Source organism: Lactuca serriola, chromosome 6 (genome assembly GCF_051521515.1).
Source record: "Lactuca serriola cultivar US96UC23 chromosome 6, Lser_US96UC23_V15, whole genome shotgun sequence".
In the NCBI taxonomy this organism is placed as follows: Eukaryota; Viridiplantae; Streptophyta; class Magnoliopsida; order Asterales; family Asteraceae; genus Lactuca; species Lactuca serriola.
Window position 1 is genome coordinate 23,591,101 of NC_136413.1, and position 144,179 is coordinate 23,735,279.

Genomic DNA, 144,179 nt, shown 5'->3' on the forward strand with positions numbered 1-144,179 from the left:
ATAGCAAGGAGGATGATTTTGGGAGAGAGGATGTAGGAGGAATTCGGCCAGGGGTTCTCTATTCTCAATGAGGTGCCGATTTCCCTAAGCCATGGGGTCTATTTATACTTGTAGACTCCTTAAAGGTTACAACTTAAACCCTAGTTGGATAATCTTCTCTTAAAGCAATCCATATCCTTACCATAGATAGCCTTGGACGATTTTGAGCTATCCTTAGCTCTAGAATTCGTCCAACCCCTATCCAATAAGGATTTATAGTCTAAAGTTTAACTATCAAACAATTGATAGTTTATACCCTCTTATTTAATTAATCTCTTTAAGTCACCAAATTAATTCTAATTAATTTATGACTTATATTAATCAAATAACAATATTATTATTCTTTATATTATTCTCATAATATATTAATAATATTTATTCTCTCTTAATAAATCATCATGTCAAGTTGCTATGGTGAAGGCAACCCAAAAGGACCATGCACAACCGGGTCAAATACTTGCCTAATATAGTTGCAGCCTTAGACACTATTCCAACAGTAATGCCGTTCTACGCTGATTGCCATCGGGATAGTTGATCCCGTATGCTGGGCGTACAGACCTTACGCCAGGCGTACGCTGGATTTTACTAAAATCTTAATAAGTGCTTAATGGCTTAAGCACTCAAGCCCATATCCCAGATCCATCGACCAAATGCGCCTTGGGACCATAAAGTTTAGGACTTTATCACTTTGGACTTCCAGAAAGTCCTTAACTCATGGTCTTAACCCATTAAGACCTTCTTACTTCATGCATGGGACAAATCTAGACTTTGGGAACTGATTTTTATCGCTTAGGGCCTTTCCTAAGGTCTGAAAGGACAACTTATTTTGCCTAAACATCACATGCATCTTCATGGGGCTCTTGGGACCATAAGACCCCCATAAAATTAAATGTCTAGATCTATAACAAGCAGGCACAAAGTTTCAATCCTTTTACCTTCTGGAGCTTTAATGGCACAACACAACTTTAACTCATGGTCTTAACAAATTAAGACCTTCTTACTTCATGCATGGGACAAATCTAGCCTTTGGGAACTGATTTTTATCGCTTAGGACCTTTCCTAAGGTCTGAAAGGACAACTTATTTCGCCTAAACATCACATGCATCTTCATGGGACTCTTGGGACCATAAGACCCCCATAAAATTAAATATCTAGATCTATAACAAGCAGGCACAAAGTTTCAATCCTTTTACCTGTTGGAATAGTGTCTAAGGCTGCAACTATATTAGACAAGTATTTGACCCGGTTGTGCATGGTCCTTTTAGGTTGCCTTCACCATAGCAACTTGATATGATGATTTATTATGAGAGAATAAATATTATTAATATATTATGAGAATAATATAAGTAATAATAATATTGTTATTTGATTAATATAAGTCATAAATTAATTAGTATTAATTTGGTGACTTAAAGAGATTAATTAAATAAGAGGGTATAAATTGTCAATTGTTTGATAGTTACACTTTAGACTGTAAATCCTTATTGGATAGAGGATGGACAAATTCTAGAGCTAAGGATAGCTCAAAATCGTCCAAAGGCTTATCTATGGTAAGGATATGGATTACTTTAAGGAAAGATTATCCAACTAGGGTTTAAGGTGAAACCCTTAAGGAGTCTACAAGTATAAATAGACCCCACGGGGAAGGGAAATCGGTATCTCTGCTAAAAGCAAGGGAACCCTGGCCGATTTCCTCCCCTCTCCTCTCTCTCAAATCATCCTCCTTGCTAGGTTGTGTTTGTAAGCCATTAGAGGAGATACAATTGTGACTCTAGAGCTCCAAGACTCCAAGATAACAAGAGATTCAAAGGTAAACTTCTAGATCTGATTTTGTATTGTTATTATACCTAATTAGTCATTAGAAGTCTTGGATTCAAAGCATGTTTAATTAGAAAGACTAGATCCAAGCATTAGGGTTTTGCATGCGCACATAGGAAAGTTCTTATGGCTAAAACCCATCAGTGGTATCAGAGCCTAGATTGGTTTCTATTAAATTGTTGCTTGTTTGTTTGAATCTTAACTGCAAAATTCGATTTTTATGTTTCTGAGTCATGGACTCGGCGAGTCCCATTGTGGACTCGGCGAGTTGGCTTGACTCAGCGAGTCCCTTGGTGCACTCGGCGAGTCCAAGCGTCAGGAAAGGCCAGATTCGGGATTTTTTGATGATTATCTTATGGAAACTTACCTTAATCATATTAGATCAATCCTAATCCGATTTTTTGATATATATGACTATAATCTTTATCTAATTAAAGATATTTATCAACTAATAAAATATTTAATTTCCTTATATGATAATTAATTAATTATTTTGATTAAATTGGTAATTATCTTGCAAGAAATCTTGAATAAATCAAATATGGATAATTATGGAATTAATTGTTAATTAAAATTATTTGTTATTTGATCCTCCATGTTTTAAATGTTTAAAACTTGTCCTCAAGTTTTGAAATTTATGTCTTGTGATTAAATGTTTTAATTTAGACAATTTAAATTTCAAACCCTAGATTTTAAAAGTTTAAAATACAACCCTATACTAGTATAATACTACAAGATTAATATATATATATATATATATATATATATATATATATATATATATAACAAAAATACTAGTCTTACCGTTAGTAGGCCGCATTCACGAAGCCGATCTATAAGGTGGGTATAAGGTTGCGGCCTATAAAATGGCGCTTAATGGGTGTACACTCACACCCACCGCTTGCTTGATTAGTGGAGGGTCATTAGTCGAACGGGTAGGATAAGGCAACCTCATCCTCTCATAAAAGTATAATAAGAAATATAAAGTAACTACATGTTTTTAAAATTTCCCAATCTTAGTTACTTTAGGAAAATTGAATTGATGCAATCCCATGAAATTACACTTTGCACCCTTGCTAAGAAGTTAGTGGAGCGTGTGGGGTTTACCGGCACACTAATTGGTTCTAAGCAAGGGCGGCAAAGGGTGATTCATTGTTTATCATAGTTCGATGGAGTGTGTGTGGTTTACCGGCACATCGAATAGATGATCGTTACAATGAAGGCACCATGTGAATTTGCATGGTAATTCACACCCGCTTTGTGATCCTTGGTATCCCAGTCACAAACAAGAGGGGCATATCGAGATTTAAACATGCCATTGAATAGTTTCAATGAATCTCATCCGAACCTAGGAATTCTCAATACATTTAGGACTTAAAGTTATGTTTTGTGGTGGAGAATTAGTGAATCGTCATTCACTTACCTTCATATTATTTGCATGTTGGATTACGACATCCCTTTTCTAATATGTAAATATTGATGTTGGATCCTAGCCCTAATTTTTCTTATTGGGTGATAATTAGGAATTCATATTCTAATCTATCTTTGTCCTTTCTATTTGTAGATGTCGAACGCAAACAACGCTGCTGCTAGTTCTTTCACATTGATGAGCCTTTGTCAAAAGGTCACTTTCGATGGAACGAACTTTAGCGAATGGATAAGATACATTCGCACCATTGCTTGCTATGAGGATAAGGAGTATGCCCACGATGAGAAGCTCGAGAAGATTAAACCTGAAATCGCTACTCCTGCTGAAATGACCACTTTTGAAACTCATGAGCACGATGCAACGAAGGTACATTGCATCATGATAGCCACTATGAACTCCGAATTCCCAAATTCCTATGAGGACATGTACCCATACGAGATGCATCAAGACTTATTGGAGAGATACCACCAAAACGCGAGATAAAAGCGTTATGAGATTTTCACTAACATGATTTCCGTGAAGATGGGTCATGGAGAGTCTCTTACCGTGCACCTGCAAAAGATGAAAAGGTATGTCGACCGTCTTCGCAAGTTGAATGTTGACTTTAGGGAACACTTGGCGATCGACATGGTGCTTCACTCTCTGCCTCCGAGCTACAATCAATTTAGGATGACCTACCACATGAACAAAGAGGAGGTCACCCTAAGCAAACTCCAAGGTCTCTTGAGGGTCACTGAGAGCAACTTCAAGGACAATTCTGCTGTACCAACTTCCAATCCACACGTTGCTCCTGTCTTGGCTATTGGACAAGGAAAGGGAAAGAAGAGGAAGACTTCGTCTAAGAACTATCGTAAGGTTAAAGCCCGAGATGGTGCCTCTTCTAGTGGGACCAAAGTTGATCTTGCTAAGCCCTGCCCTAACCCAAAGGAGGCAGAGTGCCACCACTGCCACAAGATAGGACATTGGAAGAGAAGCTGCCCAGAATACCTGCAAGCCATCAAGGAAGGAAAGATCAAGCCGTCTTTCGCAGGTATATACACAATTAAATCTAACGATTCATCTCATGCTATTTCTAGGGTTCTTGATACCGGTTGTGGTTACCACATTTGTTCTAATGTGTAGGGACTAAGAAGAAATAGGGATGTGGAGGCTGGAAGATTAAATCTAATCATGGGGAACAAAAGATCGTCGCCTGTGACCAAGATCAGAGTATATTCTTTAGTACTTAGGAATGGTTTAAGTTTAGATTTGAACAATTGTTGCTATTCGCCAGAAATGGCTAGAAACATCATTTCATTTCATGGTTTGTTTAGACAAGGTTTTAGATTTTCTTTTCATAATGAGAATGGTTCTATTTTAGCTTATCTAAATGGTGTCTTTTATTTTGAAGGTATACCATGTAATGGAATTTATGAAACTGTTATGATTGTTGATAACTTAGGAAATAATGTTTTGAATATAGATTCTTCCAATAGTATGGATAAGGCATCCTTGTGGCATTGTCGCCTTGGACATGTCAACAAGAAACGCATAGCCCAACTCCAAAAGGATGGAGTGTTGGAGTCATTCGACCTTAGGGAAGATGGCACATGCGAATCTTGTTTGCTTGGAAAGATGACTAAGTCACCCTTCACAAGTACGTGTGAAAGGGGTGAGGGTTTATTGGACCTAATACATACCGATGTATGTGGACCGTTTAGATCAACCACGAAGGATGGGAACCGCTTCTATGTGACTTTTACCGATGACTATAGTAGATATGGGTATATCTACTTAATCAAGCGAAAGTCAGAAACTTTTCAAAAGTTCAAAGAGTTCAAGAATGAAGTGGAGAATCAATTGGGCTGGAAAATCAAGATGCTTCGATCCAATCGAGGAGGAGAGTACCTAAGTCTTGAATTCCACGATTATCTCAAGGAGTGTGGAATAGTTTCACAATTGACGCCACCTAGGACACCATAATTAAATGGTGTGGCAGAAAGGCGTAATCGAACCTTATTGGATATGGTTCGCTCTATGATGAGTCGTGCTTCACTACCTATCTCTTTTTGGGGGTATGCCTTAGAGACTGCCGCCCATATCCTTAACCGAGTCCCTACTAAGAAGGTTGCCAAAACACCTCACGAGATGTGGACAGGGAAAGCTCCCTCGTTGGCACATATCAAGGTTTGGGGTTTCGAGGCTTTCGTAAGACAAGGTACTCACGACAAGCTCGAACCTCGAACTGAGTGATGTATTTTCATCGGCTACCCGCAGAAATCCTTTGGATATCTCTTCTATAGACCGAAGGACAATGTTGTCTTCGTTGCGATGAGAGGAGTTTTCCGAGAGCGAGAACTCATCAGCCAAGGAGACAGTGGGAGGCAAATCGAGCTTGAAGAGATTCAAGAATCGATAGATGAAGGAACCTCTACCGCTGGCACTCAACCCGAGGAGGAAACTCCGGTTGAACTGATTGACGAATCATTACCTCTTAGACGTTCTGATAGAGTTAGAGTTCAACCCCAGTTTTATGGTTTTCATATTACTACCGAAGGGGACACGTCTATTAGTGATGGTACACTAATAAATCTTGATGAACCTAATATCTATAAGGAAGCCATGGCAGGCCCAGAGTCTGCGAAATGGAAAGAGGCAATGGATAGCAAGATCCAATCCATATATGATAACCAAGTTTGGAATTTGGTTGATAATGTGCCCGGACGTAAGACCGTTGGGTGCAAATGGATCTTCAAGAAGAAGACCAACGTGGATGGAAACGTACACACATATAAAGCACGATTGGTAGCGAAGGGCTTTACTCAAACTCCTGGTGTTGACTATGATGAGACCTTCTCACCAGTTGCGAAGATAAAATCTATTAGAGTGATGCTAGCGATTGCCGCATTTCATGATTATGAGATTTGGCAAATGGATGTCAAGACCGCTTTCCTTAATGGGAAGTTGGCTGAGGATGTTTACATGGCTCAGCCAGAGGGGTTTGTGGATCCAAAGCATCCGAATAGAGTGTGAAAGCTTGAGAAGTCCATTTATGGACTTAAGCAAGCATCTCGCAGATGGAATCTTTGCTTCGATGAGAAATTCAAAGAGTTTGGATTTGTACGAAGCGAAGATGAATCGTGTGTAAATGTCAAAGCTAGTGGGAGCATAGTTAGCTTTCTTGTTTTGTATGTCGATAACATATTACTCATACCAAACGACATCCCGACTCTGCAGGAGGTTAAGTCCTGGCTCGGGAAGTGCTTCGCTATGAAGGACCTCGGAGAGGCTTCTTACATTTTGGGAATAAGGATAATGAGAGAAAGAAGTAAGAGACTAATAGGACTTAGTCAGAACATTTACTTAGAGAAGGTACTAAAACGTTTTAGTATGGAAAACTCGAAGAAGGGAGAATTACCGATACAAAGTAATGCCAAGTTGAGTAAGACTCAAAGTCCGAGTACCGAAGCTGAAATAGCATAAATGAGCCAAGTACCATACGCTTCTGCAGTTGGCTCAATCATGTACGCTATGACTTGTACTCGCCCTGATGTAGCCTTTGCTTTGAGCATGGTTAGCAGATATCAAGGGAATCCTGGCAGAGCCCATTGGATTGCGGTGAAGAATATCCTTAAGTACCTTCGGAGGACGAAGGAATGGTTCTTAGTTCTCGGAGGGAATGATGACTTGAAGGTGCGAGGGTATAGTGACGCCAGCTTTCAGACCGACAGGGACAACTACCGTTCGCAGTCGGGCTGGGTCTTTACCTTGAATGGAGGAGCAGTGACTTGGAAAAGTTCCAAGCAGGAAACCGTAGCTAATTCAACGTGTGAATCAGAGTACATTGCAGCGAGCGAAGCGTCGAAGGAGGTAATATGGCTGAAGAACTTCATTGGTGACCTTGGAGTTGTACCTGCCATAAGGAGCCCATGGAGATTTTCTATGATAATGAAGGAGCGGTTGCCTTGACCAAGGAACCAAGAGATCATGGTAGATCATGACATATCGACAGAAAATATCATTTTATTAGACATCGTGTAGAAGAAGGACAACTCGTAGTGAGGAGGATATCATCAGAAGATAACCCAGCAGATCCGCTTACGAAGGGATTGAGTAGGGTTAAGCACTTGCAACATGCTAGGAGTATTGGGCTGAAGGATGATATTAGTATAGATTAGATAGTATTAGAAACGTGTAATAGGTAAATGTAATTAACATTTGATGATTAAATAAAGGAGTTTTATTTATGAGTAATGTTACTATCTTATGTTAATTAACTATTGTTTCACTTTGCATGTTTTGACTTCCAGAATAATTGAATTTATTAAGAATAATCGAATTATTCAAATTGTCCACAATCGTTCATATGTTGGAAGTAGATATGAATGAAGATTGTCGTGAATTGGTGTGTAGATTGTCTAAATGGTATTAGACATAGCAAAGGGTTGCGGCAATGTTCATGAGTGCTTATTAACTGGTTTTGAGCATTGGAACAAACCCGTGCTTGCCGGAATCACCTTATGGAATTTGATATAAAAGGGTGATCGCAAGACGATAATATCATATAGTCTTAAAACCTAGATATATGGTTTATTATTTGTTAATTGGTTGTACATTGATAATGCGAAAACGCATCAGTAACTCGGTGTTATAAAATGCATTGTTGTGTATAGTTGGTTAATGAATAAGTAAATGCATATAAGTCGAAGTTTATCTGTAACTTTTATTCCAATAGGGTAAAAGCGATATCTCGGCCGCTCGATGATTTGATTTGACTTATGTGTCGGGCCCGGTCAGAACTGAATTGATGTGTTCGATTAAGTTCTATGTCAAATAAATCGGAGATCGAGAAACCTAAATGCTTGACTAATCATTCCATAGAATTGTTAGCATGATATCTAACAGAGGACTGTACGATCCCTTATCTAAAGGACAAGATTGATTAGATCAAAGTTTGACAGCATCTTTGAGAGCTATGATTGCGAATCGGATTGTACTTGTGCATATAGTTACTAGACTTATCCAAGTGGGAGACTGTTGGAATAGTGTCTAAGGCTGCAACTATATTAGGCAAGTATTTGACCCGGTTGTGCATGGTCCTTTTGGGTTGCCTTCACCATAGCAACTTGATAGGATGATTTATTATGAGAATAAATATTATTAATATATTAAGAGAATAATATAAGTAATAATAATATTGTTATTTGATTAATATAAGTCATAAATTAATTAGTATTAATTTGGTGACTTAAAGAGATTAATTAAATAAGAGGGTATAAACTGTCAATTGTTTGATAGTTACACTTTAGACTGTAAATCCTTATTGGATAGAGGGTGGACGAATTCTAGAGCTAAGGATAGCTCAAAATCGTACAAAGGCTTATCTATGGTAAGGATATGGATTACTTTAAGGAATGATTATCCAACTAGGGTTTAAGGTGAAACCCTTAAGGAGTCTACAAGTATAAATAGACCCCATGGGGAAGGGAAATCGGTATCTCTGCTAAAAGCAAGGGAACCCTGGCCGATTTCCTCCCCTCTCCTCTCTCTCAAATCATCCTCCTTGCTAGTTGGTGTTTGTAAGCCATTAGAGGAGTGACAATTGTGACTCTAGAGCTCCAAGACTCCAAGATAACAAGAGATTCAAAGGTAAACTTCTAGATCTGATTTTGTATTGTTATTATACCTAATTAGTCATTAGAAGTCTTGGATTCAAAGCATGTTTAATTAGAAAGCCTAGATCCAAGCATTAGGGTTTTGCATGCGCACATAGGAAAGTTCTTATGGCTAAAACCATCATTACCTTCTGGAGCTTTAATGGCACGACACAACTTTAGATCTACAACCTTGCTCTCCATTTCTAGCTCCTTGAAATAATGTCTTCACTTCCAAGGTCCAAAATGCACACTATCTCACACATCTTCACACGCTCTAGGGTTTGGGACGTTTTCTGAGGTATGAAGGCTGAGGATGAGCAAAGGAATGAGCCATAAAGGTGATTATATAGTCCTCAACCCCAAATATTAGGGTTTTCATTGGACATAAGTACGCCCAACGTACATGAGTGTACGCCCAGTGTACTAAGGCGCGCCTAGTACGCTTAGCACACCCTTATGTACGCTCAACGTACTACTTCCAGTCCCAAATATGCAACTTTAGTCTTTATACTTCTCGTGACCCATCACAACCAACTCCAGGGACCAACAATGATAACTAATAAAAGGAAGAAGGGCTTTCAAGATATACCTGCAAGATTTGGGACGTTACAGAAGACTTCAGACTCGCAGGTGTTCGGTTCGCAAGAGTTCGGTCTTAGCTTCTCGGTTCCTATTCTCGGTTCAGATCCTCGGATTCTCGGTCCTGTTCTTCGATTCAACATTCTTTGGTTTGGATTTCAGCCTTTGTTCTCGGTCCGAGATTTTGGCCTCACATCCTCAGCTGAAATCTCGGATTTTCAGCATTTTAACTTATTTTTGGTCAAAATTCCATATTTTTGATCCAATAATTTCGTTTTCGGTCCTTAGGCCTCGTATTTGATCAAAAATGCCCGTATTTGGTCAAATAGTCTCGTTTTTGGTCAAATACTCTCGGTTTTGGTCTAGAAATTTTTGTTTTCGGTCAAGGTTATTCTTTTTTGACAAAGAACTTTGACTTTCTCCTTTTACTTTTAACTTTCAAGTTTGTTTTTTCACCTTTCGATTTGACTTTCTCTTTTAACTTTCAAGTTTTCACGTTTGACTTTTCAGATTTGACTTTTTAAGCTTGACTTTTCAAGTTTCACTTTCAGTTTTGACTTTCAAGGTTTCAAGTCAAAGGGCATTTTTTTGGTTTCGCAATTAGATCTATTTTTGGTAAACTATGAGTTCATCAATCACAAAAGAGGTCAATGAAACTTCCTGTTCTCAAGCATGTAGTGATACAATTAAACATTATCGTGATCAATATGATTTATTAATTAGGGAAATTGAGGACATTAAATATGAAGGATATACTCTTAGAAAGGCCCAAAAACCCTTAAAACAACAATTAGAGGCCCAAACCAAATACCTAAAAATAATTAAGGAAGAATATAGTATTAAATGTGAACAATATAACTATGCTCAAGTAGAGATTGTCAATCTAACTGCCGAACTTGATGCATTAAAAACTTAATATAAAGATGTTGAATTTAACTTTAAGAAATTTGACGTGTCAAGTGAGGTAGTTGTGTCCTTGATAGAAAAACAGTTAAAATTTAAAGATAATCAGAATAAGGGTCTCGGTTATCACAGTGTTCCACCTCCCTTCAATGAAATTTATACCCCGCCCCTAGAAACCAATGAGGTAGAGATACCGGCTCAGTCTGGCCCGCCCCCTGTACAAACTTCAGTTAAGACTGAACAATCTGGCTTAACTGAGAATATTGAGGTGAATGATACTAATGTTTTTACCTCATGTGCAGGGCAGGTCAAATTGCATGATGGGCATGAGCAGAACACAAATAATTCTTGTTTTGCTAATAATGATTCAAAAGCTCGTGATGAGGTGAACAATTCTAATGCTTTTACTTCATGTGCAGATAAAGAAGCAATGAAAGATGGGAGTGAGCAAAAATCAATTAACTCTAAGTTTGCTAAAAGTGTTTCAAAAGCTTGTAATGATGACACCCCCAGTGTTGAAAAATCCTAGCCACAAAAATCTGTCAAGCAGTCTAACAAATGTTCTTATGCTTGTGCTTGTGGAAGTTCTTCGAAACGAACTTCCGTTGGACAAGGACCAAGTCACAATCTGATTTATATGAAGAGACAAACTTGCTTTAACTGTGGGACTCCCGGTCACATTGCCATAAATTGTCCAAATCGTGCATATGTTCCTTATTATGCACAAGGTTCGCAGAATGCGCTAACAAGGAGATATTTCAAAAGAAACTCTTCGAGGCCATGTTCAAACAAGGATAAGTGGAATGCCAAGAAGGCCAAGAATCAAAATCCCAAGGTCAAGAAGGGAATGTCGGCCAAGAAGTCAAATTCAAGAGGTGCACTAGTGAAACCAAGACCGGTTAGTTCAAAAAAATCTCGGCGATCGGCTTCAAGTTCAAAAGCAAGTGCGGAGGCATCCACCCGAACAAATAAGAAATGGGTTAAACCCGACTGCAGATGGGTACCAAAGGTTCAAACTCCCAAATCTTCTAATTATTCTAACACTTCTTCATCTTCTGTTTGTGATAAGCAGGATATGTCATTGGAGAGAGTACCTTGCACAGATGATAAAGGTCAACCCAGTTTCAAAATGGACTGGGTTCCAAAGACCATTTAATCCCGCACTCTGTGCTGGAGCAGCTATGGAGGCATATCATCAGACTTCGGTTTGTTGGTAGTAGATGTTTCAGGCACATGATAGAAGACATCTCTCAATCACACAACATTCTAAACTTTAATTGAGGGTATGTGCCTTTTGCGGGAAAGGAAGAAAGAAGTGGATCACAAATAGGGATCATACTTAATGATGTGAAGAATTTTTGGATCTGTTCCGGAATTGAAACACAAATAAGGTTGAATCTGTTGCTGCATATGCGTGCTGTTCTCAGATCATCTATATGCAACTTAAATTGCAGAATTACGGTTCGAGTTTTCATCTCGATACTTCTAAGTTTTTCATAAGATGATTCGTTTTGAGGAAAAAAAATTTAAATTTGCTCATTTATTTTGTTTCCTTTCTTCCCCATGCTCAAATTAAGGGGGGAAAATTAAAAATTAAAAATTAGAAAATCAAAAAATCAAAAAGATGTTTTCTTCTGTAAGTTTGTATTATGTACATTTTGTATTTTATTTATGTTTTTAGTAAATTTGTTCATATTTTATTATATGCACAAATTTAGGGGGAGAATTAAAAAAATAAAATTAAAAACTTACAAAAATATGTTTATTTCTGTTTATATTTCTTTTTATAAAATTAAAAAAATACAAAAATATGTTTTATTTTTTTCAGAAAAATTTAAAAAGAAATCCAAAAACATTATTTTGAGCGTATTTTAATTTTAATTTTTATTCTTAGTTGCTTTATTGGTGTGCTAAGTTTAGTTTTATTTTGTATTTATCTAAAAAAATTGTCTTAAAATGTGAATTCTTAAGAAGAAGAGACTTAAGGAGATTGTATCGGAATATTCTAAGCAAGGAGAAGAAACTTGAAAAGGGGAAAGGAATTAACAGAAGTTTCAAATGCGAATGATAGATTCTTTCATATTGAGACATATATCAGTCTTGATAGGAGTCTTCGCATCAAATGTTAATGATCAAAAGTCATTTTCACCATGACTGATGTACACCCAACCATTCTTCACCCATATCTAAATTTTCTTCATTAAATCACTTCCATGTACCAGTACCCCTTGAGGTTCGAGTATAAAACGACTCGGCTGACAGTTACCAAAAATTTTGTGTTCATGATCTTAGAAGTCACTGTCACCATGATTCTAAGTGAAACCTAAAATCTGAAATCCATCCATTTCTGAATTGACGGTGAACATTTTAATGTTCTTGTAACATCCAAATTTTCAAGGCCAAAAATTTCATTTTTAAATAAGTAACTTATAATATAGTTTACCAAAAACATTGTCAATGTCATATCAATTTATAAAAATCGTAACAACATGTCTCAAAACCATGTCATCAATAGTAATAAAAATCAGAGTACAATCCCAGAAAACTAAAGGCGGAAGTCATGTGTGTGTGTGTGATGCGTTGCTACGCCGCCGGCTCCTTCCCCTTGGATGAAGAGGTACCTGAAACCAAAGCTAAAACTGTAAGCATAAAGCTTAGTGAGTTCCCCCATCATACCACATACCATACAATCATACATACTGCCAGGAAATTCTGGGGTGCCCGACCTACCCATGTCAAGCCATTCTGGGATGCTGACTACCCGTGTCAAGCCATTTTGGGGTGCTGACTACCCATGTCAGGCCATCTGGGGTGCCTGCCTACCCTCTGGTCTATCTCACCCAGTCACGGGGACTATTTCACCCCTACTACTATCACATAATAACATATCATAAACATGCTGTCAGAAAAATCTGGGGTGTCCGACCTACCCTTCGGTCCTAACAACCGATCGGGGGACTATTCCCCTCCTAATCCCACTATCACATAGAACATATCATACTAGCACATAGGACACATCAAGTAGTAGCAAACCAGACAATTATCACAAAGACAAACATCTTAACTATAATCAACTACTAGTGGGTCGGCCTTGGTGCCTTAGACCCACTTCTATTGGAAGGTAACTCACCTTAATGTCGCGTAGTGTCTGCACTGTCCTCGGCGTGAAAACCGACTTTCCTCGACTCCTCAAACCCTACACAACAACTCTTTTAAGTTATCAACTCATACTCGCAACCCTTACAAGGTCACTCAATCCTAGTCAATGTCAAAGTCAAAATCCATGGTCAAAGTCCACTTTTGGTCAAAGTCAACATCTGGTTGACTCGACTCACCAAGTTGGCCTGCCAACTCGTCGATTCACTATATCCACAAAATGCCATAACGTCGTTCCTACTCGTCGAGTTTAGCAAGATCTCGATGAGTTCGACTTCAACAACACATCGGACAATCTTCAACCGACTCGCCAAGTTTGTTCTTGAACTCGCCGAGTTCATCTTCATCCATAAGAAGATGTTCATTCTATGACTCGCCGAGTTCCCATTGAACTCGCCGAGTTCGTCTTCATAAGTTGGGAGATTGCCTTGGACTCGCCGAGTCTGTTCATACACTCGCTGAGTCCTATGATTCCAGGTCCAAGACAAACCCCAAGCAAGCTCAGTGTTCCTTCTACTCAACCAAAACCATTCCTGAAATACGTTTTTGGGGGGGAAAAGCTTCCCGAATCACCGAGTCCTTCTTTGTCCAAGACTATACGGTCGATTATACTGGGTCTTAATGCATCCAAATCATATATCTGACCTCCTAGGGTCCCTTTTATACGTAAAGCTACGAACTTGATGTCCATGCATGGGGTTTTTGGCTCAAAAGGCTATAAAATGGGGTTTATAAGGTGCATGGGCTTCCCATGGCCATAAAGTTGGCACCTTTATGCCATGGGAACCCTTAATGGTTCTAGATCTAAAGCTAACACTACAAAATATGAACCAAACCTAAGGGTGGCTTAGAAATGTCCCAAAATTTGCAAGATCCGAGTCTCGAAGGAGATCTATCAAATAATAAGTCAATGTTCAAGCTTTTTACCATGAATGAACTAGAAATGAAGCAAAATCTCTGGATCCACTTGCTTCTTCAAGAACTCGCAAGCTTCCACTTCTTCCTTCAACTTCAAACACATACAAAAGGCACCAAAAAGGTTCAAGAACCCACAATAAGGGCTAGGGTTTTCTGGATGTGAGAGGGGCGATGGAGGCTGGTTTGGGACGAGTTAAGTTGTTTAAATAGGGTGCAAACCCTAAATATTAGGTTTTTGTCCAAACAGCACCTACTCGTCGATTCGGTCTACCGACTCGTCGATTAGGCCACTTAAACCCTGATCAAAAGTCGAGTCTACTCGACGAGTTGGGCCTCCAACTCGCCGAGTCCCAGAGTAAATTGCAACATTTTCTTGAATTTAAATATGTACCAGGAATCGAATGTTATAGTTCTAGATAATTTCACCCATGAAATCGATGGATAATGGTTCATACCTGGTCTGACATTGTACAAAATGTCAGTTAGACAATTTCTTTATAAGAACTGCCTTATTTAAGGAATTGAAAGCCTGGAACTATACAAATTGTCAAATTGGTCTTGTTAGCTTTCATTACCTAAGAACTGTCACGACACCAGGGCGATTCACCCAACAAGGAAATAGATATCGATGAACATCTCGCCAAGGGCCAAGTTAACGTGTTTAACTTGAAAAACTATATTGAGGTCTATGATCTAGGATTTGCAGGGACTAACCTCATAAAGGCCATGAGTAGTTCTCCGATACTCAACAAATCGCAGTGCGTTCCTCCGTGTTCATACAGATACTACGAGTATTCTCCATCAAAGCCAAGGTTGGGTCCTTGAACAATTGTGGTGAGAAGGTTCTTTATGATTCTGTTATCCACAGGGACTTTTTAGTCATGATTACTATTCAAGGCACAACGGTGATTGTTAAAGAACATTCAATCGAAGGAACAAGAAGTTAAGATTATTTTTAAACATTTAATCTTTTAACCCTAGAAGCAAGGTGAAGATGTACTTGAAGTTATGAGACAGATTGCATTGAAGCCTCCTCAATCAATTTGCTACTATCAATGAACTTGCTGAAGTGATCCTGAAGAATCGGTCACTCTATTATTTTCTCTGAAGTATTTCAAAGATGAAAGTTTTGTTTTTCAACAACCTTTACAAGGAGCCACTACACCCAATGTGCGTTCAAGGTCAAATCTTTGAAGGAAGCCCAACTATTCAAGATAACCAACTGTTCAAGATAAAGTTATTCATGAAGAAAATTCATATGTTTATCTTGAAGTTGTGAAGAAAACGAAGATTAGAGCTGAAAGCCAAAGATAAAGGAAGACTGAAAAGAAAAGAAAACAAATAAACCAAGGGGGAGATTATTAGGACTAAATTATGGTTTATTCTAAGTGAAAAGAAAGCTATAAACCAAGGCGGAGATTGTTAGGTCATAAATTGTGGTTTATACTTTGCTTTTCATAAGCTATTAGAGTTCTCGGTCTTGTACCGAAAACATCATGTTTTGTTGTTGTTTGGACCAAAATCACATGTGATTTTGGTTAGGCTTAATATTGTTTTGTTTAGGTTTTGGGCTTGGGATTGGTTATTAGGTCTAGGTATAAATAGTGTTATTTTAATATAGATAGGGGTGTTGGACGTTCAAGGGGGCTGCCATATGCAGAGAACACATTTTGGAGAAAACCAAAGAGAAAACGAATTGTATTCAAGAATCTTATGTACCCGACTATTCAATAATAGTGTGCATTGAAGATTAACATTTTTTGTTCTTATTCTATATTTCATTTTGATTCATTCACTTGATTGGGATTCCGCACCATCAAGTGAATCCGATTGATACATCATAGCAATTTCGGGACTTACATCGTAGACAACGCACGCTCCTCAGTACAGTCACACTCTTGAACAATTCCTATCTGGCGACCATTAGCTGATGATCTCACATCTGGAAATATAGTCTCTTGGTGGTCCACTTGCCATCAGACACACCCAAGTCTCATAATAATCCAACAACCTAGGGAATCATACTCGGATACCTTGATACACCATTATGGAACCTCACATGTCTTGCCACGACCACTGGTTTTCCATTCACACTACTCGAAGCCTGGAAGTATTCCAACTCACAGTTGGAAACACGGAGGAATTGCCACGACTGAGAACACATTGACAAAAATCTCAAGCCCCATCTGCTACTGATCAAGCCCATGCGAACTACTCATATCGATCTTGTAGTTGGTTGACAATTCGACTGCTGCCCCTCCCGGAGTACAATATAACAGTTCATACGTCGAACTATCGAATCTTGACCTTAGCATCCCAACCATCTCGAATCTCATACATTGGTACACCCTAAGAACACAAACCATAATCAGATTCCTGACTTCCGGCCACCTGCCACAAAACCACTCAATTTCTCCTAAGAATATGTGATATGCATCATCTTGCGTTGTACATTCTCTCGACTTCCACAAGACTCCCGTCTCATATACTCGCACTGCATATCCTCATAACCCAAACTTCTGTTCCATATCAGAGTGAGGATCTCCTCCACAGAATACCCAGTTCTCCTCGAACTATCATTCATTGACATGCCAAACAGACCACACTACAGACTGGCTCGCCAGATGTACCATTTCCAACTCATGGAATGTACTACGCAGCACTCGACGATCTTCCAGATAGTGACCACATAACTCTAAGTATCCCATATCTCAGATGAAAACCTCAGAATCTTCCTAACGTGATTGCCTCTAGTCATCCCGAAATACCATACTGACACACCGTCGGATATCCCAACTGTCCCGTATTAGTCACAACTCTCAATCTGGAAATAATGCACTATCACACACTTCGTCTCCAATCCCTCAACCAACATTCCATTGTGGAAGTTATCATAAGAGCAAGAGACCTCACTCTTACAGTCGATACACAACATAGGCAACCAGGGTCGTTGCCCCGGTATGCTCCTCTTGATCACCTGGAACTGCTGCTAAGAGTATGCCTTACTCAACCAAGGCATCTCCTTGTCCTTATCCATATCAGTCCCCACTGACGACTCTCTCACGGCATAAGAAATACCTCGCAACAATATATTCTGCTGAAAATATCGCAATCATATGCTACCCTCGGGGTTACCTCTAACTTTGGAACCGGAAGCTGTTATCTCTTTCACTCCACAAAAGAAGCGGAACTAGTGAAATTCTCATCACAGAAAGTGACATTTCAGTCATCGGCTTATCACTCAACCCAGACCGCAATCCTCCACAGCATATCATCTCCACTTCTCCTCAAGTCCCGCGACTCCAACGGCCAGCTCACCAGTCAAACTCATTGAGATCCAAACTCAATTTTCCTCGCAATGTACACTTTATCGAAGCTTAACCAACATGGCCCTATGGCCCCACAGTTTACCACATCCATTCTCAGTCTGAATACCTATCGACGGATAACTGGTAAGATGGAAACACACTCTGCTAAGAATCATGGTACCTGAACCATGTTATCTCCCCTTAACCTCCTATTTAGAACCTCAGGAATTCTCCCTGTTTCGAGTATGGGTCCTCTGCTTTAAGTAGTACGGGCTCATACTACCTGCCACATCTACCCATACTTTCCACACGGATCGTCCCAGATTTCCTAAGTAGCTGCTCAACCTTCTCGATCAAAAATCCCATTACACATGTTTGCTCTCAAGCGAATATTCTCCTCTATCATCATACTCATCCGAATAAAGTCACTCCCTAGGCTCTTCTTAGGTTCTCACACTTCTCTTCCATCAGTTACTGAAAAACTCCTCATGATTCCAGCCATCTACCTACTGAACATCGTCATATTCACTTAGCATTTGTCTCCCATCATCAAGATTTCCACAAAGCACAAAGCAAGCAACATTCGAGCATCGAATCACCTCCACCAACACATAAAACCACTCTAGAATACAACTCCACTCACTCTATCCACAAATCTAAAAGGCATTATCGAACTCAAGCAACCCTACCCCTCGTGGGTATCTCACTACTCTCAGAATAGATTCCTCAAATGCACATCTAGGTATATCTCCTAGATTATTCCTCTACTAAAGCTCTCTCTAAAAGATTCTTGCTAGGTACTCTTACTTAGCATATATATAGAGCAAATAGTAGATAATATCAATCAAAGGCATGCCCTAGGCTAAGGCATCACAAATCAGGCAACTCTAGCCCTAAGATATGAGATACCTAGCCTATCCTCTAGCATGCATCCCTAATATATCATGAATATCTCATAACACTAATAAGTAAGGGTATTTTGGGAAATCATCGTTCAGGCTCTGGCTGATTGTATGCACCGCTCCAACTCGTTTTTCTCTTAAAACTCTTTCTCATTTTGAAAAATCATTTCTTTTTAAATTTTTTCTTAAATCTTCAGTTTGAGTCTAGACGCACTCGAAGGTATATCCGAATCCCTCAAACCAAGGCTCTGATACCAACTTATAACATGGAAAATTTTCAAACAAATTCTTCATTTTAAAATCTCATAATTCTCATTAAGCCATTTCAAAAAACCCCAAAGTGTCAAACTATCCAAAACACATATCCATAAATTATTAAATGAAAATCTAGGATCCTCAAAACATAACTCCATCTCGTGTGTACAATCAAGTTGTTGCCTTCCCGCGATCCTGAGAAGTACCTAAAACATATATCACATAACACGGTAAACACAAAGCTTAGTGAGTACCCTAAAATACCACCCATATTTCATTAGCCTCTCATGGCTATATCTCGAATAAGACCCTCCGGTCAATGTGTCTCGGTGGAACCCTCCGGTCCCACAACTCGGATGAACCCTCCAGTCCTAACTCAGTAAGCTCAGATTAATACACAACATAAATCACAAATACATAATGCAGGATATCACTATACTCAATATAAAAATACAATACCATCTGGTCACACAATTACCACTCATGGTAAGTATAATGAGAAGACTCACCTCGGATGATGAACAACTCATATAGATGCTGCTGTTGCACACCTGCCTCTAATACTGAACCAAACCCACAATTAACCCAATTAAGATCTAAGACCAAACCTCATTCATTAGGTCTAAAGATAGTCCACTACCCGACCCACAAATAACTCAAGCCTATTGGGCCCACCAAGGCCCAATACTAAATGGGCTCTCCTAATGCCCAACACTTAAACTTAAGTCCAAATGGCAAGCCCAACATAAAGGCCCAAGACATATACAATATTACTCTGATCAAAATCTCCAGTACAACAAGCCAAAAATCCAACCCCAACACTTAAGGCCTAATATGAGACATAGCCCAAAAGCCCACAACAAGATTATGCGGGGAGTACTTCCCTTGGTACGCTCAGCGTACACACGAACCCTAATCACGGACACTTGATCAGTACGCGAGGCTTACTGGATTTACGTTCGGTGTACGTCCAGACTTTCTTTTTCCCACTCTCTTGGTCTTAACCCGTTAAGACCATAGCTATACTCTCAGATCTAGACTCCCTAAAGGCTCATACTCCATAAATTTCATGACTTTAAGCCTTAGCATGGTTGATAAAGTCCCAAACCCAAATACACTCACTCTTTACTCCCAAAAATGCTCTTATCTCATGCATGGTGTGGTTTTAACGTCCAAGACCTCTTTTTATGAATCCTCTCCACTATAAACACTTAAAAGGACAGATATTAGGCTTTGGAGTTCAAAAACTCATAAAGCTTCAAGCTTTGGGACAAAAAACCATAAAATGGACCATAATATGCTCAAATAAAAAGGATGAGAAAGCTTTGAGCTTTATACCTTCAAATGATGCTCCAACCATAGAAAAGCTCAGATCCAAGGCCTGGACTCCAAGTCCACTCTCTTCAATGCTCCTTCTTCACTTCAAGGATACCATAAGAACACCTAGAAGCTCACAAATGGACACTCAAGCTAGAGGAACGGAAATTAGGGTTTTGAGAGGGTTGAAGGCTGGAAATGGTGGCCAGAAATGAGGCCAGCATGTTCTTTAAATAGGGACACACCCCTCATTTAGGGTTTTCACCCTGTGCCTAGTACGCCCAACGTCCTAGGTGGCTCCGCATCCAAATCACGTACATGAGTACGCTAAGGGTACACATGCGTACGCCCCGCGTACTCAGCTGCCACCTTCTCTCAAATAAGGGACTAAACTTACCAAAACTTCAAATTATCATAGCTTCTTTGTTATAACTCTGTTTCCAATGAACCTCATATCCACGTAAAGGTGGCAAAAAGCCCTATGCTTCTAGTAACTCATCGCAGCCTCAAGGATTCCTCATACCCGGGTTGCAGCCCACGAACCCTAAATCATAGACAATCTGAAACAGGATGTTACAGGTTTTTTCTAGAGTGTGGTTTAGAGTTAGTACATGATTTTAGATTATAATTTCGTCAATTTTGGTTTCATATTCAATGAGGTACAGTCCCCCAAATTTGAGATATCAATATGAAAATTTTCAAAGTTCAACCCACTAAGAAGGAATTAATTATCAAAAAAACTCGGGTTTTCCGATTCTAAACCCACTTTATCCGGTTCCAACCTACCCACTTTGATGTTTCCGGGTTTTCCAGTTCTAGACCCACTTTACCCAGTATCGTACCCGGAACCGAACTAGAACTGGTTCCTATATACCGGTTCGGTTTCTGGTTCTACGAAATCCCGTTAACCATTTTGGGTCCATCCGGTTCAGGTTTGGACCCACTTTCATCCCTAATTTAAGATACTGACCATTTTTGGTTCCCTATTCAAAAAGAAAAGAAAATAAGTTTAGAAATTTCATTATATACCTGTAGTTTATTTATTTATTCATAACAGATAACTTGAAAAGTCACTCAAGACAGTACCATGGAACAAACCCAGGTCAAGATCTCTCATTTACTAATTCAATTTCAAGATATTGACATATTCACTATAAACTCCTATTTAAATATATCTAAACCGGCCTTAACAAAAAATATGAAGAAAATGCCCCTCTTAAGCACCTTTACTACAAATACTACACCTTTCACATGTCTGTCAGAGCATCCCAATCTTATTTCCTCAACTATCTCATGCCATATGTATCTCTATTCACCATAGTGCTAACATAGACCAATGACCAAAATTAGAAAAAATAATTATTTTGATTTTTTAAGAATATTTGAACCGGCCTCTTCTTGTTGACCAACATAACACAAAAAATCACTTAACTGAAAAAGACATGGTCAAAGTAAGTACGAGTGACATTGAGAAAGTCCAAGGCTACTGAAACTATTTTCAATAAGCAACTCACACATATTCAAGTTGGATGATGTCACAACTAGCCTTTTTGGCTAGGAAATTTCGTCCTCAAGTAAGCAAGGACTATTGTGAGACTTGTGCTAATAAATCTAAGTGTAAAATATGAGTTCCTAATGAGCCATGTAGTGTTAGAATCCAAATCTCTCTAAGTATGTGAAATCTCTCCCAAATCTCTACAAGTATGTGAAATCTCTCCAAGTATATCGAATCTCTCCCAAATCTCTCCAAGTATGTGAAATCTCTCCTAAATCTCTACAAGCATGAAAAATATCTCCCAAATCTCTCCATGTATGTGAAATCTCTCCAAGTATATTGAATCTCTTTCAAATCTCTCCAAGTATGTGAAATCTTTCCCAAATCTCTCTAAGAATGTGAAATCTCTCCCAAATCTCTCGACGTATCTCAGATCTCTCTCAAATCTCTGTAAGTACCTTCCTCAGTCGAAAACAGCTCAAAACCGGAAGAGGAAACCCCAAAAGGACCCTCTTGGTCCGGAACCCTCTTAGTCCGAAACCCTCTTGGTCCGGAACCCCTCCCTATTTCGGAGCTTCTGATGGAATCTGGAATTCCTATGTTTTGCTTCGGAACCTCGCACCGGAAGACCTGTCTCGCTTTGGAACCTCCTAGCCGGCTTTGCACCTCGGTCCGGACAACTGACTTCGCCCCTGATCCGCCTCCTGACTTCGGAATCCGAGAAAGTGCTCCGGACCTCTCATATTGACACTGGATCTTGCTGAATGGCTCCGGAACTCCTCCTAAGCACTTCGGACCCTCGCAGGAACAACCCTCCACTCCGGATTTTTGTCATTTTCAGACCTTTTTATCATTGTAAGGCATTTTGACGCCGGGAATCACACCAAACTCGTATTTTTCATATCTTAGACCCCTAAAACCTCTATTTTATGCCAAATTTAATTATTTAAATTATATTTTCCTAAAATAAAAGTTTAGGATTTAGGAAGATCCTATCCAAAATCAAGATAAAGACAAAGAGTGTGACTTGGTGATATGATGAAACTCCTATTCCCCATGCAAATCACAGTATCTCGTGCTTTACCCACCAAATATCCATGCATGGACCAGCAGATCCCCATGCACCAAAGATTCCTCCCTTTTTCTTATACCCTTAAAACAACGACAGTAGAAGAAAGATTGGGCTATCCATTTCCTCTCACCACTCTCATTTTCTCTCAAATACTCCTCCCACGAGCAAAGTTAAGGATCTTGCAGGAAGCAAAATTCTCAAATCTTCCCTGGAGTTTTTCTAATGTAAGTTCTCCACTCATCTCAGATTTTATATAAACTTCAAGATGAATCCATATTATTTTACTCATAATAATATGTAACAATCACCATAGGATAACATTCTTCCTAGAGGAGTTCCTCATCTCAGCCAAAAGTTTAAGCTTGAGATCTTCACTCCATAACTCCAAACAACTCATCCACCAACTCAAGGTGAGCTTCATACCCCGCCTTTTTCAATGTTTTAATGTTTTGGGGGAGAGTACAAGTCAAATATTGCCTAAATACTTGAATAATTGCATGTATACGTATGTTTGTATGTGTATGTGAAATATTATTAAATTATTACTTTAGTGATATTCTCATGAACGTAAGATTTAACAACTTCATAAAGAACAGAGGATACTTTGTGTACAAAAGAGCCTCCCAACTATTGGGTGTGTTCCAACTTAACCCCTTTATCCATGCTTTCATGTCTAGAAAAAAAAAGTTATAAAATGGGACCTTGATAAGTGGACACCATTTCTAGTAATTTTCGAAAATTGAAACTTTGTGACTATTTGCAAACTATCAGGGAGTATTTTATAAGTATTCGATATAAAAGTTTGGAATCAAGAACTAGTATGTTACCAAGTATAAACCATGGAATTTTTATATCAACAAACATAAAGATTTATTTTAATATTTGCTTAAACAAGTTGTTGGGCAAAATACTTTGAAATTGACTAAAGTATGGACATAATAGTATTTTGGATCATTTTTGACCAAACACAAATTCAAGGGTTATCTTGGAATATTATGTCATACTAATGGCTTTTACCAGATTAACAAAATACTTGTAATTATTTATGAATATTTAATATAAATAATTTTATCAAGGAAAACATATGAAAATAGAGTTTTCATGACAAAGATATTTGCATGTCATAAACTGTTGTAGTAAAACCTCCAAGAACATAAGTAATGTTCTATATGTCATAAAACAGAAAATGTGTGTCCTAACCGGCAGTTATAAATTTATACAAATTATAACTTGACACTTTTTCTCTTGGCTAAAATGACTTAGTTTTCAATAAACGAAAAGGAACAAGCACGAGCACCCAGTTAACGAGCACAATCAACGATATGGAACGAGAACGATATTTCTATTCAATGAGAACGGATTTCATTATTTATCTAACAAATAATGGATCTTTAATGATTGCTCAAAAGGTTGTTAATATTCTAGTCAGACAAATCTCAAAAGTACCTAAATATAAAAATATTAGTGTACGTCTAAAGTCCTGTAAGGAGTTATAGCCAGAGTCTCCTGGAGGGAGAGCGGGAATTTTTGTATAGATCTATACGGGGTTGACACCCCGCACCTTGGCTATTCGCTACAGCTAGACAGGCCAGTCTAGGGTGACAAATGTCTTTTCCAAATCGAGGGCTCCTGAGAAATGCCAAAACAGGCACTCCGTCAGATTAGTATGGTTATAACGACTCACTAGAATATGTTATGTCATCTATAAATTTATGTAAGGAAAAACCTCATAAATAAATTTTGGCACGTTGTGTTGACTGTCCTATACGTGATAGGTGATGGTCCGCATTTGTTGGGTTGACTGTCCTTTTTCATCCCGTAGAATGTCCACAATTGTCATGTTGATTTTTTCTCCTAACAAGTATAGAGTGGTAATACTGCTATTTTACAAATTAAAAAGCGTAGGACTCTATGGGAAACATTTGTAAACGGTTTTGAAAACGATAAACTAACCCACACATATACATAGTTGGAAATAGAACTTACGAATATTTTATAGTAGAAAATATACGATTTTCTGGAGAAAACGATTTTCTACGATTTTGATAACGATAAACTAGAACGCACACTCAATTTTACTCGATAAGAGGAACATGATTTTCAACCATATTCTCTTTCTGAAAATAAGGGATATTTCTGGAAACGGTTGACTATTACTATTCAATAGAACTATTCTCAGACACAACTCGCTTTTACAAATTACACTAATTTTCAAAATCACTCCTTATAAGGATGAACAAAAGTAATGACATACACACATATATCCATGATTTTCAAGGCAAGACTTCAAACGATTTCATAGAAAATATCGGATTTTCTGAAAATACAACGAGAACGATTCTAAACAAGTGTGAACGATTTTATACAAAAATGCTTATGAACTCACCAACTTTTTGGTTGACGCTTTTCAAAACGACTTGTATTCTCAGGGATCTAGTAAGCAGGAAATAAGGGACGCGAATGTAGGACTATTTAGTTGTAGTTTGAAGTTTTCTACTTATGTATCTGTTGTGTAACTCGAAGAACAAATACAATACGTAAATAATGTAAGTTTGATATCTCAATGTATGATGTTTGGATTGCTCTGTTTCATTTATATTCAATTGTTATGATACTGCACAATGAAGTCCCCCGCCTCCGGACGTTTCCGCCGTCTAGTTCGGGGGTGTGACAGATTGGTATCAGAACATTGTTTATAGTGAACTGGTATATCTAGCTATACGAGATATACAACTATAAATACAACGGGACTAAAACAAACTCTACCTAAAAGTATACTTTAAGAAGATAAGTATTTTATAAAAGTATAAAAAATTACTAACCTAGTATCATAACGATAAGAAACCAAAAGTAACTAAAGGTTGAACACTACAGTCAAACCTGGGCACTTATGTAATCATATCTAGGATAAATATAGCCTGATCAAGGGAAAAACTCATAAAAACCCTATCTATTATACGTCAATACTTAGAAAAACACCTATATAATTATTTTGTACGTATTAACCACTTTGATTTCCAAAACCGTTTAAAATCCCTACTTTATTCGGTAACAGATTCTCGATCTATAACAAAACCCTTAATCCAAAAACTTCTTCAATTTTGATTTTGATTTTTGTTTCAATTCTTTTGTAAAGGTGATTGGGATGAGGCTCGATGGAACGGTCTCGGGTCTCAGCGAGAGGGAAAAGAAAACAGCAACAGGTTTTTTTATATGTTTCGTTTCTTGATATTTGTTGCATGTTTTTAAGTGGATGGGATGATGAACAGTAAGTTGTTATAGGTTGTTTGGTTTTAGAAAAGGCAATTTGCAGGTCTTCGAGTTTCGTAAAGGTCTCCGCTCTCGGGTGGGTTTGGAACTGAAGGGCAGGTCTCCCTGTTTTCGATTTGGTTCTCGGGCTTCACATGTAAACTTTCGAGCAGGTGACAGTGGTTAACCGGTTGTTGATTTTGTGGTGATGGTTTTGGAAGATAGTTGATTCTTTATTTTTTCAGATTTAAGCAGAAGTAGAAACAGGTAATGGTGGTGGAACAAACACAATTTTTTTCTTCTTTCCTTCTTGTTTACTCGACAGCACCAACACACACACACACACACACACAAAAACAATTTTTGTGATTTGGTTTTGATTTTTGGTAGCAACAACATACAAAAAGAAATTCTCAGATTTCTTTTATTCTTTTCTTGTTTTGTTTTGTGATTCATCTTTCTTCTTCCTGTTTGGTTTTTGTTTTGTAGTTTTTGTTGCAAGTTTAGAGGTTTGAAACAAAGGAGATGATGAACAGTGGGCTCTACGAGGGTGATGGTCTCCTGTTATGTGATTCTTTTTTCTTTTTTTCATTCTTGTCCATCTGAAACCACAAGGAAAACAACTATTTTTCTGTATTTTCTTTGGTTCTCGGCAAAACAGAATGGAGGAGATGAGCTGTGGGTTTCGATTAATGGTGGTTCGTGCATGGGTAGCAGTGGTGATCTCGGGGGTGGGGTTCAACTGAAAAACACAGCAGCAGACACAGCAAGGTGGTGGTGTTCGGCAGTTCAATAGGTCCGGATGAAGAGGATGATGAATAGTGGTTAATGCATAATGGTTAATGCGTACAAAAGTTGTGTTCCCGGTAGCTTTGGGCTAACTGGTCAAAAAGATTGAAAACAATCAAAATTAGAAATAACAATGGTTAATGCGTACAAAAAAATTATATAAGGGTTTTTCTAAGCATTTGGGTATAATACATAGGGTTTTTCTAAGTTTTTCCCCGTGATCAACTATATTTATTCAAGATATGACCAACATGTGTTTGGGAGTGATGGTGGTGTTGCAACAAACCTAAGATCTACCAACTATGCGCACAAGGGAATACTAGAATTTGAACATCAAGTTTAAAATATTATAGGAGTATTTTAGGATACTAACTCAACCCCCCCCCCCCCCACACACACACACACTCCTAAACTATCCCCGTATATCTCGTGTCGCGACTCTTTCACCAATGACGTAATTGAAATCCCTCACCAAGACTTCTACTACCCTATCACGGTGATTTACGGATGGGGCAAGGAGAGACCAAAAGAATTTCAACAGGAAAATCTAGAAGGGGACCCTAAGGGATACCCAGAGATGAATTATGAAAAGGAGAATTTTGACTAAGAGACCAGCAAGGATGAAGGCGCCAAGGAAACCATTGATGAGCTTTACCCGATTGGGAGCAAACCAGAGACCCTTTCACTTTTCTCTTCCCAGATACATAACCACCCAATATAAGTGCCCCTGGAATGAACATACCTGGAAACAAAACAGTACCCATGCAAATAAGAGCTTAGGAATTGAATCCTACCCGGTTTAGGGTGCGTCTCCACAAAACACAATCCAATCCACAATCGAAGTGCATCGAACTCCGATAGCCAACACCCTCACGAATCAGGCATCACCTCTGGCTAGACCACAAGTAACCCGAATTGGCTCCCAGTTTCCAACTCTCCATCATGGAGTAATAGAGACCATAAGTAAAGCACAGTATGCAATAGTGTAAATTTGATCCCCCACAGGTAACAAGAACACCATTCCAAATACCTTATGAAACCCACAAGTAGGACCAGAAAACTATGCAGACCATGTACACTCTTTAAAAGAGGAAATGGTCATTTGGAGACCACAACTCATAGCAATCAAGGATAGGATAGCCTTACCAGCGTAAGGATCATAAAAAGGGCACTCATAATATAAGTGAAATGACCAAGCACTTTGTACGCCATGTCGGTAAAAGAGGATAACCACACTACTCACCTTAAGTTCATAATGCCCTTAATCGCAACCAGTAGTAGCAAACCAAGAGGAGTACATCCTCCAAGAATCCATACAACCGAATCTGTTAACTATAGTGCTAGCTATGTGCTATTTTGACAGACTTTACGTCAGACAATACATGTTTCCACTCTCTCTACCATAACTACATCATGGGGATGTAGGTTGACACAATTAACACCAGTACATTAAGATTATATGAGTAAACTCACTTGTAACTAACTACGAGTACTCACAAGCTTACCTTGGGTGTGTAATATAGTTATGTCTTCACACAAAGGTAACCAGTACCCCGACCCTGCGCCGGTCCTACAAATAGACTCCGCCACTTTCCAAGCCACTGTAATAGCGGCCATGGCAGCCGTCATGGCATACTTTAATGTCAACGACACAACTGAAGTTGGAGGCAGTGTCGGTAATTTTAACCGTAACAACAACCAAGGAAACCAACAAAGAGCAACTCACCAATGCACCTTAAAACCAAAACCTAAGCTCAAGAAACGAAAGTTCGGAAACAAAAAAGGAGGTAGTTCGACTTAGAGGCTTACTAAAAGACAACAAGTGGGATCAGCCCCTACTCCTACTAACCCTACTCCTCCCACATCAAGAAAATCATGCCTTGGGAACAATCCACCCTGCAACAAGTGCAAATACCATCATTGGGGAGTCTGCCAGACATTTCGTTGCAAAAGGTTCAACAAGATGGGGAACACATCCCGCTACTGTAGGGCCCTGGCCCCATGCGTCACTCCGAACCTTAACCCAGAAGTAAGTCCAGTTTGCCACAAGTGCGGTGCAACAGGACATTTCAAGAGAGGTTGTCCAACAGAAATGACTGACAAGGGAGTTGGCAACTAGACAGGAAGAGACGACAAGAAACCCTATCGAGATTTTTGGTACGTTTCAAACGATAAAATTTATGTAACGAATTTTCACAAAAAGGTCTTGCAAATTGAAAACATAATCATAAACTATTTCCCGAGTCGAGCAAATCCGTAAACCACGGAGAAGCTAGAGAATACTTACGAATGGACCGTGATGGTTCCATATGAACGTTAGTATCATATATAGTTAGGATTTTTGGATTAATGTCTAAATCCATAACTATAATTGGTAAGACTTGACCCGACCCGGCATGGTCCATTTGGGTTGCATGGCATCATGCATTTGGATAGACTACAATGAGAGAAATAACACTTAAGGTTGCTTAATATATTATAAGTTCTAATATATTAATAAGATTATTTAATTAGTATTGATCAAGAATTAATCTAGGATTAATTAAGTGATCAAAAGAAGACTAATTAAATATATGGGTTGATTGTGTAAATCATTCATTCTTATATATGTGGGCTTGTGATCCAAGATTCCTTATGTTGGACTAAGTCCATGGGGTGACCCATGGATACTCCATGGAGGTTAAAATCCATGGAGCATAATGAATGGGTAAAGTTATGAGTTACATGGTGTAACCCTAATAGCCACCATATAAAAGAATCCCATGGCTCAAGAAATCGGCAACTATGTGTGAGAATGAAGGGCTAGCCGATTTTCATGAAGTGTGAATTTCTCTCAAGTAATTCCATGTGTATTTTGTGTTGTGTGAACCAATTAAGGTGTCACACTTGGGGCACTAGGCACTCAAGCTTCATGGAGACATTCTACATCAAAGAGGTATGCATTTTATCTTGTTATATTCATTTTTTTGTATGCTAGATTAGGATAATACCTTTGAAAGTTCATATTTGCATGTATAATAGAGAAAACATAGATCCAATGTATTTAGGGTTGCATGTAAACTTAGGAGTGTTAGAATGCTCAAAACCCATCAAGGATTCCATAAACTAAGAACGTGGAATCCCGCATCATTTTCCTGTCCCTGGTCTGAATGTTGATTAGGACAAAACCCCAGAGTTATTTACCTTTTAAAAATCCTAAGTATGTGTGGTTAGGTAACATCCATCTAAAACAGAAAGACCTAGTAGAATTTGGATTTCGAATTCCCTTGCTTTTTAGTAGCTCCCTTGTGACATTAGAACACCTAACAAGTAGAAACAAGATAGACCCAATGGTAACAACGAAAACGAAACTAGAAACAATAAGAACATGAACATCAGAACACCTAACAAGGAAAAACAAGATAGACCCAATCGTAACAACGAAAACGAAATGAGCAACGATAAGAACATGAACATCAGAACACCTAACAAGCAGAAACCAGATAGACCCAATGGTAACAACGAAGATGAAACTAGCAACGATAAGAACATGAACATCAAAACACCTAACAAGCATAAAAAAGATAGTCCCAATGGTAACAACGAAAACGAAACTAGCAACGATAAGAACATGAACGTAGAACACCCTGTTATTCCTAGCAACCAGTACTCCCCAAATCAATGTAACACCTATTGTAACAAGGAGTCCAATGCCACTACTTGGCACGAACAGACTAGATCCTCACCTTACACACCTCGAGCTGTGCAAATAGACTTTCGTCTTACTTAACTGAATAACAAAACTTTTTCATTCGGTAAAGACGAATCCCTAACAACCAGACACCTACGTTCTGGTGTATGAAATACCACGCCCCTCCCAAGCTCAATAAAGATGGAAAAATCAAGAAGCAAAAGGTATCGACGGAATCCAAAAGGCTTCCAACCTTTCTCCAGAGATTCCCAAAACCTCTTGGAAAACCTCCACCATGTGCTAAGTAGAGATAGAATCACCTAGACTCATGGAACCACCCCAATAACCGAACACCCGATACCACTTCGCACGGTCACAAGAAAAAATAATGTTTGATCATAAGATCGGCATATTATGTAAAGGAAACATCAGACCCCGTCCCTAACCACAGGAAGCACCTGTCTAACTCATAAAAGAGAAAGACAAAATTTCCATAAGCACCACTGAATATGAGTAAACCAAACAAACCCATCCACTAGGATCGATACTCCCTACCCCGAATCGGAGATTCGCTCAACCACCAGCAAGGAACTGGCAAAGGCCAACCTACCATTAGGTTGGAAAAACCTTAGGGAGAAAACTCCCAAAGTAATCTAGGACTCATAAAGTTAACTACAACACACAAACTCAACCTTGGTGACCATGGTACCAACTCTTAAGGCCCAGAAAACTCTACTTCTAGGACACTAGGATTCCGATTCCTAGAAGACCATTAAAAAGGCCTCGCCAAGAAAGGGCCCGATAACCCATAGCCTCTGATTGACCAAAGAACCTAGTTTCAAACATTTTACCTTCCATGTGTTCAACACTCATAAGTGTCAGACCACCGAAGCTGTAGAAATCCCACTTGACAAGAACGAGGTAAACAAGAATCCACACCCCAAAGAGAAGCATGTGTAATAGACATTGGCAAGACTTGGGATACTCACCTGTCCCTAAATCATGCACTTGAAGTTTCGGCTAATGCTAGACAAATGCCTAATCAAGTACTCATATACCAACAACTGCCACTTGAGTGTGGCAGTTGTATCCTTCGTGGCCCCGTGTGGTCGGAAATGCGGATCATCCTCTGTTGGGAGGAGGTGAGAGACACCCAACTGACAAGAGGACAAACACCCAATAGCACATTCACTAGACACGAGATTATTCAAGAAACCACAAAAAGGATAGGTAAAACCCGAACACGACCCCAAACATTGTAACTCCGAAAAAAAGACCTACAGCAGGTTGAAGCCTCGGAATACCAGGTAAGGGATCAGGGTATTATTAAAGATCTCCCCTCAGGGAAGGATAACTCAATTTGAAAGGAAAGGAAAACTAAATCCCTGATGTACCAGACCATTCGAGATCCTCGCACGGATCAGTCTGGTAGCCTACTTGCAAACTCCAACTACCCTCAAAGCTTAGTAACATACGTCCTGTGTTCCATGTGTCAAACCTAGGAACTGTCTGTCAGACAAAACCGTCCCAGTCCCACTAGGCAAGATTGAGGAAAACAAGAACCTCCTAATGATTGATCAACCCATTGAGACTATGGATAGAAAAGGTTAAGCACACCAAACAAAGTCGCATCCTAATGGTGAAGGTTTAAGGTAACGCTAGGTGTGAGCCGATATTCACTTGGGAACACAAAGACCAAATAATTCAAAAGTACCCTCACCTATTTCCGCATTCATAACCCTGTCTTTCGAAAGAATTTCGGGACGAAATTCCCTCTAACGGGGGATAATGTCACAACCAGCCTTTTTGGCTAGGAAATTCCATCCTCAAGTAAGCAAGGACTATTATAAGACTTGTGCTAACAAATCTAAGTGTAAAATATGATTTCCTAATGAGGCATATAGTGTTAGAATCCAAATCTCTCCAAGTATGTGAAATCTCTCCCAAATCTCTTCAAGTATGCGCAATATCCCCAAGTATATTGAATCTCTCCAAGTATGTGAAATCTCTCCTAAATCTCTCCAAGCATGAAAAATATCTCCCAAATCTCTCCATGTATGTGAAATCACTCCAAGTATATTGAATCTCTCCTAAATATCTCCAAGTATGTGAAATCTCTCCCAAATCTCTCCAAGTATGTGAAATCTCTCCATGTATCTCAAATATCTCTCAAATCTCTCTAAGTACCTTCCTCAGTCGGAAACAGCTCAAAACCAGAAGAGGAAACCCCAAAAGGACCCTCTTGGTCCGGATCCCCTCCCTATTTCGGAGCTTCTAATGGAATCCGGAATGCCCATGTTTTTCTTCAGAACCTCGCACCGGAAGACCTGTCTTGCTTCGGAACCTCCTAGCCGGCTTCGCATCTCGGTCTAGACTACTGACTTCGCCCCTGATCCGCCTCCTGACTTCGGAATCCGAGAAAGTGCTCCGAACCTCTCATATTGATTTCGGATCTTGCTGAATGGCTCCGGAACTCCTCCTAAGCACTTCGGACCCTCATAGGAACAACCCTCCACTCCGTATTTTTGTCATTTTTGGACCTTTTTATCATTTTAAGGCATTTTGACGCCGAAAATCACACCAAACTCATATTTTTCATATCTTAGACCCCTAAAACCTCTATTTTATGCCAAATCTAATTATTTAAATTATATAAAAGTATAGGATTTATTAAGATCCTATCCTAAATCAAGATAAGGACAAAGAGTGTGACTTGGTGATTTGATGAAACTCCTATTCCCCATGCAAATCACAGTATCCCGTGCTTTACCCACCAAATATCCATACACGGACCAGCAGATCCCCATGAACCAAAGATTCCTCCCTTTTTCTTATACTCTTAAAACAACGACAGTAGAAGAAAGATTGGGCTATCCATTTCCTCTCACCATTCTCATTTTCTCCCAAATACTCCTCCCAAGAGCAAAGTTAAGGATCTTGCTGGAAGCAAAATTCTCAAATCTTCCCTGGAGTTTTTTAATGTAAGTTCTCCACTCATCTAAGATTTTATATAAACTTCAAGATGAATCCATATTATTTTACTCATAATAATATGTGATAATCAACCTTAGGATAACATTCTTCCTAGAGGAGTTCCTCATCTCAGCCAAAAGTTTAAGCTTGAGATCTTCACTCCATAACTCCAAAAAACTCCTCCACAAACTCAAGGTGAGCTTCATACCCCTCCTTTTTCAATGTTTTAATGGTTTTGGGGGAGAGTACAAGTCAAATCTTGCCTAAATACTTGAATAATTGCATGTATACGTATGTTTGTATGTGTGTGTGAAATATTATTAAATTATTACTTTAGTAATATTCTCATGAACGTAAGATTTCATAACTTCATAAAGAACAGAGGCTACTTTGTCTACAAAAGAGCCTCCCAACTATTGGGTGTGTTCCAACTTAACCCCTTTATACATGCTTTCATGTCTAGAGATAAAACTTATAAAACGGGACCTTGATAAGTGGACACCATTTCTAGTAATTTTCGAAAATGGAAACTTTGTGACTATTTGCAAACTATCAGGGAGTATTTTATAAATATTCGATATAAAAGTTTGGAATCAAGAACTAGTATGTTACCAAGTATTAACCATGAAATTTTTATATCAACAAACATGAAGATTTATTTTAATATTTGCTTAAACAAGTTGTTGGGCAAAATACATTGAAAATGACTAAAGTATGGACATAATAATATTTTGGATCATTTTTGACCTAACATAAATAGAAGGGTTATCTTGGAATATTATGTCATACTCATGGCTTTTACTAGATTAACAAAATACTTGTGATTATTTACGAATACTTAATATAAATAATTTTATCAAGGAAAACATATGAAAACAGAGTTTCCATGACAAAGATATTTGCATTTCATAAACTGTTGTAGTAAAACCTCCAAGAACATAAGTAATGTTCTATATGTCATAAAACAGAAAATGTGTGTCCTAACCGGTAGTTATAAATTTATACAAATTATAACTTGAGACTTTTTCTCTTGGTTAAAATGAGTTATTTTTCAATAAACGAAAAGGAACGAGCACAAGCACCCAGTTAACGAGCACAATCAACGATATAGAACGAGAACGATATTTATATTCAATGAGTACAAATTTCATTATTTATCTAACAAATAATGGATCTCTAACGATTGCTCAAAAGGTTGTTAATATTCTAGTCAGACAAATCTCAAAAGTACCTAAATATAAAAATAATATTGTACGTCAAAAGTCCTGTAAAGAATTATAGCCAGAATCTCCTGGAGGGAGAGCGGGAATTTTTGTATAGATTTATATGGGGTTGACATGGCCCTCACTAGTACCTGAAACACATTATACATAACACTGTAAGCAAAAAAGCTTAGTGAGTTCCCTAATATACCACTTACACACATACGCCTTTCCAGGCCATACTCCACACGACCTTCCGGTCCATGTGTCTCAGGGGACTTCCATCCCAACCCGGTAAACCTTCCGGTCCTACCCATGTCGACCTTCCGGTCCATAATTCCCTAACCTTCCGGTCCACATCATAATGCCTTCCGGCCCATATCAAGCACAGCATCCATATCACATACATAGTGCATACAAAACAGGCAACTCATAGCATACGATACATATATCTCATAGCATACCAGACCTTCCGGTCACACATAGGTACCCTTCCAGGTACAGTATAGTGAGAAGACTCACCTCAGTTGTCTCGGTAAATCTCTGACTCGGTAGAAATACGATCTAGCCTCCGCCTAATCACATAAAGTAAACATTCTCATAAATATATCTCTCGGGACTAGACTCAACCCTCTCTTGGCACCCTCAGAAGGGCAAAAGACCATTTTACCCCTCTTTGACTCAAAGGCCACAATGTTGACCAAATCCTAGAAGTCAACAAAAGTAAACGGTCAAACTTTGATCCGACTCGTCGAGTGCACTTGGGCAACTCGGCGAGTCTACACGTGTCCACTAACTCTTTAGTCTCGCTTGGCACGTCGAGTTCCTCCCTTTGCTCGACGAGTCACACCGGGAATGAATCGCGGGGCCACCCCAACTCAACTCGACGAGTCTCAAGATCAACTCGATGAGTTGCGCTTTGAACTCCAGTCCTCTAATCCCCCCCTGACTCACTGAGTTATTCCCCCAACTCGGCAAGTCCACTCACTGATTGATTCACGGGAAACCCTAACCCTACACGCCGAGTCTGCCCTTGCACTCGGCGAGTTCATGCCATGAAAAAACTCAAATGGCCTCCTGAGGTCAAATCTATTCGTTGAATCCATAGATCTGACCTTCCCAAGCCTGATAAACACGTAAAGTTCGAATCTTGACACTCATGGGACGTCTAGGAGGCTTCACTTGATGATTTAGCCCCAAAAGTAACATCCTTAGCTCAACACCTCTATATCTCAACATAAAGCAAGCTGAGATAAGCTCTATAGACCACTATGGGTCTAGATCTAAAGTATCAAAGTGAATAGGTCCATATCCTCACAATCTTCTCTCAATAAAGGTCATAAAACTCTACATCTATGGATTCCTTCCACAAAACAGATAAAGGGGCGATATAATACCTCAAAGATGAAGTCTCTTGCTCGAAATCCACAGATGCACAAACTCCTTGGTCTCCTCTAAGCTGGAAACACCTCCTTCTTGCAAGAATCAACCACAAAGATCAAGAAATGGCTCCTATCCTCTCACTAACGCTCTAGCTCCTTTAGGGTTTCTCTCTGGGGTTCGGTAGCCGCAAATCACGGCCCTAAGGGCCTTTAAATAGGTCCCAAACCCAGGAAACTAGGGTTTCATTAAACATCATGGACTCGCCAAGTCCACTTCATGAACTCGCCGAGTCCAGCCATGAACCCGGATAAGAATCCGCGACCCTACTCGGCGAGTCTAAGCACCAACTCGCTGAGTCCCTTCACAACCTCCAAAAAAATAAAAGAATAAAATAATATACTTGGGAATCTGGATGTTACAATTCTCCCCCATTAGAATCAGACTTCGTCCTTGAAGTCTTACTCTGCAAACAACTCGGGATGCTGCTCCCGCATCTTTCGTTTTGGCTCCCAAGTCAACTCTGACCCTTTCCGATGCTGCCACTGGACCTGCACCAGAGGCACCTCCTTGTTCCTCAGAACCTTGATCTTCCGATCCCTGATCGCCACCGGTCTGTCAACATAGTTCGGGCTCGCATCCACCTGAATATCCTCTAATGGCACCACTGCTGGCTCGTCGGCTATACACTTTCTCAGCTGCGAGACGTGGAAGGAGTCATGAATCTGACCCAACTCCGCAGGTAGCTCCAACCGGTAGGCTACCCTTCCTACTCTCGCGATCACCCTGAAAGGATCAATATATCGGGACCCCAGCTTGCCCCTATTCCTGAATCGGATCACTCCTTTCCAAGGAGAGACCTTCAGGAGCACGAAGTCGCCGACCTGAAATTCGAACTCGGACCGGCGCCTGTCCGCATAACTCTTCTGGGGACTCTGAGCGGTCAACAACCTCTATCTGACCTGTTGTATTTGCTCTGTCGGTTGAAGCACGATCTCTGTACTACCCATCACACGCTGCCCTACTTCTCCCCAGCAAATGGTGGTCCGACACCTCCTCCCATACAACAACTCAAAGGGTGGCATACCAATGCTCGAATGTTGGCTGTTATTGTAGGAAAACTCTACCAAGGGCAAGTACGTGTCCCAACTCCCGCCGAAATCCAACACACATGCTCGGAGCATGTCCTCGAGCGTCTGAATCGTCCGCTCACTCTGCCCATCAATCTGTGGGTGGTATGCGGTACTAAAATGCAGCCTCGTACCCAATTCCTCATGAAATTTCTTCCAGAATCTGGAAGTTAAATGCACATCTCGATCTGAGACAATTGAGATCGGCACCCTATGCCGCGATACCACCTCCTTTACGTATATCTCTGCCAACCTCTCTGTGGAAAAGCTCTCACTGATAGCAAGGAAATCAGCGCTCTTCGTCAACCTATCCACAATCACCCAAATTGCATCGACACCTCTCGCAGTCCTCGGCAATTTGGTGATGAAATCCATGGTAATCTGTTCCCATTTCCACTCGGGAATCTCTAACGGCTGCAGCTTACCATGTGGACGTTGGTGCTCGGCCATAACCCTGCGACAGGTCAGGCATCTCTCTACAAACCATGTGACATCCCTCTTTATACAAGGCCACCAATACTCCCTCTTCAGGTCCAAATACATCTTAGTGGCCCCGGGATGGATCGAGAACTTCGATCGATGAGCCTCTTCCATCAAAATGGTACGTGTCCCACCCAAAAACGGTACCCATATCCGACCCTGAAATGTTATAAGTCCTCGACTATCGGTAACAAACTCTGATACCTGCTCGATCACCCGCTCCCTTTTGCGATTCTCCGGTCTCACGGCCTCCGCCTGGGCCCCTCTAATGGTATCCAACACCGGAGTCATCGCTGTCAATCTCATACAAATGTCTCGTATCGGGGCGCTCTCCGCCCTATGGCTCAACGCATCGGCTACAACATTAGCCTTGCCTGGATGGTACAGGATCTCACAATCATAATCCTTTACCACATCCAACCATCTCCTCTGGCGCATATTCAGGTTGGGCTGATCCATCAAGTACTTCAGACTTTTCTGGTCCGTGTATATGGTACACCGAACCCCATACAGATAGTGACGCTAGATCTTGAGGGCGAACACCACAGCCCCCAACTCCAGGTCGTGGGTGGGATACCTCGACTCATGAGGCTTCAGCTACCTCGATGCATAGGCTATCACATGCCCCCTCTGCATAAGCACTGCTCCCAACCCGGATATCGATGCATCACAGTACACCACAAAATCCTCCATCCCTTCCGGGAATGCTAGCACTGGGGCTTCGCACAACTTCTAGCGAAGTGTCTCAAATGAGGTCTGCTGCTCTGGACCCCAGGAGAAAGCGCACTACAAGAAAAAAGGCCTTTTACGACGCTCATTGCGCGTCGTAAATGGCTCAGACGACGCGCAAATGCGTGTCAAGGAAGGCCATGTCATAAACATAGACGACGCGCATTTACGACACGCATTTACGACGCGCGGTTACGACACGCAATGCGTATCAAGGAAGGCCCTGTCATAAAGGAAGACGACACGCATTCGCGTGTCGTAACCTTACGACGTGCGTGTTAATGACACGCAATGCGTATCAAGAAAGCCCCTGTCAAGAAAGGCCATGTCATAAATGAAGATGACACACATTTTTGCGTATCGTAATTTTAAATTAAAAAAAAATTATTTATGGATTTACTTATTTTCATATTAAATTTGCATTTTATGTCACATAATGGAAAATAAAATACCATATACAAATAATACAATGCATTGCACAAAAGTTAATGTTATACAAATAATCATTCGAATAGTAGACAAATGTAATACTACAAATAATCATTCCAATAGTAGACAAATGTAAGATTTCAACATTTTTTATATAATTAACTAAATTATTAGCCAAATTTTCTAAAATACCAACATACTTTTCTATGAAGAGCATTAACACTATTCTTTTCCATCAAAAACTTCAAAACCTGCATAATTAATTTAATGTTTAATCAGCTACAGGTCAATAAGGTAGGTTTAAGCAAAAGAGGTTCATAGTAGTAAGATTTTACTTACCACTGTTGTTAATGACATTGAAAGAAGCAGCCCAACAAACACCCCCTCAGAAGGATTATTACTAAATCAAACCACAAACAAAGTTAAAAAGTCAAGTATTTTGTGACAACCCCGGAACCAGGGGCAAGGCTGTTTTTACCCATGGTATGACCTAATACATGATAATAAAGACTTGTTTAACAAAAAGAAAAATGATTTCTCACGTGACATCACTATTAAGAATTGATGAAAGAGGGTACTCCACACTGTATTGCCAACAAGCTTGACACCAACACCTAAAAGCTGGAAAAAACAATAACAGAAATAAAAATAAATGTAAGATTTGAGATAACAAATGCATAATTCACATGTCTACTTTTACCAATTTATTTTATGCAACATATATGCAGCTGACATGAATGAATTATACAACAAGTTAGGAGTAAAATAAGGGATGGTTGCATATTTAGTATGATAAATAAAGAGATTTGTGGCATAAGGGTGTATAAATAATAAAAAGCAAAAAGGAAGAGGAAAGTTGACTTACATAATCAGCAAATTTCTGAATTGGTGCTTTTAACATAATACATAAAAGTGGTCCCGAAGGGATAGCTGGCAGCAAAAAATCTCAGGCAAAAAAAATTCCAGGAGAAAACAGTTAGTACCTCAAAAGCAAAGGTTTTATAGGGTTAGGCATGCACCAGCAAGACAGGGACTAAGATTATAAGTGATGTGAATGGGACATAGTAATTAAAGGAATTTTTGTTACCATTGTTCCATGCATAGTGGTTGGGGTAGAGTGTTTTTCCATCACTGTTAACACGGAAGGGTCCAAGTTCTTCCATGGCTCCATATCCAAACAACAAGCATCCTAGCCCAGTAGAATACCTTCATTAATAGTGGTTCGATCTTACTCTAAATTTTGGTGCATTTGGATGATGATCTTTAGAATCTCCATTCTGATTCATGAATATTCTAATTAATTTGGTATTGTAGAATGTAGATTGGTATCTGCATTATTAAAGTTCATAGGACTTACTACGGACTCACTTTTCTTTTTTTAATCATTAGCCTTATGCAGCTCTCAAAGCTAGAGAATATCTTGATAAGCCTGCAATACATGAGACAATGGTGAAGGTATGTAGATTATATCTTATATTTCCTACACAAATATAGACAATTGTATGCTGATGTCATTATGCAGGTTAGCGCTTATCTGCTTGGAGAATACAGCCATCTTTTGGCCAGACGACCTAGGTGTAGCCCAAAGGACATTTTGTCATTATACATGAGAAGCTTCCTACTGTATTGTGAGTATTTCTATTTCTATACATCTATGTTTTCTTTTGTGATCATCATCTATTTTTTTTTTCTACAGGACTCCAACAATATCCATTCTTCTCTCAACATACGCAAAGATTTTGATGCACTCTCAACCACCAGATCCCGAATTACAAAACCAGATCTGGGCAATATTCAGCAAGTGAGTTTATAATAAATAGGAGCTACACTTTTTTTTTGTATATGCAAAATTTGATAATATTTAATTTCACACACATTGACAGATATGAAACATGCATTGATACTGAGATACAACAAAGAGCTGTACAGCTATTCATTTTCAATAGCACACTTGCAAAAATTTTAAACTTTTAAAACCCATCTTAGAAGAACTAAAGGTTAGAAAGGAGAAGTAATGAAGCTATGAGTTGAGAAAAGAGTAATCACAGCAAGGTCTCTAAAACAGACCTGCTGTTCAAAACGGATTTACTCCAAAATCTAAAACAGAAACATAGCTTTAACTAAATTTTATAGAAAACTATGATTGTTCAGGATTCCAGAACTATAAAGAACTCCTTCTAACTCCAAAGGATGAATTAAATATGAATTTTACAAAAAGGTGTATCACTTCTATCTCCAACAAGACAGTCAAGTGAGGTTGGCCAATTCTACCCAACTTGTAAGTAGAATTCGTCCATACCAAAATTCAGAGAAGTAAAGGACATACAAATGAAAGTCTCAGAGTTGGAATTGAATGAAAAGCATTTCCTAAGCTCCGGATATAAAATTCACATTATGGACAATCACAACACTAGTAAAAGCTGGTGACTGCCCACTGATCTGGAGTCTGGATCAATTCTAACCAATTTATAATTGGAAATAACACCCCATCTGCTCCAGATCTTAAATTCATAATATCAGGAACATATAGAAACTTGGAATCACTCTGGATCCTTTTCCAAGCCTTATAAATGATGAAAACAAAATGACATATCAGAACAGACCCGAATCAGACCTAACAGCAAAGATTCCATTCTTGCACATAGATAAAGTCCTTACCAGTGAGGTTGGCCTGCTTAAGAAAGTTAGCCAACTCAATTTGTGAACTTTGGGAACTGGTTTGGGGTCCGTTTGAGTTCTATAGCTCAAGGTATGATTTTTACAATATGACTATAGATCTGATGGAAAACAGAATCATAGGCACCCGTGATTCCGTTTGAGTTCTATAGCTCAAGGTATGATTCAAAGCCCTTTATTTTAAAGACAAAAGATCTCAAATATACATGATAAGGTTTCTCACGAAGTGTGATCTTATGCTTGTTTTCTATATATAATCCAAAGAAACACAACCATTAATTTAACCAAAAGAAACTCAACACAATTTAGATATCATGATTTGTTACTTACCCCTTTTCTGTCGGAAGGACGAGGTGCTAATTCCTTCTTGGTGACAACATGCCCTTTATTTAGACCCACAAAGAGTCCTGTGTTTGGCTGTTTTGGAGCCATTGGAACCTGAAAACATAAACATATATTAGCGTAAAGCAACATACACTTCACAACAGTTCATCAACTTAGCCTATGCAGTTTTAATTCAATATGACCTGAAAACCTTACAAGCCTCAGACTACAATCAAAATGCGCAATATATATTCTTATTAAACATGAAGCTAATTACAAGATATAAATGAGTTTATGCGTGCCAATAAGTTTGTAAACACCAGCAAGCTTATAAGCACATGGAAAGCATCTCGGAACTATAAGAAGATGTGGGAAAACTAAAAGTACAATGAGGGAAGAAAAACAACCTGGGCAAGAAGAATTTGAGACCAAGTAAACTTTAGTTGCTGTACATTTTACTTGCTTCTTGAAAGAAACCCCCAAATTCTTAACTCCACACCGAAGGAATATCACATGATGTACGTCAACGAGGATGTAAGCCTGAAGTGGGCCCTCAATTCTACAATAACAAAAAGTGTATCTTGTTATATGTAACAATATGATGAAAACAATGTAAAAGGGGTTGCGTATTGAGGTGGTTTAGTAAATACTTTGCTTTCCAGACGAGATTCTATCAACTTCAGCTTCTCATCTAATTTAAACATCATCAGAGTTGGTTCTGTAAGAATAATTTCATGCAAAAAATGTGATAGTCATACTAATTTAAACATCATCAGATTTGTTTCTATAAGCATGTGTAACTATTAACTCGAGAGTAACAACACAATATACTACTTGTCTTCATTTTCAGATAAGGTGCAATGGCGTTGCTGTTCAAGGTAATATCCAATATTTTTCCTATTTTTAAAATTACTAAATTACCAATATCACTTATCAGTGTGCATTCTATTCATTACCTATGTTAATGTTACAGGATCCAACAAAGATTTCAGCGTATCGTGACAAAAGGTTTCCAGGAACACAATAAGAATATGAACACGCACTCCAAAATTCAACAACCGTATACATTGGCAACATGTCTTTCTACACTACTGAAGAAAAAAATGGGATAAACCTTGTTTAAGAGATTTATCAATTTCTGAATCTAAGAGAAAAATTAATATTAGATCTGGAGGCTGATGAAGTTAAATCAAAGAAGAACAAGGAAAGTTTTTTTTGGAGATTGTAATATGGCCTTATGATGTCTTCCAAACAGAACCGAGGCAGTTAGCCCAAAAGGGTAACACAGGCTCATGTAACCCACAACTTCATCCAACTCATGCAAGTGGTGCACTTGGATTCATGGGATCTATTAATTGACCTACTTAAAGCTCATTGCATACCTCCCAGAGACTCGTTTATTATCTCTAAATATGATAGAAAAACTAAACTTCAAGTCAAGAAACCTGCACAAAAAAGTGAACTTATTTTTATCACAGATTAACACATAAAACCCAATAAACGAAAAGAGAATCAGACCATATAAATTAGATATGAAATAGAACAGATAATGCTCATTAGAGAAAAGGAAGCAAAAGAGAACATTTCAATGAATCTAAAACCTATTTCCACTAACAATTAATCTTAAAAAATGAGAAGCTGGAGAGAGAACTAGCACATACCAAAGAGAATTTTCAACTGGGGAAGGAGAAAAAGAAAAAACAGAAAAAAAAAACAGAAACCCTAACCAACCTTGGTCGTTGAGATGATGGTGGAGCTTTTCCCTTGACGCAAAACCCTCCATGGTATCAAGCTCAATCTCTATAGCCCTACGATCTGCCATGTCCAAATCTCTCTCATCCTCCAGAGAATCGTCCAACCCAACCGACCTTCATAGCCATTTCTATTGATTTCCAACTTGATATCATAAATTATGTTTCGACATGAGAGTGTGGGGAGGTTTCAAGAAGAACAGAGCAGAAGCAACAACGCAAAAGATAACATTAGGTATCGAGGGATAATTGAGTTTGATTAAAAAGGTTATAAAACTCGTAATAAAGGAAGACAAACCTCTGGAACAAATAAAGAAGTAGAATGTTGATGGTGATTGACCATGGAGTTTCGAGACCTTGACTTTAATGGAGCTACTGTTCTACTTGATATGGAAATCACTTTAAACTGTACCCCTTTGATCAATTTCATGGCCTGGTGACCAAAAAACCTTCGATTTCACTAAGAACCGGAACCCTAGTTCCAACAATAGTCAATTTTTGGTATTTGATTGAGAGAGAGAGAGAGAGAGAGAAGAACGATTGAAAGAAGGTAGAGGAGAGCATGGCGGGGTTTTTAATTTTTTCAGAATTTCATTTCTCCCTTTCCCCCACTATTACAGGATGGAACGCGCGTTCCATTAAAAAATATAAAGCGACATCCTTAGACGACGCGCATTTTATTATAGGTGCCCTCCGTGTTTTTTTAGACACTAATTTAAGGGCGCGCAATAATGCGTGTCTTCTATCCTTAAATTTTTTGAAGAGATGACATTTTTCTAATGTCACTCTCCTTTGCGTAACATAGATCAATGAGCGTCGTATTTTGCGCGTCGTAAAAGGCCTTTTTTCTAGTAGTGGCGACACCCTTCCGAGTCAACTTGGTGAGTGGCACGGTGATCTTGGAGAAATCCTTAATAAATCTCCAATAATAGTCGGCCAATCCTAAGAAGCTCCTGGTCTCGGTGGGCGATCTCGGCATCTCCCACCTTATGACCGCCTCAATTTTGGCCGGATCGACCAATATCCCATTCTGGTTGACAAGATGTCCCAAGAACTGGACCTCTCGTAACTAGAACTCACACTTGGAGAATTTGGCATAAAGCCTCTCCGATCTCAAAACTCCAAGGTTCTCCCTCAAATGCTCCTCATGTTGTTCTCTAGACATCGAATACACCAAAATATCATCAATGAATACGATCACCGACCGATCCAGCATCGGTCTGCACACTCTGTTCATGAGATCCATGAACGCAGCTGGTGCATTGGTGAGCCCAAAAGGCATCACCACGAACTCGTAATGCCCATAACGAGTTCTGAATGTTGTCTTCTGGATATCTTCATCCCGAACCCTCATCTGATGATAACCCGACCTCAAGTATATCTTGGAGAACCAACACGCCCCCCCACAACTGATCGAACAGATCATTGATCCTCGGCAACGGATAACGGTTCTTGACCGTCAACTTGTTCAACTCCCGGTAATCAATGCACATCCGGTGTGAACCATCCTTTTTCTTGACAAAAAGAATCGGTGCTCCCCAAGGCGAGCTACTCGGTTGAATAAACCCCTTCCCCAGCAGCTCCTGAAGCTGCGAGGATAACTCCTGCATCTCTGGCGGCGCGAGGCGATAAGGCACCTTGGCGACAGGTGCTGCTCCCGGAATCAAATCGATACGGAACTCCACTTGCCTCTTGGGAGGCACACCCGACAATTCCTCGGGAAAAACATCCGGGAACTCGCACACTATCGGAACCTCATCAATCGAACCTGGCCTCCCAGCGGCCAATCGTGTGTCCATCACATAGGCTACGAATCCACTGCAGCCCTGCTGCAAACTCTGCCTCGCCCTGGCAGCCGAGCAAAACACTGACCCACATCGGGTTCCCTCACCATACACCGAAAGTACTCCCCCACTAGGGTCTCGTATCGTCACCAACTAACGCTCGCAGTCTATAACAGCTCTGAATCGGCTCAACCAATCCATGCCCACTATAACACACACGTCCCCCATCGCAATCGGAACCAGATCTATCAGGAACTCCACATCGAAGATCTCAAGAATACATCCTCGAATCACATCCGTAGCATACACTGCTCACTCGTCAGCTATGGAAACTCGCAGTGGTCGACTCAACGCCTCTCGACGGATACTAATGTGCTGACTAAATGCCAAAGAAACAAATGACCAACTCGCACCCGAGTCAAATAACACCAAAGCAGGTACAGTACTCACAAGAAAATTACCTATGCATAACATCATATAAGCACAATATCTCAAAAAAAGATAAATACATAATACATACTAGCCACAACATCGGGCGTTGCACGGACCTCCTTCGCAATCAACTGGAAAGCTCTCCCACGAGCCTTCAGAGCCTCAGCCTTCACTGGTCGAACCTCGATAACCCTAGCAGCAGGTGCAGATTCCTGATGCAACTGTGGACACTCGGCCTTCCGATGGCCAGTCTGGTTACAATGAAAGCAAACCATAAATCCCTTGGGGCAATCCTTGGCGATATGCCCCACCTTTCCATATTTGTAGCAAGCACCCGATCAACAGGCCCCCTCATGACCATTGCCGCACTTTCTGCAAGTGCGGCCCTTCTGGCCTCCAGTCCTCGAATCAGCAGACGTGTTCCGCTTGGCTGCCGGCTGAGACTGAGCCGGATGCCGATCCATTCTCTGAGACTCGGCCTCCTCCCTGGCCTGAGTCTCCAACTCAATCTACCTCTTCCAGGCATTTTCCTGGAGCTCAGCAAATGCCTGGTATGTCGAGTTCGACACGAAATCCTGAATGTCCCTCCTCAGAACGCCCAAATACCGACTCATTCGTGCCTCCTCAGTAGACACCTGCTCAGGGCAGAACATCGCCCTCTCATGAAACTTCCGGGTAACCACAGTAACTGAATCATTACCCTGCTTGAGGGTCAAGAACTCCTGAACCAACCGTTCCCTCTCCACCGGGGGAACATACTCGTCTCTGAACATGGTGGTGAACCTCTCCCAGGTCACCGCTGAAATCTCTACAAGAGTGAAGCTCGCCGTCACGAACTTCCACCAATCCTTCGCTCCCAAGTGAAGCTGGTTCAAAGCGAACCGTACCCTCAGATGCTCCGAACATGAACACGTATAGAAGCGTCCCTCAATATCAACAATCCATCTCATCGCATCGATCGAGTCCTACGTCCCATCAAACTCGGGTGGCTTCGTGTTGCTGAACTCCCGGAACAACATCGAGTCACCTCCCTGAGACCTGGCAGCAGCCACAGCTGCTGTAGCTGCAGCCTCAGTCACTGCGGCGTACCGCTCATAGAAATTCTCAATCAGTGTGGTCTTGATAGACCCAAATATCTCCGGAATCTCGGCCCTGATCGCCACAGCCACCTCATCGTGGATCGTCTGACGAAGCTGCTCGTCACTCACACCGCTCGCCTCAGGTCTGTGGCATGTCCTAACCATGATGTCTCTGAAATATAACACAACAATATCAAAGACTCATTCGAGCATGCTCGCGCTCGATAACTCAACCCTACTTGGTCCTTAGTATCCAAAGGATTCTTACTTAGAGTGCGCACTGCTCCGATGTCTTCGGTAGTAAGGGCCCTTATACTACCGCCTACACCGTATCAGTGTTCACCCTAAGTCCTCCTCCTTGGATCCCAGATCACAAGTACCCTATATCTCACTGGCAAAGGCTACCCTTCGGTAGACCTCTTATCAACTACTCCCCGCTACCTACTCGCTCTCAAGCATCACATACCAGCACAATCCTTCCTAGGCTAAGGCATCACAAAATCAGGCCACTCTAGTCCTAATATGAATACCTAGCCAACTCTAGCATGCATAATATAACATATCATATCTCATAACACACAACGTAAGGCATTTTGGGGATTCACCGTTCGGGCGTTGGCTGACCGTACACACTGCTCCACTCTGGTTGTCTCAAAACCTCTTACATTTTAGAAAAATTAATTTTTATTGTTTGAAAATTTTCTCAAATCCTCGGTTTGAGTTCAGTTACGCCCGGAGGTGCATCCGAATCCCTCAAACCTAGGCTCTGATACCAACTTGTAACAACGTAAATTTTCAAAACAATTTTTCATTTCTTTAAAACATAATTTCATTTAAGACAAACCATAAAATCCAACGTAACATGGTCATAATACAAAACATATCAAATCCCAAGATCAAACATATCCAGTCCGCCTATGTGTGTGTGTACGAGTCATGTCGGCACTTTCCCATGGTCCTCACTAGTACCTGAAACACATTACACATAACACTGTAAGCCAGAAGCTTAGTGAGTTCCCCAATATACCACTTACACACATACGCCTTTCCAGGCCATACTCCACACGACCTTCCGGTCCATGTGTCTCAGGGGACTTCCATCCCAACCCGGTAAACCTTCCGGTCCTACCCTTTTCGACCTTCCGGTCCATAATTCCCTGACCTTCCGGTCCACATCATAATGCCTTCAGGCCCATATCAAGCATAGCATCCATATCACATACATAATGCATACAAAACAGGCAACTCATAGCATACGATACATATATCTCATAGCATACCAGACCTTCCGGTCACACATAGGTACCCTTCCAGGTACAGTATAGTGAGAAGACTCACCTCAGTTGTCACGGTAAATCTCTGACTCGGTAGAAATACGATCTAGCCTCCGCCTAATCACATAAAGTAAACATTCTCATAAATATATCTCTCAGGACTAGACTCAACCCTCTCTTGGCACCCTCAGAAGGGCAAAAGACCATTTTACCCCTCTTTGACTCAAAGGCCACAATGTTGACCAAATCCTAGATGTCAACAAAAGTAAACGGTTAAACTTTGACCCGACTCGTCGAGTGCACTTCGGCAACTCGGCGAGTCTACACGTGTCCACTAACTCTTTAGTCTCGCTTGGCACATCGAGTTCCTCCCCTTGCTCGACGAGTCACACCGGGAATGAATCGCGGGCCACCCCGACTCAACTCGACGAGTCTCAAGATCAACTCGACGAGTTCCGCTTTGAACTCTAGTCCTCTAATCCCCCCTGACTCACTGAGTTATTCCCCCAACTCGGCAAGTCCACTCACTGATTGATTCACGGGAAACCCTAACCCTACTCGCCGAGTCTGCCCTTGCACTCGGCGAGTTCATGTCATGCACAAACTCAAATGGCCTCCTGAGGTCAAATCTGTTCCTTGAATCCATAGATCTGACCTTCCCAAGCCTGATAAACATGTAAAGTTCGAATCTTGACACTCATGGGACGTCTAGGAGGCTTCACTTGATGATTTAGCTCGAAAAGTAACATCCTTAGCTCAACACCTCCATATCTCAACATAAAGCAAGCTGAGGTAAGCTCTATAGACCATTATGGGTCCAGATCTGAAGTATCAAAGTGAATAGGGCCATATCCTCACAATCTTCTCCCAATAATGGTCATAAAACTCTACATCTATGGATTCCTTCCACAAAACAGATAAAGGGGCGATATAATACCTCAAAGATGAAGTCTTTTGCTCGAAATCCACAGATGTACAACCTCCTTGGTCTCCTCTAAGCAGGAAACACCTCCTTCTTGCAAGAATCAACCACAAAGATCAAGAAATGGCTCCTATCCTCTTACAAAAGCTCTAGCTCCTTTAGGGTTTCTCTCTGGGGTTTGGTAGCCGCAAATGACAGCCCTAAGGGCCTTAAAATAGGTCCCAAATCTAGGAAATTAGGGTTTCATTAAACAGCGTGGACTCGCCAAGTCCACCTCATGAACTCGTCGAGTCCAGCCATGAACCCGGATAAGAATCCGCGACCCTACTCGGCGAGTCTAAGCACCAACTCACCGAGTCCCCTCACAACCTCCAAAAAATAAAAGAATAAAATAATATACCTGGGAATCTGGATGTTACAAACACCAAGAACATACACTAGTGTTCTTGGCCGAAATCAACCCTTTCAAGCTTCAATATCGTGAGTACTCCTTTCCTTAACTTGTTATCGAGTTGAAACACCTGATTAGAGCCTTGAAGCCATAAAGAATGCAAGAACAAAATGATTTTACGGCCATGCAATCTCCCTTGGCCGTAAACCCCTATAAGTGTGTCATTTTGGCTGCAAACCCTTCCTAAGTCCAAGCCTTTGACCTTGAACCCTTAATGGATGTTGTAGGACCTTAAAACACACTTTGGCATGATTGACCATGAGTTTACGACCGTAAACTCCCTTGTCCGTAAACTCATGGCCGTAAACTCCATTGGTGGCCGTGAACACTCCTTAGTTTAATCACATGTGATTCCAACACTTGGTCAAAGTGTTTCGTAGCCCCATGAGGTTTTTCCTTGCATTTGGTTGCTTCTAAACACTATAATTACGTCAATATATGCCATTATATGTCATTTAGGACTCGTTAAGTCTCGGGACTTCATTCGTGGAACTTCTCATCCTTACACGCACATCCGTTTGAATCACCCACATCAGGTGAGTTTATACCCCGTAATGAATCTTTTAACCGTTTTAAATGCTTTAAGGGGGGAATACAAGTTGAACACAATGATAATTGTGTAAATGTTTGTTATAAACATCTTTCAAAAGATTGTTTATGTCTTCTATAAGTGATCAAAACGTTTCAAAAACTCTTTTAAAGTTATGTTACTTTATAGTTTAACAAAATTCCATTTTTGAAGTACAATCATAACTTAGTAGATAAAATGAGTCTTTTCTTCAAATCAGTATCAGTTCAAGTAAACATACTAGTAAACTATAATAGGTATAGTTTAGGGGTTCAGTTCATGCTATAACAAGTACAAAGATAAACATGTGATAACAAGTATAGAGAGGAACATACTATAACAAGTACCGGGAAAAACACGATAATATATCTTTCTGGGTTTGCGTTGACACCAGTACGATTTCATATACAAGGGTTAGCAGACACGAGGTGATAAAACTTAATAATATATCTTTCCGGGTTTGCATTGACACTAGTACGATTTCACGTACCAAGGTTAGCAGACACGAGGTGATAAAACTTAATAATATATCTTTCCGGGTTTGCATTGACACTAGTACCATTTCACATACCAAGGTTAGCAGACACGAGGTAATAAAACTTAATAATATATCTTTCCGTGTTTGCATTGACACTAGTACGATTTCACGTACCAAGGTTAGCAGACACGAGGTGATAAAACTACATAATATATCTTTCCAGGTTTGTGTTGACACCAGTACGATTTCACGTACCAGGGTTAACAGGCATGAAGTGGTAGTTATATCCAACCTAAGTTATTTACTTATAAAAAGGGTACATCTGTAAAGTACCCGACGATAATAAATAAAATACATAACTTCTTCGTAACATGAACATTCAGTAGAAAGGGACCTATAATGCTAACCTTTTGATTCCTTAATGTATACATCAAGGGATATATATTAATAGGATCCGAATCGGTAATAGGATGTGTGTTTTCCGCTTCATTTCCTGTTCCTTGTTTGGTTGTGGGCTTAGAGCGGATTCACCCAGCCTATTACGCATTCGATCTTAGTTATATATATGTTCCATATACATTAAGTCATCATAAGGGATACCAGGTATGGCTCAGGTCATATGACACTAATTCAATGCACAGTTTTCGAGTACAAAACATACTTTTCAAATAGAACTTTTGATATACAAAACTAGAAACTTACCAGTAAAGGGTTTAATCCTTTTTATTAAACCAGCATAACTTAAAGGACCTTAGGTGGTTAACTCTATAATACCTTAGTTTATACATTAGGGTTATATATAATTAATAACCGATAGGTAGTTGGATGTGTGCCTTCCACCTCATTCCTTGTTCCTTGCTTGATTATGGGCTTAGGGCAGATCCACACAATTAACTATCTATTCGATATTAGATTATATATAGCTAGAATAAACTAAGTGATTATAGAAGGAACCATTGTGGTTACTATTTTTATTATAAGAAATAAGGGTTTTCTTAAAGAATATTTTCATCAAACATAAAGGAACTAGTACGGTTAACTCCATGAGTACCAAGTGAATACGCCAGGGTTATATACAACAATAATATAACAAACAATGGGATGTGTGCTTTCCTCTTAACTTCCTGTTCCTTGTCTGGGGTTGGGCTTAGGGCAAATACACACAACCGATTGTTTGTTTACTCTAATTTTTATATAACCTGTATCCATTTAGTACTCATAGAGAGGATTGTAGAGTCATTTTTACTTATCTTTTATCAAAGCAGGAAATATAGGATTTTATGGAGGAACAGGCGAACTTTTCTAAACAAAACTTACAATTTACTACAACTTACTAAGCTTTCTACAACTTACTCACATCCCTAAAATCTTATGAACTCACCAGCTTAAATGCTGATCTACGCTTTCAAAATAACTTATATTCTCAGGAGACCAGTAGACAGGTACGCGCACTGGGATTCAGAAGATGGAGCAGTATAGTTTCAAGTCTTGTTTTGTTATTTACTTTGTAGTCTATGTTATGTGAACCAAGTACTTTGTAAACACTTTCTTTCTAATTAAATGGTTGTTTATTACTTTGATTACTATGTTGCTTGTCTTGTGATACTAAACATGACATCCTTTACCCCCGAATGTTTCCGTTGTTCCGGTTTTGGGGTGTGACAAATGCTTATGAACTCACCAACTTTTTAGTTGACGCTTTTCAAAACGACTTGTATTCTCAGGGATCTAGTAAGCAAGAAATAAGGGATGCGAATGCATGACTATTTAGCTATAGTTTGAAGTTTTCTACTTATGTATATGTTGTGTAACTTGAAGAACAAATACAATATGTAAACAATGTAAGTTTGATATCTCAATGTATGATGTTTGGATTGCTCTGTTTCATTTATATTCAATTGTTATGATACTACACAATGAAGTCACCCGCCTCCGGACGTTTCCGCCATCTGGTCTGGGGGTGCGATAGATGACAGCAGCAACATAGTAGTTAATTCAATTTTTGGTGATGATTTCAATCAGAAGTCTAATCGATAACATATTGCAACAGTTTAGCCTGCGTTAGGGTTTGGAGAGAGAGAGAGAGAGAGAGAGAGAGAGAGAGAGAGATAGAGAGAGAGAGAGAGGAGAGAGGGAGAGGGAGAGTATGAAGAGTACCTTAAAATCGAACAAAAGAAATGATGACTGGTGGTAAGAAAGACAACGTTTATCTAAGAAAAAAGATATGAACCACAGGTTCCATTGGAAATACAATCAACCTGAGAAAGAATTCAAATAAAATTGGTATATGAGCCAAACGTCAAAAGTAAATTCGTTTTTCTTACTTGGAGATAGAAGCGATAGAGAACTAAGCCTCCTGGGTCTTCCATTGACAACACATAAAAGCCTCATGGGTCGTCTACTATTTCTGGATTGAAAAAATCAATAGCATAATCTCATTTTTTAGTTGTAAAGAGAGGATGAAAGTGGTAATGACTTTAAGTCGTTGAATGTAGAAAGAGGCATAGGGAGCGAGAGAGAGTGGGTGCAAATAGTGGCAACCCTTCAGATGTGATGATGGAGGTATTGAGTGGTTGATCGCGATGTTTGCTAGTGTTTGTGGATGGCGGCGACAGAGCGTTGTGCATTATGATGTTATTAGTGGGGGTGGGAAAAGATGGTGGTTCAGAAAGGGCGAGAGAGAAACAGATGGTGAGATAGAAATAGAGTGAAAATGCTTTATAACGTGTATAGGCTTTTAGACTGACCAATTCAATTGGATGGGTGTGAGAAATACTTGGTCAATTTGACGTATTCAAACGATTCAATTGACCGACGTACCTAGAACCTCGATTATGGTGGTGACATGATTTAGGTGGTGTGTAGAAATAAAGAAAGGTGAGTGGTGTGGCTAAAGTTTGTGAGCCAAAGAGATGGAGCAGCAAGATTGAAATGGGTTAATGAATGTGAAAGTATTTGGTAGGAGTTTTGGTTTAAAACTCACCATATAGAGAGATGGACAGTGGCAAATAGTGGTGGTGAAGGTAGCAGTGTGATGGGAACTTCTATTTGAATGTGTCTTCAAGTATATAGAACAATGAATAGATGCTTCTGAGACATAGGGAATGCCAAGATAAGGGAATGAGCCAAGTCAAATCAATAATGGTTAATAACAGGGGGCAATAAGAGGGTTTTTTGGTTGACCAGATAAAATCATTTTTTCTGCAAATGCATAAAGTTGTTGTGTATAATGCTTTAAGGGTTGTATCTCTTAAATTCAGCATTTGAGGCTAAATGTTTGTTAAGGTGTATGTGTGTGTGTGTGTATATATATATCAAAGTTGTGAAAATCGTTCGGCAGTAGCTCGGTGGTCGACTAGCGATAAATAATTACTCGGACTAGGCGGAAATTAATCGGAGACACTAAGTTATTAATAAAGTTATTTAAAAAATAATATTTCCTAATAAATTAAGTATTCCAAAAATTAAAATTTTTTAAATTTGAAATTCTAAAAATTTCAGTATAATATTTTAAAATTTGAAAATTTAAAACTTGGAAATTGAAAATTTTAGTGTAATATTTGAAATATGGATTTATTCAAAACACCATCGTTACGCCACCAAATTTTTGTTTGAAAATCATTATAAAGCTTAAAAACTCTAAATAGAAAACTTAATAACTTAAATTTTAAAGCTCGATATTCTTTCTTAAACGATTTGAACTGGTTAGTCAATAAAACTATCATAGGAGTTTGAGACTAAAACATATGCAGAAAATCCTAGACTTTTTAAATGCGGGACTTTCTATGTGAGAAATACTCCATCCGCTAGGAACATAAACTTATTACAAGCCCTTTGTGTTATAACCATTAATCTGGGAGGAACATGAAACTTGTTGGTATAGATCTATACGGGTTGAAAGCCCCGCATGCGGTTGCTAGCTACAACCTTTGTCTACCGAAACAAAATAGTCGTAATGGTTCTTTCTCTTATTATTACATGACATCGATGAAACGTTAGTGATGATAAAGGTACCTCTCTTCACAATGCTCTACAGAGGCTTTTTCGTGGGTAGCGTGACTAGTGTTGGTTATAGGCTCGCATTAGAACTCAAAAATGCATTCTAGCATGTGCAAGTTTAAAATGAAACGATCTGTTCAAATGGTTAAGTGTTGAATACTTATTTATGCATTTAATGTTTTCTAAAAATTCAACACAACACACTTATTTGATTATTGCCTATGTTTTATAAGCTATAATTAATAAGCTGGAATATTTTGTTTGTGTGGGATTACAAGTGAAAACAAATTGCAATTTACTCTATTATAAATCATTGGTTTTAAACACATTTTAGATTATAAAAACATTGAGTTAAAACCTACAAAAGCTCACCAGCTTTATTGTTGACGTAATTTTTTTAAATGTATATATCTTGATGAACTTAAAGAGCTCGAAGAACACACAATATATGTGTGTTGAAGGATTCATTTCCTTAAAATAAATGGTTGGTCAATTTTGCAGGCCTTTTGTTTAACTACTACGCTTTTATGAACAACAAATTTCATCGGATGATATTGTGTAACTTATTAAAAAAAAGTTAATGGTTATTAATCATGTAAATCAAGGCGTGGATATCGTGTTGTGTCATTTCGTATTCGTGTCAGATTGAAACTTAAATAGGTTGAAACGGCTTGACCACAAACACACCTATTTAATTATTATGTTGTGTTGTATCAACTTATTTATTTTCGTATAAGTTGATTTTGGGGTTACTTGTTCACATTTGCGATTTAGGTTTTGTAAACATGTGTCATGTTAAAGTGAAGCACTAAATATGATAAAAACACTAGGAGTTTGAAAGGTGAAAAAGAGAACATGAAATTAGGGGTGAGCATGCTGCGGTTCGGTGCGATTTTTGGCCAAAACCGAACCGAAAACCGCAACTTCGGTTTTTTGAAATTTAGAAACCACACCGTTCAGTTTTTATGCGGTTCGGTTTTTGTGGTTTTTATTGCGGTTTTTTGTTAGTTTTTTTTTGTTTACATTTTGCCTTTTTACTAAAACTCAAGTAACTCGGCAAGTTACTCTGACTCAGATGAGGAGTGCTAATCATTTTTTGGAAATGAAACGATACCACCACCTCTTGGTTTGAAATCAAATTACATAACCACTCATCTAACATGTTTTTAATCCTTTTAATCCTTAAACATAATATGAATTTAATATATGCAATAATATTAATGTATTCATAAAAATGATATTATCATTACTAGTACTCTTCAAATTTAAATGTTAAAAGATGTCATAAACATTATTTGTTATTGTAAATATCACTGACTGTATGCTTAAAAATATACAATCATCATCCGATAGATAAGATAGATATTTATATTTATAGAAATTTTCATAAGTTCTTAGTTCTTACAAATATCAACACTTTATATATATATATATATATATATATATATATATATATATATATATATATATATATATATATATATATATATAAAGTGTTGATATTTGTAAGAACTAAGAACTTATGAAAATTTCTATAAATATAAATATCTATCTTATCTATCGGATGATGATTGTATATTTTTATCTTGGTGCGGTGCGGTTTCTAGTCTCGCAAAAACCGCAAAAAACCGAACCGCACCGCATATATATATATATATATATATATATATATATATATATATATATATATATATATATATATATATATATATATATATATATATATATATTGCGGTGCGGTTCGGTTTTTTGCGGTTTTTGCGAGACTAGAAACCGCACCGCACCAAGTATTTTCGGTTTTTGCAAAACTAAAAACCGCACCATCGGTTTTCATTTCGGTTTCGGTTTTTCGGTTTCAGTTTATGCGGTTTTTTCGGTATTTTTGGTTTGCGGTTCGGTTTTTGCTCACCCCTACATGAAATACGAGAATGAGAACTAGTTTGGCAGGCAGACAAACATTATGAAGCGGAAGTGGACAAGGTAGATTGTGTAGAATGAGATACGAATAAAAAAAAATAAAAACAGAAAATATGTCTTGACTAATTAGTTGTTTCACATTATAAAAAAAATTCATCCTTCATTTTGGTATTTGGACATGTCTAGTTTAATTAAAATATTACAAAAAGTTGTATATAAATAAATTGGTCATTTTTGTGTTAAAAGTTTTGATCCTAATTTTATATGTTTAATTTATATGTCATGTCATCTCAACCGGTTTAATTAAATGAGTTGAAATATCTAATCAAAATCCATTAATTTGTGTCTAATGTTTTTTTGCATTGTAAATTGTCACCCTTACTTTAACGAAGTTAATTTGTTTTCGGAGGTTATAGTTTACGATTAGATTTATAATCTATTAAAAAAAAGTTATTAATACATAAATAAAGGTCGTAGGCGTTGCATACATCAATTAACCACGAAACCCTACGTGGATGCTGGTTTATTTACGTCTCTCGAACACTAGTACACACGAGATATACTATGCTTTTATATCATAAAATCAAAAAATGAACATCATGAAAACAACAATTCAAGAAAATGATGACAGACCACTAGTTATGTTACAAGTGTTGAAGTACAAACTGCCTTTAAATTATTGAAATTAATACGCATCGGGTGTTGTGGAAATCTACAATCCAAACATGTATACATTCCATGGTTTTGCATGCTCTCAAAAGGCAAAATATTTAAGAGGTATGGTTGGCACCTATACAAGTGTTTATCAGTTTTTAACTGTTTAGTTCCAGACAATTGACACATTGTTTAACCAATTTATAATTCGTGGAAAATATGATTATAAAATTAATTAAATTTTAATAGTAAAAACTCAAAATTATAAATCATTTATTTTAAATAAATTATTAATTAAGAGATTTTTTTAATTATATAAAATTATAATCATTGATTTAAACAAATATATAAAATTATATCACTTTATAATTATACCAATACCACCACCAATTATATATATATATATATATATATATATATATATATATTGTTGTGAATGAAAACTATGTAACAAGATAATGGTCACTACTAGAAAAACAGTCTTTTACGACGCGCAATGCGTGTCGTAAAACTCTCAGACCACACGCAAATGTGTGTCAAGGAAGGCTCTGTCATAATGGGAGATAACACGCTTTTGCGCGTCGTCTATTTACGACGCACATTTATGACACGCATTTACGACGCACAGTTATAACATGCAATGCGTACTAAGGAAGACCCTGTCATAAAGAAAGACGACACACATTTGCGTGTCGTAACCTTACGACGCGCGTGTTTATCTCACACAATGCATATCAATGAAGCCCCTGTCATAAAGCATTTTTTCATGTCATAATTTTAAATGTTTTTAAAATTATATATTTTTGATAGATTTACTACTTTTCAAATTAAATAACATATTAAAAGTCTCATAATACAAAATAAAATACCACAAACAATAAAGATAATTCATTGTACTAATATGTCAAATACAGATAATCATTCCAATAGTAAGTAAATGTAACACATTGCTAATATTGCATAATATTATTATAGAAAACAAAACATGTACAACATTAAAAGAAACTCATGACTAAATTCTCCTTTGATAATTTCCTTTCTAAAAGAATAACCTGAATGCAGGAACTTTGAGAGGCTGCAAGGCACTAATATGTTAAATTAATTTGTCTGCATGTTTTCAGCTAAATATAGGAAATTTCAAGAGTATGTATACATGTCATATATACAATATATATATATATATATATATATATATATATATATATATATATATATACCTGGAGATGACTCTTTAAGTGGAATAGAGTAAGCCCTTGAATTCCCATTAGCTTCAAAACTTATTTTGGAGTAGCCTCTAACAAAATATAGAAAAAACTCAATAAGCTTCTTTTTTATTTCATTTCTTATGTTTCATAAACAAAATTTTTAGGAATACACTTACTATTTGCTCCTCCATGTTGGTTGATTGCTTCCATTGAGTAATTGGATTATGAAGATTGCTACCAGCTGAAAATGAAAAACAAAAAGAAAAATACATGAATCAAAATAAACTTCACCATTGTAGCTCCAGTTGCTGTAAGAAGAGGATTTGAGAAATGATTGCATCTCCAGTTGTAAATAGTTAATTGAGGTAAAAAGCTTCTCTCTAAAGCTCCTGGAACTCCAGGTGAGCCTAAAAGAGGATCTGCAAGCCCCGACCTAAAAAAAAGATACACTTTTACTAAAACAGAAAAGGGGAATGAAAAAAGATAAACTCAATAAGCTTCTTTTTTATAAAAGTAAATATCTTACTGGTTTCCATTATATCTCATTCATATCAAACCAAGAAGATGATCGAGCTAATCCAGCTAGACTATTAGGCCGCTTATGCTATTTTTGTATAATTCCATGTAGAAAACAATCAAGAAACATCATGAAAATTGATTCTTGTTTCTAACCCTTAAATATTGTATTTGACACTGATCTTGCAAGAGGTTTAACAAAGAGTAGGGGCATCATTACCAACATATACAACTTTTAGGTCAGAACCAAATGCAACAAGTGCATTGCTAATGAGGAGTGTCTGAAATAAATAAGATCCTTTCTGCGCCCTCTCTACCCCGGTTTTTCTAATTGCTGAGTCAACATCGTCCAGCAAATGATCTGGTTGTCAACCAACCCGAAATTTATTCCATCATTTTTAACCTCATCTTCCGTTAATAAAACCCGCTTTATTAATTGTCCGTTAACCTTTTGGACTAGGTTAATTAAATTGGGACTTATTATGACTTCATAAGGGTTGAAACAAGTTAGAAACATCCTCAATAATTCCTTGAAAAGTTTTAGTTACAACCAAGTCAAAAATACGACCATTTAATCGGGTGTGACCAAAAGCCCCGTTTAACGTCAGTATTGGGTAGATTTCCACCGAGCCACAAACTCAAACCCCTATATAAGTGTGAGTGGACTCCATTTGAGACTTTTCACTCTCTCTCTACACACTCTCTCTCTCTCTCTACAAGTTGCTTTCGATCCAAAAACCGCCCATTTCGAGCCCCAAACTAGTAAGTGGTCTACCCTAACTTGTTGTTTAGCTCATTTAACATGCAAATCCGTGTTTAAGACATCCAATAGGGGACAAATCATGTGTTTACGGCCCAAGAACACTCTTGGACTGTAAACACCCCTATGTGGGGATTTGAAGCCCCAAAACCCTTCCAAATCACTCCTAGGGCTTATATATGACTTGTAGACTTGCATGTACGAGCTTAGAACACCAAAACCTTATTATATGGAGAGTAAACATGAGTTTATGGCCCAAGAACACTCTTGGACCGTAAACCCCTATTCAAGGGCCGTGAACACCTTTTAAGGTGTTAGAATTGCCCTCAAACACCTCCTATGGCCTGGGAAAATGTCTAGAATCAACCACAAATGAAGTATGGGCTTTAAACATCAACTAAACCAAGGACCTAGGAGTTTACGTCCGTAAACCCCCCTAGGATTGGTCCATGGGCCGTAAACTCCATAAAACGGTCATATGATGCCCCTAATACCCCTTATGACTTGTATAATTGACTAGAAACAAGTATGAACAATCAAAACACAAAAGGAAGGGGCTAGTAAGAGTTTACGGTCGTAAACTCTATGTTTACTACCGTAAACTCCCATGAATGGTCTATTTGATGCCTTAAACCATTCATAAGCCCTAGATTTGAGCCTAGCTTAATTCCACTAGTGAGATAAGACCTTAAATCATCCAAGAGCACATCACCCATGAGTTTACGGTCATAAACTCATGGGGATATGTTCTTAGGGCCGTAAACTCTATAAAGAGTTTACTCTTGAAGAGTAAACTCACTAACTAGGCCATACACTCCCTTATTTGCAACCCAATAGCCTCCTAGCACTTGACCAAAGTGTTTTCCGCACATTAGGATGTGTTTATGTGTTTAATTAGTATTATAATTACTTATTGTATGTAAACATATGTTACCATATGTTAATAGGTCACTAAGTGTGTTCAAGTCTTCACTTGACACCGAGCACCCAACCGGCACCTCCGCCCGATCCACTTACAACAGGTGAGTTCATGCCCCTGAATTAACCTTTTAAATGTTTTTACATGCTTTTATGGGGGAGAATACAAGTTAAAACATGCTAGTTATCATATCAATCATATGTGATTAATAACCCGCATGTATAAGGATTTAGCACACTTTCAGCTGTTTTACCAAGTATAATACTATAGATGGTTTTCCAAAACGTCTTACTTGTTTAAATCTTTCTCAAATTGTCTCTCGTGCTGTATGTTTTACCTCTAAACCAGTTACGGCAATGTTTTAAACAAAGGTTTTCTTTACTTATATTGTGTTATCAAATTATAGAACGTGTTTATGAACGGTTTTCAAAGCTTGTTTTACAAACTGACATTAAGTCGTAAATTTCTTATGTGTAAAAGTTTTCCAAAGTTTTTCATCAAAGTTTTCTTCTATACTTTTACTTCGTTAAATGCATGCCTGTATTTGTATAGTTATATAAATAATGTTTAAAAGACTTAGGAAGGTTAGTTCGCCCTATTTCCTTTTCCTCGTTAGGATGTGGTATGGTGGGTTTCGGTTATCCGTCCGAAGGTCATATAAACATTAGTTATATATCATGTATACATATATGGACATAAAAGCTTCCTCTCTCTCTCTCTCTCTCATCCAGTGCATCGCCTTGGGTAGTAAAGGCCTCCCTTTATTATTCATGTTTCTGGAACCCTAGTAACTATTATAGGAACAGTTAGGAGACTCTATCTCTATCTCTAACTCTATCTCTATCTCTATCTATAAATCTATCTCTATCTCTATCTCTAACTCTATCTCTAACTCTATCTCTATCTCTATCCCTATCTCTATCTCTATCTCTATCTCTATCCCTATCTCTATCTCTATCTCTATCTCTATCTCTATCTCTATCTCTGTCTCTATCTCTGTCTCTGTCTCTGTCTCTATCTCTATATCTATCCATACCTCTCTCTTTTACTTTAGAATGTGACACACTATTTCCCTCTACGACGTTGCATTGCACCAACGCCGTGTAACCAGAGTCTTCGGGAAGGAGAGCGAACATCATGTGTATAGATCTATATGGGGCTGACACTCCCACACCCTGACTACTAGCTACAGTCTGCGCCGGTAAGGCCCATAGGTGACATAATGCCACTACCTCTACGCATGACCTGGAAGGTCATTGGATACTCTATCGTCGATCAGCATGGTTACATACGAGTTCACATTCACCCTTGGTTTTAGACTTTGCTAGTTGTGTCGTCCATTTGACACTGTCTGGAGTCTATATTTCTTTGTTTTAGACTTTGCTAGTTGTGTCGTCCATTTGACATTGTCGGGAGTTTGTATTTCCTTGTTTTAGACTTTGCTAGCTGTGTCGTTCATTTGACACTGTCTGGAGTCCTTGTTTCTTTGTTTTAGACCTTGCTAGTTGTATCGTTCATTTGATACCGGCTGGGGTCTGTGTTTCCTTTTGTTAGACTGAGCCATGCGTATCATTCATTCGATAATCTCCTGGAGTCTATGATTTCTTTTGCCTTAGTCAGCAGTATTTCTGCTGAGGTATATGTTATTTTCCCTTAGTATTTTTACTAGTGATATTCTCCTATTTTCCTTAAAGTCAAATACCGTATTTTGGTAATGATAGTATTTCAGGGAAAATTTCTCTTTAAAACATAACACTGTCAAGTCTTGGTAAAAGATTGCTTTTAATTAGAAAATATAGGATTTTCTGGAAAGGGCGCTAATACACCGTAGATTCTAAACTACTACTTTTTATAAAGTTATTTTGAATAAAATGCTTACTTACACAAATGACACTAAATACTTATGAATTCACCAGCATTTTATAAAAATGCTGATACTCGGTTTCAAAATAACTTGTATTCTCAGGTCAGCAACAGACAGGTACACCCGGGAGCTTTTGTGAAGCCAGCTTAGAACCGAGCTGCATCTATACTAGTTTCTGTATTACTTTGATGTCTCTATAAAATGTAACTTATGTAAAACTATTACTATTAATGAAATTGTTGTTGTACTTTGATTACTATACTGCATATGTTGTGATACTTGACATGACGTCATCCACCCCAGAACGTTTCCGCCGTTCCGGTTTTGGGGTGTGACAGTACTTTATTTTACTTTTTTTTTACCATAATAGCAATTTATTCATATATTTCTTTAATGGATTTTATTTTTAACCCATAATAGTAATATATTTTATTTTATTTCTATGTGGGGGTCCCACATGGTGTCTATAGTGTAGAGTGTAGAGAAACTTCTTTATTACCCTTGAAATAAATCATGTACTTAAATTACCCTGAAACTAATGTAGCACTAATGTGAGACTTCAACCCTGGTAGCACTGTTTTGATATGTTGCACCAAAATCTACAAATCAAAAGAAACAAATAAATATTGTGTTATAGTATCTTTTAACAAATATCACATTGTTCAAGGGTAAAAAACAAGGATTCTTCAAACACTCACAATACCTTGTTCAACTTCTTTGCTAGTTGAGCCACACCACAACGATCAACAAGCTCATTATAAACCTGCACTATAAATTGTTAAATTAACTAAAGATCTCATCAATGCTAAATTGTTAATTTATATATAAATAAATAAATAAAGTAAAAAAGTAGTCATACCGAACGACTGCAAAAGAACTTCTCCTCAGCCACAAGTGCATCTTTAATTGTTCGATTAAGCATAATATCCTATTTAACAATATTGTATATAAGTTGTGAGATTAACTAACACAAGAAAAGCCCCACAAGTGCATCTATAATAATAAAGTTTGGTTTTTTAATGTTGAAGGAAGAAAAAATATTACCTATTGACTACCATTTACAACACCCACATAACCAAGTCTTAGGGGAATAACTTTTCCAAGCAAAAAGTTACGGACATCTGTACCTGTATCCATGATGTCCAACTAAATAAAATGAATAGGATACAACATGTCAGAAATGAATAACAACAGACAACAGATAGGATTAAGGAATGACTAAAAATGCAAACTTGGGTTTATGTATATTGCACCTTTGTTATCACACCAATTGTATGACATACCTGTAAAAATAAAGAGGATAATATCATTCTAAAGAGATGATTATGATATCATAAGTTACATTAGCATGGAGTCAAATACCATCTGGATCAGCATTTCCAGTAGGGGTGGCAACTCTCGACCCAACCCGTAACCCGACACTAACCCAACCCGAAAATAAACGGGTTTGGGTTGAGAATTTTGACCCGCCAACCCGTCAACCCACCAACCCGTTTATTTCATGGGTTGGGTTGGGTTATCTGTTTGGATTCGCGGGTCAACCCGTCAACCCGTATATATATATATATATATATATATATATATATATATATATATATATATATATATTACATTTCAAAAAAAAATATATTTAATTATTAATGAAATTTGATTTCCATTCGTATTCGTAATATTCCATATCATTGTATTTCTTTTGTATTCGTATTTGGCTAATCTGCGTTTGCGGTTTATTAATTAGAAAAAGAAAAAAATACATGTCGTTATTTTCACGAGTCACCAACGACGAACACATCCACTTTCAATGAATGTTTTCATTTTTCATTTTTATTTGCATATTATTGACTTTATGAATTTTTTTGAAAAACTTTTTTTTATGTTAATTACTTTAATCATTTTAAGAAGTTATGTTTAAAAACCTCATTTTTTAAAATGTGTTGCTTATTTATTAAACGGGTTATATGGGTTGGGATTGACCCATTAACTTGTGAAACCACGAACCCATATACTTAAACGGGTTATATGGGTTGGGTTGGGTTGAGGTTTCCAACCCACCAACCCGTCAACCCATATATTATATGGGCTGGGTTGAGTTTTTGTTTTCTGACCCATCAACCCGAACCCAACCCAATTGTCAGGCCTAATTTCTAGCAATTTGAAGGGTGTCTGAGTTGGCAAGGTCTGAATTTGCTGGTGTCACAGCAAGAATTAAACAGTTGGGAGTCTTAATGTATGACATTATCATTGTTCTGATGCGAGCTTCAATATCAAAGGGTTGATCACCTACAGGAACTTTTGTTATGCCAGGTAAATCAACCAGAGTTATGTCAAGAACATTAGGAGAGAAAATCTTTAAACGGATTTGCTTATCAAAAACACCCTTGTTTCCCCCTGCTTCCCTGTCAGTCTCAGCCTATAGTATCAAGATTGTAAAATAAGAAGTCAGTGATCTAATCTCACTTGACAAGAATATAAAGTGCTTGAACTTTCTATTTAGAGGCTCATGATCATACAAAATTCAAGGACATAATTACTCTGTTAACATGTAAACAACAAAATTCTATTAGATGAAAATTTATGTAGGTAGTAAAACTGGTCTATCTAGGGAACTAATTTTATGAATATGAACAATGATTTTACTTCATATTAATCTTTCACAGGTAGTAGACTTGAACAAGCTATGATATAATATCACTGAAGCAACAATCCCTTGTCCACCAAACTTGGCTGCACTTCCATGACTCAAATGTTGAGACAACTGATTTATACATATCCAAGATCAGGTCATTGGCCTTATCTCAAATAGCATTAATAGCAACCTGATGAAAAAATTGTTCAACTAGTAAGTTATTTTACATATTTACAACCACATTTTTAAAGATAAATGAAAAAAATAAAAATAAAAAATACCTGGAGGCCATATTTGTCGGATTGAACAGTCATATTAGATAAGCTTTCCATATCTGTAACTTGGAGGCCAATATTCCAAGGCTCATCAACATATGGCTACAAGAAACATGAAAGAAATGTTATCTCATGAATGTTCTAGTGATGCTCCAGGAAAATAACTTGGAGGTGGTGATGTTTCCATTCCCTCTGGTGGATTCACCTTTAACTGAATCAAGTCAAGGTATATATATACATTTCCTTTTATTTTCACATTATGGAATTAGGGGGGAAGGAATGGAATGGTTGATTCCATGATGTTTGATGTTTCTTTTCATTCTTTCAGGTGATTCCTCCTTTCTGAAGTAGGACTCTTTTTTTGACCTGGGTGGTGGTCCAGTATTATTATAGTTTTGACTTTTGAGGGTTTATGTTGAACTGTTAAGAATCAATATCTTAGTGATGATGATTGGAGTCTTGATGAATTATGTAAAGTAGTTATATTTCTCTTTGATTATTTGACATTGGGATTTATGGATTTAGTCATGTTTTTGCTTTGTATTTCTTATTTGCAACTTACTTGAGAATTACCAATTCCCTATATGTACTAGTCAAGATTATAGTTATCAAGACACTTTTTGGGTCTACTTTCTGTTGACAGTCTTTATTATGTAAAATCAAATTCTGCCTAATAACTTGTAATTCGTGTGGCTAACAATACCTATATCATTAATCTTAAATATTATTTTAAAATCAACTCCAGGAAAATATCTTGTAGCCATATGTTCTAGTGATGCTCCAGGCCAATATTCTTCTGTAACACCCATAAATTTCAAACCAATTTAAACTTTTTAAAACATGTCAAGTTCATCAAAACATTACAACTTTGTTTTCAAAATATTAATTATCAGAGTATTTACCAGAAACATAACATAACAGGAGGAGTTGTACGATCACGCCTTAGCCTTGTCGGGATCCCCTGGTGTACCTGAAACAATAAACTGAAACTATAAGCCCGAAAGCTTAGTGAGTTACCCCCAAAATACCGACACACATACAATCCACATAGCAATATCAACATTAGCATATCATATCAATCAAAAACAGAACAACATGCACTGGGTCCACAACTTTATAAGCTGGACTACCCCTGGGCCTTCAGTACGAGTCTGGAATGCCTACCGGGCCCTCAACTCGTATCTGGAATGCCATCAAGCCCTCAATACGAGTTTGGAATGCCTACCGGGCCCTCAGCTCGTATCTAGAATGCTCCCGAGTCCTCAGTATGAGTCTGGAATGCCTATCGGGCCCTCAACTCATATCTGGAATACTCTCGGATTTGTTGGCTACCGCACGGAGTAGTACAACCTCAACCCATCCCACATAACATGTCGACATGTAACAGATAAATGCACATACAGGTAATCAATCAGTATCACATGCAGTCCTACAGATCTACCCGACTAGCATATCAGCTGGCATACATTACTAACTCAACTCAACATATCAATAACTACTAGGATATCGATTCCAATGGGCTGGCCTTGGTGCCTTAGACCCCTTAGTATAGTGAGGATAACTCACCTCGTAGATGTTAGCTCGATAAATAATCACAGCTCTTTGATCACGCGTCAAAGACTCCACCACCTATTACCATAATACGAACATACTCATGAGTCTTCAGAGTACTCTATAACCCACTCGTTAACCCTGGTCAAAGTCAAATTCCTTGGTCAAGGTCAACAGTCCATGTTGACCTCAACTCGCCGAGTCCCTTGAAGCATATTCCAACTCGTCGAGTCATCGCGGTGACTCGTCGAGTTCCTTCGAATCTCGATTAAACCCCAAGGCCACCCATCGAGTTTCCCCCCCCCCTTGAAATCAACAGATAAACACGCAACATATCTTGGTAAAAACTCATCCGACTTACCGAGTTGTTCATCAACTCGTCGAGTCTCATGGCAATCTTCATTGGACTCGCCGAGTTGTTCTTCCAACTCGTCGAGTTCACGGCTTTATTCAAACGACTCGCCGATATCCCTTGTGATTCGCCAAGTCCCTTCAGTCCTTAAGCCATACAGACCCATTTTAAGCCATGCAACGACTCCAAACTACAGATCCAAGCTCCTAGGGCTTGCCTTTCAGGTAAAGTTGCAAACTTTACGTGCATGCATGGCTAAAAAGGTTCTTAATGCCCAAAACTAAGCTCTTAATGGGTTTTATGCATAAGGGAGGCCTCATTCACGTCCAAAGCAGGGACTTTATGGATCTACAACCCATAGAGAGTTCAGATCTGAAGTTACAACTTCAGATCTTGGCTCATACTCCAGAAAATGACTTTACAACCCAACCAAGAACCCTAATCTCCAACCAAGGAGGTTTAGAACAAAGTAGAAAGGGGGATAACAGCTTGATACCTTCCCAAGAGATGACAACTGGAGTAGATCCGGATTTCCCCCAAGCTCCTTGCTTCCAACCACTTGCTTCCCAAGCTCTTTTCACCAAAATCCTCTTCCAAGGCTTCAAACACACAATGGGCACACACACACACACGTATTAGGGTTTGGTAAGAGACTGCAAAGAGGCTGAAGGAGGTTTGTGTCACCTTAAACAGGGTGCACAACCCCGAGATTTAGGGTTTCAGCTGCCAACTCCTACTCACCGAGTCCTAATATGGACTCGTCGAGTAGGTCACTTAACCCGCGATCCTTCCTGCTGCTACTCGACGAGTAGGTCAACCAACTCGTCAAGTAAGGCTTAACCCAATAACTCATAATTAAACAATACCTAAGAATCGGGTGTTCTAGTGATGCTCCAGGAAAATATCTTCCAAAATCAACAACTGTTGTGCCACCCCTCATAAATGCATACCTACTAGCTCTATCCAATGCTTGTCTTCTTTCTTCAACAGAAACTTCCGGAACGCATGAAAGAACAACTTTCATTGCAGAATCAATCATAAGGCCTGAAGGTTCTGCATATAATGATTCAAAAGACATGAGTTTACAAAATGAATCCAAGAATATAATAATCATATATAATATTATTATACCTCCATTTTCATTTCTGCTAATAGTTCCACCAACTGGATCTTGCATGTTACTTGTAACTCCAGATAATTTTAGAGCTAAAGAGTTAGCCAATCCCATGTGCCCATCCATTCATGAAAGCCATACCTGTCAAGATTGAAAAGACTAATTGTGATTAAGTTGGGTTTAATTACAGTTTATATAATTTATATTTAGTTTTTTCTTACAAGATGATGAGGTGTAATATCAACATATCATAGTTGGAAGTACATTAAAAATTAATTCTTGATGAGAAAAAAATAGAATTTTCAAAATACAATTAATGGCTTGTAAAATAAATATATTTAAAGTATAATGTTGTAATGATGAAAGAAATGCACAAATAAATTAAAGTATGTTGCTATGATTTGCATTTAGCCCTAAACTGAAAAAAGAACAAAACACAAATGTTATATGTATATCATTTGAAGAAGGTGAGGGACTTTAGAACCTAGAGTCCTCCAAAAAGCAAATGGACATGAGAATCAATAAATCCATGGAACAACAACTTGGTCTAGAATGCAAGTGAAGACGGTTTTCACATTGGTTGCAAGATTACCAGGCTGTACACAAATAATTGAGTAAAAGGAATGTAAGAATCTTGTGAAGTATCCAAGATTCATATATAAAATAAAAAACAATGTATTTTTTATACTTAGTGCTTTAAAGAAAAGAAGAAAAGTTGTAGAAAAATCTTGTGAAATATCCTTATCAAATACTAATACAACACTAACCAATCACACTCCATCTCATGTCCTTTCTTCAACAACACTTCAGATCAGGGACAATATAGTCTGGTGTCCCCACTGTTGAAAATGCCTTCTCTCACATAAACAAGCAATTTGTGGTCATCTTCACAGCAATACCCAATCAATTTCACCAAATTGGGATGTATGAGCTGACCAAGGAAATTAACTTCAGTCTACAACACAAAACGTCATTACATATATAGATTAGAATGCTATAAGGAAGATAAAACAAAACAAAAAACTAGTTGCTGCAAGGACAGAGAACTAGAGGAGCTTACAAGCCATTCTTTGTGGCCTTGAAGACCCTCCTTATTGAGAACCTTAACAGCAACAGGCAGAGATTTGAGACCAACCCAAACATTCTCAGCAATATAGCCCTTGTAAATAGTCCCAAAAGAAACGGCCGTTAAGTCAAAAAGAAACAGCACCTGTTAACCATAGAAATAGGCTTAACTCATTTTTTCTATATAAGAACTAGCTTTGTGTTTATTAGTGACAAAAAGGAAAGAATTCATCAATTATATTTTTGTTAGATTAATCTTATCCAAACAGCCCACCATCATACCTGTAGTTTAATATTAGTGACAAGAAGGAAAGAATTCATTTTCTATATTATTAGTTATTTATAACCTCTTCAATACATAAGATGCAAAGTTCTTTTAGGGGAATCAATTGTCAAAAACTCTACAACCAGTTTAAATGCCATGTTTGACTATTTATTTTTATTTTTATTTTTGGAAATGGTGAGAAGTGAAACATCAAAAGTGCCACCACCAAGATAAAAAACAAGCACATTCCTTTTCTTATTGAAACTTGACATATTGCCTACACCATAAGCAATTGCAGCTGTTGTTGGCTTATTGATCATGCGTAAAACATTTTTTCTTTACACAAAGCTAGTTCTTATATAGAAAAAATGATTTAATCCATGATATAAAGAAAAAGGAGAAATTAAAGGGAGAAATATTGAAACCTCATATATATTATTAACCATAGAAATCAAATGGTTACTCAAATCTGTGAGAAATGGAAGCATCATCCTCGATGACCCTAAATCGCCCATTTGTCTGTGTTTTGAACCACGCAATAGGGAGTTAGGGTTTCTTTCGGTTGGCCCCTTCACCTCTTGGTCAATCTTAATCTGGTGGAGGAGAGAAACGAAAATACCTGGTGGAGGGGAAAGATATGAGAAGGTGGCAATGCTAGAAGATAGAGGCGTCGATTAGAGGTGGTTGAATCGGTAGGTCCAATTGACAAGGAGATCTCCTCCCTTGTTCCATCGTCTCCATACCTGGAAAAAATGTTTATTACCAATTAACAAACCCTAAATGATTCTTAGCAATTATATTGCTGGAAAGTAGGGTTGATGGGAAGAGGAGAGGATGAGGAACACTATATCATCGGTTGTGAGCATGAGGAGTCGCAGAACCCCAATTGCTAGATCTGCGACGTTCGTCTTTGGGAGCACGTACAAAAGCCCTAGTTGGTGGTCTCCATTTGTGATCTTCAGGAATGAACGAGATTTTTTAAGAAAATAATTATAGAACAATTATATGAGTTGTCGAGGTGTATAGCAGAGATGGTATCGTGATTAGGGTTTGAAGAGATACGGAGAAGAAGAGAACCAAGGGAGATCTTGAATCGGGGTATTTAAAAATTTCAGAATTTTAAGAGGATTTCCTCAAGAACACGCATTTTGAGTAAAAAACATAAAGCGACATTCATAGAGGACGCACATTTTAAATAAAGTGCCCTCCGTGTTTTTAAGTTTTTTTTTACATGAGACACTAATTTAAGGGCGCGTAATAATGTGTGTACTAAAATCTTAAATATTTTAAAGAGATGACACTTTTTTAATATCACTCTCTTTTGCGTAACATAAATCAACGAGTTTTGTGGTTTGCGCGTCGTAAAATGATCTTTTTCTTATAGTGGGTGGAATTTCTAAAAATCTTGGAAATAAATCAAGATAAAAATTGAATTTTAAGAACTTTGGACGACTACAATGCATATATGATACCAAAACAACGTAGTATATTAGGTTTAAGTACCTAAACTTTTACACCTTATAGGTTATATTCAATATATATATATATATATATATATATATATATATATATATATATATATATATATATATATATAGGGAAAAGTGAATATCATTATAGCCCCACCTAAGCTTAGGTACTAAATCTCACAAAACTACGTCGTTTTATTACCTAAAGATTGTAATTAGGGGATTCATGATTAACACTTGACGTTGCAGATTCAATATTGAAGAAATAATTTTCATAGGAAATAAAAAATGTTAATTATCTTTGATTTTTGTGATGGTGTAAACAGTAATGTTCACTAACGTGAAGTAATAAATGCTAATGGAGGAAAGAGAGCATAGATGATTAAGTGATGATAGATGAAAGAAATGTAATGGAGAATTGTATATTTACCAAGTGAAAATTGAATCGGTTATATTTGATAAGATAAATCTGCATAATTTAGAGGTTTAATACCTAAGCTTAGGTAGGGTTGTAATGTATATTCACTATCCAATATATATATATATATATATATATATATATATATATATATATATATATATTAGTGTTGTAAAAATCCCGACTAGGTCCCGATTAATCTCCGATTAATCCCTAGGCGCTACTCGACCAATTAGAGGACGCCTAGCGATTAATCCTTGCATATACAATGAGTGAAGCAGTAGAACTCGATGAAATTTTAACACTTTGAAGAAGTTATATCTCAATAGAAACTATTTATGGTATGATTAGTCTTTTATTAATGATAATAACCTATTTTGTTATGATACTAGTGGTATTTATGAACTTTTATATGATATTAGTCATATTTAATTGTTTAAAATTCAACAAACTAGCAATTAATGATCCCCGATTAATCTCCGCCTAGTCGATTAATCTCTTAACCCCAATCCACCGACTAGCTAACGTTAAGCGATTTTTACAACTTTGATATATATATATATATATATATATATATATATATATATATATATATATATATATATATATATATATATATATAGAGAGAGAGAGAGAGAGAGAGTTAAGTTTAAGTAGGGATTACTAATTTTTTTAGGATCAATATGATCACTTTTTCAACCTTCATTTTAAAATTTATTTTCTATAGAAAAAAATATCTAAAATACGTAAATTCAACATTTTTTAAGTTTTTTCCAAATTGATATTCGAAAAAAAAATCTACAAAAAATACGCAACATATGCATATTTAAAAAAATAAAAAAAACTCATTTTTTCGAAAAATAAATTCAACAAATAACTTTATATATTAACATATTAGACAATTAAGACATTATAAAAAAATATCAAGAAAATTTTAAAACAAATGTGCATATATACACAAACTCAAATGTGCATGATTTTACAACATTTGTTTTAAAGTTTATCTTATATCGAAAAAAAATAACTAAAAGTATTCAAATTCATCATTTATTAGCCTCTTTTGAATATTACGTTAAATGTGCACTTTATGTACATAACACAAAATGAAAATATACATATATACACATTTACATATATGCACATTAATGTAGAGATGAAAAACATATTAATAAACTAAGACACTGCTATAGAAGATGATTTTTTGATAAACAAATTCAAAACAAACGTTTTTCTACTTATGTGTATATGGTGCATATTTTACGTTATATGCATAAAAAAATCTAATTTGAGTGTGGTTAGAGATTAAAAAGTGATGAATTTACATATTTTTAAATATTTTTTTCGATAGAAATAAGCTGTAAATTTTTTTTTCCAAATAATATGCATTTGATGCGCATGTTACAAATTTTTATTTAAAAGTATCAATATGAAAAAAGGTTAAAAAATGATGAATTTGTATACTTATTTTTTTTGGTATTTGATCACTTCTAAAATGAGGTTTGTAAAGATAATAAGAATGATCTTAAAAAAAATAATTATAAAAAAATAGTTTTTTTTTAACATCTCTCTATTCTAATAAAAGAAATAGTTTTAATTTTTTTTTTTGTCATATGTCACTTTAATACAACTTCTAATTAATATTATGACACATGTCATTGATATATATTTGGTAGATCATTTTAAAATTCAAATTTACTTTTTCTAATTATATGTTTAAATTTTATGTTATAATAACTTTAAAATTTTGATATATCTCTTAATTAATAATTTATTTAAAATTATTTATTTAAAATAATTGATTAATAATGATGAAAGTTTACTAAATTTTATAACCATATTTCTAATAATAAATAAATAAATAAGATAGTGTGATATTATGTGGGCCATTTTTGTCTATATGGAGTTGCAACTGGACTTTCAAATTTAGCTTTGATATTGCAGAGGATTTACAAGAAGCTTGAAAGGGGCTTGCAACGTATTCCAATCAAAGACGACGGGACTTGAGCCTTCTGGAAAAGTGGTGCCCCTCTCTCCCTTATCCATCGGTCCACCCATGAAGCGACTCTCTTACCCTTCTACCTTTCATATTAAATACCTCTTCTTTCAACTTCCTAGAACTCCCACTTCCTTCAAATCTCTCTTTCTACATCCTTGTCTATTTTATTTATGTTAGCCTTTTAGAGTCGTTGAGTGTGTAATTTAATATACAGCAAGCTTCAGGAAATTTTACTTACAACGCCAACTTTACACGATGCAACATAATAGGGGGTGTCGACGAGAAGTGTTGGGGAAAAGCTGGTGATTTAGAAAAGAAAGAATATATTGAGAACTAGTATGTCGGGATCTCATTTCAAAAACGAGAAGAGATGTAAGGAACATAGTTATAACTATGCATGCCCACTCTCTTCTCGACAAATGGAGTCTTTGGTTGCCTTATGTGACACATTATTACCATCAATTAAAGTTTCTAAAGATCATGTTGATGGTTCACTTGTCAAACTTTACCAGACTTCAGCTTCCATGACTGGAACTCCAAATCAAGTGAACTTCTTATAATCTCTTTATGAATTACGATAATTCAATTAGTTTAGTAAATTTTGCTAACGTTGTTTTATGGCAATCGTAGGTTGCGATGATGATGCTATTGAAGACAGAGCACCCCAAGCAGATCTTGATTCGGTTGACCTTATGGTTCTTATCAACAGCAATCGGAACGTTGATTCTTTGCGGAAGGGAAAGTTTGTCAAATAACTTTCCTTACATACAAAAATTCTCTAGGGTTTCAACCAAGAAAAGAGAAAAAATATTGTATTCATGGTCTCTCAGTTACTTTTTACTCCTGAGAATGTTTTCCCGTGCCCTCAAATTCGTCGTTCCATTGGCTTTCTTCACTCAGGCAAGTCACTTTTCTTCAAATTAATCTCAGATTTACTTATGATGTGATATGATAACTTAGTATGTCAAAGAATAAAAGGTGCCGTATTTTTAGACTTTTCAAGTATTTTAATAAAATTTTGAATATAAAATGTATCAACATGCATTAATTAACTAACCTTTTTAGTTACGAAATAGAAAATACTTATATCTCACTTTCTAATACGGTATATAATTAAACTTATGGTGTTACATATCAACCTAACCGTCGTTGTAAAACGAACTTACCTTATATATAGGGTCTAAGCACAACCTTTTTTATCACCAAACATGGATTAAAAACGCAAATATTTCTGTTGCCGGTTTAATCGTTAATTACCAAACAAGGCATATTTTTCCATGCATCCGTCCAAGATCGGTTGCTACTTGTACGAGCCATCGGGGACCGAAAGTCATATATAATTATAATTATCAACTGTTTATATATTAAATTTACTTTTTGTTTAGTATAATAAAATATATAAAAACTTATGAATTATAACAAATTTTGTATACTAAATTATCTGTTACAAAGAATTACTAAAATTACATCATTTAAATACTTTTAGACACACAAGTCGTATTAAAGATCACAAAAATATATATTGTCTTATATTGGAATAAGAACCAAATAAAATAATCAATATATATATATATATATATATATATATATATATATATATATATATATATATATATATATATATATATATATATATATATATATATAGGTTCAAATGTTTTCACTATCTATTGTGTGCCTGTATGACTGATTCTGGACCAATCATTTTAGTTATTTTAAGAAAATAATTAATGCTTATTAAATGTTGAAGATGTAATTAATACATATTATATCTTCAACATGTAATATGCATTAATTACTTTCTTAAAATAACTAAAATGATTGGTCCAGAATCAGTCATACATGCACACAATAAATACTGAAAACAAAATAACATAACCCTATATATATATATATATATATATATATATATATATATATATATATATATATATATATATATATATATATATATATATATATATATATATATATATATATATATACTTCCTTCTTTCTATCTTTTTCTTCTTAGAAAAGACAATATATCATTTCTGGTGCATGGTGTTTTTAATGGTCGTTCCTCCCTCTCCCCACAAAGTTGTACTTTGGAATTTGTTGATATTCCTAATGATGTGGTAGGTTGTTCAAATTATTTATTAAAGAAAAAATATATTTTATTTTTTCCTTTTTATTTATTGTTACAATTTTAAATGTGTACAAGGATATATATATATATATATATATATATATATATATATATATATATATATATATATATATATATAGAGAGAGAGAGAGAGAGAGAGAGAGGAGGGTTCAATTGAAAAAAAAATGTTGATAACGAAGAAATAAATCTGGGCCACTCATTTCAAATTTGCCGTTTAAGCGCTCCAGCGTACCAGGCCGATGGAACAGATCATATTTATTTATGAAAACGTATGAAGAAATGTATTCATATATGAATACGTGTATTCATATATAAATACGTATAAAAGAAGTGATTATTCATATATGAATATAACGGCGGCGGATGGTGACGGAGGTGGCGGTTGTTGATGGTGGTTGTTTGTGGTGGTGGCGGAGATGACGGTGGTGGTTGGTGGTGATGGTGGTGGTGGTTGGTGGCGGAAGGGAGGTGGTGTATTCATATATGAATACATTTATATTTATATTCATATATGAATATTACTCATCTTCCGTCATCCGGTACAACGGAGCGTTTTGCGGCAGAAAATGAATGATTGGCTGAGAATGCTTCCTTAATTCTCAACATGTTTTATTTTCTCAATTGAACCTGCCTATATATTGAGACTATTATATTTTGTGACACATAGGGATGCAATACGAACTTGATTGGATTGATAGAATCGGACCATGCAAGTCATATGGAGATAAGAAAATCATTAGTGGGTGGTTTCGTTTAGAGTCTTCTTTTGAAGGTAGAGAAACCTATCAAGTTATAATGATAGGTTATGCATTCAAAAGTATGGAGCCAAGGATAATCTAGAAGACATGGTGAAAAGGACATTGCCAGAGAGAAGCTTAAGCTATGCTTAGACTTGGTTGATGTTCGCAGGTGGTAAGCCCTTCGACGCTTGATGGCAGAAAGGAAGACGAAGTTCTTGTTTAAGGTGGAGTTCAGAGGATGTTCAAGTCAAGGTGGAGATTTTTAAATGTGAGTTTAGCATTTAGAGCATTCTCATGGAGCATTTAAGTTCAATGGATCACTTGGAACTCAATGGAGCACTTGGGGTTCATGAAGCATGTAACAAAGGAACATATCATTTGAGAAGTGAATGGATCATCTGACAAAGGAATAGATCAAGTGCCAAAAGAACTGATAATCTAAAAGGGGGTTTAGAGCACCTAGAAGAGGTTTGAAGTACTTAAGAGTGGAATGTAGCAACTTGATGCACCATTACACCATTTGATTTGGTGTTGGCCTAACAAGAAAGCATTTTACGCTATTAGGAAAGCATGTTTCTCCATTGACATACATGTAGCACCACTTTGGAACGTGTTGCGCCATTTTGGATTATGTTGCGCCACTCTGGCAGATATTGAACCAAAGTAGAAGAAGTTGCGCGAACCTGGAGGACCTTGTGCCTCATTGGAAGGAAGTTGCACCACTTAGAAGGAAGTTGCGCCAAGCTTGAAGGATCTTGTGTCATCCTTGCACAAGATGGGTCATCATCATGCAAGATGTGCATTTTGGTTCCTTGATGAAGCATGTTATCCCTGATGAGCCACGTATTCTATGAAGTCCTCTATGACACTTAAGATTGTTTAAGGATGCTTAGAAGTTGGTGATGCTCAAGGAATACACCATGTTGTGCCACCATGATGTATGTAGGTCCACTAGTGTTCATGATGCGCCATATGTTCATCATGATGCTCCAATATGGCTCATGGTGCTCCATCATGTGCATTGTTGATGCTCATGTGTTGTATGTCATATATAAATGTTCGAGAAGCTATACATGGTGGACTGTGATTGGTTGGCACCATTTACGGGCTTATGGGCCAATGGGCTTGGCCCATTAGGGTTTAAGGTCTGCTCATTTCAGTATAAACAGGGATGCATGCTAAGTCATTTGAAGAGTCTTTTGTATCCTCAGTGAGTAGGATGAATATTTATTGGTTGTACTTGTAATCTCTGTTTGAGAACTTTGTGAATAAAGAATACTCCCCTTCTGCCCATGGACGTAGGTTACCTTGACCGAACCACGTAAATATTGTGTCTTTTGCACTTTTAGTTTCATGTGTTATTTTCATTACTTCCTATCAAAGGTCATCAGAACTTGACAAATGGCATCCGATTTGTTCAGAGTCTTGACAAGTATCATTTTTTTTCTTAACATTTACAATGGTCCAGAAAGTGATCAAAAAGGTAGAGATTATATGCTTGTTGGGTCCTTACACTATCAATCTTCTTCTTCTTCTTCTTCTTCTTCTTTAACGGTCACTAAATCACCCAAAATGAGCTCAAGAGCTTGAAAGGAGGCTATGGTTTTGATCTAAGCACAAAGAGGAGTGATTGAGGTTGAGGGTGCACAAACCCTAGCCATCACATCCTTTAAATAGGGCCTTAAGCCCGAAAAAATAGGGTTAAAGCCTAGAACGTCGCCACATTGTGGCTTCTTAAAATATTTGTGAACCAAAAGTGGTTGTCACGTTGTGGTGATCTTCCCTAACACGTCATGGCCACCAACTTCCACAAGATTTAAGCACCAAAATTTATACCTAAAAATCGAGTGTTACAACTCTCCCCCACTTGATTTGTCCTAGAAATCCGTTATTGCAAATAGATCGGGATACTACACGATCGTCTCCTCCTGGGGTTCTTAAGTCTATTCGGAACCCTTCCGGTTCTACCATTGCACCTTAAACAAACCCACTACATAGTTGTGCAAGGTCTTCATCTTCCTGTCGAAAATGACAATCAGTTATCCTATATAATTCAGACGCTCATCAGCTTGAATGTCATCCAAATGTATCATTGAGGAATCATCAACTAAACACTTCCGCATCTGAGAAACTTGAAAAGTGATGTGGATCTGACTAAGCTCCATATGAAGATCTAACCGATAAGCAACCTTGCCCACCCGGACAATAACGTTGAAACGACTAATGTATCTGGGGCCCAACTTGCCCCGTTTCCGGAATTAGATGACACTTTTCCATGGTGACACATTTAGCACCACGAAATCTCCAACTTGAAACTCAAGATTAGAACGATGTCGGTCAGCATAACTCTTTCGTCTGCTCTGCACGGTTCGTAGTCTCCCGGACACTTGTTGTATCAACTCCGTGGTTTTATAATTAAAATAAATAATATTATACTATTATTTTGTCATCTATTCCTATCGCCTAATTGAAATAAAAGTTATTATGCATTAATTTGTTCCTAAGCCTAAAAAAAAGAACAAAAGATTTTCAATTTGTATGCTTCAGCATTTTGAATTACTTTTATATAATTTATTAAGTTGTAAACCAAAATATCATTATCAAAATAAGATATAGTTTGGGTTTCAAAAATTGAACCAGATTTGATATTGTTACCAAAATAAATGGAATTTGATTGTAGTTTTCAAATAATAATTCCAGATTTTTTTGATATAATTTTGGCAATACAATTAATATTTCCGGATTTTTATATATTTTTTGGAAATTATAAGAATTATTTAGATGTATGACACATGCAATGTAGCATGGTAAAATAAGGACATATGGCATAATTGAGTTTTGTTTATAAGGAAAGGTAGAAATAAATTTATTACGTTGTAAACCAAAATATCATTATCAAAATAGAATAAAATTTGTGTTTCAAAATTTTAACCGGATTTGATATTGTTACCAAAATAAGTGGAATTTGATTGTAATTTCCAAATAATAATTCTGGTTTTTTTTTATATAATTTTAGCATTAAAATTAATTAATTAATTACAATTAATATTTCCGAATTTTTATATAATTTTTGAAAATTATGAGAATTATTTAGAAGTATGACACTTAGCAATGTAAATGGTAAAATAAAGACATATGACATAATTAAGTTAAGACATATGACATAATTAAGTTTTGTTTATTAGAAAAAATAAAATACATTTTTCTATTTTGACAACTCAGAATGAATAGTTTTTTTTTTTTTTTTTTTTTTGCTAGAAACGAGGTCAAATGGTATCAAAATAAATTTAGAATGACTTATATAAACGCCAAAATAAATTCATACATAAGCCACACAAAATAAACTTAGTCCGATCTATTTTAAGTCTTTAACACTATCTTTGAATTTTGTATACTATTTGCAGGTAAATGAAAAGAATGAAAACCCTTCTTGGAAAGCCTTGAATTATTGTGGACCTGATCCTTATTTGATTCAACCCATCCATCATAATCTCAACACAGAAAACATTTTTGGCCCGCTTTACAAAGGCGTTATCTACCTGAATAAACCCATACGAGTCGTTGCAGAAGCCCTGCAGAGATCGAGACTAGGCATCTCAGTTCCCCGTCACCCAGCCAGATTCTACAAGAATCCCAAACTTCCATCAATGATCATCAAATGTGATGCAGTAGTAGTTGGCTCAGGCTCCGGCGGTGGTGTAGTTGCCGGCATTTTGTCTAAAGCCGGCTACAAAGTTCTTGTATTGGAGAAAGGGAACTATAATGCAAGAAGTAATCTTTCTCTTCTTGAAGGTCCATCCATGGAAGAGATGTACCTTGGAAAAGGATTGTTAGCTACAAGCAACATGGAAGCTGTGATACTTGCTGGCTCCACAGTAGGTGGAGGCTCATCGATTAACTGGTCGGCATCGATCAAAACCCCACAACATGTACTGAAAGAATGGTCGGAATGTTATGAGTTAGAGTTGTTTCAAAGTAGACTATATGAAGAAGCCATGAGTGTTGTGTGCGAGAGGATGAGTGTTCAATCTAAAGTGGAAGACGAAGGATTCAATAACATGGTTTTAAGGAAAGGATGCGAAGAATTAGGTTATCCAATAAATAATATCCCTAGAAACTCACCACCCAATCACTACTGTGGGTGGTGCTGCTTTGGCTGCAAAGATGGAAGAAAGAAAGGTACCTCTGAGACATGGCTCGTGGACTTGGTGGAATCCGGTAATGGTGCAATTCTACCCGGATGTGAGGCTCTAAAAGTTGTGCATGATCAAAAGAAAGGAAGGTATAGGAGAACAGCCAAAGGGGTCATCTTCGAGTTCCTAAACCAAGACGGATCTAGAGAAATTTGTTTGGTCGAGTCAAAAGTAACCATTGTCGCATGTGGGGCTATGTGTACCCCACAACTCCTTAAGAGAAGCGGGTTGAAGAATCCCAACATCGGCAAGAACTTACATATTCATCCTGTGGCAATGGCATGGGGTCACTTCCCTTCAGAGAGGTGGCCGGAAGTCGAAAAAAAAAGCTACGAAGGAGGAATAATGAGTGTCATGTCCACCGTGGTTGCAGACTTCAAGGGGTCAGGATACGGTGCTATCATACAAACACCATCACTGCATCCTGGTATGTTCTCGGCACTAATGCCTTGGGTTTCAGGTTGGGACTTCAAGACACGGATATCTAAGTTCTCAAGAACAGCCCATATATTTGCATTGGCAAGAGACAAGGGTTCCGGGGAAATAGGATCGAAGACTTCGATTACTTACCAGATGGAAATCACAGACGAAGAGAACCTGAAGAGAGGACTAGAGAAATCACTAAGGATACTTGCAGCTGCTGGAGCGGAAGAGATAGGAACCCAACACAACAAAGGGAGAACAATGCATGTCAAGAATGCGAGTTATCATGAGTTCGAAAGGTTTGTGAGAGAGGAAAGCTCAAGGGTGTTGAGTGATCTATCAACACCTCTATGTTCGGCACATCAAATGGGGAGTTGTCGAATGGGTGTTGAAGCAAAAGGGTCTGCTGTGAATCCAATGGGAGAGACATGGGAGGTGGAAGGGCTATATGTTGCTGATACGAGCGTTTTCCCAACAGCATTGGGTGTGAATCCAATGGTCACAGTCCAGGCTATTGCTTATTGCACCGCTCAGTCTGCTCTGAGTCACTTAGAAGAATGAAGGATACGGGATACCCTATGTTATGTTAAAATAAAGTTAATAATTTAACAGTTTGGTTTGTGACTAAATGCTATAAGTAATGTGATTTGGATATAAGATGTATAATAAGAGTTTGTCGGTCAATAAATCTATTACGACAATATTCTCAAAGTATTGTTATATAATGTGTTAAACGGTTAATTGCGGTTGGAAGTTTACCTAGAAGAAAATGACGAATTTCTTCTAAACAACTTAAAAGCAACTTTTACATTTATTTTAGAACGAGTCTTCTCATTCAGTTTAAAATTAAGCACATCAGTTGAGAAACATGCTACGATGAGTCTTAAAACTAAATGATTTTTATAGCTTTTAACCTGGATTAAGTTAAACCATTAAAATGAGTAAAATAGAAGGATTGCATAGCGGGGCCAACTTTTCGAAATTATAAAATAAATATTCCGTTCATAAAATAGATTTTGAAATTTTACTTAATTCTGTAAAATTATTTTAGGAGCAGTATTTTCATAAAATATGAATAACATTGTAAATAGTTCATACTCTATGTTAGCATTTAGAGTAGAGATTTTTTTATAGCTTATTAGTCTTTGGGTATAGGTCACACTCTTGATATTAATTTTTTATCATCTCACATGCTATGTTATTCTCTATATGATACCATATTTTTTAGAAAATTCCAATCACACCGCTTTAATTTCCCTGACGTCTTGTTCCTTTTTTTTTTTTTTTTTTCATTTTTCAATTTTTCAGTAATTATACACAAAAAAAAAGTTATAGTTTTATGAAACATACTACAATATAAATAAATTAATCGCCATGAGTATTAAGTGCTTTTAAAAATAAGACTTTTCTTCGTGTCCGATTGATTCGATCTAACTTCATTCATTTTAAACCGTATTTTCTAAATAAAGATACAACTTTATAACATCTTTAATTAATGGACTACTTAGATAGACCATTATTAGAAAGAACATTATGTTCTACATATTGGGCTCCAACACTAGATCTATAATTCATGGGCTTCTCTATAATTTGTATTCCTATTTATTAGTCCTTCGTGCAAATTCAACTGCATTACTACAATGGCTCCATTGTTATTGCAAGGATTTTCCGGTTTTGCAAGTAGTTCGTTTTTTCATAATCTTCTTCGAGGATCTGTTACTATTCTTCTTCATGTTTTGTTTATTGGTTCTTGTGTGAAAAAATTTTGTAGCAAATGATGATGAATCAGAAAGGGATACCGTTGTTGACCATTGTTGAGAACTCCACATATAGCCATGATGTATGTAGCCGGGGCGATACTTCAATTACCTCAAAGGCGTTGAGGCTGACCACCTCAGCCTCCAAACGACATTGAAAGGCCCTTAGCAAATAGCTGAAGTGTAGATTTTTTTTATCGACCATTTAATACCATTGAACAATATAGTTTTCCTTTTTTTAATTTTTTTTTATAATTTAATATATATTAAGTGTTTAATATACTTGTACATGTAACCTTTCAATTTTAAACATATTTCATTTTACCCATTTAATTATAATGGGTTTTTATATATTTTATATTTCTTTACTAATTAATTATTTTTATTAAATAATCAACGACATCTCATCTATAAAATATAAAATTTATGACAATAATATAATATTTTCAATGTTTTTATTTACTTTTATTTTTTTTGAAACTACATAATATTTTTTTATATTTTATGTATATATATATAAATAATGAACCGATATAGTTGTATTTATATGTTTTTATTAAAATATTATTTGGGTTTAAAATTGACTAATCAATGAGAATGTTTTATAAATTATTTTAGATAGGTGAGGGTAATATATATATATATATATATATATATATATATATATATATATATATATATATATATATATATATATATATATCTTCCTTAATAAATGAAAATAATTTTGCCACATGTCACTCTCTCATTAACTTGGACACATGTCAATTTTTGGTATTTTTGATTAAATGTTTTTTCCATTTGTCATTTTCTCATTTTTTTTTTATCTTTTTCTTAATTAACAATCATATTTACACATTCAATTAATAATTGCCTTAATTGAAATCCTCTCTAATAAATGAAAATAATTTTGCCACATGTCACTCTCTCATTAACTTGGACACATGTCATTTTTTGGTATTTTTGATTAAATGTTTTTTTCATTTGTTATTTTCTCATTTTTTTTTATCTTTTCTTAATTAACAATCATATTTACAGCTCAACTAATAATTACCTTAATTGAAAATAACCAATAAATTATAATATTAATATTTCATATAGTATTTAATATGTTTCCTTTTAAATTCAAATTTTAAATTTTAAATTTCAAATTTAAATAAATTTTTGTTTAAACTTTCATATTTGATTTTTTGTTTTTATCAAACCCGTATAACATACAGGTTTCACACCTAGTGTATATATATATATATATATATATATATATATATATATATATGAGAGAGAGAGAGAGAGAGAAAGAGAGAGAGAGAGTTAGATTCAAATGTTTTCAACAAATATTGTGTGTCTAAATGCACCAATGAGAATTCAAGAAATAATAAATAATTAAATAAATCAATAAAGGGTATTTTGGACCTTTTGTACTTTTAATTAAGGAAATCATTTAATTGAAATCCTACAAATATGGAAATAAAGTAAATATATTTGACCTAATAACCTTATATAGCATATCACATACGCCTCCTCCAACGACGATCGTCTGCTCCTATCGTTGACTCCTCAAGCGATCCTCCCCTGCTCGTCGCCGTTAGCCATCTCCTCGCCACCGGTCGGAGATCGTCGCAGCCCACCGCAACACCGGAGCTGTCGATTTTTCCTTCGACCGCACAGGTTCGTGTTTGTTCCTACTATCTGCATTCGTCTTTCTCTGTCTGCTTCCATTCGTGTTTTTTCCCTTGCTGTGGATTTGTGCTTCTGTCGATCTTCATTTTTTCCCTGTTTTCTGTATCTGTTAGATTAATTTTTTGGTTCTCTGAATTTTCAATCGATATTTATACTGAATTGAATTGGAACTCAAAAAATCGTATACTGAATTGATTCCATATATAAAATGTAGAGATTAAAATCTAATATGTTAAGATTTGTATTTCATGTTTCTCTTTTTTTGACAAAGGAGTTGTCGATTTTTTGGTATTTGTTTTCTGGTTCATGATATGAATTTTCCTTGTTGTCGATTTTTTTGATTTGAAGTTGAATGTGAAATGAGAACTGATTTTGAATGAGATACCTTTGAATGTGTAGTTTACCTTTGAATGTGAAATGAAAACTAATTACAAAGGCCAGTTGTGTATGTGTTTGTTCTTCAATTTTCTATTGAACCTAGATGGTATTCTTAAGATGCTTATATGATAACTGGAACAATATAGTTATAGTTATATTCTATTTGTAGAAATTATAGTTATATAGATGTATTCTGTTAGAATGTTTGAGAATAATTGTCAACAACAAGAAATTATAGTTTATATAGATGTATTATGTTATAATGTTTGAGAATAATTGTCAACAACAAGTACATTATGTCAAAATTTATAGTTTTTATTCTCTTAGAATGGATTGAATTTTTTAATTTTTGAAACTTGATTATGTTTTCTTTGTGTATTTAGGTTTTGAAGAGGCTAACATTGATGTGGAGAAGGAAGAAAACATAGAGAACGAGAGTGTATTATACCAGAATTTGTTATGCTACAATGTATAAAGTGTTGCTAAAAAATAATATTCTATTAGAATAGATTAGTGTTTTTGTTAGATTGTGATGTTTTTTTCTTTTTTCTTTCAGAATGTTGTTATTATTCAATTAATCATAATCATACAATGTAATTATTTGGATATTATTAGTTCAAAAATTGATTTTGTGTACTCTTTTTAGAATGTATTTACTAGTTTATGTTTGACATTTTGTCATTCTGACAGAATATAATCGACGAATATATTTACTAGTTTATGGTTAACATTCTACCATTCTGATAGAATAAAATCGAATTTCTAATTTTGAATTAATTTAAAATATTCAGATTTTTAAAAATAAAGGAATTAATTATCCTTAAAAATCCGAAAATTTACTTTTTTAATATAGGTTAATTGACTAAAATGTCCTTATGCTGAAATTTGTGTGATTATATGGTATATGTTATCCTATTCTACTATCATAGACCCTCAGATCATTACCTTTGATTATATTTTATCCGATGGTCCAGTTCTGTGCATTCTGACACACAATAGTTACTAGAAACAAAATAACCTATATATATATATATATATATATATATATATATATATATATATATATATATATATATATATATATAGTAATCACGTAATATTTACTTTGAGTGATAACTTAAAATAACCATTGAAGTTGTCGTTTATTTATAGGTCAAAATTAATTGAGTAATCACGTAATATTTACTTTGAGTGATAACTTAAAATAACCGTTGGAGATTCTTTTAGGTTACACCAAAATTCATTTTATGAGCTTATCACGTTATCTAACTATTTTTGTTTGACAAGTTTTACTTACTTTTAAATACTAAATGACAGAGTGTAACTAAATGACAGAGTGTAACGTTAATAAGTTAATGCTAAGCCAAAGTGACCAGCAAAAAAAAGTTCTTACAAGTTTGACATTTTAGTTTATTAAACACCACATATTTTTTTTTAGTTATTAGGGAAAACTGCAATAAAGTCCCTATATATTGGTCACATAATCGATTTAGTCTTTATATATTTTTTTTATTCAATTAAGTCTCAAATACCGGTAATCGTATTCAATTTAACCCTTTGACCCGGTCAACAGGTCATTCAACTTTCAAAAATTACATTTTTGGCCCAGATTTCAAATTTTATTACAAATTTGGTATAAAATTTACACTTTTGGCCCATATTTTAAATTTTTTTACATATTTGGTCCAAAATTTACCCTTTTTGCCCAAATTTTAGAATTTTATTATGAATTCATCCTAACTTTAGTTGTTTTTACAACTTTTTTTCTCAAAAAATTGTTTCTAATATGTTTTTTCTTTATAAACTCATATTTATACAAAAAAACATATTTTCACATAAAAATCTTATTTTTTCTATATAAAAACTTTTTTTAAAAAGTTTTTTGTATATAAAATATCTAGTTATAAAAATAAGTTTGGATTATTTGTTCTTTAATCACATTTATATGAAAGTTTAAACTAGTTACATTATATATGAAAGTTTAAAATATATACTATAATAATATTATATTTTATTCATTAGAATTTTTTTTAAGAAAAAAGTTAAACTCATAACTTTGATATATTTTTTATAACTTTTTAATAAATATTTTATCTAAATAAAACATATATATTCATGGCATGTGTCCGATCTAGGTTGTGATTTTTTATTGTCAATCAACCTCTTCTTACTTGGATTATTTATAATCTTGTATTCCCTTTATTTTTTAATGTCTATTATATGGAATATTTGTTGCAATTTATTATCGATAAACATGTTTTTAGGGGAGTGAGAAATGACCAAAAATACAATAGCAATATAAATATATAAAATATTATAACTATCAATAACACAATAGAATACTTTAACTAAAGTTCTAAAGAATTCACACATGAGTTTGGTTAAAAAAATACTCAAAAACATGCTTGAGTTGAGCTTCACAAGGAAAGTATCACAACCTACTTAAAAACATGTTGTCGAAATTTTTTAATAAAATGGTTTTTCTTCTATGAACTACAATTAAGAGCTAACATTATTTGTCCTATAAATGTGATTAAAGAACAAATAAATAATATTAAAATGGGTGTAACTAGTTTTTGACAAACTATAATTTGATAGTATAATTTATGGTTACTTTTAATTTCTTAAATGATTTTTTAAGAGAAATCACAAAAATAATCCAAACCTATTTTTATAAGTAGATATTTCATATACAAAAACTTTTTTAAAAAAAGTTTTTATATAGAAAAAATAAGATTTTTATGTGAAAATATGTTTTTTTGTATAAATATGAGTTTATAAAGAAAAAACATAACTAAAGTTAGGATGAATTCATAATAAAATTTTAAAATTTGGGCAAAAAGGGTAAATTTTGGACCAAATTTGTAAAAAAATTTAAAATTTGGGCCAAAAGTATAAATTTTGGACCAAATTTGTAATAAATTTTGAAATCTGGGCCAAAAATGTAATTTTTAAAAGTTGGATGACCTGTTGACCGGGTCAAAGGGTTAAATTGAATACGATTACCGGTATTTGGGACTTAATTGAATAAAAATATATATAAAGACTAAATCGATTATGAGGCCAATATTTAGGGATTTTATTGTAGTTTTTCATAGTTATTATTCAAAGAACCAAATTTGAATAACATCTCATGGAGTGAGTTTTACATATAAATTGCATAAATATTAAATTTTTGTCAAAATATGATTATAGTATTTATGTAATATAATACAAGTTTTTTGGACGTTGTAATATTCATATGAATACCAAGTAATTATATATGAAATAAAAAACTTAAAATCCCTTTTTTTTCAAAACTCAAAGAAACTTTATATATATATATATATATATATATATATATATATATATATATATATGGATCAAATGATAGCTTTAAAATGTTAGGATCCAAAATTAAATTCATATTTTTCTTCTAAAAATAATTTTTTTAAAAACAAATATAACATTAAGACCATATTTCAAACCTTTCGACGCTTAAGAGAAACATTAAAAGAGATTTACAATAGTTTTTCGTCATATGCATATCACGTATGTGCATATATATGATGTCATATGCATATGAAAAACATATTTTTTTTAAAAAAATAAATAAACATTTTAGATGCAGCTTTTATATATATATATATATATATATATATATATATATATATATGTGTGTGTGTGTGTGTATGTATGTGTGTGTGTCGTGATGTTTCTTTTAGCATATGGTCTATATGTATTGATATGAATATATATATATATATGTATATGCATATGCCAAAAAATACTTTTTCACAAAACTTGTTCACAAAATCTTTTAGTTGCTGGTATAGGAAAAACAAACTTAAAAAAAAAAAAACATCTTTGATGCAGCTTATACATATGTTTCGTGATGTTTTTTTTTTGAGCATATGATCTATATGTATCAATATGCATATATGTATATGCACATTCGTTTTATGGGCTGGTAGCTAGAAATTGAAAGTTGTAGTTTTTATTTTACTACAAAAGTAATGGGCAATGGCAGAGACGCCATTACCGACAATAACCACAATTAGTGGCAACACCAAACATTTGTTGCTAAAGGAATTTGATGGCGATCTATGTGAGTTCTGATCTTGTAACCCTAATCGTTGAATGGTGGTGTACATTCGATGATTGGAGATGTGTGTCGTATAAAATAATTACCGGAAACTTCAATAGTTGCAACACTTATCGTCGCTAATGCTCAAAAAATTAAACCACAAAAGTGTTCCCTCCATCGACTTCCATTTATGCTTTCATTTCTCTCAATATTTTACACCGGTGATTTCATTACTACTTTCAGTGATTAATTTGGGGTTTCACTGATTTCGACCATCGGCTGCCACCAGGAACCACCTCCACTACCGACAAGTTTAATCCATAATCGACGACCTCCACATGTTCTTCTCTTCTCTTTTTTCTCTTTCACTTCTTTCCAGTGAGTTGTCTTTGATGAACACGATTTTGGATGTTTATATATATATATATATATATATATATATATATATATATATATATATATATATATAGAGAGAGAGAGAGAGAGAGTTAGGTTCAAATGTTTTCACTATCTATTGTGTGCATGTATGACTGATTCTGGACCAATCATTTTAGTTATTTTAAGAAATTAATTAATGCATATTAAATGTTGAATATGTAATTAATACCTATTATATCTTCAACATGTAATATGCATTAATTACTTTCTTAAAATAACTAAAATAATTGGTCCAGAATCAGTCATACATGCACACAATATATATATATATATATATATATATATATATATATATATATATGTGTGTGTGTGTGTGTGTGTGTGTAATGTATGTATATATGCGTATAATATGTATTTTTATCTAAGAAAAAAGGAATTGATATATATATATATATATGTGTGTGTGTGTGTGTGTGTATTTATATGTAATGTGGATTGTATGTGTGTGTAATATGTATATAAGTGTGTACAATGTGAATTGTATGTGTGTATATTATGTATTCGTACGTATGAAAATAGGAAATTATGTGTGTATATGTGTATTTGTAGGAAATACGGATTATACATGTGTATAAAGTATGTATTGTTGGAATAGTGTCTAGTGTCATAACTAGTTAATATGACTACCCGTTCATAGAATGGTGCCTTTTGGGTTTCCTTTAATGATCCAAATTGTATTAGAATGTTATGAGAGAGAGAAGATACAAATAGTTTATTAATTGATAATGTGATGGTAAATTAATTAGAAACTAGTTTGGAATTAACTAGAATTAATTTGGAATTAATTTGTATTAATTAAAAATATAGAGACTAAATGTTAATAGTTCATTTATTGAATAAAGGAAGGTTATGGATCCTCTACGGAGGTGGATGAAAATCAGCAAAAGATTATAATTGAGATTTTCGTCCAAGGCTATAGAAGGAAAGGAGGTTTGAATCAGATTATTTAATTATTATTATTAGTTTTCTTTTCAAGTAACCAAAAGCTATAAATACCCTCCCTGACACCTTTCGTCATGCTTTAGATTTCTAGAGTTTATCTTCTCTCATGATTAATTACTTAGTAAATCTCTATTGCTCTAAGGGTTTATCTTCTAGCATCAATAATTTGGAATTATTGGGCGTGAACCATTAGAGACAATCTACTTTGGTTGCTATCTTCTTTGCCATGGTGATTTCTATTTCTACATCAAAGGATCTTCAAGCAAATTGCTTTTGCTAAATGTTAATAGTTTCATTCGTTGTCAAAGTAACAGGTTTATCATTTTGAGTTAATGAATCAATTTTTATAATCTAGAAATCAGAACAATCAACACACAACTCTTCTTTGATTTCACTAATATCATCATAATCATCTTCGATATCAGCACAATCTACTTGATGACTCTGTGTCGATGATTCAATCTTATTAAAAAATTGAGTTTGTTCCTTTTCTCTCAAAGTATCATTCACAATATTCACCAAATCATTAGAATCCAAATATCCATCAACATTTACAATTCCATAAGCATATAAATCATTTGAAACCTGATCAAACATAGAAACTCTACTCTCACAATCATAAGATATTTCATCAACCAATTATTTCTTAAAAGTGATAAATGGCAAAAGTTTCCCATGTTGTTCTTTGGATATGTCCGATGAATGATATAGTGAAGTAAGTTTACCATACAACCTTTTAGCAGTATTATAATAGATATTTTGTTGTTTTACCAACAAGATATTGTCAATTCTTACAACATCCCTATCTAAAGTAACATGTTTCAATTTCGTAATCAAACTTTCTATCCTAGAATTCCTCTCTTCAATCTTATTCTTAACCTCAAACAACCCAAACCTTGTTTTCTCCATGTCACTGCTTAAAGAAATTAACAAATCATTTAAGCAAGCACAATTATCATCTATATTAAATAAAACATAATCATGTGATCTAGAAGGAATATCAAATGATATTAAAAGAATACATACCTTCTCCATTATAGAAGAACGTGAAGATGTTGCCATTAAGTAGTGTCCTTCAACACGATCTACTCCATCACTCCAAGCCTATCTATCACTCTTAGCTTCTCCATTACTCACAACCTCATCAATGCTTAACAATCCATGCTTTGCAAACAAAGCTCCATGTGTGGGATGACACATTTCTTCTTCATCGGAGCCTGATAACCAAATTTGGTATGTGCCTTCTTTCTCCTCTTCACCTTTCTCCATGAGAGAAATATTCTTAGTCTCCACTCTCAGCTCCTCTATCTTCATCGTATAGTAGGCTTCATGCTTGACTTTCTCTTTTTTCTCTTCTTTCTTTTTCAACACAAGGACTTTGGCAAGATGATTCTTACCATTACAATAGTTACAATCATATCCAGAGTCTTCTACTAACTTCTTGTTTGACAAAGATTCGTTCCATGAGTTGAATTTCTTAGTACCATCATAAAATTTTCTTTGATTTCCTGAACCGAGCTTCAATGATTTTTTCTAATAAGTATTGTTTTTGAAATTCTATTTTATTGACTTGTAAAACTTATTTGCATTGTTTTTTTAGTAATAGGCCAGCACTTCGTCATCAGAATTTACAATTACTCCTTCTTTATCATCATCTTCTTCTTCATTCGAACCACCTTCTTTAACATTTGATTTTGATACAAGTGCCAAAGGACCACCAAACACTGTCGTATCTTTATCATCTTTAATCTCCTTGACTTCAGATTAATGTGCTTTGAGAAGGTTATACAGAACTGAAAAAAAAAAATATGAGTCAAAACTCTCATGAGTGTTCATCATCAAATTAAAATTCCTCCATTCCTTCCTTAAACCTTCAATAAAAGTGATGTTAATTAAACTCTAATTCAGTTCTAACAACCTTGTACTATGAGCACTAATAGATCAAATCATTAAAGCGATCATAATACACTTCAATATGAAACTCTAACAACCTTGTACTACGAACACTCATCAATTCCATACATATAATCTACCATACGATCTGCCTATTGATCATAGTATTCTAGAAGAAGCATTGGGGTTTTCATTGAAGATCCAAGCAAATTAACATAGTTCATTATGGTGTTTACGTTCAGATTAGCCATCAAGATAAGAAGAAATAAATTGAAAGAAAGATATGATTGAAATAAATTGAATAAATTGAAATCCTAATTTCAAATTGATTGATCTCAAACAATGTTTCAAGAAAGGTAAATTTCAATTGCGGAAAAGTTGAATTCATAAACAGTTGAAACAACGATTTGTGATTCCCACTTTGATACCACTTGATGAGTTAAGGATTCAATCAAGTAAAGAATTCAGAAATGAAATGAACACTAGATCCAAATAATTATGTTTAAGTTCTGATTTAGTCTGGATGTAGTAAGAGTACAAGTATGAAAAGTATAGAAAAGTGCATACCTAATACTCTAGACTACAACACTATTTATGGGGCTATCACATACTATAAAATCTACAGTGTTTCTTTGACATCAAAGGACCTTTACATAAATATAAATTGAAATACATAGATGTATAGAAGGTGGGTAACCTTAGATATATAGTACAAATTACATATTCAATACAGACACTTCGATATACATACATTACATTCGATATCAAATATCTTCATAAGAGCTTATTCTCTCTGTCTTTCTCTCTCTCTCTCTCTCTCTCTCTCTATATATATATATATATATATATATATATATATATATATATATAGAGAGAGAGAGAGAGAGAGAAAGCGAGAGAGAAAGCTACAAAAATGATCCCTATGGTACGCATTTTTTCTGATGTTTAGTCTAAACCTCAACTTTTTTGGTTCTGTGGTCCTTTTGAGCTAGATTTGTTGAAGATTTGGTCCCTCGATAAACTAAAATGACTTTCATAGCCTTGGGGTTTTTATTTTCTGTTTTTGTTTATTTTTTAATCTAATACTTATTTATTTATTTAAACAATTAAAAATTAAGAGGGGACATCCCCCTCTCTCTCTTTCTCTCTTGATTTTGTGTGTTTACTATGTGAAAAATATTCTCTACAGGTAACCTTCGTCTGTGAACACATCCACCACAATGCTCCTGTCCCAAATCCACCATAATGCTCTCGAACTTGAAATCCACCTACAATCTCTCACCCGCCGGAACAGTCACTGGAGTCGGAGAAGATGAGGTCGGAGAACTAACAAGTTCTGGAACCAACTAAGACTGAATCGATGTGGGAAGAGTAGTTTGCTTTATGACTTCACTCTAAATTCCTGCTCCTCACTTTTTGTGCTTAATCTTGAATCGGGGAGTAATGAGATTTCTAGATCGGTAGACTGATTCCCCTGCTCCATTCATTGTGTCACACCGCAAAAGCATAACAGTGGAAACGTTCGGGAGTGGAGGACGTCATTTACAGTATCATAACAATGCAAAATAGTAAACAAACAACAACATCATCCATTTCATTAATAGTATAAATTAATACAAGTGTGTTCTATGATAGTAAAAAGACATCAAAACAAGTAATCAAAATAAAAGACAAGTCTTGAACATGTTCCGTCTTCTCAAAAACCTGGTCGATTGTACCTGTCTACCGGTGACCTGAGAATACAAGTTATTTTGAAAGAGTTTATTAGCTTTAAAGCTGGTGAGTTCATAAGCATTTAGTGTCAATGTTTGTATAAGTTTGATGAAAACGTTTCTAAATGTTCAATGCAAATATTTGTAGTAAATGTTTGTAATAAATGTTTGTAACTTCTACAAAATCCTATATTTTCTACTAAACGTAGCCTTCTACCAAGGCATCAAATGTTCTGTATATTTGTTTCGTGTAAGAGTGTGCATTTTCCCAAGTGTGACTATCATTAACCAAAAATATAGTTTTACATTACCGTTTATGTGAGAAGATCACAATGTGAATGCAATGGGGAAATAATAAAGTACTGTAGTGTTGTATTATAGTAACTACTGTTGTACCAACTACCTTAAACCAACTGTTATTTAAGGTATAATGTGATATGATTGCTCCATACTATCGACTAACAACACGGCGATGAAAGACGTTGGAAGAAATGACATTTGGCACCCGTAGACTTGCAAGTCCCACTGTAGCGAACAACAAGGTGTAGGATACTCAATCTAGTATAAATCTATACACAAATTCATGCTCTCTCTCTCTCTCTAGGAGATTCTAGATACAAAACGAGCCATGAATGGTGTGATGGGTTTTGGTCATAAGAACATCCTATGTGCTCATACAAACCCTAATGCTTGGATCTAGGTTTCTCTATTGTACATGCAAGTTATCCAAGACTATAAACCCTAGATCTAGCATATGATAATCAAGATAACATATAAATAAGGGTTTAAATCATACCTTGATTGTTATGTAGCAATAACAATCTCAAATCCTTCTTGTATTGACTTTAGAAAGCTTAGAGTCACAAATGTCACTCCTCTAATGGTTCACAAACACCAAGAGCAAGAGGATGAAGAGGAGAAGAGAAGGAGGTTGCCCAAAACGTGTGGAAACCCTAGAAAGAAGCTTGTCCACGTTTTTGGGGCATAAGGGCTCTATATATAGTGAGGCTATTAGGGTTATCTAACAAGGAAACCCTAATTTGGATGCTTAAGCCCTAAGCAACCCATGGACTCCTTTCCTTAAAGGCCTTGGACGATTTCTAATGGGTTTCCCCGTAGAATTCGTCCAACCTTATAATATAAGGCAATCCATAGCCCAATTGCAATTATCTTATAATTACAATTACAGTCCCTTAAGTTTAATTAATCTCTTTTAGCCACAAACTTAATTCTTATTAATTCTTGACTAATATTAATTAAACAATATGATTTCTCCTTTAATATATTATTCTCATAATATATTAATAAATCATATTTAATCCTTTCTCTCCATAATTCATCCTATCAAGTTGCTTTGGTGAAGGCAACCCAAAAGGACCATGCACCATCGGGTCAAGTACATACCAAAATAGTTATGGACTTAGACACTAATCCAACAGTCTCCCACTTGGATAAGTCTAATAACTATTATGCATATGACTTCAGATCCTGATCTGCAATAGTAGCTTTCCAAAGCCGCTGTCAACTATGATCTTATCAGATACGCATGTCCTTTAGATAAGGGATCATATATTCCTCCATTCTAGATATCGTAAGAAATGATTTCTAATCATTCTCTCTGTACTATTTCTCGACTTCCGATTTATGACGACTAACTAATTGAACAAATCAAATTAGCCCTAGCCCGGCCGAGTATTTACGTTTGTCATCACTAAATCATCAAAGGGCCCAAATATATCGGTTTTATCCTACTTTGGATATAAGGAACGGATAAACAAATGCTCGCTTGCACTCACTCACCGAATCACACACAACAATATGTTTTATAACACCAAGTTACTGGTGCGTTTACATATTATCAATGTGCAACCGATTTTCAAGATACAACTCACACATCTCGGTTTCAAGAATATAAGATGTTATTGTCTCACCAATCACTTGTGATACAATTCATGGAGTGATCCAAGTGAGCGTGGGTTTATTCCAATGCTCAAATCATATTCATAAGCACTCCTGAATGTTGCAGCAAACTTTTTCTTATGTCTAATACTCTTTAGACAATCCACACACCAATTCACGATAGTCTTCATTCATACCTACTTCCAACATATGAACGACTGTGGCCCGTTCGAATAATTTGACTGTTCTAAACCAATTAAATTATTCAGGAAGTCAAAACATGCAAAGTGAAACACAAGAATAATACTAATCCCATATGGCCTCAACCTTTGAGCATAAATAAAACACCTTTTATTTATCACCATATCGATTACTCATTATTTGTTGTTTCGGGTAATCAACTTCTTACTTGAATTATTATAACACTTGTCCCATGCTCTTAGCATGCACACAATGTTTACCTATGGTTCTTACTTTGTGAAATAGATCAAATGAACACATTTCCAATCATACTCATTTCACAACTCCCAATCCTTTTCACAAGTGAAAGAATATCAAATTCTTGCCACTTATGGAATATGCTAGATTCTAACATTTTATGCAATGATCCTTTTGTAATGTCACTGCACTAAAGTCACAATGATTGTTGCCAATGAAATTACAAAGTCCTATATCAGAGATTGTTACAATACAATTCCTTATATATGATGTCTCTCACTCAAAGTACATTCCTTTGAACAACCTTTTGCATAAAATTTCTAATCTAGACATTGATTCTCAATATCCTACTCCCAATATGGAAACCTTTCCATACTTACCATATGATAACTCATTCTCAATAGAATCTTATCTATTTATAATAATGTCGATATGGTCCATCCAATACTATACTTCCAACTACTCACAAGCGACCAATCCTAGGCGAACTTTGGATTGTCCTTTGATAGTTGTTTAATTATCTTAGTCAAAACCGATTCTTGTCCTTTTTCCCTCTAAATGCTCTAGACATTTGGAAAATTTTAGAGTGGTCAAATATTATAGCATTTGCAATCGATCCTATACCCGAAGCGTATGGGACACGATGCATAATGTCTTACATAAAGATTTGATACTTTATCAATCTTCTGCCATAATATTTTATGTGCTATGTTCTCAGAATTCGAACTATGAAGAGGAATGTTGTAATCATAATCGAAATTAGAGAACACACTATGTACCTTTGACTAAATTTATTAACATTCCACAATCTAAACCTTTAAACTTCAAATGAAGCATAATATTCTCTCCCTTAATTATAGCAAAACAACTATTCAATCCTTACAACTTTGCAAATCAAGACTCTTGTTTTCTATAATTAATATTGCTACCTTGCAATACTTGCCTTAATAATCATACAATCATAATATTTATGCTCCCATTATGATGATTATTATAAGCATAACACTTATGCTCCCACTAGCTTTGACATGTATTCAGAACCAGCTTAACTTTCAGAAAAACAATACCTATTGAATTTCTTAAGTTCATGTTTCTAATACCTAATGCTTTGATAATCCTTTATCTAAGCTTATACACCTTTGCCTTAGATAGCTCATATGTGTGTCTAAACAATTCAGACCAATTGCCAAATCTCTCAGTTCGAATCATGGAAAGGGATACGGTAACCATAATCGAATTCGAGAATACAATTTCACAATCACTATCTTCTTAAAATCTCTATTAGTGAAAGCATTTCCTCACAGTCATTTTCACGAAGGAGGGAATCTTATGACACTTAGATTTTAATGGTGTATGTGTTCCTATCCATGTGAATTTGTCAAAACCAAAGTTTATGACAAATTGAAACTCATATGGACCGAACTTTTTTAATCTTGATTTCTTGCCTTATGGTAGCACAGCTGCCCACCATGTCTTCCAAGTAGTTAAGCAGCTCACCCTTTCCTATCAATGTACTTTCCATTGATCAAGGTCCTTGCCTTTTATGCATTCAAATGAGAACTCATAGAACTCACATGCATAATTAACTCAATTGGAACGGCACATAAACAAAATAGTGTTAACACAATAGGTTGTAAACCTCAACTCGTGTGCTAGTGATGATCGATAAGGTTTATTTTGATTTGTTCTTGAAACCTTTCAAGACCATTAAGACTCCCACTGACTCCTTGACATATAAGATTCTCTTGTCAATAAATATTTCTTGACAAACAAATATTCAATAGTTAGTGTAGTTTTTATCAAAACACTTCATAAATTGGTCCTAGTTGGTCTTTGTCTTATCCAAGTGATGTGTGTAAAACCCACTAGTTTTAAACCTACTTTTAATTATCAAATAACACACAAAAGGCAGTGAACCTATCAATTGTGGTATAGCTAAATAAGCAGGGTATCGAACACAGGGAACGGAAAATTATACTAAAAACTAATTTAATCTAAGTTAATTAAAAAGCAGGGGTTGTTCTCTAGTTTTACAAGACTAGAAACTTACTAATTATTACTAATTTAAGCTAGAAAATAAAGACTTTGACTAGATTCAATAACGGAGAAGTACTTCTATTTAGTTCAACTTAATTGATCCTATGGTTGATTTCAAGGTAAAAGTGCAATGGATTAATTCTTTTGCTAGTTACCGATTCAATTGATTAGTTCCGTATTCACTTCATTAATCCTTAGCAAATAAATCAATTTAAACAATGGCCAGTTGTCTATTTCAATTAAATTTACTAGATATAATATTCGGGTTAAGTTAGACTTGCAATAGCTAATTAATTTATTCTTTTAATTAACTTCTTGTTTAATGGTCATCTCACAAGCTTGCACATAAATTTACTTGATTTTCTTATTAATCCTAGTTTCATGTTCACTACACTAGACATATGACAAAAAGTGTTCACTAAGCATATGAGATTGATAACTAATAGATGTTCATGCTAATTAATTATCTCCCTATTAACAGAAAATCAATTATCATTCATACACAAGGTTCTTTAGCAAGCTAAAATAACTAAATTAACCAACATAGAATTAATCCTACCAAGAATCAAACCATACTACCAATTTCGTATCCCCAAATAGAAGTTTAAAGGGTTTAGTTCATAACTAAGGTAAATAACAGCAAACAGATAAGTTCAAGTTGCTTAATCATGTTGACAAAACAAAAGAAATAAGTAGAATGGTGGAATTATGCCTTAATTACTCCCGGAATTGGATTCTAGCTTCCTTGGTCGACTTCTAGGGTTCTTCTGGATTCTTATTCGCAGCTAAGAACTTCTGAAACTTCCCCGAACTCCCCCCTCTCGATCTGTGGAATTATCTTTAAATAAGCGGTCCGACTCGTCGAGTCAAGTGGTGACTCGTCGAGTCCCTCTCACATTCCCCGTATTGCGATAACTATCTGGGATCCCGAGTCATTATCCTTCTGATTCCTCGATCGGACTCGTCGAGTAGCTATCTGACTCGACGAGTAAAAGTTTTTTTAGTGTTTTTTCCTTCTTCATTCCACTCTCGAGCTCCTAACCGCTTCTCTTGCTTCCTTTTGCTTCCGAGTTTCATCTTTGGACTGAAAAACATAATTTAACACTTTTAAGTACCTTTTTTCCATAATATGCGATAATTTAGCTAATATATGAATAAAAACTATACTAAATACACACTAAATATGCACATATCAAAATACCCCACACTTGTCTTTTGCTTGCCCTCAAGCAAAACTGAATTTTAACACATTAGAATTATGTATAACAACTCCAATCTAACCCAGCCATTATGCCAAGACCGCAACGCATGCATTTGTGTCTAAAATTTTTCCTAACGAACCCCCCATATTCCAAATACTCACAATCCTCATAAACATTCACCCACTCACCCCGAACTATGCTCATTTTATGCAACCCTCCAAATCCATCCGCAGAAAACCTCTTTACCCTCAAGGTATTTTTGGTTGAGCAACCCAAGCATACATAATCTAGACAATTACAATTTATGATACCACATTGGAGCTCTTTGGAATTCTTCACTTCTTTGACATTTGATCTTTAATTTCTTTGAATTCACCACCTTATTGTTTGATTTTTGGTATCTTCAACTTTTTGAATTTCTTCAGAATTTTCGATCTTTTGATCTTCACTTTAACTTTGATGCTCCAAAAATTCTTCAACTTTTCTTGTAATTTTGTCTCTCTTTTTTTTTAACATGTAACTCACTTTTTTCACTTAAAACCCTACATGCTTAAGCAGGGGCGCTCAAATTCAACCTTTATTGGCTATGATAACAACTTTCCTGGATACATTTCAGGTTTAGGCTGCTAAACATATTGCATCCCTCAGGCTGAGCAAGGTCGTGTTTTTGTCTCATGATTTCACTGAAATAAGGAAGCCACAAATGCACTAGAACGTGTATAGGCTCAACTAAACATTTGGGTTTTCATGCAATTATTAACACAATCCTAACATGGAATCCTAATTTTTTTTTTTACCAAAATTTTCTAAATTAAGTCCTAAATAATACTTTCGGTATGCAAAAATTTTTAAAATTGACTATTATGTAACCAACCCCCTACCCCACACTTATGTGATGCAATGCCCTCATTGCATATGATGCATAAAAACATAAAAAGAAACTAAAGAGGGAATTGGAACAAACTCCCCTGGGATAGCAGTGGATAGGCTGATCACACTCATTTAAGCTCCAACTTCAATCAACTTTAGACATGGTAACATCTCATCCATGCCTTGGGTGTCAAAACTCGTGTGGGTCGCTCCAAATACGCGGAAATCAGTGTAAGATCTTTAAGAATGGATATGGAAGAATAAGTGAGCAAGTGGGACCAGTAGCAGCATCAAATCAACAGTCCGTCGGTATAAAAAGTGAACGACTCGTCGAGTCTTATGGTGGACTCGTCGAGTACCATCGCGCCTTCTCAGAATATGTAGAAATACAAGGCGACTCGTCGAGTCAGCTTAGTGCACTCGACGAGTAGGCCACTGAACGAAAAAAACTTGGTATTTTGCAACTGTTTTAGCTTCTAAAAACTTCTTTAACCCTTCCTCACATTTGGACTCAATTGCTCATACCCCTAGGACCGGACTCGACACTTTGACGTTAAAATTCCACTTCCTTGACTCGCTCTCACTCGCGAAAACATCCATGCTTTACATCTCTAAACCATCCTAAGCAAGCAATCATAATTCAATCCTGAAAAATAACTAAAGCAAACAACCATTAAACATAAAAAAATCTCAAAGCATACATACCAAATAAAAAAAATAAAACAAAACAAAAAAATTAAAATTGTTTGATTAAAAACACAAAAACATCAAAATCAATCTTCATCCTCCTCATCATCATTGGCGGCTCCACTTCCCCCGGCTCCGCTTCGTCTCGCAGCAATCCTCTCATCCCAAGATGGAATGAATGGGTAATTCCCACCATCAATATGTGGGATATTGAAGTGGTCAAAAAGTCGTATGTGGGATTGATTGCTAAAGTTCAGCCCCCTCGCCATTTGATCCTGCATCCGCCTCATCTCTACATTGTACCAATCCATTGGTACATCTTCATTTTCGACCGGAATCACTGGCGGCTCGTCCTCCACATCCCGTTCTCTTCTTGATCTCACCCTCCTTCCCGGTGCTTCGGGACCAACAACGGGGTCATCATTTGGAATGACATAATGGCCACCACCATAGTCTTCAATTATCCGTGCTCTTCGGAAAAGAATGGGATTAAACGGGGGCGTCGGGATCAATGTCATGAAGTTCCAGGCTCCGTGGTTCATCAACCCGAATGAATTAGCCAATTGAGTGACAAACATTCCTCTATTGATACGGGAGGTTTTGCGATCTTTGACCGCACCCTCCGAAAGGTATGAAGCAATACACCATGGGATGTTGCAAAAGACGCCGGGTGTTATTATGCTCCATAAGTAGAAAACGTCAAGGTTGGAGACCTTGTCATCGTCTTTCCTTTGGTTGATGGTGGAGGAAATAAGGCGGTGAATGAGGCGGTGAGTTGGGGATCGGATGCTCCCTTCCTGTGCAGACTTTGGGATGTAAACTTTATTTCCTATGGTATTCCACCAACCCGTGCTTGTAACTCCATCGGGGAATGCCATATGAGTGTTTGCCAAGAAGGCCCGAAAGATGTTTGTTGACACCAAGGGTTGATCATAGATCCCTAGTCGGCAGGCAAGGTCCACCACCGAGCATTGACGATACTCGCCCCCAAGACAAAAAGTAAAGCTCGCCGGGTGAAAGACATCCACTCCCCCGGTAAAAGACACCGTGGAAAAGAATTCTAAACATAGCTCCAAATAAACCGGTTCTTGAATACGGAAGACCCGGCTCCACCCGTCACACACCATAGTTTCGCCTTCATGTTGGAACTCCTTCAAAAGGTAAGGAGCTAGTTCTTCTTCATATCTAACACTTTGCAGCCATTCCCAATCAATTCTGTTCGGCACATACACCTCCTTCTTCTTAATGTCGGAGAGCTTCTTCTTCCACTTCCTCATTGTTGAAGCTGATTCAATTTGCGGGAAATTTAGCCATGGAAACTCCCCTTGGCTATCAATTGAAGATTGTCCTCTTCTGAACATGATTTCTGCAAAACATGTAAGCAAAACCCAGAAACACATAATATAATTAAAGCCTGGATTGTATCTGTAAATCGACTGGACTCGTCGAGTCCATGCCCGACTCGACGAGTCGCGCAACCTGCACGAGTCAGTCGACGGGTCGCAGTAAATTGGACCATAAAACCTGTAATTTCTGTCAAGGGTTTTTGTTCAGGGACTTCCTACTAACTAATAAGGCCAAAATAAACGTTCAAAACAACAATATTCATGAAAAATCGAAACCCTAGAATTTCATTACTTTTCAAAAACGGGTTTTTTCATGCAATTGCAGGTATAGATGGCCTTATAATGACATTCTTTCTAGAAATCAAGAAGAAAGTTGTTACCTTTTGAGTTTAAACCTTGAGAAATTGGAAGAAAATTTGAAGAACTCTTGAATGCTTGAGAGAGAGTTTGAGAAAGAGGTACCCGACGAGTGTGGTGTGGAAACTGAATTTTAGGGTTAAAACCCTATTTACCAGATGTAAAAGTAATTTCGAAATTATTATTTTTTTCTGTAAATAAAACCGACTCGTCGAGTCAGGGTCAGACTCGGCGAGTCTAGTCGCGCAGTCAAAGATTTTCTGAAATCAATATATACTCATCGAGTCAGGGTCAGACTCGGCGAGTCTCTTGTAAAACATTACTGATTTTCAAAATTTTGTTATTTATTCAAAATCTTTTCACCCCACCCTTAAGCTAGGCACACTCTCAAGCAGACATGTCCGATGATTTGGAAGATTAAAATTGTGAAACGAAACAAAAACTAAAAAAAACTAAAGAGTAAAAGAAAGCAAACTCTAACGACGGGTTGCCTCCCGCCAAGCGCTTCTTTTTAAGGAGTCATTAGCTAGACTCCTTCCCATTTACGTTTTGTCATCTTCAAGCATCGGGAATGTGCGCCTCTCTTTTTGTGGTTTATACTTGGTCTTGTAGGCGTGAATCTTTTTCTTGTAAGCCCTCTTCAATTCATCTCTTCTCCTTTTCATTGCCTCATCTTCAGCTGCTTGGGCTTTCCTTTTTCTCTTTTTCTGCTTTACCCTCTTCTTTTTCACCAACTCTTGAACATCCTTCTCTTTAAATTTAATAACTTCATATTTCATGATGGTTGTAACGCCTGTGTTTCCGGGCTTGCCATTTTTAGCAATGTAATAGTCTAGGTTAACCTTTGTAACCCGTTTTGAAATAATAAAGATTGTATTATTTAAGTATTGTGTGTTTTGTGCTTAATTGCTTAATTATGTGGTTTGATTAATTAAGAATAAAAATAAGCGTGAAAATTTAAGTGTAAAATAAACTTGATATCTTTGGTTAATGTTGTAGTAGTTGAAAAGAGGTTTCCAAATATATATAGAACGCCCAAATCTGACTTCGTATGAGGAAGTTATGATTTATCGAAGTTTCGGCTTAGCGGTGTGCAGCCCGAAATACTCGATTTGAGATCGAGCGGTTTTTAGCCAAAGCAATCTAAACGAGGATCGAAGGTCTCGTTGTTGGTATCAAAGCGATAAAAAGTTAGGCGAGAACGGACGTCAAACGAAGAAGTTATGAATTTATAACGAAGTTTTTCTGTCGCGGCCTATTAAAAATAAATAATAAAAATAAATTCGAAATTAGCCGACGGAGTGTAAACGAAAGTTGTAGAGCGTAGTCTCACCTTCGCGTGGATATAAAGAACGTCGAAAACGGAGTTCGTATGAAGAAGATATGAATTTCCGAAGTTTATTTAATATTTTGTATTTAAATTTAATTGGAAATTCGGAAGCATTATCCGAAGGAGTCACCGATCTGATCCGAGGTACGCCCCGCGTACTCGAGTACGCCCCGCGTACTCCGAGGGATGTCGACACTCGCACTCGAGCACTTCGGATACGTAAGCAATGACGTTTTGGGCAGTACGCCCCGCGTACTCCGAGGCTCCAGCCTCCTATAAATAGGAACCGAAGGCAGCCGACCTAATTGCCAATTTCTTCTCTTCTCTCTCCCGTTTTGCATCGTTTTGCGTGCCAGAAATACCCCGAAGCCCCGGTATCATACTCTAGCCCCGAGGCAAGTCCCGAGATCACGAGAAGTGCGGTTTCCGAGTCGAAGCTCTGCCCGCGAGAAGTTCGATTTTTGTGAAGATCTTCCAGATCTGCTGTGGATTACTACTTCTATAAGCCGTAGTGCTGTCCGATCATCTTCTGATCAAGTGAGTGTGTAGTTATTTTCTTTCTAATACAATAATACGAAGTATTTTATATAAAATACGTGCTATGTGTATATATTTGGTTGTGTTACGTGTGAATGTGTATTCACCCTCTTCTATCTTATAGATCTGATCATTTCTCTATGAGATATGTGTTATGTGTGTGTGTGCCTCATCTGTTATGTGATTTCTGTGTTGATTAAAGCATGCTATACAGGTTTTTAAACTATGTATACAAATGTATATTTTTATCTACTAATATGTTGGGTAGAACATGGGTAGATAGTTGGTGTGTAATAAATAGATGAGAGGCCTCGTTGTTGTTTGATTGAGTCATCTAGCGGAGTTTAGATGACGACCACTGGCTATTCTAGACAGTCTTGTGGAAACATTAGCAGGTTCGCCACCTGTAGGTGTTAATGAACTTGGGTGTTCATTCGTTGTACTCCATCCCCCTCATGGTTGCCTTATTTGACTTATATTGCTGAGGTACCCCCGAAGCATGTGTTGTCGCCCCGATGAAATATTCTTAGACTAGGTCCCTTATGTTAGTTGTTTTAGGGACATTAAAGTGAGAATAACGGGAATGGGTAATTGGGTTATTGTTGGTTGGTGAAAATTAAATATGATATTTATTGTGGGTTGAAAACCCTATATGCTCACCAGGCTCCCAAGCCTGACCCACTCAGTTTTAAATTGTATTACAGGTAGTGGCGGAAGGGCATGAGATGGATGAACCATCAAGTTGTTTTGTTTACAAGTCTGCATATGTTTATATTTGTTATATGACTTGTAATGTATTCGTTTATGCTTATTGGTCTGTATCGGAACATGACACCCCGAGTTTTGATTATAATGAAAATACATTTCTTTTATGAAATGCTTCGGTAAACAATGTTTTATCATGTTTTGTTTTTGGGAACAAATTCCGCAACTCTTTCAAATCAAAAGGATTTACTCTGAAAATATTTAAAAGCATAAATGAAAATCGGTCTTTTCTGGCCGAGATTTTGGGGATGTCACAATGGTCCATGCTCTAGGTTTAGTGGTGAATTGGTGATCAGCTTCCTCCTTACTTTCCTTTATTCCTGCATCCTTTCCCGTGCTTAACCCTTCCTCGAATTTGACTGCATCAAGGCATGCCACATCGGCGTGTTGGACCTCCATTCCTTTTACTTCTTCTGCCGATTGTTCTTCCAAAGAATCAAAAACAGTAACTGAACCCAGGGTATGTGAAGAACTATCAAGAAACAAATCAGGTTTGGTCAAGTTTTTATCCAAATCGACTGGACTCGTCGAGTCCATTATGACGACTCGGCGAGTCTGATCGGGTTCCATCAATCCTGGAGTGTTTTCTGAGTTGGCTCCTTCCAGTAGCTTTTCTAGCTCCTCCAAGTCTTTGTTAGCATCTTCAACTCCTTCAGAATGTAGTGTGAACTTACTTGGGTCTTCTTTTAGTAAAATTTAAAGCTCTTTTTGTAATACCTCATCATCCAATTGGATAAATGAGATTTCTTCTCTCTTTTCTTCTTCTTGCTTGACTTCTGGAATAGCTTTAAACATCACCGACTCATCCCCCACTCTTAATGTCAATGTAGACTCACATATGTCAATTAGGGCACACGCGGTGTTTAAGAATGATCTTCCCAAAATAATTGGTATTTCGGGGTCTTCTTCCATTTCCACCACCACGAAGTCTACTGGAAAAATAAACTTGTCCACTTTGATAAGGAGATTTTCACAAATGCCTTGTGGATGAATTATTGTTTTGTTTGCCAAATGGATTCTCATATTTACCGGCCTTGGTGCTGGTAAATTCAGCTTCTTAAAGAATGAATAGGGCATCAAATTAATGCTTGCACCTGAATCAGCCAATGCTCGAGTAGAAACTTCATTACCAAATTGGCACGGAATTACTATGTTACCCGGATCACCCTTCTTCTCAGGCAGCTCACTCATCAATATCTCCGCGACTTCAGCCAGATCTTTCCTAGCAGCAAAAAGGCCTTTAAGCAAGTTAAAGTATTTAGAAGTTTGGAGCATTGTTTCCACAAATGGCATATTGACTTGTAAAGCTTTAACATGCTCCATGAAGGTTCTATAGGCTTGAACTTTTTCTGTAGGCATGGCTCTGGTTGGGTATGGCAAAGGAGGATTGTATGGCTTTAGAAAACTGGCAGTATCTTCATTCCCGACTGGACTCGTCGAGTCCATGAGAATGACTCGGCGAGTCTGGTCGGGTTTTTCTGGTTCCGGTTTTTCTTCCTTTTCTGCCTTCTTCTTGGAGACTCTTAGTGTTTCTGTAAATTTTTCTTCACTGCTGGAAGTTATTACGCTCATGTTCTCTATTCTTGGATTGGGCTCGGTGTTGCTCGGAAGTTGACCCGGTCTTCTTTCATTCACTTGATGTGCAAGTTGTCCCAGCTGTTTCTCAATGTTGAGAATGGAAGCTTGCTGATTCCTCAACATGTTTCTGGTTTCTTGCATTGCTACATCGTGATCATTATGTCTTTTCTCGGACGCGGTTATGAACCTTGTGAGTATATCTTCTAAATTTGCCTTCTTTTCCGTCACCGGCTCTTCCTTTTGATAGAATCCCCTCTCCCTCTGTTTGTATTTCTCCTCCTTAGCCTTTTTATACTCTTCGTATGGGAGCCATTCCTTCTTTGGTTTCCTCCAGTCTTCATCGTATCTATCGCCACTGGAATAGAATACTTGAGCCTTTTTATTTCCATTCTCGTCTCGATCACATTCCTTGGTAAGATGGGGGCCGCCACAATTTTCGCATCCTACCCTAATAGCATGGATCGTTTGATCCATTTTCGTCATTCTTCGGTCTAGGCTATCGAGTTTAGCTATTACCGCTGCCATGCCATCGTTCATCGAGTTTACTGCTCCACGATTCACTTCATTCCTCGGATTGTGGTATTCTCTAGAATGCTTAGAGAATTCTTCAATTAATTCCTTTATTTCCGGAGGTGGCTTTCGGGTGAGCGGGCCTTGTGAATCAAGTAGTTGCCTTGTGGTGACATTAACTCCATCATAAAAGATGGAGACCTCTTGTTGGCTATTAAGATCATGGTGTGGGCAATTTCTTAGTAGGCTTTTGTACCTTTCCCAATCTTCATCATAAAGAGATTCTCCGGGTTGTTGCTCGAAGTTGGCAATGGCTTTCTTTAGCTTGGCTATCTTGGAAGGTGGGCAGAAATGGTCAATGAACTCTTCTTTCATCTTGGCCCATGTGGTGACCGATCCGGGAGGAAGTGATTTTAACCAATATTTTGCAGCGCCTTTAAACGTGACAGGAAGCATTCGAAGAAGCTGGGTCTCGCGTGGAACATTAGGCACGTTGAAGTAATCGGCCACATCATTTACTTCGTCCAAATGCTTGTAAGCGTCTTCATGATCTCTCCCGTAAAAAGGGATCTCCTTGAGTTGAGCGAGAATATGGCCCTTTAGTTCAAACGTAGCGGTTGCGGGAATTGCGGGTTGCACAAGTCCCGGCCCGGTGTCATCACACATCCTTTTCTTCCACTCCCCCATGGGGACTTCATCGATGTTAGCCATAGTGATAGCTAACTCTTCTTCGGAATCGGTTTCGTACTCGGAAATATGCTCTTTTTCTTCCTCGGTCTCGTACTTGATATCTTCGTGAATTGGTTCTTCAATTGTTAATGAGGCACTGGATGCTCCTGATTTGCTGCCTTTCTTCTTGCTGAAAACGGATTTCAAGTTCTTGAGTGGTGAGTTCTTTGAAGTTGCGGTTTCTCCTACGGCTTTTCCCTTGCTTCTCTTTAGTGCGGATTCCGGGTCTTCCAAAGGTGGTACTAGAGGTGTGTCCGATCCTCTGGTCATGAAACAGCTGAAAAAAAAACGAAACAAAAGAAATGAAACGCATAAAAGGAATAAAAACGAAATAATAAATAGGGACTAAAACTGCGATGGACTCGCCGAGTCTGCTCGAATGCACTCAGCGAGTTCAAGGCCAAAACAGAAAAGAAAATTTTCTAGTTATTCTAAAATCGGAATTTATTAAAACTAAATCTACTTACTAATTTGCTTTGTAAATAACTTTGTGTAAGATAAATCCCACACAAAGGATCGATTAAACTAGATTTTAATATTAATTTTAGAACCGTTCCCCGGCAACGGCGCCAAAAACTTGATGTGTGTAAAACCCACTAGTTTTAAACCTACTTTTAATTATCAAATAACACACAAAAGGCAGTGAACCTATCAATTGTGGTATAGCTAAATAAGCAGGGTATCGAACACAGGGAACGGCAAATTATACTAAAAACTAATTTAATCTAAGTTAATTAAAAAGCAGGGGTTGTTCTCTAGTTTTACAAGACTAGAAACTTACTAATTATTACTAATTTAAGCTAGAAAATAAAGACTTTGACTAGATTCAATAACGGAGAAGTACTTCTATTTAGTTCAACTTAATTGATCCTATGGTTGATTTCAAGGTAAAAGTGCAATGGATTAATTCTTTTGCTAGTTACCGATTCAATTGATTAGTTCCGTATTCACTTCATTAATCCTTAGCAAATAAATCAATTTAAACAATGGCCAGTTGTCTATTTCAATTAAATTTACTAGATATAATATTCGGGTTAAGTTAGACTTGCAATAGCTAATTAATTTATTCTTTTAATTAACTTCTTGTTTAATGGTCATCTCACAAGCTTGCACATAAATTTACTTGATTTTCTTATTAATCCTAGTTTCATGTTCACTACACTAGACATATGACAAAAAGTGTTTACTAAGCATATGAGATTGATAACTAATAGATGTTCACGCTAATTAATTATCTCCCTATTAACAGAAAATCAATTATCATTCACACACAAGGTTCTTTAGCAAGCTAAAATAACTAAATTAACCAACATAGAATTAATCCTACCAAGAATCAAACCATACTACCAATTTCGTATCCCCAAATAGAAGTTTAAAGGGTTTAGTTCATAACTAAGGTAAATAACAGCAAACAGATAAGTTCAAGTTGCTTAATCATGTTGACAAAACAAAAGAAATAAGTAGAATGGTGGAATTATGCCTTAATTACTCCCGGAATTGGATTCTAGCTTCCTTGGTCGACTTCTAGGGTTCTTCTGGCTTCTTATTCGCAGCTAAGAACTTCTGAAACTTCCCCGAACTCCCCCCTCTCGATCTGTGGAATTATCTTTAAATAAGTGGTCCGACTCGTCGAGTCAAGTGGTGACTCGTCGAGTCCCTCTCACATTCCCCGTATTGCGATAACTATCTGCGATCCCGAGTCATTATCCTTCTGATTCCTCGACCGGACTCGTCGAGTAGCTATCTGACTCGACGAGTAAAAGCTTTTTTTAGTGTTTTTTCCTTCTTCATTCCACTCTCGAGCTCCTAACCGCTTCTCTTGCTTCCTTTTGCTTCCGAGCTTCATCTTTGGACTGAAAAACATAATTTAACACTTTTAAGTACCTTTTGTCCATAATATGCGATAATTTAGCTAATATATGAATAAAAACTATACTAAATACACACTAAATATGCACGTATCACCAAGACATCACAACTTTCCACATTTGATGAATGTTATAAACCTTCTTAATACTTTTCACTCAATGTCACAATCTTAACTCTAAGACTTGTTTTGGAACGAAGTATGATTGACTTCTTGATTTAACCATTTCTTCAATTCTTGATTCCTCTTCTTAGACATACAATTGTACTAAGACTCACTTAGAGGGTCAATTGAGATATGGTTCTTAATCATTAAGACCTATCATAAAGCATAAAAGGTACTCTCCCTTCTTCTTAGAATGGAGAAACTTTTATCTTTCTACCTACTTGATTCTTCTTATTTGTTCTGCTATTGATTTAAACTTTTTCAATACTTAATCTTATAAGTATAATCATATTTACTAAACCTTTAGTAAATCATGAAGAATATCTTGTTACTCTTATGGTGGACTTGATCTACACGCAGCTTTGTGTACTCGATCTTCTAGTCCTTCACTTGACACTTTGTCAATGAATTAGTCTAATTTCCAAATATGAAATTTCTCATTCATCGTGCAACCAAGTTGCATGATTCCAAGTTTCTGTCCAATTGAAACTTGGGCGATGAGAAACTCTCCCTATTTCGTAAATTCTCGACATTTCCACAAACAACATAATTAAGAATAAAATCCATTATTGCTAATATTAGAAACATTCTAACATCAATTTTTCATACACGCCATTGCAAGGATAAATAAATAATATAAAATCAAAATATATTTAATTGCGAAAAAAAATTTGTCCTTACAATGCAATTCATTGAAAAACTATGCTAATACATATTTCTAATTCTAACTCTAAGTAGTAGCTCAAGAATCTAATCTTCAAGTAATGCGATCGAAATCCATTTCTTCATGGTTAGATTCTGCTCACTTCTTCCCTTAAGCTTCCTTTCTTTTCTTCGATCCTACAAAACATCAATGGTAATCTTATCACATTATGTATTAAGAATCTAGAATAGGAGCTTAAAAGAGTTAGTCAATGGATTTTACCTAAAGCAGAGCCATACGTTTTGACTCTCCCATCTCTTAGATCTCTTAGGTAAATAGGGCAGCTTCGTCTCCAATGCCCCTTCTCTTGGCAATAAAAGTAAGTTGACTCTTTTGGAACAGGACATGGAACTACTTCAGACATTGCCTTTCTTTTATGATCAAACTCTTCGATCATGGCATGTCTTTCGTTGCCATTGCCTATATCCATAGAGGTCTGGAAGGCAGATTCACCAATCAACTTTGCTTTTCCATTGCGCCAAACCATTGCTGATTCACCAGCAATAAGCATATAGGTCAGATCTATAAGGGTCACGTCGCAGTTCATCATATAGTACTCTCTTACGAACTCACTATATGAGTTAGGAAGTGACTGAAGAACCCAATCAACAGCCATCTCCTCACAGACAACAGATCCCAACATTCTTAACTTATCAATGTGTGACTTCATCTCTAGGACGTGTGCACACACTGACTTTCCTTCTTTATGTTTACTTGCCAAAAGGGCTTGAGTAAGCTTGAACCTTTCAAGCCTTCGAACTTGTGGGTTAGGGAGAATAATTGGAGGAGGTGGAGGAAGTGAAGCATGATCTCTTGTTCCTCGATCGAATCGTGGAATATCATCTTCATGCGGAATGCTTGTTCCACGGGATTTGGGAAGACCATAGTTGTCATACTTTGACATCTACAAAACGGGAGAAAACAAATTCAAGTTAGTTGATTGATTGAGTCCTTAATAACTCACCCAAATGAGATATTAAGGCTAGGACCCAACACAATACGCTACAACCTAGAAAAGGGATGTCGTAATCTAGTTGCAGAATATTTGAAGGTAAGTGAATGATGATTCACTAATTTTCACCATGAAAAACGAAAAAGAAATTTAAGTTTTAAATCTATGAAAACTCCTAGATCCTTTGAGAATCATTAAACATTTCAATGGCATGTTTAAATCTCGATATGCCCCTCTAGTTTGTGACTGGGATGCCGAGGATCACAAAGCGGGTGTGAATAACCATGCAAACTTACATGGTGTCCTCACATGTTACAGTCACCTATTCGATGTGCCGGTAAACCACACACGCTCCACCGAACTATGACAAACATTGAGTCACCCTTTGCTACCTTTGCTTAGAACCATTTAGTGTGCCGGTAAACCACGCTCCACTAACGTCTTCGCAAGGGCACAAAGTGTAATTTCATGGAATTGCATCAATTCACTTTGCCTAAGTAACTAAGATTGGGAATTTGTAAAACATTTAGTTACTTTTGTACTTCATTATACTTATAATGGAAGGTTTTGTGTCCTATCCTACCCGTTCGGCTAACGACCCTCCACTAGTCAAGAGTGCGGTAGGTAAGAGTGGATACCCATTCAATCTCCATTTTATAGGCAATTTCCTTAAACACCCCTTATAGACCAGCTTCGTGAATGAGGCCTACTAACGGTAAGACTGACTTTTACTCATACGTATATATAATGTTAGACTTTTAATGTTATATATAGTATAGGGTGTATTTTACACTTTTAAAATACTAGGAGGTCAAATTTAACAATTATACTTTTAATTCAATTAAATTGTAAACCTAAACTTTTATGGATTTATTAAACCTCTTTTAATTATACACCTTAATTAATTAATAAAACTATAAGAGTGTGATATGAACTTTTTCAAAACAATACTAGGGTTTTAGAATTTAACATTCCTAAATTAAACCTTTTAATCAACTTTTAAATTCCAAAACTTGAGGGCAAGTTTTGAAACATTTCAAAACATTTAGGTTTAGAATTTAAATATATATCAAAATTAAACTTTTAATCAAAATTTAAATTCCAAAACTTGAGGGAAAGTTTTGAAACCTTTTTCAAAACATTAGGGTTTCAACTATTTAAATTTCAAAACTAAACTTTTGAGTTTAAATTTAAATTATAAAACCTAAAGGGGAAAAATTGAAACTTTTCATAACACAAGGATCAAATAACAAATAAAATAAATTAAACAATTAATTCCATCATTATCTATATTTGACCTAATTTTCAATTTCTTGCAAAATAAGTTACCCAATTAATACAAATAATCCAATCTTTATCATATAAGGAAGTTATTATCTAATCAATTGGTAATTATCTTGTGTTTTGGCAAGGATATTCATTAAGAGACAATAAAATTCGTATTTTATAGGTTTAAAACGAATATGGTAATAATCCTTAAGCAAAATAGCAACAAAATCCGAAGTTTCCTCTGTCTGACGCTCCGACTCGCTGAGTCACACTATGGAACTCGCCGAGTAGGGCTGACTCGCTGAGTCCAAGTAGTGACTCGCCGAGTCAGGTCGAACAGTAAGCCATAATACGATTTTCAGCTACATAATGCATCAATACAATAGACACCAATCAAGGCTCTGATACCACTGATGGGTTTTGGTCATAAGAACATCCTATGTGCTCATACAAGCCCTAATGCTTGGATCTAGGTTTCTCTATTGTACATGCAAGTTATCCAAGACTATAAACCCTAGATCTAGCATATGATAATCAAGATAACATATAAATAAGGGTTTAAATCATACCTTGATTGTTATGTAGCAATAACAATCTTAAATCCTTCTTGTATTGACTTTAGAAAGGTTAGAGTCAAAAATGTCACTCCTCTAATGGTTCACAAACACCAAGAGAAAGAGGATGAAGAGGAGAAGAGAAGGAGGCTGCCCAAAACGTGTGGAAACCCTAGAAAGAAGCTTGTCCACGTTTTTGGGGCATAAGGGCTCTATATATAGTGAGTCTATTAGGGTTATCTAACAAGGAACCCCTAATTTGGATGCTTAAGCCCTAAGCAACCCATGGACTCCTTTCCTTAAAGGCCTTGGACGATTTCTAATGGGGTTCCCCATAGAATTCGTCCAACCTTATAATATAAGGCAATCCATAGCCCAATTGCAATTATCTTATAATTAGAATTACAGTCCCTTAAGTTTAATTAATCTCTTTTAGCCACAAACTTAATTCTTATTAATTCTTGACTAATATTAATTAAACAATATGATTTCTCCTTTAATATATTATTCTCATAATATATTAATAAATCATATTTAATCCTTTCTCTCAATAATTCATCCTATCAAGTTGCTTTGGTGAAGGCAACCCAAAAGGACCATGCACCATCGGGTCAAGTACATACCAAAATAGTTATGGACTTAGAAACTAATCCAACATGGTGATGTCATGCCCCGAAACCGTGGCTCATATTTATGTTATAGTATTCTTGTATATGTATTGTATGTAGTAGTGTAATGTATGTTCTCTATGTCTAGTATGTAGTATGTTCTCTTTGTTTCTCATATAGTATGTTCGTTCTGTTTCTCATATAGTATGTTCGTAGTGCTTCTCATATAGTAAGTTTGTTCTGTTTCTCATATAGTATGTCCGTTCTGTTTCTCATATAGTATATTCGTATTGTTTCTCATATAGTAAGTTTGTTTTGTTTCTCATATAGTGAGTTTGTTCTATTTCTCATATAGTATATTCGTTTTGTTTCTCATATAGTAAGTATTGACTCATGTATGAACTGAATCTTTGTATGTTTCATTGTACTAGAAGTAATGAGTAGTATCTTCCTAAACTATACCTATTATAGTTTACTAGTAGAGTTGTTTGTATGACTGAGTGTATTGAACTGAGATAAAAGCTTTTATGTTTTATAAAAATATACATAATATATAACTAAGGATCAAACGACACTCGAACAAATAACAGGGTACTGTAAGTCCACAACCAAACGAGGAACAGGAAAATAAAATAAGTTATCAATCCTAAGTCCTTCCAACCTTACTTATATAACTATATATGCATTAGAGATGGTTTTGACAGTATATAAGTTTAAAAGAGTTAAAAGAAAAGGTTTGTCATGTAAGAACAAGTTTGATAAAGAGTTTAACATGTAGAAGCATTTGATAAACATTTTGAAGTAGTTTTTTGATAAAACAGTTAAAAGTATAGCAAATGTATTTGTTTGATAGTTATTAATCACATATGAATGATATAAGAACTATAATGTTTCAACTTGTATTCCCCCCCCCCCCCATAAAATCATTTAAAATATGGATTAAAGGGTATGAACTCACCTGTAGTGAGTGATACGGAAGTATGTTTGGAAATAGGATGTAGAGTGTCAGGTGGAAATAGGATGTAAAGCATTTAAAATCATTTAAAATATGGATTAAGGGGTATGAACTCACCTGTAATGACATGTATGTGTATTTGATTACTGTATAAACAACTAATTATAAGGGATAACACCCTAAATGACTAGGAAACTCTTATATTGAAGGGATACATTTACATATGATTGCATAACTAGGGTGTATGGCCACCCTATTGAGTTTACGGTCCAAATGGCATGACTTAAGGAGTTCATGGTCCAAGTGTTCACGGTCCTTGGATTTTATGGTTCTTAGGTTCATGGTCTAATGACCTTACGATCATGGAGTTCACGGTCTAAGGAAATCCAACCGCAAACTCACCAAATCTCTCACAAATGATGGTTTTCAAGGGCTTCAATCAAAGGTATTGGATTCTGGTGTAACACTCGTGTTTCTAGCCTAGGCATTTATATTGAGGTGATAGTCTAGGTTAACCTTTGTAACTCATTTTGAAGAAATTAAAAGGAATTATGTGAATATTATGTGAATTATGTGTTTTATGCTTAATTATTAGGGCTTAATTAATTAAGAATAAAAATAAACGTCAAAATTAAAGTGTGAGATAAGCCCGATATCTTTACATAAAGTTGTAGTGGTCGAAACAAGGATTTCGGGGATATAAAAATGCCGAAATCCGAGTTATAACGAAGAAGTTATGACCTGTCGGAGTTTCGCGACAAAACCGGCACGGTGCCGAATGTCGTAAAAAATGAGTTTTTGATAAACTACTTTTTAGCCTTAGTGATCAAAACGAAAGTCGTAGTATTCGTTAAACAGAGAAGTTCGATAAAAAGAACGCCCAAATCTGACTTCGTATGAGGAAGTTATGATTTTTTGAAGTTTCAGCTTAGCAGTAGACAGCTAAAAACTCGAATTTTAGATCGAGCGATTTTTAGCCGACACAACCTAAACGAGAATTGAAGGTTTCGTTATTAGTAGCACAACGGTAAAAAGTCTGACGAAAACGGACGTCGGATGAAGAAGTTATGAATTTTTAACGGATTTCCTGTCCCGGTCTGTTAAAAATAATAATAAAAAAATTAAAAACAAAATTAGCCGACAGAGTCTAAACGAAAATTGTAGAGCGTAATTTTACCTACGTGTGCATATAAAGAACGTCAAAAACGGAGCTCGTATGCGAAAGTTATGGATTTTAGAAGTTTTGGCGTGAAAATCGAGAAAATTCGCATAGTCACGAGTTGCCACGTCACCCTCGCCTCGCATGCGCCACGTGTCCTGTTGAGTCACCCGAGCTGCTAAGTCATCCAAGCACATGGCCTTATCTGAAGTGGTCTAGTGAAGGTCCGACGTGTGTTCTTTTCATCGTGTCCGAGCTTCGTAGGAGGAGCCACGTCCGAAGCCTCAAACTAGACCGCGGTCCAATCAGGAGGCGACAGCGAGCCCCTCGCAGGTGCGACCCATGTGCGAGCCATGCGCAGCCCACGTGTGAGCCCTCCCTTGCGAGCCTTCGGATCTTCGCCACCTGGAGACTTCTCAGCCGTCCGATCAGAAGCTTCCCCCTATAAATAGAAGGGTGCGAACCCTCCCGGCTAGAATTTAGAAATTGCCACTTTTAACCCCTTTTTCACTATTTTGGCTATTTTCACATCCCCCGAAGCCCCGGTACTTATTCCAAAGCCCGGAATACTCCACGAAGTGCCCGAGAAGCCCGGAAAATTTATCTTTTCGGTTTCGAAGCCCGACTTTTGCAGAGCCCGGTTTCTAAATAAAACTCCCGGTTTTATTAGAAACGATCGTTTTAGGAAACGAATTGCTGCCCGATTTTCATCAAAACATGTGAGTGTGTAGTCACTTTCATCTTACACCTAGATATGAAGTATTTTCTATAAAATACGTGCTATGTGTAATTATATTAAGTGTTTATTTGAGGTGACTGTTGAATAAATGTTTTATACAAGTTTTAAACTGTATATATGTATTTTATCTACAAAATATGTTGGGTAGAATATGGGTAGATGAAATAGATGATGTGTGTTAAAATGGTGAGAGGCCTCGATGTTGTTGTTGTTGTTGTTGTTGTTGTTGTAGTCATCTAGCGGAGTATAGATGACGACCACGGACCTTTCTAGACAGTCCAGTGGAACACTAGCAGGTTCGCAACTTGTAGGTGTTGATGAATTAAATGTTCATTGGCGTACTCCATCCCCCTCATGGTTGCCTTTAGGACATGTATGGCTGAGGAAACCCCTTAGCAGTAGTGTCCATCCCGATGATAATCCTTAGGCTAGGTCCCTTGTGATAGGTGCTTAGGGACGTAAAGTGAGGACAACGGGAATGGGTAATCAGGGTTATTGTTGATTGGTGAACTTAATAAGTATATTATTATTGTTGGTTGGAAACCCTATATGCTCACCAGGCTCCCAAGCCTGACCCACTCAGTTTTTATGTTACAGGTAGTGGACCCCGAGCATAGTCGGAGGACGACGAGAGGTTTTTGGATTATAGGCTAGTAGTTGTAAATAACTGTTGAAAGGCTTATAATGTCTTGTTTATGCTTTTGATCAGTATCGGAACATGACATCCCGAGGTTTTGATATATATGGAAAATATATACCTTCTTAATGAAGGGTTTTGATAAACTTTTATCATATGTTGTTTGGGGACCAATTCCGCAACATCTTTTAAAAAGATTTCTCTTATTTTATTTTAAAAAGCATAAATTAAATCGGTCTTTTCTGGCCGAGAAATTAGGGGATGTCACATCTGGGGACCATGCTTAGCCTTATGAAGGGTAAAGGCTATAAGAACACCCTTTATAAGGGTTTACGGTATATGCAATTTGTGTTTTCGGTTTTTCCATTGGCCATCTCTACAGTGAATGAATTTTCTAACTTGCTAGGTTTAGGTTTAAGTAAATGAATAAATTTTTGACTCATGAAGCTTCTCTCCGCTCCACTATCGAATAATATGCATGCGTATGAATTATCGAGAAGGAACGTACCAGCAACTATAGTTGGGTCAGCTACAGCTTCGTCGTGGCCTATTGCCAAAACTCGTCCCACACCTCCGGTGCCTGCTGCCTTAGGACAGTTTCTCTTGTAGTGGCCCACCTCGCCACAACCGTAGCAAGCCTGCCCTACACCCGCACCGGAAACTTGAGTGATCGGCTTTGCGGGTTCCTTGCAGAAACGGGTTGTGTGTCCTTTCCTGCTGCAGTTGGCGCACTGCATATCTCGACAAGGTCCATGGTGGTGGTAATTGCATTTGGTGCATTTTGGGAGGTTGCCTATATAGGGCTTTGTTGGGTAGGTATTTATAGGGGCTGTAGTAGGTACAATGGCAGCATTTACTGACACCAGTTGTTTCTTTGCGGATTCTTGGGAAGACCCACCCTTCCCTTTAATCCACGCTCTCTTCCTGCCATTGTTGTTGTTGTTGTTGTTGTTGTAGTTGTTGTTGTTGTTGTTGTTGTTGTTGTTTGCTTTCTGTGGTGCTGGTGCAGAAGTGGTTGAGTTCTGATGACCTCCGTAGTCGATCAGAGATTGTGCCAGTTCCTTAGCACTTTCAAAGGTGTCAGGTTTAGAAGCTAACACGCTTGATCGCATTTGGGGCGCCAGTCCCCAGATGTACCTTTCTATCTTCTTGCTCTCGGGAGCAATCATATCTGGACAAAGGATTGCCAGTTCGCAGAATCTGTTGGTATAAGTAGCGATGTCGGTACCCACCATTCCGAGAGTCCATAGCTCGTGTTCAAGCTTTTGAATTTCTCCCCGTGGGCAGTATTCTCTCATCATCATGGCCTTCAAGCTCTCCCAGCTTATGTAGTTCGCCACAATTAGGGTAAGTACTTTAACGTGGCCATTCCACCAAGTTAAAGCTTTATCGAGAAGGGTGAAAGTTGCAAATTTGACCTTGCTGTGCTCGGGGCAGGAGCAGATTTCAAAGACTGCCTCCGTCCTTTCAATCCACTGCCTCAGGGCCATCACACCACCAGTACCATAAAACATCCGGGGCTTGGCATTAGTGAAGTCCTTATAGGTGCGTTCTCGAGGTGGTCCATGACTCTCGCCATGGTTGGATGGGTGTGTGCCAGATCCCGAGCCATTAGCACTTGAGTTATTGATCTGTGACATGGCAGCTGCCACCGCTGCGGTGACTGCTGCTTGAAACATTACAGCATCAAATTGGGGTGGTGGAGGTGGTGGTGGTATAGGTGCTTCCTCACCGTTGTTTCGCCTTGGATTCCTACGCGGAGGCATCCTTCAACTATAGATTGAAAAGACAAGGATACGAATTTCATAGAATGGAAAATGTATGTGTCTCATGAACTAAATCGCTATAGTTGCACAACAGACTGAAGCTAGGAATTTTGGGTTGTCACATCATCCCCCCGTTAGAGAGAATTTCGTCCCGAAATTAGAGTTTAAGCTATTAAGTTAATACAAGTAACTAAGCGAAAAGATGAGGATATTTCTGTTCCTCTGATCCTCGTGTCCCCAAGTGAAATTCAGGTCCTCGCTTGGTATACCAGCGAACCTTTCACTATCGGGACACACCTTTGCTTCTTTTGTTCGACTTAACTAGGATGATACTTCTTCCTGGTCGAATGTGTGTTGAGTGTTTTTGTGTTATGTGAATATAGTACTTTTTGTACCATACAGGTAGTGTCTCCAGATCTTCGGAGTAAATACCACTGCCCCTAACTCCAGACCGTGTATTGTATAGTTGGCTTCAAGTGCCTTAAGCTGACGGGAGGCATAGGCAATAACCTTTCCTATTTCCATAAGCACACAACCAAGCCCTTGGTTGGATGCATCGCAACACACAACGAAATGTTCTATCCCTTCTAGGAGGGATATTATCGGTGCGATGCACAAGGCTTGCTTCAGCATTTGAAATGCTTTCTCTTGCTTCTCTTCCCAGTCAAAGGCCACGCCCTTCTGGGTCAAAGTCATAAGAGGTTTCGCAATTCGAGAGAAGTTCTGAATGAACCTACGATAGTAGCCAGCGAGGCCTAGAAATTGATGAATTTTTGTAGGCGTCTTCGGTGCTAAACAGTTCTCAATGGCTTTGATTTTGGAAGGGTCCACATGAATCCCCTCTTCACTAACAACGTGACCCAGTAATTCGACTCTTCGAACCTAAAACTCGCATTAGAGAACTTCGCTTAGAGCTTCTCTGATCGTAACGTTTCCAAGATCTGACATAGATGCTTACTATGCTTTTCCTTACTGAGAGAGTAGATAAGTATGTCATCTATGAAGACAATGACGAACTGATCCAAGTAAGGACGGTATACCCTATTCATTATGTCCATGAATACTGCGGGCGCATTAGTCAATCCAAATGGCATTACTACGAACTCGTAGTGTCCATAACAAGTTCAGAAGGCTGTCTTCGAGACATCCTCCTCTAGCACTCGTAGCTGGTGATACCCAGATATAAGAACTATCTTTGAAAAGTAATTCTCCCCTCGAAGTTGATCGAACAAATCATCTATGCGAGGTTGAGGGTAATGATTCTTAATGATTAGCTTGTTAAGCACCCTGTAGTCGATGCACATACGAAACGATCCGTCTTTCTTCTTGACGAACAAGACCGGTGCTCCGCAGGGTGAGAAGCTTGGTCTTATAAAGCCCTTGTTGAGTAGTTCGTTAAGTTGACCGGACAGTTCTTGCATCTCTGTAGGTGCTAGACGATAGGGCGATTTGTGCAAGGAACACGTGATATTCCTTTCGTAAGCGCTTCTGAGCTTAACTACACGACATGATGCGAAGGTTCGTTTGATTTGTCGTCGTAGATAACTAGAGTTTTGTTGTTAGGGAGGTTAAGACGAACTGCTTTCTAAAAGCACATGATGTCAGTTCGATGTACACCCAACCAATTCATACCGATTATGACGTCAAAACCTTGTAGTGGATCAGATGTCGTGAAGATCTAAAAGAAAGTACAATTACTCATGAACCAAGGTGTCACACCCCCAAACCTGAACGGCGGAAACGTTCGGGGGCGGATGACTTCATGTGGTAGCGTAACAAATGAATACATAGTAAAGAAAGCAATACAACCATCATATATATAATTGAAAGTTTACATTTGTCAAAAGTTACATGTTCAAAACTCAATTACAATATGATGTCAAAATACGAGATTAAACTGGCGCCGCAGCATTCCTTCATCAAAAGCGAAATGAATACCTGAAATTACTGATTTCCTGGGACATACAAGTAATTTTGAAAGAGTAGATCAGCATTTAAGCTGGTGAATTTCATAAGTATTTAAGTGACAATGTTTGAATGAAATGAAATGTTTTATCTTTGTTTGTTTGTGTTTAGAAAATCCTATATTTTCTACTAGTATAAAAGTAGCCTTCACTCAAGACCAATGTTTGTTTCCAAAATGTATGTAAATGTAAAATAACCAAAGAGTATGAAAACCTTGTAAATCAATGCATTTTTAATACCCCTTGTGAGTTTTATAACCATACTATTGACTCTGAATGCCTATACACAACGTTCTTCAGGCATTGGAATGTTATGATGTTTGTCACCCCAAACGGTGGACTGCAGCTAACAGTCAAGGCGCGGGTTGTCAAGCCCGTATAGATCTATACACAAACACCATGCTCCCCCTCCAAGGGATTCTGGTATATAATACAGGACTTGAAATGTGTACTCGAACGTACATGAAGTTAGTGTCTCACAAAACCGTGGTATAAAAACAGATCTACTTGTTAAAATGTTATGTTTGTTCTTGTATACGAAAGTAAACTTCTTGAAATATATGTTTCTAGTACATAAGAGTTAGAAATCTGTTCGTGAAACTATACCTATTATAGTTTCCAAAAAGCGTGTCTTGTTTGTTTAGAAATATTGAGAAAAGGAATCACTTGTTTATGAAAGTATAGATTTTTGGTGTAGAGTCTAGGATAGACAAGAAAAATCTAAGAACAGTTTAGTTTATACATGCATTACAACAACATTATATTTTAAAAGGTAAAATGCTATTGTGACATATGTTATATATATATATATATATATAAAAGTTCCTTTAAATGTTTATAAATCGCATGTGATTTGAATATATACCAGTATATAAAAGAGTTTCTTTATGTAACACACGATAATACTCGTGTGTTTTACTTGTAATCCCCCCCTTGAAAGCATATAAAAGTATTTAGAATAATTAAAACGGTTGATTAAGGGGTATGAAACTCACTTGAAAGTTTTGGAGATAGCGAGATGGAAAACCGGGCAGAGTTTCGTCTCGGGAAACGGATTTTCCTCGGGATTCTCGGGAATCTCGGGAGTAAAATCGACCTTCGGGACTTGAGCCAAAAAGACCAGAGCTTCGGGTTTGAACGGACACGGAAAACGAGGCAAAGTTGAGAGAGAGAGAAGAGAAATGAACCCTTTCTTTGGAAACCCTCGCATTCTATTTATAGTAAGGCTGGTCTGCCTCGGTACGCGGGGCGTACGCTCGTACGCAGCGCGTACGCGTACGTCATGCATGACCGAAGCCTCGACTGCCTCGGTTCGGATGGGACGGGTTGCTGGGTACGCGGGTCGGATGGGACGCCGGGTCGGATGGGACGTCGGGTCGGACGGGTCGGGGCTTCGGACGGGTCGGATGGGTCGGTTTCTTCGGATAGCGCGACGTGGACGATCAGAGGCCAATCCTCTCAGTTACGCGGGGCGTACAGAAGTACGCAGCGCGTACCTCGGAAGAGGATGCTGACTCCCCTTCGGATAATATCCGAATTTTGAATTAAATAAATAATTAATTTATTTAATAAACTTCAAAATTTCATATCTTCTTCATACGAACTCCGTTTTCGATGGTCTTTATATCCTCGTGTAGGTGAGACTACGCTCTACAACTTTCGTTTAGACTCCGTCGGCAAATTCCGAAATTATTTTTTTTATTATTTATTAAAAACCCATCGTGTTTAAGGAACTTCTTTGAAAATTCATAACTTCTTTATCTGATGTCGGTTTTTGCCAGACTTTTTACCGCTGGAATACCATTGTCGAGACCTTCGATTCTCGTTTAGGTCATTCCGGCCAAAAGTCGCTCGATCTCCGATTCGAGTTTTTAGCTGTCTGTTGCTAAGTCGAACTTGGAAAAATCATAACTTCGCTATATGAAGTCGGATTTGGGCGTTCTTTTCACGTACGATCATGGTTCAAAGACATTTAATCATAGAAGGAAATTAAATAGAACTTATTTGTACATTTTATTATGAAAGTAACTTTTTATTATTCAGAAGTGGTTACAATACTTGACCCATTTTGGTCGTTACAAAGAGTTGAAATATCGGGTTGTCACACAAGGAAAATGATAGATACTTCTGTTCTATCTGCATCCCTTGTCTCGATCGGCGGAAAGACATTTGTTGGGCTTCTAATTTTAGTTGCATGACAACACTATCACTCGTAGTCTTGAGCAGTCTCTGTCCTGAAGTTCATATTAGTACTCATAATTGATTCATCAATCATAGTCTCGTGTTTACGAGTCGTATATAATTAAGATTGAAAAGGCAGTCGAATAAATGATTCTTCTCTAAGCTCACATCCAAACAAGGAAAATAAGTTAAAGTGGAATCATCAATTCTAAGCCTGTAGAGCCTTGATTATGTACCACCCTTGCATATAGATTCCTTAGTAAAAGATTAACCGTATGGGTCTTCCGATTGAACTTGACGTACTATACGAGTGGTATTCCGAGGAGGTTTGTTGAGGTTTCTTCGGGAAGGATACGAAACATAATGCACTCTACGCATGAGTACCTCGGAGTTTTGGACCGACGGCCTTGTTAGAAAGTCGATTACGAGGAAAAGAATTTTCGCACGAAACTGGCATTGTGAGGATCGAATTGATTGGGTTCAAATGACAATGTCGGACTACTCGGAATAAATGGCATTAGACTAGTTCATCAAGGTGTTATAAAAACACACGGTGCAACTTATGTCAGAGTTTCGGTACTTTAGTTTCAACTATGATAATGCTGCTGCAAACAAGGTATACTGCAAAAAGCAAGTACAAGCAGCATGAGAATCCCTAGAACCGATGGGATCTCACAGAATGATATGATTCGAGTTGCACTAGTAGTTTAAAAGTTTTTATAAGTATAAATTTATCACTATGGAATGTACCAGTATTTCAACGTGGTTCCAAAGTAGTCTCTCCTGCAGCGGTGATCCTTAGTATCTTCCCGTCCGTGCCAGAGTTCTTTGTTATCGGACAATCCTCCTTGAGATGTCCTATCTCACCGCATATATGACATATCTGGCTTGTACTAGCGTCGGTGGTGGAGGTGATGTGTAGAGTTATGTGGACACGAGCACTTTCGTTGTTCCTCCTTTTTGGACAACCCTATTATAGTGTCCGGTTTCACCACAACTATAGCAAGCCTAGCTGGCTCCGGTACCAGTGATTTGGGAGGTGGTTTGTGCCGGCGTTCTACAGACACGAGCAGTGTGCCCCATTCTGTTGCAATCGCTGCATTGCAATTCATGGCAGACTCCATTATGATGAAAGTTACACTTGTTACACTTCGGGAGTGTTCCCTCATATTGTTTGATCAGTGCTGAAGTGACAAGGGTCGCCACTTGTTGTTGTTGCACGGCAAGTCTTTGAGATTGATTGCGCTCCTTTTGGGCTTGACGCTTTTGTTTCTTATACTCAGATTTGTGGCTTTGGGTGTTTGTGACTGTTATCATTTGTTGATTTCCCGGATTGTTACCACAATTTGAATTGTCAACTCCGTTTCCATCTTTGTTTGCGTTACTAGCGGTGAACTGTGCTAGGACAGCTGTCACGGCAATTGTTATCGCGGCTTGGAAGGTAGCGGCGTCTATATGAAGGATCGGGGTTTCGTCGTTTGGCTGACTATTTCTGGATGAGGACATGATTCTGTTATACGATAAGAAAATGAGTTTGTGAGCGATTATGGTCGGTCCTAGTTGTATTCTAATCATTCAATCAATGTAAATTTTTTTGTTTTGTTAAAGTGTTCTCGGTGGTTTGACCTACATCCCTATGATGTAGTACTGGTAAAAGAGTAAAAGTAAGTTCATAGAATGGTTACAAGACGATTTTTGTCCAAACTAGGCTATCATTGGTTGGTGGATAACATGATCCAACTTTCGGAAAAGAATTGGAAGTGATCTATGACTTAAATTACCATCGTTCGAAAACTTTATGAGAGTGAGATTTAGATAGAATTCTAACGATAGCAGGATGAAAGTATTTGAACAAGGATTGTCATAGGGATTAGCCAACTGTCAATGTCATTGAAATTTAAGATGTAATAAGTTCGTGAAAAATGACCTTGGAGTAGGTCTTACATCATATCCGAAGTAGAAAAGTTTTGACAAAACGAAGGCCCACGAAAAAGTACATACAGTACAGGGGTAGTTACATAGGAACATGCTACTTAGAGCATAGATAGGAATGTTATTCCTTAACCCAAAAGGAAGGAAGGTAGAGCATCTCCTACTGGTGACAGGTATCCCTCGAATGAACCCTTAGTTCATCCAGCTGACGCTCCATATCAAGTAGGTGTCTTTCGTATACCCTTTGGCGTACTCGGAGCTCTATGACTTCGGCTCGAGTTACAGCAAGCCCTTGCTGCAGGGCCTCGTGGTCTCTCCTAGACCTCTCACGAGCATCTTCAAGATGAATGGTGCGGATGGTATGCATTCTTGCATTGGCATTAACTTCCGTGATTTGATGGAGAGCTGTCTTGCCCTGTATTTCGTTTCGGGTAACTCTGCGGACTAGGATTGGCAAGACCCTGTCTGCTGAGCCTCCTTTGCTCAGATCATAAAAGCTTTGGTCACCATTGAATGGCATGGGTTGATTCTGCTCTTGGCTCCATGTTTCCAAGCTTTCCACCCACGGAGGCGTCGGGCCTTGAAAATCCGAACGAGGGTTAGGATTTACGATTGGAACCACTGGGGGTAGATTCTCAACTTCTGGCTCGGGATCAAGATCCTCTGGAAAGTCTTTTTCCAGATCATCATCTAAGGGGAGTTCAAGTTCTGCTTCTGGTTCTATATTTAGCCCTCCACCATTCTCTTGGCCGGGAAAGTAAGGGTCGCCGGGGAGGTGGAATTCAGCCATTTATCTAGACGAGAAATGAGGGTAAGAAATTTATCTTACAATTCTAAAATGAAGTGATAAACAAATAAAAAGTTTCTATAAGGGAAACTTACTGCTACTCCTAATAAGTTTGTTCTTTGAATGAATAGTGTCTAAAACATTCCTATAGTATTTTAATTTATGTTTTGTTCTCATGTTCTTTTGTATATGAAGATGTATAATTTGGTAAATTTTAGGTTTGTTGAAACACCCCAATATCTCCCTGACACACGTTCACCGTATCTCAAATAAATATAGTTGATCAGGCTATATTTATCCTAGATACGATTACATAACTACCAAGGTTTGATTGTTGTGTCCAACAGTTAAATACTTTTGTTATGTTCTAGAATGACATTGTTCTATAGTAAGTATGTAGGCATGTAATTATGTATACTTTTAGTTAAGTATTTTAATACTCAAAGGTATAAACTCTTGGTCAGATTATTTTAATCCCTATGTGTTTATAGTTTGTATATCTTTTATGGGTTGATATACTCGATTCACTATAAACAATGCTCTGATACCAATCTGTCACACCCCAAAACTGCAACGACGGAAACGTTCGGGGGTGGAGGACGTCATGTACATTATCATAACAATGAAAAATAGTAAACAAGAAACACCATCATCCATTTCGTTAATAGTATAAATTAATACAAGTGTGTTCTTTCATAGTAAAAAGACATCAAAACAAGTAATCAAAATAAAAGACGAGTCTTGAACATGTTCCGTCTTCTAAAAACCTGGTCGACTGTACATGTCTACCGGTGACCTGAGAATACAAGTTATTTTGAAAGAGTTTATCAACTTTAAAGCTGGTGAGCTCATAAGCATTTAGTGTCAATGTTTGTATAAGTTTGATGAAAACGTTTGTAAATGTTCAATGTAAATGTTTGTAGTAAATGTTTGTAATAAATGTTTGGAACTCCTAGAAAATCCTATATTTTCTACTAAATGTAGCCTTCTACCAAGGCATCAAATGTTCTGTATATTTGTTTCGTGTAAGAGTGTGTATTTTCCCAAGTGTGACTATCATTAACCAAAAATATAGTTTTACATTACCGTTTATGTGAGAAGATCACAATGTGAATGCAAAGGGGAAATAATAAAGTACTATAGTGTTGTATTATAGTAACTACTGATGTACCAACTACCTTAAACCAATTGTTATTTAAGGTATAATGTGATATGATTGCAACATACTATCGAATAATAACACGACGATGAAAGACGTTGGAAGAAATGACATTTGGCACCCGTAGACTTGCAAGTCCCACTGTAGCGAACAACAAGGTGTAGGATAGTCAATCTAGTATAGATCTATACACAAATTCACGCTCTCTCTCTCTCTCTCTCTCTAGGAGATTCTGGATACAAAACGAGCCATGACTGGTGATGTCATGCCCCGAAACTGTGGCTCACATTTATGTTATAGTATTCTTGTATATGTATTGTATGTACTAGTGTAATGTATGTTCTCTATGTCTAGTATGTAGTATGTTCTCTTTGTTTCTCATATAGTATGTTCGTTCTGTTTCTCATATAGTATGTTCGTAGTGTTTCTCATATAGTAAGTTTGTTTTGTTTCTCATATAGTATGTTTGTTCTGTTTCTCATATAGTAAGTTTGTCCTGGTTCTTATATAGTGAGTTTGTTCTGTTTCTCATATAGTATATTTGTTTTGTTTCTCATATAGTAAGTATTGAATCATGTATGAACTGACTCTTTGTATGTTTCATTGTATTAGAAGTAATGAGTAGTATCTTCCTAAACTATACTTATTGTAGTTTACTAGTAGAGTTGTTTGTATGACTGAGTGTATTGAACTGAGATAAAAGCTTTTATGTCTTATACAAATATACATAATATATAACTAAGGATCAAACGACACTCGAACAAATAACAGGGTACTGTAAGTCCACAACCAAACGAGGAACAGGAAAATAAAGTAATTTATTAGTCCTAAGTCCTTCCAACCTTACTTATATAACTATATATGCATTAGAGATGGTTTTGACAGTATATAAGTTTAAAAGAGTTAAAAGAAAATGGTTGTCATGTAAGAACAAGTTTGATAAAGAGTTTAACATGTATAAGCGTTTGATAAACATTTTGAAGTAGTTTTTGATAAAACAGTTAAAAGTATAGCAAATCTATTAATCACATGTGATTGATATAATAACTATAATGTTTCAACTTGTATTCCCCCCCACCCCCCCCCCCCCCCCCCCAAAAAAAAGCATTTAAAATCATTTCAAAAAAGAATTAAGGGGTATGAACTCACTTGTAGTGAGTGATACGGAAGTATGTTTGGAAATAGGATGTAGAGTGTCAGGTGAAGCCTTGAGCACACAAAGATCCTAATAAACATATAATGACATGTATGTGTATTTGATTAGTGTATAAACAACTAATTATAAGGGATAACACCCTAAAAGACTAAGAAACTCTTAGATTGAAGGGATACAATCACATATGATTGCATAACTAGGGTGTATGGCCACCCTACTGAGTTTACGGTCCAAATGGCATGAATTAGGGAGTTCATGGTCCAAGTGTGCACGGTCCTTGGAGTTTACGGTTCTTGGGTTCACGGTCTATTGACCTTACGGTCATGGAGTTCACGGTCTTAGGAGATCCAACCACAAACTCACCAAATCTCTAACAAATGATGGTTTTCATGGGCTTCAATCAAAGGTATTGGATTCTAGGGACCATGCTTAGCCTTAGGAAGGGTAAAGGCTATAAGAACACCCTTTATAAGGGTTTACGGTCTATGAATATGCACTAGACCGTAAACACCTTTTGTTTTTGAGTTTCTTGATGTTTTCTAGGTGTTTAACAAGTGATTCAAGTATATAGTAAGCTAAGGGCAGTGTACTTACTTATTAGAGCTTGTAATGGTGATTAGGATCCAAGAACACTAGTGTGTTCTTGTTGTTCTTGGTGAAATGAAGAATACTTGAAGATCTATCAAAATAAAGAGAAAACATGAATGAAATCATGTATAATCAGTAGATATAGAAGGATATCTACCAATCAAGGGAAGAAATACTTACAATCTTGAAGATCTAAGAGAAAAGTCGGATGATACTTGAGAGAGAATCGGTTCTAAGGCTTGAAAAGTGAAAAGAATGGTTGAAATGATCAACCATTATATATGTAGGGAGGAGTTTACGGTCACCATGAACGTAATCTCTAAATTTCCCAACCGTAAACTCCTTTTGAGGAGGTTTACGGGTTGCTAGATGGTTTGGAACTTTAACTGACAAATCCAAACACTGACTCCCGTGATGCACTAGTCTCAAAATACTCAGAATAGACCCTGAACAGTGCTAAAAGATAGCAACACAAGTCTAACTTTGATAGATTTGAACGTTTATACAAGCTAGGAATTTAAGGTTGTCACACATTGCACAGAGCTCAAAACAAGATCCATGGAGTTCAACTTTTTAGCTTCGATAGACCAAAAATGAAGGGAAAATGAATCACATAATTGTGCTAATTGTGCATCGATTGAGGCTGGGTAAAAATACAGGAGATGAGATGTGCATCGATTGTGCTAATTGTGAGTTGATTGATTGATGTCCGCCATTAGTGGAAGGTGTTTGACTTTTTTAATGTTTCTCTTAAGTGTAATCCATGGTTTCAGTGGTTTTGCTTTGTAACGCCTGTGTTTCCGGGCTTGCCATTTTTAGCAATGTAATAGTCTAGGTTAACCTTTGTAACCCATTTTGAAATAATAGAAGTGTATTATTTGAGTATTATGTGTTTTGTGCTTAATTGCTGAATTATGTGGTTTGATTAATTAAGAATAAAAATAAGCATCAAAATTTAAGTGTAAATAAACTTGATATCTTTGGATAATGTTGTAGTAGTTGAAACGAGATTTCCGAATCTATATAGAACTCCCAAATCTGACTTCGTATGAGAAAGTTATGATTTATCGAAGTTTCGGCTTAGCGGTGTGCAGCCCGAAATACTCGATTTGAGATCGAGCGGTTTTTAGCCGAAGCAATCTAAACGAGGATCGAAGGTCTCGTTGTTGGTATCGAAGCGATGAAAAGTTAGGCGAGAACGGACGTCAAACGAAGAAGTTATGAATTTATAACGAAGTTTTTCTGTCCCGGCCTATTAAAAATAAATAATAAAAATAAAGTTAAAATTAGCCGACGGAGTCTAAACGAAAGTTGTAGAGCGTAGTCTCACCTTCGCGTGGATATAAAGAACGTCGAAAATGGAGTTCGTATGAAGAAGTTATGAATTTTCGAAGTTTATTAAATATTTTGTATTTAAATTTAATCTTTAATTCGGATGATTATCCGAAGGAGTCACCAATCTGATCCGAAGTACGCCCCGCGTACAGCGAAGCATGACGCACCTCGCACTTGAGTTCTTCGGATGACGAACGCCATGACGTTTCGGAGCAGTACGCCCCGCGTACTCCGAGGCTCCAGCCTCCTATAAATACGATGCGAGGGCAGCCGAGTTCTTTTGCTATTTTCTCTCTTCTCTCTCCCGTTTTGCATCGATTTGCATGCCAGAAATACCCCGAAGCCCCGGTATTATTCTCGAGCCCCGAGGCAAGTCCCGAGATCCCGAAGATCCCGAGAAGGGCGGTTCCCGAGCTGAAGCTCTGCACGCGAGAAGTTCGATTTTTGTGAAGATCTTCCAGATCTGCTGAGGATTACTACTTCTGCAAGTCGTAGTGCTGTCCGATCATCTTCTGATCAAGTGAGTGTATACTACCTTTCATAAACACGATAATAATACAAGTATGGTTTGAGTGTATTAAGTATATTGTTGTTTATATGTGTGAATGTGTATTCACTTTCCTCTATCTCATAGATATGATTTATTCTCTATGAAATACGTGTTATGTGTATGTGTGCCTCATCTGTTATGTGGAATATGTATTGATTAAAGCATGCTATACTGGTTTTTAAACTATGTATAAAAATGTATATTTTTATCTATTAATATGTTGGGTAGAATATGGGTAGATAGTTGGTGTGTAATAAACAGATGAGAGGCCTCGTTGTTGTTTGATTTAGTCATCTAGCGGAGTTTAGATGACGACCACGGACTTTTCTAGACAGTCTTGTGGAAACATTAGCAGGTTCGCCACCTGTAGGTGTTAATGAACTTGGGTGTTCATTCGCTGTACTCCATCCCCCTCATGGTTGCCTTATTTGACTTATATTGCTGAGGAACCCCCGAAGCATGTGTTGTCGCCCCGATGAAATATTCTTAGACTAGGTCCCTTGTGTTAGTTATTTTAGGGACATAAAGTGAGAATAACAGGAATGTGTAATTGGGTTATTGTTGGTTGGTGGAAATTAAATATAATTATTTATTGTGGGTTGAAAACCCTATATGCTCATCAGGCTCCCAAGCCTAACCCACTCAGTTTTATTTGTATTACAGGAAGTGGCGCGAGGGCATAAGATGGATGAACCATCAAGTTGTTTTGTTTACAAGTCTGTATATGTATATATTTGTTGAATGACTTGTAATGTTATCGTTTATGCTTATTGGTCTGTATCGGAACATGACACCCCGAGTTTTGATTATATAATGAAAATACATTTTTTTTATGAAATGCTTTGGTAAACAATGTTTTATCATGTTTTGTTTTTGGGAACAAATTCCGCAACTCTTTCAAATCAAAAGGATTTACTCTGAAATTATTTTAAAAGCATAAATGAAAATCGGTCTTTTCTGGCCGAGATTTTTGGGGATGTCACATGCTTCAATTACAAGCTCGAGTTTTTTTAATAGATCTTGTTTATACGACGAAATCATCGACACCAATCTCTTTCAAAGCATACACATCTTCACCGAAACACAGAGATGTAAAACACAGTTGTAACACCCAAAATCAGGAAGGCCAAGGAAGGAAAGGAAACCCTAAGTTAAAGGGCCGACTCGTCGAGTCCAAGCGAGATCCAGGTCAAGGAGTAAGTGGCCGACTCTGCGAGTCGGCTAAGGGGACTCGGCGAGTCTGGTTTGAACAAGGAAAATCCTAAACCCGGGAGTTGTATCCTATATAAAGGGTGTTATGTCCCTTCCTCAGCTTCCATATCATCGTAGAGAGCCTGTAAACCCTAGATTCCATGTGAGCTTCCATCATTTGAGAGAAATAGCTTTGGAGGAAGGAAACTTTGAAAGGAACTTGAAGATCAAGAAGGTTGCTTCAAAGGAGAGGTGTAGATCTGAGATCTACTTTAGTTAGTGTTCATCTTGGAGGTAATAAGTTGTTATCTTCCCTCCTTTGCATCTAGATCTAATATTGTTATGAGATTTGGGGGTTTTATGGTTGTTTGAGACCCAAATCGGGTTTGGGGCTTAGATATGTGGGTGCCACTTCAGATCTAGTGTTGGGATGGTCCAATATGTCGTAAAGCATCAGATATTGAGTAGTTGATGAAGCCCTTTTGTCCTAAAACCTAGCCCTAGAGTGTTTTGAGCCTAGATCTCTTTAGTTATATGTAAAGTTTGCAACTTTACATAAGGATTGAGCTTTGGAAGTATGGATCTATGATTTGGAGCCCCTGCATGGCTCGAAAAGCCACTGTATGGATTAAGAACTGGAGCGACTCGGCGAGTTGGATGAAGTTGGGAAGGAACTCGGCGAGCTGGAAGAACAACTCGACGAGTCTGTTGAAGATTGCCTTGGACTCGGCGAGTCTGTTCTTGGACTCGGCGAGTCAAGTCGCGAAACCCCGAACCCTTCGAGTTGAGACTCGAATACGTGAGCAGAGTGGAGACTCAGTGAGTTGGACAGGATAGGACTCAAAAATCGGTGGACTCGGCGAGTCATGGACTGGCTCGGCGAGTCGAGTCGCGAATGGAAGGACTCTAAGCATATGAACTCGGCGATTTAGTAGGTTGACTCGGCGAGTAGGGTTGACCCGGAAGGTTGACCTTGACCAGGACTTTGACTTTGACCAGAGTTGGCTTAGTTGTCTTTCGGGGGTCAGTTAGACTCAGTGTTGCATTGATATTGGTAGCTCGAGGAACGAGTGGAGCAGGAGTTCAGAGAGTTGTCGGGCAGCAGCTAGTGGGATCATCAGCAAGTTCAGCAAGTGCAGGTGAGTTTCCCTTTGTGTGAATGGGTCTAAGGCCACAATGTCGGCCCATGTAGTTATGAGTAAAAGACCTGGGGATTAGCCCTAGGCACAATATGCTAGTATGATATTCAGGACGAGGTCCAATGATAGCGGGCGGGTGCCCAAGTAATGGTTTATGTGATAGTTTATACTTGTTGTCTGTGTGATACTTGTATGTGCCTGGTAGGGAGGTGAGTGTGGGAGAGGTCCCGTATCTCACCAATAGCAGAGTGTGGATGGAGTACCACATCTCATTATGTAACGCCTGTGTTTCCGGGCTTGCCATTTTTAGCAATGTAATAGTCTAGGTTAACCTTTGTAACCCGTTTTGAAATAATAAAAGTGTATTATTTGAGTATTATGTGTTTTGTGCTTAATTATGTGGTTTGATTAATTAAGAATAAAAATAAGCGTCAAAATTAAAGTGTGAGATAAGCCCGATATCTTTTCATAAAGTTGTAGTGGTCGAAACGAGGTTTCCGAATATATAAAGAACGCCAAAATCCGAGTTATAACGAAGAAGTTATGGCCTGTCGAAGTTTCGCGACAGAACCGGCACGACCCAGCGCGACGTAGATAGTGAATTTAAGGTAGATAGATATCTATCCTTAGTGATCTAAATGAGAATTGAAGATATCATCGATAGTAGTGCAACGACGGAAAGACGGACGGAATCGGAGTTCAGATGAAGGAGTTATGAATTTCGAACGGAGTTTTCCTGTCCCGGCCTACTAAAGATATTATATAAGTAATATACTTATAATATATTAAAAATAAAGTCAAAATTAGCCAATGGAGTCTAAACGAGAGTTGTAGAGCATAATCTCACCTTCGCGGCGATATAAAGAACGTCGAAAGCGGAGTTCGTATGCGAAAGTTATGAATTTCTGAAGTTCGGGGCGCGAAACCCCAAAACTGTCAGAGCCCACGACGTGGAACAAGGTTGCCACGACGTGGCAAGTGTCCTGTCACCTCCGGAAGGCCCCCAGATGCAACTTGGGATGACGCATGCAGTGACGACCAAGCCCACGACGTGGAACAAGGTTGTCACGACGTGGCAAGGGCCAAATTTGCCCTATAAATAGATTTGAAGGGCCAGACGTTTAGGGTTGCTATTTTCTCTCTTCTCTCTCCCGTTTTGCATCGTTTTGCATGCCAGAAATATCCCGAAGCCCCGGTATTGTTCCCGAGCCCCGAGGCAAGTCCCGAGATCCCGAAGATCCCGAGAAGTGCGGTTCCCGAGCCGAAGCTCTGCCCGCGAGAAGTTCGATTTTTGTGAAGATCTTTCAGATCTGCTGAGGATTACTACTTCTGCAAGTCGTAGTGCTGTCCGATCATCTTCTGATCAAGTGAGTGTATACTACCTTTCATAAACATGATAATAATACAAGTATGGTTTGAGTGTATTAAGTATATTGTTGTTTATATGTGTGAGTGTGTGGTTACTTTCTTCTAATGCATAATTATGAAGTATTTTATACGGAATACGTATTATGTGTATAATTTTGTGGTTATGTGTGTGAATGTGTATTCACTTTCTTCTAACTCATAGATATGATTTATTCTCTATGAGATATGTGTTATGTGTGTGTGTGTGCCTCATCTGTTATGTGGATTATGTGTTGATTAAAGCATGCTATACAGGTTTTTTAAACTATGTATAAAAATGTATATTTTTATCTACTAATATGTTGGGTAGAACATGGGTAGATAGTTGGTGTGTAATAAACAGATGAGAGGCCTCGTTGTTGTTTGATTTAGTCATCTAGCGGAGTTTAGATGACGACCACTGGCTATTCTAAACAGTCTTGTGGAAACATTAGCAGGTTCGCCACCTGTAGGTGTTAATGAACTCGGGTGTTCATTTGTTGTACTCCATCCCCCTCATGGTTGCCTTATTTGACTTATATTGCTGAGGTACCCCCGAAGCATGTGTTGTCGCCCCGATGAAATACTCTTAGACTAGGTCCCTTGTGTTAGTTGTTTTAGGGACATAAAGTGAGAATAACGGGAATGGGTAATTGGGTTATTGTTGGTTGGTGAAAATTAAATATGATTATTTATTGTGGGTTGAAAACCCTATATGCTCACCAGGCTCCCAAGCCTAACCCACTCAGTTTTATTTGCATTACAGGAAGTGGCGCGAGGGCATGAGATGGATGAACCATCAGTTGTTTTGTTTACAAGTCTGTATATGTATATATTTGTTGAATGACTTGTAATGTTATCGTTTATGCTTATTGGTCTGTATCGGAACATGACACCCCGAGTTTTGATTATATAATGAAAATACATTTCTTTTATGAAATGCTTTGGTAAACATTGTTTTATCATGTTTTGTTTTTGGGAACAAATTCCGCAACTCTTTTAAATCAAATGGATTTACTCTGAAAATATTTTAAAAGCGTAAATGAAAATCGGTCTTTTATGGCCGAGATTTTGGGGATGTCACAGTTGGTATCAGAGCATTAGTTTAAGCGAACTAGAAATTTGTAGGATTTCTAGACTTAAACTTAGAATGCTAAGTGAAGTTTTGAGATGTGTGTCTGTTATGTTTTAGACACGAGCACTGGTTTATTTTAGGAAAGTTGCCTAAAATGCTTTTATGTGCTAAATGTTATATGTTGCCATATATGATATTATTTGTTCGGATCTATGGTCTGTTGCCGACCGGATCTAGAAACCTTATGTGTGTAGGATTCTAAGCGTACGTCTACGATATTAGAACTAGCATGTAAACGTTTCAGAGTGATAAGGATGATTTGATTATCTACCATGATTGAGGATCTAATTTCACCTTATTCGGTGTGTAGATCAAAATGGTGAGAACCAGAAGTGGAGTTGGAAATGCTGATGAAAACAGGAATCAACCACCAGTGATTGATCAAGTACCTGTTGTAGCAGCAGCACCTGAGCCAATAACCCTGGCTGGTGTGCAAATGATGATTCAGACGATGTTGGATCGTCAGATGGATGAAACTAGACGGTTGCTTCAACAGAATCGTGAAGAACTGTCGATTCGTGTGGAAGAGCCTGAATTAAATGAAGGGCACTCGGAAGGTGGAAACTTCAGTGGGTCTGTTGGTCCAGCCAACCCACCGATAGTTAGGCAAGATAACCGTGAAGGAAGGAATGATGGAATGGGATGCAAGTACAAGGACTTTTTGAATTGCAAACCATCGACCCTCAATGGAAAGGAGGATCCGATTGGGGTTATGGATTGGATCTCCGAAATGGAGCTAGCCTTCATGACTTGTGGCTGCAGAGGTAAATTGCAGACTATCTATGCCGTTCGTCAATTCCGAGGTGGAGCCGTTCGTTGGTGGAACACTCTAGGGAAGACGTTGAGCCCTAATGAGCCACTGCAATTGTCATGGGCAGAGTTCTTGGTGCAGTTCAAGCGCAGATTCTGCTCGGCTCAAAATTTGTTGGAGTTGGAGAACAAGTTCCTGACATTGACGAAAGGCAGCATGTCAGTTGATGAATACACCAATAACTTCACCGATAAGATGGAGTTTGCCTTGCGTATCGTTCCAGATGAGCTGACAAAGGTGGACCGATATGCGAAGGGACTCCCATGGGAGTACGAGGTGCCAGTACGTCAGGCACTTACTCTAGAGGCAGCTATCTGGGCTGCCAAGTCTGTTGAGAACATGATCAAGGGGAGAACCACCGACAAGGTTGATGTTGGTGAGAAAAGAAAGTTTGAGGGAACATCTAGTTCCGGTAAGAAAAGCAAATTTTCGAAATCTGATTCGAAAAAGTTTGGAGGAAAAGGAGGTGAAGCGAAGTGGTGTGATAAGTGTAAGAAAAAGCACTTTGGGAAATGTAGTGAGGATGTGACCTACTACAAGTGTGGAAAGGTTGGACATTTTGCCAATGAATGTCCAAACAACAAAAGGATGTGTTTTGGTTGCAATGAAGAGGGGCATATTTTGAAAGACTGTCCGAAGAAGAAGGAGGTAGCTAGGCCCAACATTCCACCAAAGCCGAAGGCGAGAGCCTTCCAGATGACACTTGAGGCTGCGAAAGATGAAGCTGATGTCGCTTCAGGTACCTTTCTCGTAAATGAATTACCTGCTCAAATTTTGTTTGATTCTGGAGCCAACTACTCCTTTATTTCGCATGAGTTTGGTAGAAAGCTAGCTTTGCCTGTTGATAGACTAGATAATGCTTTATTAGTCGAAGTAGCTAGTGGCAAGTTTGTACCTGTTATCCATCGTATGAAAAACATCTTAATTGATCTTAATGGGAATAAGTTCCACGAGGAATTATTGCCTATCGAGCTAAATGGTTTCGACATCGTGTTGGGAATGGATTGGCTTAGCGCCAATGATGCCGAAATTTTATGCAAGAAGAAGATAGTTAAAGTAAACCCGCCTGGGAAAGATTCGTTTATGGTGTATGGGGACAAACGCAGAGTGAATTCTGGAATCATTTCTCTAATGAAAGCCAAAAAGTGTTTGACCAAGGGATGTACATCATATTTAGCATTCGTGATTGATGCTAAGAAAGAAAAGAAGGTTATGCAGAGCATTCCAGTGGTGTGTGATTATCCGGAAGTATTTCCCGAAGATCTTCCTGGATTACCACCTGATAGACAAGTAGAGTTCAGAATAGACTTGTTACCAGGAACCACGCCAATAGCAAAAGCACCATATCGATTAGCACCGACGGAGATGAAGGATCTGATGATGCAACTTCAGGAGTTATTGGACAAAGGTTTCATTAGACCTAGTTCATCGCCCTAGGGAGCTCCGGTGTTATTTGTGAAGAAGAAAAATGGAAGTATGAGAATGTGCATCGATTACAGAGAGTTGAACAAGGCAACAATAAAGAATAGATATCCGTTGCCGAGGATTGATGACCTGTTTGATCAATTGCAAGGTTCGAGCTATTTCTCGAAGATCGATCTTAGGTCAGGATATCATCAGCTAAAAGTAAGAGAGCAAGATATCGAGAAAACTGCATTCAGAACTAGATATGGACACTACGAGTTCTTGGTTATGTCGTTTGGACTAACCAATGCTCCGGCAGCGTTCATGGATTTGATGAATAGAGTTTGTAATCCTTTCCTTGATAAATCTGTGATAGTGTTCATAGACGACATTCTGATTTACTCGAAAAGCCAGGAGGAGCATGGCAGACACTTGCGAGAAGTGTTAGAAGTTTTGAAGCAGGAGAAGCTGTATGCAAAGTTCTCCAAATGTGATTTTTGTATTCGTGAAGTCCAATTCTTGGGTCACGTGGTCAACCAAGAAGGGATAATGGTTGATCCAGCGAAGATCGAAGCTGTAATGAAGTGGGAACAACCGAAAAGTCCCATGGAGATTCGAAGCTTTTTGGGATTAGCCGGATATTACCGAAGGTTTATCCAAGGTTTTTCCTCGATCGCTACTCCATTGACAGCTTTGACCCACAAAGGAGCTACTTATGCTTGGAGTGATAAGCATAAAGAAGCATTTGAGCAGCTAAAGAAGAAGTTATGCGAGGCACCGATACTTTCTTTACCCGATGGAGTTGAAGACTTCGCTGTTTATAGCGATGCGTCTGGGGTTGGATTGGGTTGTGTTTTGACCCAAAGAGAAAAGGTGCTAGCATATGCGTCTCGACAGCTGAAAGAGCATGAAAAGAATTACCCGACTCATGATTTGGAGTTAGTAGTGGTAGTTTTCGCTCTGAAAATATGGAGGCATTACCTCTATGGCACGAAGTGCAAACTTTTCACTGATCATAAGAGTCTCCAATATCTCTTTAATCAGAAGGAATTGAATATGAGGCAACGACGCTGGCTAGAATTACTTAAAGACTACGACTGCGAGATACTTTACCACCCCGGTAAATCTAATGTTGTTGCAGATGCTCTCAGTCGGAAAGTCAATCTTGAAAGGAAAAGGCCAAGAGCGTTGAGAATTGAAGTTGTCTCGACCATTGTGGAAAGTATAAAGAAAGCTCAAGAGGAAGCTTCTGAGAAAAATGACCGAAAGGAGGAATGTTTGGGTAAAACGTTGGTGTTTGGTACAAACGGTCATGGACTGAAGGTATTCCAAGATCGTATTTGGGTACCTAAGTCCGGAGGAATTAGGGATCTTCTGATGGAAGAAGCTCACAAAACCATGTACTCAATTCATCCTGGCAGCACTAAAATGTATAGGGACCTGAAACCCTACTACTGGTGGCCGACGATGAAGCTTGATGTTGCAAAGTATGTGGCTGAGTGTGTGACTTGTGCGAGAGTCAAGACACAACATCAGAAACCTTACGGGAGTTTAGAACCATTGCCTGTGCCTATGGGTAAGTGGGAAGACATTGCTATGGACTTTGTCACTAAACTGCCCAGAACAAAGAATGGTCACGACATGATTTGGGTGGTCGTTGATCGATTCACTAAGAGTGCGCATTTCATAGCAGCCAAGGAGAAATGGTCTATGGAAAAGCTTGCGAATTCTTACGTGAGGGAAATTGTGAGGCTTCACGGTGTTCCGTTAACGATTGTATCGGATCGTGATAGCCGTTTCACCTCGAGGTTTTGGAAAAGTCTACAAGAGGAAATGGGTACCAAGTTATGTTTAAGCACAGCTTACCATCCGCAGACTGATGGTCAGAGTGAAAGAACAATACAAACACTTGAAGATATGCTGAGAGCATGTACCTTGGAATTCCTAGGTAATTGGGATGAACACTTACCTTTGGTAGAATTTTCCTATAATAATAGTTTTCACTCGAGCATTAAGATGGCACCTTATCAAGCTTTGTATGGACAGAAGTGTCGTACGCCGTCTTGTTGGCTTGAGGCTGGGGAAAAGCAGTTTATAGGACCGGAGATGGTTCATCAAACTGTTGAAAAGTTGAAAATAATTAGGGAAAGAATGTTAGCAGCTCAAGATCGTCAAAAGAGCTATGCTGACAAGAAGCGAAGACCGATGACTTTTGAGATTGGAGATTCGGTTGTGCTTAAAGTCTCGTCGTGGAAGGGACTTATAAGATTTGGTAAAAGGGGAAAGTTGAGTCCAAGGTTTATTGGACCGTTTAAACTTCTTCAGAGGATTGGGAACCAAGCTTACAAGCTCGAACTACCAGAAGAACTGAATGGAATTCACAAGACTTTTCATGTGTGTTATTTGAGGAAGTTCACGGGAGAAGTTCCTGATATAATTCCAATTTCTGAATTGAGAATTGATGAGAACAAAAGGTTGATTGAAGAACCAGAGGCAATTGTTGACCAGAAGACTAAGAAATTGCGACGCAAAATGGTTGGGTTAGTGCTTGTCCGATGGAAACACACGAATGGGCCGAATCTCACCTGGGAGACGGAGAGTGACATGTTGAGTCGCTATCCGCATTTGTTTGTTGATGTGTGATTCTGGGGACGGAATCATTCTAAGGTGGAGAGAATTGTAACGCCTGTGTTTCCGGGCTTGCCATTTTTAGCAATGTAATAGTCTAGGTTAACCTTTGTAACCCGTTTTGAAATAATAAAAGTGTATTATTTGAGTATTATGTGTTTTGTGCTTAATTATGTGGTTTGATTAATTAAGAATAAAAATAAGCGTCAAAATTAAAGTGTGAGATAAGCCCGATATCTTTTCATAAAGTTGTAGTGGTCGAAACGAGGTTTCCGAATATATAAAGAACGCCAAAATCCGAGTTATAATGAAGAAGTTATGACCTGTCGAAGTTTCGCGACAGAACCGACACGACCCAGCGCGACGTAGATAGTGAATTTAAGGTAGATAGATATCTATCCTTAGTGATCAAAATGAGAATCGAAGATCTCATCGATAGTAGTGCAACGACGGAAAGACGGACGGAATCGGAGTTCAGATGAAGGAGTTATGAATTTCGAACGGAGTTTTCCTGTCCCGGCCTACTAAAGATATTATATAAGTAATATACTTATAATATATTAAAAATAAAGTCGAAATTATCCAATGGAGTCTAAACGAGAGTTGTAGAGCATAATCTCACCTTCGCGGCGATATAAAGAACGTCGAAAACGGAGTTCGTATGCGAAAGTTATGAATTTCTGAAGTTCGGGGCGCGAAACCCCAAAACTGTCAGAGCCCACGACGTGGAACAAGGTTGCCACGACATGGCAAGTGTCCTGTCACCTCCGGAAGGCCCCCAGATGCAACTTGGGATGACGCATGCAGTGACGACCAAGCCCACGACGTGGAACAAGGTCGCCACGACGTGGCAAGGGCCAAATTTGCCCTATAAATAGATTTGAAGGACCAGACGTTTAGGGTTGCTATTTTCTCTCTTCTCTCTCCCGTTTTGCATCGTTTTGCGTGCCAGAAATATCCCGAAGCCCCGGTATTGTTCCCGAGCCCTGAGGCAAGTCCCGAGATCCCGAAGATCCCGAGAAGTGCGGTTCCCGAGCCGAAGCTCTGCCCGCGAGAAGTTCGATTTTTGTGAAGATCTTTCAGATCTGCTGAGGATTACTACTTCTACAAGTCGTAGTGCTGTCCGATCATCTTCTGATCAAGTGAGTGTATACTACCTTTCATAAACACGATAATAATACAAGTATGGTTTGAGTGTATTAAGTATATTGTTGTTTATATGTGTGAGTGTGTGGTTACTTTCTTCTAATGCATAATTATGAAGTATTTTATACGGAATACGTATTATGTGTATAATTTTGTGGTTATGTGTGTGAATGTGTATTCACTTTCTTCTAACTCATAGATATGATTTATTCTCTATGAGATATGTGTTATGTGTGTGTGTGCCTCATCTGTTATGTGGATTATGTGTTGATTAAAGCATGCTATACAGGTTTTTTAAACTATGTATAAAAATGTATATTTTTATCTACTAATATGTTGGGTAGAACATGGGTAGATAGTTGGTGTGTAATAAACAGATGAGAGGCCTCGTTGTTGTTTGATTTAGTCATCTAGTGGAGTTTAGATGACGACCATTGGCTATTCTAGACAGTCTTGTGGAAACATTAGCAGGTTCGCCACCTGTAGGTGTTAATGAACTCGGGTGTTCATTTGTTGTACTCCATCCCCCTCATGGTTGCCTTATTTGACTTATATTGCTGAGGTACCCCCGAAGCATGTGTTGTCGCCCCGATGAAATATTCTTAGACTAGGTCCCTTGTGTTAGTTGTTTTAGGGACATAAAGTGAGAATAACGGGAATGGGTAATTGGGTTATTGTTGGTTGGTGAAAATTAAATATGATTATTTATTGTGGGTTGAAAACCCTATATGCTCACCAGGCTCCCAAGCCTGACCCACTCAGTTTTATTTGCATTACAGGAAGTGGCGCGAGGGCATGAGATGGATGAACCATCAGTTGTTTTGTTTACAAGTCGGTATATGTATATATTTGTTGAATGACTTGTAATGTTATCGTTTATGCTTATTGGTCTGTATCGGAACATGACACCCCGAGTTTTGATTATATAATGAAAATACATTTCTTTTATGAAATGCTTTGGTAAACATTGTTTTATCATGTTTTGTTTTTGGGAACAAATTCCGCAACTCTTTTAAATCAAATGGATTTACTCTGAAAATATTTTAAAAGCATCAATGAAAATCGGTCTTTTCTGGCCGAGATTTTGGGGATGTCACACATTAGCAGCAGATCAGGGGTGGGGACCAAGTTAGGGAAAGAGTGAGTGAGGGATGGGCCCGTATCTCACTATCAGTAGGAGCATGGACGGGGTTCCATGACTCATCAGTAGCAGGATAGGGGTGAGGCCCAAGATAGGCGAGGCCTTAGGACAGGGTCCATTAGTATATGTTTAGCTAATGTGTTGTGATATGTTTATGTGCTATTATATGTTAGTGGGCGAGGCCCTATGACAGGTGAGGCCTAAGTGAAACAGATATGTATCCGAGCGGGGCTCGAAGCCAGGCGAGGCCTGGAGCGGCGGGGTCGTTGTAGCAGGCAAGGCCCGAGGTAGGGGGCGAGGCCCCGAATAGCGGGCATGGCCCAGTATGTGTAGTATGTAGTTATGAATGGTATGTGGTAGGTTGGGGAACTCACTAAGCTTCGTGCTTATGGTTTTCAGTTTTGGTTTCAGGTACTTATGGTAGTGGAGGGAAGAGTTCCGGTAGCGGAGGGAAGAGCTCGGGGTGATCGCATGGCACACACCATAGATTAGGCAGCCTAGGAATGTTTTACTCTGATAATAAACATATGTTTTGGAAATTAATACTCTGATTATGTTTTGGATTGATGATTATGCTTTAAGTAATTTTTTATTAAAAGAAATTTTTAGTCTTAAATTTTTGGGGCGTTACAACAGTGATGTAAAACATCACAAACTCCTGTGAGTGATTTTGATTAAAATTAAATTAAACCAAATCAGGGATTGGAAGTGGAAAATACTAGCGGGAGCAGAGTCTGGCGGAGGTGTGGTTAGCTCTGACGAGGGTTTGGCGAGGAGTGTTGAAGGATTTGGGTTTCTATGAGGATTTGGGTTTGTAGATGCTCTCAATATAACGAACATACATATGATGGAGAAGGAAGAGTCTTAGGTCTAAAATATTGGTTTATACTTTGCTTTGTAGGAAAATATATTTTTCTGTAATGTAGTATGTGTTCGTTGTTGTCTTCATGGCCC

At 37.3% G+C, this 144,179-nt stretch overlaps 1 protein-coding gene, 1 long non-coding RNA gene and 1 pseudogene across 2 annotated transcripts; 1 reads left to right on the plus strand and 2 right to left on the minus strand.

Annotated features, from left to right (window-relative positions):
- Window positions 1-39,826: 39,826 nt before the first annotated feature.
- Window positions 39,827-42,392, minus strand: LOC145058690 (uncharacterized). The gene is made up of 4 exons (XR_013686474.1): window positions 42,266-42,392; window positions 41,865-41,972; window positions 40,227-40,287; window positions 39,827-40,135 (listed from the first exon to the last, which is right to left on the minus strand). It is a non-coding gene; the product is annotated as an uncharacterized LOC145058690 (long non-coding RNA).
- Window positions 42,393-58,547: 16,155 nt separating this feature from the next.
- Window positions 58,548-68,475, minus strand: LOC145059573 (dynamin-related protein 3B-like; annotated as a pseudogene).
- Window positions 68,476-73,512: 5,037 nt separating this feature from the next.
- LOC145058333 (Long-chain fatty alcohol dehydrogenase family protein) lies at window positions 73,513-81,778 on the plus strand. Its single transcript, XM_079006252.1, is given in 4 exon segments — window positions 73,513-74,107; window positions 74,193-74,462; window positions 79,856-81,605; window positions 81,608-81,778. Coding segments are annotated over 4 exon segments (2,277 nt in total). The 5' UTR covers window positions 73,513-73,900; the 3' UTR covers window positions 81,658-81,778.
- The last annotated feature ends 62,401 nt before the right edge of the window (window positions 81,779-144,179 follow it).